Here is a 144,179-nt window from a genome sequence, read left to right as displayed (position 1 = left end):
TCTCTGATGTTGCTCCAAACGTGTGTGTGTGTGTGTGTGTGTGCGCGCACTGATGGCGCCTTCACAGCAGTGCGAGTTACCCCCATACCCCAATGTTATTGGAAGTTGCACTGATAATGTTTAACTGGTCGTCTACGTTCCTGGAGGACTCAACGTCCAGGACTTCCAAGAACAGTTTGAAATGTGGACTCATTGCACCACGGAATAGTTTCCACTTCGCATAAGTTCATCTCAGATAATCACGTAGACGCAAACAAAGACATAAATAGATCATATGGAATTTCATTTTCACACATTTTATATCTAAAGGTGCCTTTTCTATATTTCTGTGGCTCCTAAATGCAGATGTAATGCCACCTTTGGCTGCAGTTCTCCATTTACTGTACACATGCAGACTGTTGTGTTGATCTTTTAATCAAATTCTTGGCAAAGAAGGGTAAATAAGTATTTGGAACATTTAAGTAATACTTGAGTACTTAGTTAAACCTTACATGCCTATTATTCACGACTGAATCAGTGTATTCATCTGTAATTGTTTGCTTGTATACAAAATATCTCAAGTTATTGAAAGATTTCAGTGAAGGTTTATGGAGCGATGCTCTTTGGGCGCAACAGATTTTGATGCACATCCTTTTTTTGAATGATAAAAAAAGAGGCAAATTTAATTGACAAATATGAACTAGGTTCAGATTTCCCCACAGCCATTTCTACATCATTATTTTGCTTTCATGGTATAGTTATTTTCCTTTCGCGTTCTACACCAGAACAATGTACTGACGCCGGAGGAGGTATGTGCTCGCTGAGTGCTTGTAGTTTGGTTTCTATAACACAGCTATCAGTTTCACCTTCCCTCACTATGCGTAATGTTTTGTTTTTAGAAAAAGAACAGCCCAGCGAAAGGAAACTCTTTCCACGCGTACGTAAGTACGTACAGCACGCTGACATGTACACGTTTATGTATGTGAACACACAGTGCAGACCCAAGTAGCCATGCAGCCATTTATGTAGCACACAGAGCAGTCAGCTGGCGTCATTATTTTAATGGTGACTGCGCATCCAAGCGTGTCATTACCTTACAGATAAATTATGTAACACAAAGCTTTAATAGAAAATTACACTGCTCTATTTACAACCACAAACGTTGTCAGTTAGGTGACATCAGGCCTGCACTCCCCGGTTTTAGGTTTTAGTGCAGGCCATCATTAGCTAGCCGACCTGAAAGTTGAACCCTGACCCCTGCGGGACACCGGTGAGGCTAACTGGAGAAGTCTTTGGCCTGGAGTGACTGATCGACAACAATAAACAGAAATCATTCATCTCAGGAGGACGGCGCTGTGGAACACTGGAGAGTGACCCATTTCATTTAGTGTGAGGGAGAAGCCAAACTGTGTGTGAAATAAGGGAGCAGGAGAGAAAAAGCAGGAGGGAAGCGGAGCGTAAAAAGCAAACAGACATTGCAGTTACACCGATGGCCTCTATGACTTCCCTCACGCTGCCTTGGGCCCAGCCCAGGGTCTCTGAAGTGGCTCGTTAAGCACAGGAACATAGAATCAATTACCCTGGGCAAACACGCTGCTACCGCTCAGCATTGTGTTGCTTGGCTGCTCCGTGCATCCCATCCCCTCCGCTCCGCCCTGTGCCCCCCAGGCCCCTGCCGTGCGGCGCTGTGGCATGTGAGCTCTCCGTGCTCCGAGTGATAGAGTCAAGCTGTTCCTGCTGAGCGGAGGTCAGGGTCCTTCAGTCAGCACCTCGGCCCTGAACAGAGCACACAGGAATCCCCCTTCCCTCCCTAACTAGGGTTGAAACTCAGCTCTCTCTCCTCTGGCCCGGGTCCAAATAGACCCGGTACCGCTCTCTCTTTTCCCCCCTCTCCATCTCCTAGCACACTGTCCACTCCCTTCATCAAAATCATTAATCAGACTAGACAGATTAAAAATAAAAATAATAATAAAAAACAATACACCCACCAGGCTCCACAGGGTCCTGATTTCTGCAGCGAGCCACCTACGAGCCTCTTCCTCCCTCATCCTCTATTTAATAAAGCCATGGCAGGCAGCAGGTTGGACCGCCGCACACTTTGGCAAACTGTGGGGGTTTATTGCTGCTTTATTGATATAAACAACTTGCCTTATCTTAGCGGGTGATGACTCTTTAGGCCGATCCTACCATCCGTGCAAATACATAACAGATAACCCTTATCGGTTTGGCAGCAATAAAAGCACTCTCCTTTCAAACGTCTTCCAGAAGCACATATCTTTTATAGGGATTAAAGGGATTAAATGTGCACCCAGGAAGTTTTAAAGCTTATATTTGATCCAGTGACTATTTTCTGCTCTCTTTCATTCTTGGCTTGGAAAAAGGGAGGAGAACTGGAGGGTAACAGTGCCACCTTTGGGTGAGGCCGAGTAGTGCAGTTAAAACAAAACACCAGCCTCGAGTCTCACACACTAACATCAGGATTTGTGTAGTCCTGCTGTATTCCTTAAACCATTTGGGAAGGAGAAGAGCATGGTAGGAACATTGAGCGGTCTGTTGGGCTGTAAACACGCCGGCGCCCCTGGCCAGGTCCGAGCTGTGTGACTGACAGGCGGCCCACCAACTGTTTGTGTGTGTCCATGGGAATGGGGCGGCGACGCCGCAGTGACAGCACTGGGGCTATCCATCAGTGTCATGGGGAGGGCTTGTGGGGGTGTATGGTATGTGTCACCCCTAAGACTAATGGACAGGAAGTACAGCCGGAGAAACAACAATATTTGCAGAATATATATATATATATATATATATATATATATATATATATTTCAGAAAAACGTAAGGGCTTGGTCTACAGTTCTGGTACGATTTCAACAAAACACCGAGTGCAGATCTTAATCCTGATTGATGAGTCTGTTTATTTAAAAGACGCTCGCTCTGCAGCAGAACTCTTGCTCGCCTGATCTACAGCCCTGTGCTTTCAGAACCTACACCCACAACCTGCGTGTGGAATGATCACTTTGTGATCAGTGACCTGGGCAGCCAGTGATCACATGTATGACTGGCATATGGAGACGTTTGGGGCCATGAAGAAGGAGACAGAGGAGGAGGAGACTAAAAACAGGCTAACTCCTGATCCTGTGTGCCGACTCGTGTTCAGAGGCCGAGGTGCTTAACCTCAGCAACCGGTGACGGTGGCGTCCAACCCCGAGCGCTTCGTGATGTTGACCTTTGTCAGCTCCTCGGCACAAGTTGGGTGGATGCCAACTGTCTGCAGCAGGTGGGAAAATGTTGCTCCACACCTAAATGTAGAGACACAGAGAGGCCACGTGAGTTTACACATCCTCCTTTAAAAGAATCTACTGTAGTATCTTCTAATGGATTTCTATCCGTTTTGTACTGTATGATGTGCAGCTGATCACTTATCCAAGTCCGAAGGTATTAATATAACATATTCAAATATTTTTCGATGGTTTCTAACCTTTGATTGTTGGAATGTGAGAAGCATTAACATCATGAATACTGAGAGAGAAAAGGTCATCATGAACAATCCGATCTGACAAATGTATTATATTCTGAGACCTCTGTGACTTTGAGATTTAAAACACATGGGACAAAGAAAAAAAAAACACTTGACCTTAGACAAAATGCAGGGTTTATTAAACTTACTGGAAGCCTAAAGCAAAGCCCTGAGTGATTTCTCCAGCATTTGGGCCGGTGAAGTGCAGGCCCAGGATCTTCTGGTCTCCGCCTCGCTCACATACCACCTGAGGAGGAACAAAAATGAACCGAAGCAAAGGAGGCGTTTGAGGCTATTGTACCGTCACATTTTAAGATAGTTCTTTTTTTTTTTTGACTGGACAAATGTGTCTCAACGCTTGTTTGAGTTAGACTATTTCAGTCAGTTCCTCAAGCAGCAGTCTAACCCCATCGACCCGCTGCAGGAGGCCCTGCCTTCAACAACACGCACACACAAACAGTGTCTGATGCAAACATACAAAGCAAAGAGTCAAACTATGCAGAGCATTAAAAAGACGACTGCTCAAAAGTACCTAAAGTCAACTCTGTGGCGTAAGCCTACCTTTAAGTAGCACTGGCTGGCCTCGCGCTCCGCTACAGTGAATTCCAGAGGCTTATAGAATGCGTGGTAGACCTGCACACCAAAAAAGGACATAATCACACAGCACATCTGGAAACGCAATCACTTAAAGTCGGTAAAATAATCTTGCTTGACCAATAATTTCACCGGGACAGATTTAATTTAATTGTTTTGTAGTTCGACAAAAAAAAAAGAAAAAAAAAAGACAAACCTTAGTTATGATCCTCAATTCTCATTCGATTTAATGTTCTGCAAATCCTCATCTCACAGATACGAATAAAAACGAAACAAAAACAAGGAAGTGTCCAGTAATGATGAAAAAAATATATATATATAGATATAAGACAATAGAAGAAGTAAAATGAGACATTTAGAAATGTTTGTGCTTTGCTTTTATTAAGGCTCCGATCCATCCTCCAACCTGTAGCTTTTATAACAATGACTGCGTCTGACTTGCTAATTACACGAGAAAAAGAATAAAGATATCTGCTTGTTTGATAATGAGAAACTCTTCCCTGAAAATGCACGTAGCGTTTTATTCTCCAAGTCGACGTGCTGACACAAGCCATGAGGGCCACGCAGCTGTACGGGGCCGGAGCCACGACTCCGTCAGATCTCAGCGCCGCTGTCATCGCCCCATACGCACCTCAATCAGAGCTCCTGCTCGCCTGTCAGTCACAGCGAGGAGCCCCAACGCACCAGCTACACCTTACTTCAGCAGCCTCGTGCAGGTGTCGGCTAGCATCTGGCACGCTGCGCACGTACGCGGGCACGCAAATATACAAAGCTAGTTGCTCTTGCATTGTGTGCGTGTGTCAATGTTTGCTCATGCGTTGTGCAACAATGCGTCTTTTGTGAATGTTTATGGCATTAAAAGGACAAAATCGCTTCCTGCGTGTCGTTGTGGATTACAAATAAAGCCACAGTGACAACAGCAGCTCGAGCTGCTTCGGTTACAGATCACTATGATAAAATTCAGTCATGTATAAATTAGTACGTGGTTTATTTTCATGGCGAGTTTAAAATATCATTCAATTCATTTTGAATTTGGGAATTAAAAACCTCAAATGCTGCTTTTTCTTTAACAAATACGTAATTAGATTTTTAATTCAGTTCAAAGCATTACAAGAAGAAAAATAGTTTCCCAGTGTATAATTTAGTGGAAATTAGATTTGAATTAGATAAGTCACTGTGCAGAAACCATGAAAAAGTCCTGTTTGTCTCATGTGTCTGAACTTGAACAGATGGAGGCTTGCAGCTTCCAGCTCCATCCGCCAAAGCTTTCTCACCTCGATGCCGTCTTTTCCGTTCCTCCTCTCAGCCTCCTCCTCAGAGAGACCCACACAGCCGTACTCCAGGGGGGTGAACACCGTGGTGGGCACCTAACACACACACACACACAAATTTTCCTAAAAGAATCTAAACACCAACTTGTTTTTTGCTCCATTTTTCTCCTTTGATCATGAACTATGGTATAATGAATACTTTTAATTTGTGCTTTATGAAGGAAGTGCACAAAATAATTATAGATGCCAAACCTATTTCTTTGGCATCTTTGGAATATGAGAGGCGCATCATTACATCAGTCTTAATAATCCCTTTGCCCCATGTGAATGAAAAGCTACTCATCACTATAATAAACCTCCATTAAGAGTTAAACATAGGATGAGGAAGCGTAATAATGACACTGATGACACTTTGGACAATGATGCCTGTTTATGTCATAACTCATCCAGAGGAGCGGTCTGAGGAACAGAGATGTGCTGTGATGGTTAACAGAAAACTATTGGTTAGAAACGACACACACCAACAGGCTGTGTGAGACGCTCCGAGTGTGTTAGCGTGGCTTACATTGTCGTAGCTCATGAGCTCAGTGCTGCGACCGCTCAGTCTGCGGGCGAGAAGTTTTCCTGCTTTTATAGCCGTTGGGGTCAATTCAGGACGACCCTAACACAGAGAGAAAAATACATTTAGAAATATTCCCCCACCGCACAGACAACTTTATATTTGATCTTTTAGCCACTCATCATTTGAAGGATTGGTAGTTGCTATAAGTAGCAGGAGTTTCAACCATCTGACCATTTGTTTCCAACCAGCAGTCAGTTTGCACAAACACAGACGAGGTGCATCATTTCAACCGTCGAGTAAACTTCAAAAACAACCGCTTTGTTTTTGCCTTAATTGTTCTGGATGTCTACGCAAACAGATCGAGGACACACACACCCAAAAACTGCCTGATTCAGGGAACGGTCAGGCTGCAGGGCAATTCTGAAGGCATGACGTGCTAAACTATCACCACACTTCCTGCCGCACGTGTGTTTGCTCTGGTATTCATTCATCATTCGTCATCATAATGCATTTCTTGGCGCGCTTTTCTGAGCAAGGAAAAAAGATAAGCATGAAGTGACATATCACTCCTATTAAAAAAATAGACTTAAAGAATGTTGTGAAAAGCTGACAGACAGATCGAGAAGGATGATTCATCAAAGTGAGCTGTCAGAGTGTGTGTGTGTGTCATGCAGCTTGGGAGTCAGCAAAGAAACACACAGCCGTAACACTAGCAGCAGCAGGTAGAGCCAGTATTAACATCGTTCAGCTCGGCACCAAGACCTCGGATGTTGTTCAGCCCAGTGCTCAGATGTTGTGTACGTGCACATTGTGATACCCAAAACACGAGGGGTTGAAAAGCGAAAGGGAAAAATAACCCTCTCAATTTTACAATTGTTCTACACTTTTTGCCTTCATCAACAAAATATTAACATTACTTTATCAAGGCTTCCTCTGTTTGTTTTTTTTAAATATTAAATTCTGACTAATAATTATGTGTTATCTGCGGCGACTTTTCGGGACGCTGTCTGCTGGCAGCCCGTTGTCCGTTGACAATGCCTACCTCTCCGATGTCACCCAAAGCATAGATGTTTGGCACGGAGGAGGATTCGTCGGCGCCCACGACTATTTTCCCTGTCGCTTTGTTGAGTTGCACGCCAATCTTGTCCAGACCCAGAGCTTTGGTTTCAGGGGCTCTGCCTGAGGTGAATGGAAGGAAACAACACAAGGAGAATATTACGTTACACTCAGCAGAGACAGTGTTCATTACACTGAGGGTTAGAGCCATTGACCAATGTTCAGGGAATGTAAGCGGCCGGTGGACACAGCAAAGAGGAGGTTATCTGGACACTGTCCCTCACACCTCCTGTAGCATCCATGACCAGAATACACAAACATAGTAAAGATTCAAATTCACAACTGAGAAACTGCAATTCTATATTCAAGAATTACAAAACAAAACAGAACTAATATTTCATGTCTTGAATTAAACGTTTTCCCCCCATTAATGATGATAAAACTCTGGGAAAAATTATGTACCGGTATTTAAATAAAAATAATAATGCAGTCATTACTTCCATTCATGCAGCATCATCAGCTCAGTTTGTGCTTTACGTCATGACTGAATGCTTCAAAACCAAGACTTCCAACAGCCTCTAATTATCTTCTGTCTAATTAACAAATGCTCGGGTCAACAGCGCAGAGTGATGGAGAGAATGTGGAAAGGAGGTGAAGAATCATGTGCAGGCAGGCTGGAATGGGTGGAGGAAAGTATCAGGTGTGCTCTGTGATAGGAGAGTGTCAGCGAGGATGAAGGGAAAGGTCTACAAGAAAGTGGTGAGGCCAGCCATGATGGACAGCTGAGAGACAGTGGCTCTGAGGAAAAGACAGGAGGCGGAGCTAGAAGTGGAGGAGATGAAGATGCTGAGGTTCTCCTTGGGAGTGACCAGGTTGGATAGGATTATAAATGAGGCAAAAGAGGGACAGTGAAGGTTAGACATTTTGGAGACAAGGTCAGAGAGACCAGACTCTGATGGTTTGGACATGTCGAGGAGAGACAGGGACTATATCGGTAGAAGGATGCTGAGGATGGACCTGCCAGGGAACAGGACTAGAGGTCGACCCAGGAGAAGATACATGGACGTAGTGAGGGAGGACGATGCAAAGGACGGGGTGAAGTGGAGAACATTGATTTGCTGTGGCGACCCCTCACGGGACAAGCCCAAAGTCCAGTAGTAGTAGTAGTAGCATACTGACACTACTAGAAGAGACAGATTCACCAGGCTTAGAATTTGTCCTCTGGTGATGTCAGAAAACCAAAACTGCTGCCATGGTTGCACAAGAGGAAGATACAAGGCAACACCAAAGTCTTCAGCTTCAGCACTTGGAGCCAAAATATGTGTAATTAATTTCACAGATATCCACCTAATAGTTGTTGTTAGCGGAATAGTTGAAATTAACAATATTTGAAAATTCTTATATTATGGAACATTTAATGAGAAATAATATCCTGTGTAATGTGGTTATTAAAGCTACACACACAAATAATAATCATAATAACAGCTCTAATAACTGATAGCGTAGATCTCTAAACACCAGTAATGTACAGGTTGAAATGAAAAAATAACTTTCCTCATTTGGAAATTTTAAATCAAGGACAACAACATCTGGCCGGCTGAGAAAGAGCTCAAGAGGAGAAACTGATGAGCGGCGAGGGATCAGTATCCCATCAACCTCTGGGACACCCCAAGGTGTGATTTTTGACACTTCCTGGGGGACAGCTGACTGATGCTGTCGACACTGAGTCTCCATGGTGACGGTGCGTGGACCACTGACCCCCCACCATAGCTCCTCACAACCTGCCTGGGTAGCATAATAAACACCAAGCCCCGAGCTACCCATGTAGATGCTATCGGACAGCAAAAACAACAAACCCCCAAGACTCTTTCCTGACTGGAGCCAAAGAACAACGTCCTCCCCCTCTTCTCCAACCGGGTGGGGGGGCAGCAGGGACCTGTCTGGTGCTCCACATCATGGGTGGCAGAAGGGGATGGAGAGCACAGAGGAGGAGGACGGAGGGGGAAACCAGGCAGTCATGACCGATTCAAGAGCAGCAACACAAACACAGAGATAAACAGTCCTGCAATTTATTCAGTTTATAAACAACGCACAAAGGTAAATAAAGTGTGCGTCATTAGTCTGCGTTTCAGTGGTGTTTGTTTCCCACAATGATCTACATCCTGTTACGGTTTAACCTCCCTGATGAGAAAAATCTTCCCCAGTTAAAACATGAAATGCTTGCTTTGAAAATATAAAATTTCAGCATCAGTTACTGCAAAAATATAATTAATGGCTGCCAAAAAGCGCTATCTGTAGGATCTGACTGGCGAGTCCAGCCTTTGCAAGATCTGGCCTTCCTGTCTGGAGCTGCAGCCTCTGCTGCTGCGCTGCAGCTGAGGCTGCAGCTCCATTGTGCGTCGAGGACACAACAACAGCGGGTCGCTGATAAGGGGCTTGCTTTGACCCTCGCTCACTGTGGTCCAGCAGATAGGCCAGTCTGAACAAAACCTGTTGTGACATTAAGAGGAAGCCGCCAGACTGCTAGGCTAATTAGCCACAACACTGCAGAAATTGAAATAAAAGCTGGACACTTATCTGATCGATGAAATGAACAAAGACAAAAGGAGCCGTTTCTTCAGGGCTCCCATACAGTCAGTCAAAGATTGATTATGTTCTCCATCTTAAGCAAAAAATGATTTTAAGATGCAAACCGATGGCGAGCTCAGCCATAAAATGCTGCAGCATCTGTACTCAAAACGTATTGTATTACATCGTGAACGAAGATTGGTGTGCTTAAACATAATTTAACCTTAAGAGTTTCCATATATAACCTGCAAATTCCCCCAAAGCTCAACCTACAAATTACAAACAAGTAACAGGATCCAACTAGAAGTCAGCTAGTTTGGTTATTTCAAAGAATAGATACATTTAGGTAGAGTCAGGGTTAGGTAAAGCAGACATTACTGACATCTGAATCAAAATGTGATTACTGATGTCACTTCTTCTGCCCGTGTTGTAAAGTAGCATTTGATTTTAAAACTGGACTGCATAGTTTACAACTCAACTGAAACATTTTCAATTAAACATTTAACTTTGAACAGCATATTAATGAGGAAAGAAAAAAATTTTTGGAAAAAAAATAGAATGTTTTTTGTCTGTCTGGTTACATCACCAAAAAAAAAAAGTTTAATCGTAAAGTTGCAAATATCATTTCCCACAAGCTGAAACAAACCACGGGGTGATACAGACGGACTGGGACACAACATTTGGGAGGCAAAGAATAACTTATAAAACCCAGAAAGTCCTTTAACAAAACTAGGAAATGTTTTCAATGAGTAATGCGTAGTGCAGTTAGGAGGAAGACCAATAAGCCCACTGTCTGCATGTAGACAGGAAGCGTGGAAATGTTGGGCTTCCTGGCGTCTTTCCGTCAGCACACCTGGACAGGGGAGCGGCCATGAGACCAGGAAGGAGCAGGGGAAAGGTGGAGGGAGGCAGGGCTGTAAAGACGGATGTAGCAGACACTGCTGATACTGTCCTCCTGTCCCCTCTGGCCTTTAATAACTCCACAGAGGCCTGGGATCCTAGTGTAAGGTCACCAAAAAGGGAAGTGGCCTTGCACTCATAACTCCAGCGTCTCACATCAAAGAGCAGAGTTCACGTTTTTACTGGTTCCCACTAAACTGTATGGGAACAAACAAACAGGGATGTCACCGGGTTTGCCAAGTTGTAGCTAATAAGACCAGGATGGTGCTGCTGGCCTTACGACATGCAGCAATGATCTGAAAAGAGACGAGGGAACTTAAAGTTGAGGGGATTAACTTCATGCATCTTAATGACGGGAAAGACATTGAAGACATCCTTAATTTCTTAATCTTAATGTTCGGTGCACTGTGGACTGGAATATTTTTTTTTTTGCACGTCTGGTTTTACGAGGGGCTGAACGTGTTCCCCTCATCGTTTGGGGAAGAACTCTGAACATAGGAAACATAAAGACTGCAGACATGTGAGAGCCCGTGCTGAAGCTCTCAATGGAGGCGTCGCTTTCACCACCAGCTCCGTGTGGAGACGATGTGGGGGCCACAGGAGGGAAGAACAAACGTCATCTCAGCCGCAGGGTCACGCACATCCTTGTCGCTGTCACACGCACAGAGAGGGAGAGGACGCCCTCACCCCCCCTCCCACAACACTAAAACAAAGCAACAGCCTGGTGGAGCACACCGTGGAAAAGCCTACTGCTCCGTCTCTGAAAGCACAACAGGAATAAACCCACAGCTCCAGGAGCACACTGCCTCCATTGTTACTCGTGGAGGCAGGTGGAACGGGAGAAGTAGATGACAGAGCAGAATGAGGAGAGATGAGAGAGAGGATGGTAATGGCGGGCAGAGGGCCGCGGGCAGGGATGGCAGTGACAGATGCAGGGTTGGTTTCCACCGGGCAGGAAGGCCCAGACAGGGAGAACAAAGAGGGGAACGTGGTGACCTGTGCCTGGGAGCATCCTGCCCCGTCCTGCACCTCTCCAACCAGAGAGCCAGCAGAGGGTGATTAATACTTCCCCCCTGGACATTCCCATCATTCAGGCTTTATTACTTTGTTTTTGATTCCTCTGCTATCTGCTGACACCGTCTCCTATTGAGGACGGCAATGACACTGATGGTGGGAGAAAGGGCAGCAACAGCCGGAAGAACACTCCGATCAAAACAGGGGTTGTTTGGTTATATCACACTGATCTCCATTCATTCACAGAATGACTGATTAAGAGCAATCACCTGAATAAATATTTAAGTCAGGGCTGCTGTAAACGCATAAGAAACAAGTTTTAAGCATAAAGTCTTTCATAGCTATGAAAAATAAAGTCCTTTATTGAGACTTTTCTCTGTCTTTTTTAACCCCGACCACATAAAAACAGGTTTGTTTGAGATTGAAATGACATTTAGACACGACTCACCCACAGCCCACAGCACAGAGTCATAGGTGGCGCTGTGCTCGTTGCCTGTCTGGGCGTCCATCCAGGTCACCTGAAGAGCTCCTGAGGGGAGTTTGTCCACTGCCTTTGGGACACACTTCCATTCAAACTTGGTCCCATATGCCTCCATGTAGTCTGTCACTAGACCTGCCATTTGCTGCCCCGCCCCAAAGAAAGAAGAGAATATCCACCTTCAACCACAACAATAATCACTATCATAAAGCTGCAGAATATTCAACTGGTCATCCACGGAGCAGTACCTGATCAAACCCCCGGAGGGCGATGCTGCGCACCATCACTGTTGTGTCCAAGCCAATGCCAGTGAGGAAGCCTGCACACTCCAGAGCCACGTCTGACACACCAGGTTGAGGATTAGAACAGGTTTAGTAGAAAAGTATCACCTGAGGTGTGGCCGTAACACAAACAGACGGCCGCTATGGCAGCACATGAAGGCAGACAGTTTCATCCGCTGCCATACGAATGTCACAGGGTTATTATTGCTGATAATTACCGCCGCCGAGACGGAGGTTATCTGATCGCCAGCGTTTGTTTGTCCGTCCGTCCGTCCGCCCATCCGAATGTTAGTAAAATAACTCGAAAGGTTCTGGACGGATCTTGATGAAATAGTCAGGAAATGTTGGGAATATTACCAGGAACAGATGATGGCATTTTGGTGATGATCCAGATCACCATGTGGATGGTGGAAATCCAGTTACGAGGGGAATGAGCTGCTCGGTGGAGGTCTGCGCTCTCCGAGAGCTTTTCTAGTTCACTGTTAGTGTGCGGAGTTATTTGCACACACTGATTTAATAGCAATGTTCATTCCTACTGATTAGCTGTGGCGGCTCTACAAGGATACAGCTGGCTCCAACAACAAGCCTGCAAAACACAAAAAGAGATGCATTGAAACAAACAAATAATACAATAGAAATAAAACAACGTTTCATCTTTTGTGTGGCTTTGGCCAAATGAAACGACGCAAGTTTTGAGTTTGAAAATGTTTGCTTTGAATCCTGGAGGTGATGAATTACAAAACCTCTTAAGCTCAGAGAGACGAAGAGAAGGTGTGATGAAAATGTAGAAAACCGGGACAAGAAAAAAAGTGTGTGTGTGTGTGTGTGTGTGTGTGTGTGTGGTCCAGTTGAATCACACGTCTAATCCAGCTCTGAGATCAGTGGCATTAAAGCTAATTGCCAGTGTCTGTGCTAATCCCTACAGATGCGGTGTTCCATGTTCAGGGCTCAAATCAACACATCAGCCAGTAGAGTGACAGCCGTCACCCGTCACCCGCATGTAAACGCCTTCCCTCAGGTCAGCTCTACCTGACAGCACATCCCACCTGAGTCCACGTTAGCCGTAAATGCAAAAAGCCCTCATGCCACTTTTCTCTGAGTCTCCGTAATGCACAGCTGCACTTAGCACATATTGTGAAGCGGCTTATGGAAGATTAGGCAAAGAGCTTTGGCTTGATTCTGCGCTTTCATCACTGAGAAACGGTCTCCTTTCCCCTCACCCTGCTTCCTTCTCTTTGTACCCTGGTCTGGAGTACAGCTGCAACATTTTTCATCAACTGAAAGATGAGGCTATAAATTCTTTCCAATCTGACCCACTCAACAGCGGTGTCATGAAGAGGGCATGCAGGCAAGACACAGAAGCAAGAGCTAATAGTCACTTAGCTCCACAACGCACTTCGGAATTGGCTTGATGCTTTATGAGCTGTACAGGAAACTATTAATCAATGGTTGAAAAGCTTCCCCAGCTGCCTCAACAAAAACATTACATACACACATTCAAACAGAAACATGTAATGTTAACAAGCAAAAGTATTCAGTATGAAAGGAATAAAAAGGGAGGATGTCTGGCCCGGATGCGTCAGTATGTCATACAGCACTGGACTCCTACTTAAAATGTAATGGGTAAGGAGCCATGCCACAACTGAAAGCATTAACAGCAAGAAGCTCAAGCCGAGGTCTCGATGAACCCTAAACTGCAGAGGAAGGCAGCGCTTAATGAATCTAGTGCTCCTGATGACGAGTGCAAAGAAGCTTCTCAGAGGGGTTTCAGAGCATGAGAGACACGGTGAGGCTGCTGTATCCTGGGACCTTCGGTTACATGCAGGCTTAAAGAGCCCTGTGAACATTTTTTTGTTTCACTGCAAAATGCTGGGAAATGATGCTGCAGACATCTGTGCTGCTTTGCAACGAGCTGCTGAAAGGTACATCCAGGATGTGTGGTCCACGGCCAATATACAACTCAACACAGAGGCCAAAACAAAGCCTCGCACTGCTCACAGCCATTAAAGCGCCGGCCAAACCCATAGAGCAGCATCCCACCGCTGGCACGTGTGCAGCGCTTTCTCCTGATAGCCTGACGACGGCAGCCGACTATGGATTTCAGGCCCTGGGCAAAATCTGTCGCTCAGGTGTGCATGTGCTGCCAGACCAATTAGACGGGCGTCACTCGACTGGAGCCCCTCCCGCACCAGCCCTGCAGATGGAAAAACGGCTCGTTGGACCTCACCTGTGCAGCTGGAGGCTAGGCTGCACAGCACAGTCTCTGGGAGCAGAGTGTGTGGTTTAGCTCCCTTATAGAGGAGGCTAAGGCTGACCCATCGCTCATCTCGTACAGCCTGCAGGGAGGGAAGAGGACTCTACAAAACATCCCACCGGCTCATCAAAAGACTTGCCGAGCTCCTGTGATATAATGTTTTGCTTCAACGCTACCGCGAGCCTCGCCGAGGGATGGTTTCGGATTTCATTTGCCACCAAGTGGTCAAAATTTGAAATGCACGTTCCACGATGCATGTGCATCATGGGACTAACACATATTGGGGCGTTAAAATAAAAGATGATCTCATAGATCTCAGCAGAGTGCTGCACACTGGTCATCTGCCAAAAACAGAGGAAACAGTCAAAAACTACTAGAAGCTCCAGGTGCAGACAGTCTGCACACACACACATATGTGAAGCCCGACTATCAGCTGAAGGATCGGAATCTTTATTTCCGCTGATCTGTCACCGTGAAGCAAACAACCACCTCAACCCAGGTACGCCACAACCTCGAGTCTCCGTCTGTAGGCCGTGCCAAGAGAAAACATCGGAGAGAGACCAATTAACCAGGTGATGACAGGGGCTAAATGACTAGATTAAAGGGCTTGTTCTGTAAAGGTAAGGATGCACGCCGCTAATCTGAATCACAAGGTGAAGACAGGCCGACAGGAAGGGAGAAATACAAACGGCATGTCACCGATGAATGATGGCGGCGCGTGACAGTGGGACCGATCGGACCGGCGAGTTAGAGCAAAGCACCAATGCTGCGCAGGTTAGTGCTTCTATTCCTGTTACAGATGACTGTACAGAAAACAGGCCCACATATTATAAAGGTATTAATTATTCTAGATCGTATTTGGCTGCAAAATATGCACGTTTTAATATAAAAAAAGAGAAAAAAATCACGACAATGGCCAAACTTCTGTTTTATTATCCTTGCGCAACATCAGATGTGTAAAGGGCACTGACTGGGCAGTATCTGTATCCACCACAAGTATACGTTTGTGTAGGTGTGTGCTTCTCACGTTTTCCCAGGTGACTTTTTCAGCCAGAAGATGTCGTCACTGGTGATGCCGTGCTCCGTCGCACCTGGGATCTGTCACATGTTAAAGCCACAATCAGAAGCGTCATCAGTTTGTGTCCTACCTCCTCTGTGATGAAGACTTGTCTGTGTGTCATACAATGACAGCTGCAGGGTGTCTGTTTCTCATTTGTATACATGTTAATCAGCCAGGCACAAACACTGGGAGAATGATGATGAGGCCACCTACGTTTGTGGGGTAGTTAGGTCGCCCCCCGGTGGCGATCACAATGTTCTTTGCAGTCAGGAGGGTCTGGAGGAGAGAAGGAAATTTCACAGCACTTAATAATATACAAAGGAATGTCAAATTAAATCAAGGGAACTTCAATTATGTATCAAGCTGATGACTGAAATAGTCAAAAATACATAAAAATGCTCCAAAAAATATGTGTGTATATAAATTAGGATAACTAAACAGATTGAATTTAGATTTTATGCTGGAGTTTCATCAGTTCATAGCAGAAATTTAAAATCGAATAAAATGCAAAATGTATATGAAGATAAATAACGTACAAATAAAATTTGTTCAGAATCAGAAGTTGTTTATTGCTTATTTTCAATGAGGGTTCACAGACGGTGAACCCTGTCCTTAAACAGTAATCCTGTTTAAGGACAAACACGCCAACCTCTGTCTATGAAGTGAATTCATAACCCACCTCCTTCCCGGTTTTTGACAGTCCTTTAATAGTGTGCTCATCCACCAGGCTTCCTTTCATATTCAGATACTCCACCTTCCTGCAACAAAAACCATAATCAGGTGGTTGCCCGTGGCGACACATTAGCCTGCTTTCTTCTTGACTGGCAAGGGATGCAATAAAGCATCTTGTACTATCTGTGAAAACACATTTGCCACTGAATACTGCTTTTTATATTTCTAATGGGAACCCACTGGTGTGATGTGACCGCTTTGCACTGTGGGTAACAATGCTTGACATCAATTACACATAATCACATCATTAGGCCAGGAATACACAATTTAAAACATGCTGGTGCCACTTACTTGTCCTGCAGTTGAACTCTGTGGCCCCAGTTCAGGGACCTGACGTGGTTTTGGACAGCCTCTGCCATGGTGGCCCTGACAACACACCAGAGGTAACACTAGAAACAGACTTGCTGCATTCCTCACAGAGGAGAAACGATGCTACAGCTTTCCACTGGAATAAAAATACCAAAGGGGGGGGTATCCTCTTAATCAGCTGTTTGCGCTGACCAAACCTGATCAGGGTAAGTCGCTCAGTACATGATATTGTACCGTTTCTCTTAGACATAACGCAGAATGTTACTTTAACTGAGTACTGCAGTCTCTGGATTCAGCGCTGAGTGACCAGCCTCTCCAGCCATACAAACTCTCGAGCTGCTATGACTTTCTTTAGCTCCAGACACACCGCTGATACACAGAACCAAAAGTTACAGTTTAGTTTCATCACTACAAAGAAAAGGATCCCAAAATGTGTGCATCTTACCAGGATGCTTCTAATCTACTGGAGCAACTTGAATTCTTGTTTGTGAATCAACAATGTTAACATCTGATTTACAAACGTGTGTGTGATTCAATTCAATTCAATTTTATTTCTATAACCACAGATAACAACAGAAAGTTATCTCAAGGCACTTTACAGGAGTGGCAGGGAAAGGCAGAACCCCCTTGACGCTGCAGAGACACCACTAGATGGTGCTATTTAACCACACAAACAGTTCTTTAGTCGAAGCTGAGACCTTCGGGTGAAGGTTTTGCTCTCCTTACCAGTCATGGCAGACTGGCCCAGGGATGTTCCAGCCATACTTCTTGGCATCTTTGACTGCAGTACCAAGTAGAGCAGCCTGGTGCATGAGCTTCTTAGGAATGCAGCCAACATTAACACATGTTCCACCAAGACCCCACTTAGTACCTGATTGGGAAAGCGTTTCCAAACAATGAAGTCTAACACATAATAGCATTTACGTACACAGCAGGGTCAAAAACGCTTACCTTTAATAGAAGGCTCCACATAGTCTAAAACAGCAACTTCCTGGCCCTGTTGCGCCGCTGTAAACATGGATGCAGCTTCTTCATTATTTGACAGTACAATGCATGCACGGATGAGCATAAAGGAATCAGACACTGCAGAATTTCTCACCTTCCTTGGAGCAGGCAAGGCCTCCTGATCCACCACCAATAACCACCAGGTCGTAGTCATACTTCCCTAAATCATGACACAGCACTGTAGTTAAAACTAAAAGTGATTTTAGTGATCCGAAAATGAACATGCAGATATCTTGGAATTGAGGTGAATTAAAGATGCCTTGAGCTGGAATTACGACTAGTCAGAATCAAATTGTAGATATCTCAAACTGAAATTACAGATATCTACAATTCAGTTGCAGATATCCGCAATGCATATGAATGGCAAAAGGTGATGTCATTCGCCTAAGAAGAATGTCTTTGTGGGTATCTGAAATGACAGTTACGGATAGGAAGAATGTAGTCGCAGATATCTGCAATACTCCTTTTGACGAAGCAAAACTGAATTACAGATTATCTACAACACCAGTCTAGCTGTTAAATGTTAAAAGGGCTTGTCGTACTAAACGTCTTGTGACGTTCTGCCTGTTTAACGCGGAGCAGCGCCGCCGTCTTTCCAGGATGTCAGAGGTTTAATAAACACAACAGTAAATGCGCTTTAATGACGCTGACAGCATTAGAATGGAGATATGATTATAGATAATAGTAGAAAGTAATTAACGACACCAGCAGAAGTTAGATCACGTCGCTCCTGGCTCTTAAGCCATCAAACAGAAAGACCTCCAACCATTAACATTTCTCTCGACGTGTTCACGTGGTTTACCTGTCAAGTTTCTTCTCAAAGCATGCAAACAACCAGTTCTTTTCCACCTGTGTCTGCCCCGACAGAAGGCTGCCATGTTGTTATTAATGGAAGGACCCCACTCTGGTGTGAGGTGGCTAGAAAGGTGCCTGGAAAGAAAGTTGTTGTATGTAAATTCAGTATACACGGCAATAAATGATGATAAATGGCTCGCGATTTTTTTTTTACTTCGCATTTTGAGTGAACGGCTTTAAAATAAAATAAAATTGGGGCATGCTTTTTGTTTGCTTTTCTATGAAATTTAGATGAAGGGTCTTGTTTTTTTTATTTCATTTAAAATTGTGAATTTGCTTTTGTGATTTACAACACAGACTTGCTGGTCCAATAAATAACAAAGAAAAATACTGCTAAGAAAGTGCTATATTCAAAGTTCATATTATCACCTTTGGTGACAAAATACCAATTGTGATGTTTTAAATTAGAGCGTCTGTTGTTTATTGGTGCAGAATGTTCTTAAAACAGTTGAGAAGTATCCTGGTACAGTCCTATAATATAACGGTAATGGTAAAAGAAATAGTAATGTTTTGAAGCTAAATTGGAAAGAAATGTTTCTCTGAAATAACAGAATGTAATTGATGACAACAACACTGCTGTACACTGTTAAGTATTTTTTGAGAATAATAGCACCGGTAAAGGAAAATGCATTCTGGATGTCAAAGGCACAGCTCGTGTGTTTATTCCTCCGTCCCTGGCCGCCATCCGCCATCTTGATGAGGCGGCTCCCACCAAAAATTGAAAGCTATGGTGATGTAGAGCACATAAAAAAAATGTGGTGCTTTTATCCGCCGTGTCCCCATTTTACTCAAATCTGGTCCTAAGCCACCACACTATATGGAGGGGAAGTTAATTTAATTTGTGGTTGAGTCAATGCTGAGAAATTAATTTAAAAAACAGCAGCTTCTATTTCCAGGAGCTGTGTCCTTCACTTCAGGACACAATAATGTGTTCATGAAAAATTGCTCCAATATTAACCGGTCACTCCTAGCACCACAAATACAATTATGTTTTTGTAATTTAGGTGAACTGAGTCATTACATTTATGGAGTGGGTTTTAATGGGATTTATAACCGTTAGGCCATGCTTACATGACTTTACACCTGCGGTCTCACTGCAAATGAACAATGAAAAATATAATGTCAAATAAGACACAGTCAATCAACACCTTCTTTCCAGGCATGATTTATTGAAAACACACCAAATGTATACTCTACAAACCAGTATTTTACCGTTATGTTTAACAAGCGTAATATTTGCCTCTGGGTATTAGTAAAATTAACATAATACATTCTGTCATTGTGGCATCACTCCTGCTTGCTACGGAAGCAACAGCAACTCCTCTAGGAAATCAAAACCATTTCTCAAATGACTCTTTATATTTTTAAAGGTTTATAATACAATGCAAATGCAAGGCAGAAACCCACCAACAGTCTAGGCTACTTTTGACTAAGGGGAGGGGGGGCAGTGGGCTGCAGTGGGGATGTGGGATGAGTTGAGAATAGGGAGGGATGTTGATGGGAGGAGAAGGGGAGAGATGGGCAGACAGGATGGAGAGATGAACAGTGAGGAATGAAGTTATATAAAGCACACTTATCTTTTATCTACCATGGAAAAGGTTAAGGCACGTGATAGGTACAAACACATCTGCTACTGAGTGTCACGGTTACTTTATTTGACGGTTTGAATCGGTTGTATGTATCTACACAGGTAGGTTCGTTTGATTTGACGTGTGTCCGCGTCCTGCACCAATTTTACAGCACAGATACTTGGCTTTGATTTTGTAAATGCCCACTGCACATCCACAATCCCAAAAACACTCTCTTTATTAATGTATTAAAACACATCTTCAAATCCTTTTGGTTGCGGCACCGCCCAGCACAGTCAGGAATAGACAGTCATGTGGGTCTTTGTTGCGAGGGTTCAAGCATTGTTCAATGAAAGCACACACTTCTGAGGACACAGAAAAGGAATGCTGGGTAATGTTGGAAGTTTTCCCCACCTCTGAAATTAAAATGTATACAGTATGTACTTTATTTTTTTTGTGTAGTTTATTAATTTTTACCACAACATACATCTTTGTAAACACTGTGTAAAATATGCAAGCTTTATAAAGTCACATACGTCACAAAGAAAAAATCAGACTTCAATGCAGGCACATGCCGTTCGCCTTGATGACGATACCAACCTGGATTCTTTCTTCTGTCTACAGCGAATCTCAAGTCTCACCAAGCAAGAGAAAAATGGCAATAAGATTCTGTATCTCTCTGTTCCTCTGCCCATCCAAGAACATTGTAAAAATATATATGACCAAACTTGATCTTTTGTTTTGTACAGCGTGATGAACTCTTATAATACCTCAAAGATCGGGATCTTCTCTCATCGCACTAATGAACAACATTGTTAATATCCGAAGGACACCACAAAATAAACTGGCACTTGGAAAGAATAGAATAATAAACATGTGTACAGTTTTAACTCATGCTCACGACTGAATATTTCTCTTTACGATGTGTCGGAGAAAGAGGGTTTAAGTCTGACGGTTCATGGATCTGAATTCATCGAGAGAAAAGGCGGGACTTTTACGAACGCTGTGATCTCCTGTTGGTCCCATCACCTTTGCCCGACCTTTAACCCCTCCAGACATGTAATTCATCGCCTTTAGAAAGAACACTGCAGATAAGCTTCTTTTTTTTCTGAAACCTTGTTTCGACAAATACAAAATATAAATAGGTGATCGTCGGCATAACTCAACAATATTTGACACACATTTAAGTTACGTGGTTATTTCTGGTTTCCAAACATGGTGATCCTGTATCAAATGAGATGTGCTTTCCAAACAATGTGATATTAATATACTAAGGAGTTGGTGACTTCTGTTTTTCCTTATTTTTATTTTTTTTGACCCTAATCTACATTTATATAAAACCTGACCAAAAAATTAAAAAAAGAAAAAAAAAAGCTTTTAGAGCCATCTTTTTAACAAGAGAACAATCGTCTGCTTCTCTTCTCAAAAACACAAATCATTTGTAAACAAAATGCCTATAAACTTTTTAATACACATCACTGACAAAGAGCAACCAGCCAGGACGTACTGCACAACCTGTGGTTACACAAGCAACCACTGCTCTGCGAGTGCGGGTCAGCATTACACCTGGGTCATTCATGTGATGCGGTATGAACAGAAACTTTAGTTCAAACTTCAGTCTGATATACACACATATATATCGTTCTTTCTCCTGACCACGACTTGCTGATTCCTCACTTTATAAAACGGACATCGATCACCAGTTCACAACTTTTGATTTCAAAGCATCCCAGTGCAATTTGTCTTTTCTTTTTTTTTTTTTTTAAGGAAACACAGTGAACCAAATAGATTGTAAGTTGATGAGAGCAGGCTGCTCCTCCGGCTCAGTGTTCCGCTCCTTTTCATTATCCCTTCTCTCAACCCACCAATGTGAAAACAAACATTCATGACCTTCTAGAACACAAGCACACCTGCTCACAACCATGTAAAAATAGAAATGAAAGCATCTCCCATTTCCTCCTCTACAGGTTTCCTTCTGACACACATTCCTCCGCTGTTCGCTTCCTTCACCTCGCTTTGTCCGTCCTTCATGTGTCCTTTCCTCCATCAGGGCTGGCCTCTGCCGGTTCCCTGTCGCCATCAGAGCTCAACATGAGTCAACACCATAAAATTCACACGATGTCCAGTGGGAATGTGGATACGTGAATGTACCTAGTGGGAGAAGTCACTTTTTGTTCTTTTTCCAAACAATTTTTCTGAAAAGCATGAGAACGTTGGCTGCCGCTGGGAAGTCGCTGTTTGAGCAACATTTTTTTTTTTTTTATCCTCTTTTCTGTACAAGTACAAGTCCAACTCCAACGATGAAGTCCACGTGAAATGGCAGTGGTGATATGAGAGATCCTCTTCTAGCTGCGATGCCGCACTGTCGATATTTAAGCCTGGAGCACAGGACAAGACACATATTAGAGGAATCCCATACAAACACAGACAGCCTGAAGTTAGAGTGGGTCCAAAACGTTGGCGACATGACAGCACAAGCACTGGACAGAGTTTTAAAGGGAAGTATTTTGTCAGCTGTCAACACATTCCTACATGACCAGAGTCAACAATAAGTTGGACTGATTGTTAATCTGTAAAGCTGCTCTAATCAATACTTTGATACTGACAAACAGTGGAGGGAAAAAAAACGTGTGTAATATGAAAGAGATTTTTGTAACTGTCTTGGCTCTGTGTCAATGTTCTAATATGCTAACTCCTCTAGAATCCCTTTCATATTACAGATACGTGTACCTTCCCTCCTCCACTGTTAATATTAAAAAGCTCAAGTTCCTCTCTATTTCTTTATCTTCATTCTAATTAATTTATATTGCTCTTATTATGAGGTCTTAATCTCATTTTACACTAAGGTATTAGATCCCTCTTTATCCACCTTTATTTTTATTTGTATTTTTTTTATATGAAGGCTACATTCATTTTCTCTGCCTGTATTTGTATGCAGTCTGCTTTTTTTTTTTATATATAAAAAGGATTTGGTACATGTAATTTCTAAAGTGCAATAAAGCACTCCTAGCAGCACATCTTGTTTTTTATTATTATATCATTCCAATTTCTCCTGGTGACATCAAATGAATTTCAGTGTTGCTTTTTGTCTGTGTGGAGTATAAATGTATACTACTTTTTTAATGCGATGTGATTTTTAATCATCTGCTGCTGAGACTGATGTATGGCTGGCGTCTACATGGACCATCTATGTTACAGAGGCATTAGACGTCTTACTGAGATCCCTTCGTTGTTGGTTCTGGTCTTTTCATGGAACGTTTTGACTTTAAGAAACTGAAACAAATAACATCATCAATGCTTTCCTAAAATATTTCAAACTAATATTTAGATCAGGAACTTCTTCTTCGGAGTCGAAGGTGTGAGAACCCAGTTGTGCTTTCACTCAGCCAGTTTTTACGATCCCATCACTAACAAACTGTTTCAATCATGTCGTTCCAGATGGCAAATGGAGGCAAAGGAAAGAGCAAAACAGATGCTTAATGTGTTGGATAAAACCCACTAAATGAAATGAAAAGCACTTACCTGATGTTCCTTAATGGTACCCTAATATTACCTATAAAATATTTTACCAAGGTGGCTTAATTGCAAAGAATACCATAAATGGCACCACCGCATCGTTTGTGTGATGAATAAGATGAATGACGAAGAGGAAGGAACTGAGATGACCACTGGGGTAAGGGGATGAGGAGTGAAGTCTGGCATGAGGAGGAGGTGGGAGGAGAGAAATGCTGCTTATGGCAGTGATGACATCTACTGACGCTCACCCAGATCAGCTCATCAGTCATGTAAGTTAAATACAAATAAATAGAGGGTCATTTTGAGTTCATAATGAAGTAAACAGTTACAGCACATAAAGCATTCCTTGTAACCCACGTAATTAACTGTTACTAATGTTGTATTACAGCCATGTGTGAAAGTAAAGAACAGAAGGAAAGAGTGAAAAATTGGGTATTAGATGTTTAAAAAAAGCACGTTTATCATGTTTAAATGAGCAAACGTATGTAAAGCTGGATTAATGCCGTTCGCCTGTCAGCGTTTGGTTTTTGATCATTTTATATTCCTTGCATTTCCTTTTATTCATTATGTTCTCTCTATAGGCAGTGGGCGTGGCAGAGACACCTGTGACCCATCTTCCCATCATTCAGACTGCTTTAAAATTACTGCCCACTGATCACTAGTCGCCGGATTGTTCTTTTGCCTCTCGTGCCTTCCCCGTGCTATGCCTAATGTGATTTGCTCCGTGATGCCCTTCTGACTCCCGCCAAGGCTAAGGGTGTATTTTTGGATTTTTTTTGGTGACTTTGCGTTTTGATTTTGGTTTTCGTTTCTCCAGTCCTGCTTACCTTGGTTTTCTGTTGGCTGTGATTTTTTCGTTATATTATTGGACGTCCAGCCCGTCCCCTTCAGTACTTTTGTGTTACAATTTTTTTTCCGTCTCCCTCTCCACACACTCCATTCCTTGCACGTTTGTGATTGTGAGTTTGTCTTTCAATATTATTCTCACTACAGATCCATGCAAACTGCATTAATATGTCCTCGTTTTGTTTGCCAGTTTATCTCAAATCTTTTTTTTTATTCATTCATCCTAGAAACATGCATTTAAAAAGAAATAAAATGCAGCATGGAATCTCCATAATGCCTTTCACATGAGCTTGTTAATGTTCACAGGATGAACTGATGACGTCTCCAGTCAGCTGCTCCGGGTGCAGGGTCAGAGCGGGTCTACATGACAAAGCGTGAGGGTGAGAGGGACGCGACTCGTGGACAAACAGGGAATGAGACGGACACAATCCAACACGAAAGGTGAAGGTTGTTATCTTTGATGTGCGTTCATTTTTCAGACCTACCATGCATGCATCTAGACCCAGGAGTCAACAGGCTGAGGCTTAACATCACAAGCGTCCACCAGACTGACCGCAGGCCTGTTACTCCTGATATAGTGTTTCCTATTTGTGTCATTCTGTGGCCCACAGGAGGAAGGTTAAAACACAGCAAAACAAAAAGAGGTCAATACATTTCACAAATACACTCACTCACAAACACGTAACCACATGCATCCAGGATCAGAGAAGCCAGTGTTAGTTCCCCGCCTTACGGAAAGCTTGGAAAGAAGTCAGACAGTTTAAAAAAACACAACCAGAAAACTTAACCATGCAAATGAAAGAGGGAGAACAGTTTTAACGGATAAGATGCAGTGAGACCAGCGGGAGACCTCCGGGAAGAACAGACAGCAGACGGCTTCAGAGCGACAGCAGCAGGCCTGTGCACAGTGTTTGTAGCCGCCTTTTGAAGAAGCGGCAATAATAACTCCGCTTCTAACGGCTTTACTAATTAACCTACACATCATGAAGAGTGTTTATCCCTCCGAAGCTAACGGACAAGGCTTCTATATTGGCTGCTTGAGTATTAAAACACATTTTAATAGTAACTGCACAATGTAATGCCTATATAATAAGGACACCCCTGAAATTGAAATTAGCTTCCAGTAAACCTTTTCATTTTGCAATTTTGTGCATTTCCAGAGGACAGTGGTGGCACCATCTCTACCTGCATTCATGTCTCCATTATTGCTTAAATGAGTGAATGAATTACTACCGATACCTTTATTCTGTGTTGTTGGTAGCTGCCTATGGGAGGCGATCATTTCCACCGGCTCCTCTCAACCTGACTCTACCTGGCTGTTGTGATTCTTCCATTAGGACTAGGTTAACATGGTACCTCCATTTTTTTTCTTTCTGTATCACCTCCATTGATCTTCCATAAAATCCAAGCAGCTAAAAGCCTCTGAGCAGTTTTATTTGTGGCTTCAAAACAATACAGCGTTTTAAGCCGCGTAATGAAGCAGGTTTCAGCGCAGATTTAAGTGAAATATTTCATTTCATTTAAACCTTTTGCTCAATACAAACATTTAAATAAAGTCAGTGTAGAAAGGAATGGAGCCTCAAAAGGATTTCAGAGCCTCTAAAGGAGGGGTGTCACATCAGCATTATGGTTGTCCTCAAAGGGCTAGTTGTAACCGTAACACAGTGTAAATGTAACTAAATGTAATGTAATATAAATGTCACTACTCCTTAACATGCTGATAAATAACTGTATTATTACTTATTACTACTACATACTTAATTAAGTTACAAATGTTACATCTGGATGGCTTAACTGCTGTAATTACCTCCGCCGAGGCGAGGCGGAGGTTGTGTAATCGCCGGCGTCTGTTAGCAAGATAACTTAAAACGTTCTGGGCGGACCTTGATGACATTTTCAGGAAATGCTGGGAACGTTACCAGGAAGAGATGATTACATTTTGGTGACGATCAGGAAGAGCTCAATCAACAACCAAGCTTATTCAAGTAAATAATATTAAATAAATATAAAGAAAGAAAAATATCATCCAACACAAGTTATGGCATTAACTTTGTTCAAAACTCTTTTGTCAGTTGAGAGGGGCAGAACTGCAGTACAACCAACAGTTGCATTCTGTTAAGAACACGTGTGACAGATGCAGCATTTTACAAAAGCAAATGTCTGCACACAGCTCACAAACTGCAGAGTAAATGTTATCTAGCTCTCAGAAATGCGCTACAGAAAGTACTCGAGGCATCCGATACGTTTCAGACATCCTCCGATGCCATTATCCTCTGACCCCTCTATCAGGCTGGTTTGCTAATCAGCAATAAACAAACTTTGACTGCATCGTGTGGCTTAATAATCAGCAGGCGGCCGCTCGATAGCGCAGCAGTCTGTTCGAGGCCAAGACAAGGGCTGTATCCACACGGAGTGGAGGATGGCGGGTCTTTTAATTAGCCTTCGATTAATGACTTTGCAGACACCAGCAATTATCTGGTGGCTTGCCGATCTGAGCTAATCTACAGCGTTGACCTGAAACGAGCAACATTACCAGAGGACAACGTCCAGCCTCTTTGAAGGACCGATAGGATTAACAGCGTTGGATAAAGACCACCGAAGAAAACACGCAGAGAGGGAGACACAGAAAAAGAAGATAGAGATAAGAGTTCAAAAAGACATCATTACTACGTCCTCCATGCCTTCATCCCCTGGAGACGAGAGGAGGTCTACTGTACCTTTAATGGCTCTCGTTCTGTCAGGTCCGCTGGGCTGTCACCTGTCTTGTATTTGCAGTCCCTGCAGTCCTTGTCTCTCTGGTCAATGGTGGAGTAGCCATCTAGTGAGGTCAGAGAAGAACAGCTGCTAATTCCTCACTCTGATTAAATGAAAGAAGGGACAGTATTGCCTTATCTTGTGTGGCGAGACAGACTTTTCTTAACCGGGGAACTTCCTGTTTGGACACACAGACCCAACAGCACACTGTTGTTGATTGTGCTTGACTCTGCATTCATGTTATTTACTGCCACGGTACGTTCAAAACAAAAACAACATCAAGGCTTTATACCTGCTATTTGACCCTGTCCTCATAAATGACTTTTAAATCCTGCTCATCCATCCATTCCATCCATCCATGGATGGATTATTCATTCACTCCACAGAAGGAGAAGAAGGAAGAAGAAGAAGCCACATTAGAGAGGACACTATTGGACACTTGAGGCAGGTTAAAGGAGCGCTAGCTCTTCTTTGACTTCTGGCTCTTACCTGGACCCTGCTCATTCAAAGGTACCATATCTCCACTGCCACATTTCCTAGTATCTGAAAACCATTCATAAGCCATTTGTACATAAGAGGCTCTCAGACAGACTGAGTCACTGAGCCAAGACGCTGCTGCTCTTCAGCGTAATTGTACTCGACCAGTGACTGAATAATGCAAATTGAGTGGGTAGGCATGATATTTCTATTCAAGTATGGGTTGAAAAAAGGGGCACAAGGCCAAACGTTTTGGTTGAGCAGTGGCAGTATGTTGTTTAGATACTTTAGTTTTCACCCCGATGAACGGTATTGTTGCAGTGATAAGTCATGACCACCTCACAGGGAATGAAGTTTCGTTTTTAAGTTGTTGTTTTAAAGACTACCTGCTATAACTACCTGCGTAACATAAATTTAAAGGTCCCATATTATGAAAAACTCACTTTCCCCATGTTTCTACAATAATATTATGGTGAGTTTGGGTCATGATCAACCCAAAAACAGCTAAATAAACCATCCAGTCAGTGCTGCCTAGGATGTAATCACCTACTGAAACACGTCTGGCAGAAATCTACGTCAGTGTGATGCCAAACTGTTAGAACATGCACAAGAGGTGCTTGCACATGCATGCACATTCATTAGTTTCGTTTTCGTTTTCAGAGGCGTTTCTGACAGAGTTGTTTGAGACAGAGAAGAGGGACGCTGTCCTGCAGCATCTGTTTGCTATTTTGACCAAAGACTGTCACACACATTTCACATAAGTGCCTGAGAACTGTGTTAACTTGTGGAAAAAGAGTATAATATGGGACCTTTAATGTATGTTACTGGTCTCTGCTATAGGACTCCGTTTCTTTTATTGTATAATATATAATAAAAGAAACACACACATCAAATAGCAACAAAATTATACTTGTTGTCATTGTCTTTATTAGCAGCATAGGAATTATAGATTAATTTGAGTCAAACCCACAATCTATCAATAACTACTCATGGATGTTAAAAAATATTTTGTGTTTTTGCTCTTTTCATGAAACTTTATAGTACGGTAATCACAAACATGGGCTCATCAGGCAAAGGATGCCACTTCATACATAGTGAATAAACCTCTGCATCTTCTCTACAAGGCCAACCTATCAGGTCCTCTACGCCATGGTTGTTGCTATGACAACAGCAACGAAGACGCACACTTTTACTGACCTTGGTTCTTCTCCATCAGGGGTAGGGTGGTGTCATCGTAGCTTGGCTTGCCGTTCTTGGTGGCCTTAGGGGTGGTGGTCACTGTGGTCTGAGACACACGGACAACTATGTCAAGTGAGGACTGAAAGAGAATGAGTGAATATTGGTCGCAAGAGATGCATTTATTATTTTAAACATGGTGTTAAAAATGATGCTAATACTATCCGGCATGAATGATCTTGTAGTGGGTTTGTATTCTTTATATTTTGTGTCATCACGCCTTTAATTTAGAGTAAAAGAACCTGGCAACTGATACACGGTTAGGATCCAAATTAGATCTGTCCATAATGTCCATATTCATTTAATATCCATAGCATTACATTTTGTACCTGGAAGTGGCTCTTGTTCCAGCCATCCTTGGTTAAAGCATTCCTCAGCTCTTTATAACTCCAGACTGTCTGCAGTACGTGGGATGCCGACTTTGTCTCGCGAGCTGATTGGCTAAATGGGGAGGGGGGGCACAAGGATCAGGAAATACATAAAGAAATAACAATTCGAGTTAACCCCAGAAACCTCATCTAACCTCCCAAAAGTGACAGCTGGGTATGTGAGCAGAAATCAACATCTTTATTCAAGATCGCCGCGCCCCCTGAGCCGCTTCAGGGTCTATTTTTTAATTCATAGCCATATGAGCGAACTTTCCTTTCATGAGCTACCTCTGAGCCACCAGTATTAATTACATACCTAATATCTTATTTCCATCAATAATGAGTGCACAAGGATGAAACGTTATCTTGATCTTAACAGTGGTGAAAATGCACCTCACTGAAGAACGATCTGGTATAAAAACACCTCCTGGATTTCTTTCTACCTGTTCATGTCATCATTCGGCTGTCAAACAAAAACAGATGCTCAATTACTTTTTTTTTTACAAGCAGCAACTCAAGAGGCGTCTCTCTCTCTCTCTCTCTCTCTCTCCCTCTCTCTCCCTCTCTCCCGGCCCAAATAACAATGCATGTGTGTGACTGCTGGTGTGTGTGGCCTCAAGCTCCTTAGTGTATAACACTAACATAGTAAGCTTAGGCCATGCGAGATATGACATTATCCTCCATGAATATTATTATAAAGGTTTGCAATGCAAAATACATTCAAGCTCAGGCTGAAGTTAAAGCATGAAATTAATGTTCGGATGATACACCATAAATATGAAGATATAAGGTCTGCCTGGGTCAGTGTGTGAACATAAGACGATTATAAAAATAAGTATCTCACATGTATAACTGTGCTGAGTGTATAATAGAGCAGATAAAGGAGAACAACATGTACATATAAAATCTGAGTAGCAGATACGTTTTTACGTTGACCTAATGTTTACTTTTTAAATGCGGTGGAACAACGGTAATCAGAATCTTACCTGGTCCTATTGATGGCGACCAGCTTCTCGACGGCCTGGGCCTGGATGAGGGAGCGGGCGTTTTCCGAGCTGTCGGTGACAATCTCATGGATTGTGTTGAGGATGGCGACGACAGTGTCCTCCTCCAGGTTTTTGGCAGGACGCTGCTGACCGCTGGGCAGGTTGCTCACCAAGTCCCGCATGGCATAACTTCCTGTAACCACGGGATTTCTTTTTCAGGTTGGTAAGGTGAAAGGTAATAAATTAAATTTGCCTGCTAGAGTGTAACATCAGGTTATGCCGTGTAGTAAAGCACTGAGTCTGAGAATCTCGTGTTGGGATCATTTCTGCAGGGAATTTCCATAGCAGATGGAAATTCCATTGCTACACGCTTACAAAACAAGAGGGATTGCACGACATTTACCTTTATTGATAATACTGATCACGTTAAATCACATTAGAGAGCACTACATTTCTATAATAGCAGGTCTGATCCACATCCCCAGGAGGGGACATTGGCGGAAGTATTAGAAGAGAGCCCGCAAGGAATTTTCTTTGTTCGAGCCCTGGAGCATCCACAAGAACCAGCGTTCAAACCTCTGCGCTGATTTCCTCACCGACTTGTAGCTGAATTGTTTTATTAACTGTTTAAGTCTTTAAAATGTTCTCTTCATTGATCATACAGGTTTGAAAGAGATTAAAGAACCAATGAGCATTAAGGAAAACTCTTAACATTTCTGAAGCTGTTTCACCAGTTCACTTACTTTATATAGTTCAATAGATTTCTGCCTATTTGCTTTGGAAATAGTAAATGCCACACTCCAATGTGATTTTATCAGCTGCCTTTTAACAGTCATTCGTACACGTAACGGATAAAGCGTAGCTGAGGCTGAGCTTTCAGCACCTGACAATGGTGGGTTACTTTGCTTAGTTCTTCACAATAAGCTGATGTCATGAAGATATTTCACCAAGGCCAACAGGGACAAGAGGAATAGTTGAAGTAGCCAACTCTTTCATTACACGTATGGGTTTGTGCGTTTTTCTGAAAGCCTAATGGGTCGTACCGATCAGGTCCTTGTTGCGGCGGTCAATGGACAGGTTGCGCAGGGCGATGGCCACAGCTCGAACCACCTTGTCAGAGTCGGAGCGCAGCAGCTCCACCAGGATGGGAAGACCTTTCTCCTTACGCACCGTGGCTCGGATGTAGTTGGACCACTGAAGAGCGGACAGATTGCACACAGCTGTTTTAAAATTTCTACCTTTAATGTCTTGGGTAGGCTGAGTGACACATGCTGTCATCAACGTCCCACTTGACATTAATTCAGCTACACATGCCTACCAGGGAGATTCACCATCATGACCAAACGTCACATCATTTAACCACAAGAGGAGTTCATGTCGCCATGGCACCAGTCGAGAAAAATGATTTGCTCACAAAAAGGCAGCTCAGAACTGTTCCTTGGGTTAGACGAATTCACAACATTACGCAGCGGGGCTCTGAATGGGCACGTGATATAATTTGTCTTAATTTAAACATCAGTAGGATTTACTTCTAACTTTTTGTAACATGAAACAGTAAGTTTGACATAAAAGGGTTTCACTTCTGAGCACTGGTACCCCAAGAGATGCAATTAAATGGTGGACAGCCACAGTTTGCCCACCAGGTGGCAGTAGTATGCCTTAAAAGGAAGATCAACTGAAATAGAGCTAAGCTAAGTGGACGATGGGAATTTGAAGAAATGCTGATATCCTCCCAGAAAGAAAAGACAAGAACTCGCCACCAGATGTGACTGTTTGGTGGGTTAGTGTCTCCACCGGTTCCACATTCTTTCCAAGGACTATATCCAAAGATAATACACTTTCTCCTCAAACTCTTCACCTGAGCTGAAAAGAATTCCTACTAAATTATTAACACAAAATATGAGATTCAAGGGCAGGAAAGCAAAATAAATTCTGAAGAGCAGAGATGTTTTTTTCCACTCAAAGTTGAGAGCCTTGGTGCTGCTCTCATATTCCAAGGACTGACTGACTGTTTTAATAGTCTGACACTTGGGTGTTAAGAGAAGCATTGAAGTGACAGTTCTGCTTTGGGCTCAGTACAGCCAGGCTTCTGAAAAACATAAGTGACCATTCTTGCCCAGGGTGCAGCTGCTGCAAACTGGCACCTGACAGCTAGCCTGACCTATAGATAATTCACTGCAGCCTGTACACCAGACAGCCTCCTACAGCTCCACAGAATAAATGTCTCACACTGGCTATAGTATCAGTAATCCAAAATGAACATACAGTATATGTCTGAGCTACCTTCTGCATTGCTGGACACCTTACTACACATCTGAGCTGGCCGTATGGTTCGCTCGGACAGTGCCTATAATCATGGTTGAAGAGAATCTCTGAAGTAAAGTTAGGGTTCCTATGAAGACCATAAGATTCTCTCCATCTTCTGCCCAGGTGGACAGTGCAATGTCATTGCTTGGGTTCCATCTATATAGTTGTTATTATCATAAAGAAAATAGGTCTTACTAACATTTTTGGTGTATTGCTTTCTTGAGGCATCAGAAAATGACTCCACAATTTGAATGACCAACAAAGTGTCATTTTAAACTATAATTATAAATCTGTAGCATACCCAGGCATGCCCTGCAACCCTCCTCTGCAATTGTATATAATAATCTATATAATTGCAGTTTTCCACATATACAGATGTTTGTTGGACAGTTGGAGCCATGGAGTCATGATATCCACTACTAGAATGTCCATAAGTGTGTAAGTTAAGTAATGTAGAAATCAGACAAGGGTCAGTTTCTGTCTTGGACCCTCCCTAACCCTGGACTCACAGTCCACTGTCCAGCGCTGAGGTTTTGCAGAGCCCCAGCAGCGGCCTCCAGGGTGTTGTAGTTCTGGCTCTCGGTCAGCAGCGATAGGTAGAGCCTCACCACCTCCGGCTGATACAGCAGCTCAAACCCTGCAGGGAAATACAAACACACACACACACACACACTGGTTAGGCTACTCTATACGACAGACAGGCCAATTAGGCTGCATGAAGGAATCGGTCAAACGGGGCTGAGGTTAATCTCAGACCACGGGGAGAGTTTTTGGCTAGAGGAAACAGGAAAGAAGCTCGGCTTTACGACCATACGCGTTACTTTGGTGGCAGCACACAACCTTGACAAAGGCAAAAGCATTTGCAGCTTGTTTAGCAAAGTTTCTGCAAAGCTTAACACAATCCTGAGGTTTACGTGAAACGAATATAAGAGTACAAGCTTTTCCACCTGGTTTCGCAGTAGAACAAACTGCTGGAAGCGTTTTAATCTTTCCTTCAAAGGACTTCTGATAATAATAAATACGATAATTACGATTGAGAAGATCATAAGAAGGTGAACTTAATGATTGTACAGCCCTGACAAAACTATTTAAGGAGGAGGTTTATCTCACTAGCACAGAACACCTTCCACCGCAGACACTCAATCATTACGCCTCCCTCTGATGAAAACCTTAATTGCATTATTTGCTTTTAGACAGTGGAGGTAGAGAGATAGCAGTGCCCAATCACATCAAATCACATTTATTCAGACAGACTTTTTCTTATTTTTGCACAAACAGGTTCAATGAGTGGAATACAACAATTTAATTATAAAGTAAAGACTTCAGAGGAAAGACTCTTCTTTTGTCAAGGTCTTTCACCATCAGATACATTTATTTATTTATTTATTATTATTTATTATTATTATTATTTATATGGGGCTAATTATACACGGGAGAACATGTCAGGTATAGCTGTACCAGATACATTTAATTTAATTACTTTAAAAACTGTACTTTTGAGTTGAAACAAATGGTGGTAATTTCAACAAACTACAAGTAAAAAAAAGGCATTGGAAATTTCTATTTTTTTCTATCAAAAAAGTATCGAACCGAACAGTAAATTTTGTGTATCGTCACACCCCTAGTAAAAGTCTAACTCCTCAACAACACAAAGGGCTAACAAGGCAACCAGCTCATTTTTTTGAGAGTTAGAACTTGAGTATCTTTTTTCAAATATGAAAGTTACTTCGGTCGAAGTAACAGCATGAATTATCAACCATCTTTTATTTTTAAAAAGAAGAAAACAGTGAAAAGGGAAGAGCATCATTTAGCTACAATGGAAAATACAACAAACTAACATTTGTGCCTCTAAATCCACATCTCACACCCATAATTTGCAGGGAGCCGGAAGCTTGGGTGTGTTTTGAGATTGCCAGATTCAGACACAGCCGCATAGTTATTACACAAAAAAACCAAAAAAACAGGGTGTTCATTTCTGCGGCAATCCCACACCCCACAAACCGAGCTCTAGCCAACCCTGCCCAAGAATTTGAATTGTAAAAAAAAACTCTTCCTGTTGGTGTTGCTGCAGACATTTTGAATTCTGATTTAAAGAGGCAGCAGAACCAGGAGTTATCCTGCACAAGTCCACACAAGTTAGAGTGTCCTATAGCATGAATCACTTCTATAGGTTTTCTCAAGGGCTACACAAGACGGGAGAGTCTGCAAACCAGAGACTCAGCAACTTTCTGCATCCTCCTCATGTTCCTACTGGGTGCACACTCAGCAAAATGGAGACCCTCTTGCATGTAGAACTTTTGACAGACACTTCATTTTCAAGGCAGATTCTCTCTGCATAAAAATTTAGCCGTGTTGAACAAATGCTGCCATTTTTGTAATATAATCAAAGTCCACATTGCCTCCTATTTTCCAGTGGTCTGGAAGCCAACTGAACTGACTTCGGAAATGAGAGTTTTTAAAGGATTCTAAACAAAAACAAAAACAAAACAAAACACAGAATGGAGAGAAATTCACTGAGCCTTACAACTGATTATTTTATCCCTGGTGGAATTTGCACCGCCAACCTCTCGATCATAGGACAACCCACTCGACCACCTGCGCCGCCGTCGCCCCATTCCAGTCATAAGTCATCTACTGCTAGCCTGCTGGCGTGCTAGTTGTCAGTCTGTTAGGCAGAATTACAATTCAGTGTGTAGGGGGAGCCGTCAGGGTGACATGACCTTGGTGCTGATCAGGGGAACTCACGGCCCAAGATTCTGTGAAAGACTGTAAATACGAAGAGTTTATCTGAATAGCGATGTATCCAGGGTTACATATAGAGTCTATGCAAAAAGCACCTCCCTTTTAGTTCGAGGCATTCAAATCCTTCACTTTCAGAATGAAAATGAAAAACCTTGTCATTACAACTCCCGCACTGAAAATGCTGTATATTAGTGATCCAAAGATTGAAATCCAAACATAGTTCAATTCAATGCAATTTAAATGAATCGCGAGTTCATACAGTATTTGAGTACATGAAGCAAATGGGCTCTTCTGAACAACCTTACACAACAAAAATGAAAGAGAACATTTTAGTGTCATGAATGCTGGGTGCCTGTTTCCAATGTCTCTGTCGGCACATCAAACATCACACAACTATAGCCACCAAACGAGACCTCCTGCGGAGCTTGCTTTCATAACAACCATTCGCAGCGACTCCCTGCTTTGTCTCTCTGCACACAAATAAATGTGGACTCCCTGCACTGCTCTAGAGATCCACCATCATCGCTGAATGAGGTGAGCGGGGAGGAGCAGGAGGTTACTCTTCAAGCAGAAGAGGATGGTGAAAACTCCTGCAATTGAGGCGAAGCACAATTAGTGCCGGGGAAGTGACGATCCGGGGCTTCGTAGCGCTGCAGTGCATGTAAACTGGGTTAGGGACAAGCTAAGTTGGGGTGATTGAATGACACTCAGCACAGAGCTAGAACATTTATTTGGTTCATGGAGCCTCGCCATTGGCAGCAATTAAAGCTGAGGTGTAGTAGTGTGACAGGCCGGTAAATGATAATGGATTAACTGAAGACTCAGGAGGGGGGGGGGGCACACAAACTCAAACGTATGTGAACATAATGAAACTCTCACACCTCACACACTTGACTGAATCAATTGTTCCACCCATCTAGGATTGCTGGCTGCTGCTAGACAGCATGCTAGAATGCGGACAGGGTCTCCATCTGCCATCAAAACAAGCTCAGTACTATCTACATGTATTTACTGCTCTGTTTCCAGCACACAACACCGCCACTCAATCCTGGGGGGCATGATGGTCTATCACCGTTCTACAATTCAAAGGGCAATTTTACAAAAACTACAGAGTCATACTCCATTCATGGAAATGTTAGCATGGCAGGAAGGCTCTGATATTTGAACTCCTGACTTTGTTGACAATTGAAATGATTGCGTCCAGCACGGCTCTGCTGCTGCTCGCAGTGTAAGCGAAGTGTCACATAAAGACGCCAGCGTGGATGAGAGGCTGAGAAAAGGAAGAGCAACACATGCAGAGCAGAGCTGCCAACACAGAGACGCAAACAAGGCCATTCCACTTGTGCAGCTGATGCACACTTGACCCCTTTTTAAGTAAATGTATCTTTACTTAAGTACAAGCTGGCATCAAGGAGGGTGCTGTGGTGCTAATGAAGACTTTTGTGGCTGCAGAGCCACTGCAGAGCGAGGGCTTAAACAGCACATCATTAAAAGTAGCATGCCACCCAAATAATAATGGTCGAGACTCTCAGGCTCATTAAAACCCAAAAGGTAGTGCAAGCAAAACTCACATAAACAAAACAAGTAAATTGGCAGTGTTCCCAAGGGCGTGAGAAATGACCTCCACAGCTCTGCTTTATGCCATAGAGTGATTTTAAATAATGCTTCATTTTGAATCTAAAACTCTACTTGAAAGAGGACCAGGTGGAAAGAGTTTACAGGCACGAGTGTTTGAATGCTAAGTTTGGACAGGCCATTGTGAAAATAAGCAAAACATTTGCACAACTAGCGAATTGTGAATAAAATGAATTAAACTGCTCATGACTTGACCCTGTGTTACTGCTGGAGTCCTAACGGCATTTTTAACTATGTTTCATTTATTTTATTTATTTTTAAATTTGGATTACTTTGAGGAATGCATGTAAATAAAGCAACATACTTGTTAAGTAATAAAGTTACTTAACGAGTTACTTCATTCCACGTTCATTTCTCAGATTCAGTCTAATGTTAGATGTCAATGTCGTAAGTCCTAGATATATGTATATGTCAGCGCTGGGTATAAATTAAAGATGTACATATAATAGATTTTCTAATTACCTTTCCACTGCTTATGATGTCATCATTGTGAAAACCGAATAATTTATGCAGGTTAAAGAGAAAACCATCAACCTTTTGTGAATAGCTTTTGATCCACGTCTGCTTCAACTGACCGGAAACATGACCAGCCTGTAAACAAAAAAAAAGTAATCGCCAATCATTCTCTCTTCCTTTGCAGGCTAGCCCCTGCTGCAGATTGCCATCTCTATGGGCAGCCCCAGGGCACCATTCATTAGCATACACACATGGTCGTTTGGCCTTAATGTGTTGAATGGCAGCCTAGAGAAGCAGGAGACAGCAACTGGCACATCTCCTGGGCAGTCACCCATCAGAATCTGACCACAAAGATGCCCTGATGCGAGAGCTGCGGTTTCGGAGATGGGAGATTGGCAAAGAGAAAGATCACTGGAGCCACAAAGCTAGTGTTGCAGCACACATTCCTACCTCCCTTTCTCTCTCCATAGTTGCCCTTTAACAACAGGGGTTCTGCTCCAGCACAACCCAAAGGCTGGTCCATTAAAGATTGTTTCATTCCATTTAACACAATAGGACCTTTTTCAGCAAGCTGCTCCTGCAATGAGTCATTGCCAAATGACAAGGGAGTACTTCCTGTTCGCTACGCTGATAGGCCAGCAAACTCCTGCTGTGAGATTCTAATCCAAAGGACAAAAAAAATAATTCAACAGCAGTAACAAAAACACACTCAGTCAGACATCATACTGTATAAACCATCCAAGCACTCCTTCATCAAAGTCCTAAAGAAATTCTCCATCGCTGCAACTATAACCTGTGAACTTGAATCAGGAACACTGAGCCTGTGGGCCTCCCACTCTTGAGCCACAGTTCTATTAGGTTTTCGGCAGTTCACTCAAGAGTCTGCCTCACAGCTATCCAGCATCTCAGCGGAGCAACCGTGGTAATGCCTCTGCTCTTTGCTTCCAATGTTCCTTGAGCTAATGTAATAGTGTTTCAGGGCCTGAGGTGAAGATGGTAGTTTATATTAGAATCTCTGTCAGGTGGATGTTATTTCCCTTGGGATGAAAAACATATTGACAAGATGTGCCACTGCTCAGATTGCGTGGAATGTTGAAAAGGCTTACTTAACAATTTGCCTTTATTCACTAAAGGATAGAGTCACCGATCCCTCGGTCATGCACGCAGCTACACGGGGCATTTACAAGGTACCAGCTGCTTTGTGCTGCTGCTTCCGTCTTTAGCACCGGTACATTAAATATTCACACCGGCATATACCATTTGGGGAGTGAACTTATGTTCACCCTTTTTATTTACATTCACCATGTTCGCTATGAAAGAGCACAATTATGCTCTACTTTAACACTGTTTATGATAATTAAATATTTAGCAATTAGCACCACAGCTCATCAGTATTAAGTGCTGCAAAGATTAGTCAATTCATTTTTATAATCATTTCAACAAATCGTTCAAGCAAATATAGCAAGCATGTGCTGGTTCCTACTTTTAAATGTATTGGCGTAGATCTTTTTAATCATAATTAAGTAAAGTAGGTTTGTTCCTGCTTTCTGACCAAAAGAAGTCGCTTTGGGCTCTGGGAAACGATGATAATTATTTTTACAATTTTTGTCATTTCATACAATCCATTATTAATCAATAGACTAGGACAATAATCAATTACTCAAACATACGATTCATTAAGATATAATTGATAGAAGCCTTATTTGTAGCAAATACTGTTCAGTATTTATATTATGTGGGAGTCATGTGTCATAACTCTTATTCTACATACAAGTCATAATTACAAATAGGAAACATTTTCACCTTCACTTTTCTGAAAGAGAAATAATAGGCTACACAAAATGCAAACAAAATGTTCCATATTATCAGAAAATAATCTTTCAATGTAATTTAACATGACTTGTTTGTGCACGCTAATTTTAAGCCTGACAAAACGAATTCTGCAGTAAAGAGACAGTTGCTTAGAGCTATTTATACTATTGACTATTGTGTTCAAACTGTCCCTGTCTATGCAAAGATTTATGAAGTTTTGTTCACAAATAATTTGTAGGTTTTGTTGAACTACTTTAGCTGTACATGGGGATGGTTGAAGACGTCGCTGTTGGGTTCTGCAGACTGATAACAGCAGTCTGAGCCGGATGACCTGCTGTCGGCTGGTCAGAAGCCAGCCAGACGCTAATCAGCTTTGATGTCTGGCATCGATACGAAGGATAAAAATCATAATAATAATGAGATCATTTTGGCAGTTACAATAAATCATGCTTTAACTCAATGAAAAGAGGAGAGACAAATAGAGAGAATAATTGAGTTTGTTGTTGCTTTGTCTAATTCTCTGTTTTCTCAGGGTGCAGAATGACACTCCCATCATCTGGATGATGAGGCACTAATCAATCTTTCGCATTTCAGTGAATGTGAATGCAGCGTCAGAGTCTTATTCTGCTGTCCAGCATGCTAGAAAGCTGGTTACAGATGGAGGACAGATACAGCACAGTCTGTCATTGTGCTGAGAACATGTATCTCCCTTTATCTCTCTTTCCTTCTCTGCTTTCTTCTGACGTCTTTCTCTTCAACTGAATCTCCAATATTTCCAACATAAACACAAAATCCACAGATACCGTCAGATCTACACATTGACGTCGACTACCGGTATATATAGAGATGAAAGGGTGCGCGATAACCGCGCTGAGGTTGCTATGGAAACCCACCTTTTTTTTTCAATCAAATCTTTACATTTAGCAGCACCTTGATCTTTTAGATGCGCTGAATACGACTGGCAACCAGTCAGCACCAAAGTATAGCACTGTATAATGGAGACCTTTCTCTACCTCTTCTTTAATTCCCTTATTTCCACAGCAGTTGGACAAAATGCGAACTCAAGAGCTGCAATTTGTGGCCAAGCCCTGCTTGTACTCGGTGTACTGTAGGGTTATGTTTAGCAGCTCCCGCTTATGCTCAAGTGCTTTGGAGCGTATTGCCGTTTATGTCTCCATGTGTGCATCTGTGAGAGTGGCGTATGTTTCAGCATCACCTTGAGTGCATGCTGGCTTTATTCAGGCAAGTCACGTCCTCACACAGGCACAGATGTAACCAAAACCTCAACGACAGCCAGAGAGAAAGATATAGAGGGATAGAAAAGGCAGCAGGAGGGGAAAAAACAAAGAGGTTTTTGTGTGTGTGTGAAAGAGAGAGATGGAAAACTTTATCTGTATTCTATTTGACAGTTGTCGTTCGCCAAAGCCTGAAAGATTGCCAAAAAGCTTATGTTGTCAGGATCATGTTGTGTTTTCACCACAAACTTCAATGCTGATTCCCAGCATGCAACATTTACGCACATCTGAGGTTTCACAAGGAAATAGAGCAGCAACGGAGCAGAGGGAAGGTGGACGAGTGGGAAGAGAAGAACTAGAGGATGAGAAACAGAGAGGCGACAGAGAGAATTATGGAGGTGGGGTGATAGGTAAGACAACCGAGGGAAGGGAGAAGGGAAAGGAGAGGATGAAGCAAGGCTGAGAGAGTGGAAGAGGATGACCAGGGAGAGACAAGGAGTGAGAGAGGATGAAAGTAAAGTAGGTGACAATGCAGCAAGTCGGGGAGTAAAAACACATTGTGTGATGGAGAGAAAGGAAAGAGAGAGTAGAAGTGGATGAACGTTGTGCAGTAATGGGAGAGCTGTCTGGTAAAGAGTCGACAGAGATGCATGAGGGTCATAAAGAGGGGGAAAAAGAGTAAAAACCTTCTCCAGTCTACCACAGGAAAAAGTGATGCACTGCAGCCCAAGCTAAACGATGCACTCCGCAGTTTGGGATGGCAGTTTGGAGGTTGGCTGTCCAGCCTTCGGGAATAAGACAAAATAATCCTGTGGACTGCTTGTGTGTGTGTGTGTGTGTGTGAGAGGGGGCATTAATAGAGATATGGCAGTGACTGGAACATTGGCTGGAGATAGAGGCATTAGACTGAGGCAGATGTGGGGCAGCCCGGGCATGTTGGGTGGATAAGGGAAATGAATAAGGTTTAAACATGAACATGCACTGGCTGCAGCCGCATTAATGTCTGTCGCAGATTGTTCGATTTGAAGCTGCTGATATCATATCCTAAATATACAAAATACTAAAACATGGTGCAGATATGTGGTAGATGGATAATGGATTATTTTCCTGGCAGCACAACTGGCATGAAAAAGCAGGTAAACGCAGATATAATAATTCACGAGCTGAATAAAGGTTTCAGTCAGCCAACATGCTGATCAGCATGATTGATCAGAACAGAGCAAAACCTTTTTCCCTTCTGGTTCGTGTCAGAATGGCTAAAGTGGCAAAAGGTGTCAACAATTATTTATTAAAACCTAGCTGAGTTACTGTGTAACGTAAAGACAGCTGTCCATACTGGAAATACATGAGTAGCATGCAGCAGGGTCTATTTAGGAGGGATAAGGCTGTGGTGGGAAGTGCGAGGAGTGTGTGGTTTTGTGTCACTGTGGGGCTTTGCTGCGTTTCACTTTATCTCCTGGTTTGTGTCTGGGGTCCTGTTAGGGTACTGATCTACATTTGTTTAGTCTCCCTGTGTAATTAATTTAATTAGCCCAGAAGCTTTTCCCGGTGTTCACGCCATTGTTTTATCCACATGTGACCAGCCTACAGTATTTAAAGCAGCCGTGGTACAACACCCACACTGAGGTCGCTTACTTTGCCTCATTTAGACCTCTCCTCAGGCCTCAGTCAAGTGACATTTGTCCAGATGTTATGGTTATTTTTTTATTACACCTTCTAAAAGATCTGCACCATTATGATTATGAGCTTGATATTCTCTTGTCATCGTGCCAGCATTGTGTTTTTGGCTTGCTCATCCTGCAAGCACCAGTGGAGGCGGAGTTTTGAAGAGGACAGCTACTATTTTATGTGACAGATGTGAACGCCGTGCATATCATTAATGTTTGTGGTGGGTGGTTTAATACAGATAAATTAAAACTACTGAAACTCCACCTAAGTGGTGGGCCAAAATCTCGCCTAACACCTCGAAACAAGCGGGCCCTGTGTCTCGGGCTGCATGTGGGATGTGTGATGAGGCCAGTGATGATGTTTGATGGTCGAGAGATTTCCTGTGTCGAGGTCGCTGTCGGCGCCCATCTCTCATTTAATGCTCCTTCCAACCTTGCTATTCCCTTCTTCGTGTAATGGCAAGACGAAGTGTGATGGATTCTCTGGATTAACGTTAGCCGAGGATACTGACATCCACGCCTTTCTTTCAACACACACGCCGCTGGCTCTGCGGTAGTTTCTCTCAGGTAATAATCTCTGCTACACGCTGGTAAACAACAGCGCCTGCTCTAATAGCCATATAATACCAACCTGGTCAGCGCTGTGTGTGTAAATGAGTTTGTGTGTATGACAGTGTTTATGGACAGCCCTGTGTGAATTAGGATTTAGATAATGTTGTTATAAGACTCAACTTAAAGGCAGTGATGATGAGATGAGCTGCCCCCACCCCCCCAGGTTGAAACGAACCCATCTTTAAATCCAGCACACATTAAATTTCTACTTGGATTGGAAGATTGGAAGCAGCTGCAGAAAAAAAGCGTTTCGTGCTGTCTCCTTCTCCTCATTTATTCCACATCTATATAGTGTAGTATGGATGAACAGCGACATTAATTATCATTGCAGACCTTGTCTTTACCACGCCTCGACTTTTCTGTCTGAAAATAAGCGCAAATAAGGATAATTCAAAGCTGTAAAATATATCGTACAGAATCATGCTCGCCTGATATACAAGATCTCTCTGACTGAATTTATTCTGGGAGTGAAACCGCAGGAGAGAGATGCTCTGGTTGGACACCTGCCAGTTCTGATCCCCTCTTTGCCCTATTTAACCTGCTGCTTGGGTTGAATAAAGGACAGCAGTCTTTAGGGTGCGTTTAAGCACTCATGTTCACAACGGTCTTGTCTGCTTGTGAAATATATTATTTGTGTTTTACAGGACAACGGGAAATTCAAATTCTACCCCCCCCCGGTCAATAAGCCTCTGTTGCAACCCAAAAACCATGCTAGTCAGCGTTCTATTAATCTGCTTTTAATTAGATTAAACCATCACTTGCTATAACAGGAAACGGTGCACTTATGCGGCAAACAAGGGCTTCAGTTGACAAATAAATCTCAAATGTCATTCTCATCCATTAATTATCACTTCACTCCAACTGCTCAAGCTCAGGGAGATTGGGGAGACGAAAGGCGTGGTTGATCATCTGAAGAGCCCAAAGTTGCAAGCTACTTTGATTTAACAGTGCGGCTTCTATCCCAGAGAGGATTGTAGGAGGAAGAAAACTGATTAGAGCGCTCGTTTTTTTTTACAGGAAAGGAAGTTTAACCTACGAGGGAACCAGATGATCGCTGTGTGGTTGGAGATGGAGCAGAAGCTAGGAAAGTCATCGACTGTCAGAGGAACAAGAATTAGAAGGCCTTCATTTTGATAGTTGTGATAAATGCTACAATGCAAAAAGCACGTACTTATCTACTAGGAATTAAATCCACCAATGACGTGTAGAAGAGTCACTATCAATACCAAATGGGATTACGATGCACCTCTTTGTATTTTCTACAAAACACAAGCTGGTCCTACTTAGATAAACTTTTCACATACCTCATTTGTTCTTAACCCCAGTTCATCTTCTTATAGCATTGCTTTTCATCACTGTCTGTGGGGAATGGGGTGTAGCTAAAACGTCAGCTGCAAACTGCTGGATTTTTACATAAGCGGCCAATTTTTTGTTTTTTTAAATAATAACAAATAAAAAGTGAATGTCCAACCACGGTCAGCAGAGTTCGTAAGCACTTTCAAAACTTTGTCTGGCAGAGCAGAATTCAGTTTAAACCCAATGTAAGATGGGGAGGGAGAACTGGAGCCACTTTTAAACATTTTGTCATTTCATGCAAAGACACAGCACAGAAATCCTGTTCAATAGCTGCACCAATCAGGGTTCAGAGCACGTACACTTACACGCTCAATGGAGACACGACTCTCAAAATCACTGAACCTTCTTCAAGTTCTTTTTTCCTGTTATTGAAAACTGACAATGAGAAAGTGGCCCTATGGCTGGATGAGTCCCAAAATCACAATTATGATAGCCGTAATTTGAATTTGAAGCCATCCATATACATACATAGTTAATCAATGCAATAATCAATATGCTGTCATAGCACTGGTGGCATCACCTCCTATGACACACTGAGCTCCTCCCCCTCTATCTGATTATTCATGTTATAAATATATGTCAGTAATCTCTCTCTCTTCCCCGTAGTCTAGAAATAAAATTGAATTGAACTGAAGTGAATATCAAGTATCTTGGTGCAACTCTGTAAAAAAAGATGTTCAGCAGAGGAAAGTCATTACCTATGAACGGTTTGGGTGGAAATTTCAGCAGAGTACGATTCCGTTTGTTTTTGTTCTATTTGGTTTATATTCATCCATCCTTTATTTAACCAGGAAGTCCCCCGAGGAACGGTATCTCTGTTTGGGTTGTGTTTGTTTGTATCCTGTTTAAGCTTTGCCTCTCAATTTGAAGGTTATAGCAGAAAAGAAACAACAAGGAAACCAATTAGTTACTCCTGACACCATGTGATACAATGACCTCTTTTTCTGAGAGTGGGACAGGCTTGCCTCTGGATGTAGTAAAGCATGAAGAAAGCGCACATGCAATGCCTTAAACGGTGTATTTGAGATGAGGACGGCGTCATATCAAGGGGAATGTAATGATTGGGGCCACAGAGAGATGGAGTTATATAAGGTGCCAGACCATCTGGAGCCAACCCTGTGTGAAGTGGATGCTATGTGTCAAGACAGCAGAGAAGCTGAGAGTGAGAAGCTAGGTGTGAATATCTGTGATAAAAGTGTTAACTGTTTACTGTATATGCAGCCTTTCTGTTTGTGCGTACACTTTGTGTATGTGAAAATTCCATCACTCTGTATCCCAGTGCAGGCGATGACAAGCCATCGCCGTTTTTTGGGGGGGGGGGGTCCTACTTTGCTGTGAGAAGTGACAGCAGGAAGTATAGAAAAAGAGGTGAAGGAGGGACATAACCAGAACAACAAAGTGCTGCATTTATTCTGAACAAAATTGTCAGTGATCCACAAAAGTTGTCAGCAGGCTGTAAACTAGCGAGGAGTCGGCAAAGCCAGGAGTCAGTGTTCAATGTCTATGTGTTACATTCCACAGCCATGGAAACAGACAGCCTCGAAGGAAACAGCATGAAATTTAGGATAAAAAGCAAAATGTTCACGATTTTCTGCCTTAACTTCAACACAGAACAAGCCAGAACTTTCTCTCTCGCTGGAATTGAGCTACTCTGAAGCAGAACTGGCAGCAATTAATGGTGCAAGGATGCTTTATCCTAAAACATAAAATATTTACCATATTTACTTGCTGGATGTTCATTGTGCCTCTGGGGAAGACAAGTGTTTCACTTGCTGCAGCTTAAGCAGCCTAGAATTTTGCACGGAAGATTACAAGGATCAGATTCACACCACAGAACCAACGAGAATCGTATTCCTCCAGTCGCGTGTGCGACAACAGCAGAGACAAACAATGGATGCCTAGCTCCGTTTTCCTTAATTCAATTGTGCCTCTGACTCTTTAGACTTCAAGAGCGGAGACACATCAGACACCGAGATGACTCCGATAGCAAAACGCTGTTCATTACACTGCAAAATCAGATCTCTTTTGGGATGATATCAAAGTGGTTAGACAATGCCATACATAACAGCTCGCACTGCTGTTGTTTGTCAATGCTAAGATCTCCAGGAATTAAATGTTCGGCTTATGAGACGAAGCGGCAAGACGCCCGACACACTCGTCGTTTTGGTAAACAGTGTAGTTTTCTCGCTGAGGATTTTTGAGATGAGGAGAGCACAATAAATGTCCCGGGGCTGGAGACACAGAGAGTGGAAGAGAGTGGGAGAGATGAGAATCCATAAAGCAAGTCAGAGAGAGACAGGAAAAATGGATGGATGCTGGATTCTGAGTAAAGGCATGGAGTACAACCCGCTGCATGTCTGACATCACTTATGAAATGTCAGTCGGGGCACATACAAAACAATAATATAAGTTGCATTATTAAGCACAAATGAATCCATCTTTACCCTCTCAAACCTTTTAAAAGTGCCGATGTCTCTTTGTAGATCTAGAAAAAAGGGCATAGCCCACTTTCGTCAGCTCACCTCCTTTACCGAAGCTGTTGTAATCACTTATTTGGAGCTCATTAAAATCACACCCACATACCCAGAGAGGATGTGGGGCTCTTTTCACTCTCCTGCATGAAGACACGGCTCAGACAATGTAATGACGAGAGAGATGAGCACAACAGCAGACAGCAGAGGAAGAGGAGAGAGGAAGAGATGAAGGATGCATGAAAAGTAAAAGCCAATTAGTTTGAGGCACGGCGCATCTCTCAGGACAGCTAACGCTTCTGCATTCTGTCAGCCTTCTGCTCCGGAGGAAACTCCAGCCGATGGAGAGTTCTTACTAACCTCCACTTCAGTTAATGAAAACCAGGCAGGCATATGTAAAAGTGAACGCACAATATTGTCACATCTTCTCTTCTCCTCCTCCTCCTCCTCCTCCTCCCTCTCCTCATCTGACCTTCTCCAAAATAAAGGTTTACGCTGTGGTGTCAATTAACTGCTGGGAAAATGTTTTATCATCTCTGGGCTGCGGCTCTCACTGGGTCCTTAATGAAAAGCACCTTTTACTATTCTTAATTACTTTTTTTTTTTACAGCCTCGTCTTCCTCAGACTCTGGAGTGGGTGGTGTGAGGAATGCTCCACCATTCGCTGCACTGATGTATGAACCTGCAACAGGTCCTCTTTCGGTCGCAGCTACACGGGTCAAACAACACATATCATCAATTAGGCTGAAGAAAGGTGCTGCATAATGAACTGAAAGGACAAACTACAACAACTGATATTATTCGGAGTAGAATCACAGGAAGGGAAGATAATGAGCAGAAATATCAATATGAGATACAGAGCTCTGGCAGACTGTCACTCCCACTACAACAACGCCTTCCTTCATTTCTTTCACTTCCATCTAATCTAAAATGGGAATATATACAACATGGTGATGGCTTAAAAAGCCCGGCGTTTGTTTGTTGGTAGGAGTCATTAGTCGAACCGTGGCCCAGCGCGAAAGAGTCAGCTGTCATTGTGGTTTCGACAAACTAGCCTTGGGAAGGGTACGAGCCAGTCTGGAGTCTAGCGCCGTGGCGTTTTCACTCGTTTTAGAGAAAGTCTATTTTATCACTCCTAACCTGCTTCACTCTGGAGAGTTGAATCACTACTTCTGTGGGAAGAGCCCACGTTAGCTCCCTAACTGTGAACCATTCGGCTGTGTCCTTACCACAGTGGCTCAGGGTCAATACCAGCACGGGATCTTTCCTGCACGTCATCCTCCCTCTCATTAAAACAACGAACCACAAATACTGAATGATTAACCCCCAAAAACAAGACTCAGAGCTGTCTTGATGTTGCATGCTTAATGCTTATGCATGTCTGACCAGATGTAGTGCAGGATTTAAAGACGTTTATAAAAATGTAATACATGCAGTTGTTAGTGAGCTGGAAGTTGTTACTACATTGACATGAGAACAGTACATTTCCACTGCGTTTGTCTTCAACTGTTTTTCTAGAGATCAGAAAAAGAGTTTCATCTCATGGTGCAAAAGCCACCAGCTGTTCACAATCAGGAAAACCAATTATTACGTGATGGATTATTCATATTTATATATACATGAGTTAGTAAGTCACACGCTTGGCCAGGACATTTAAATCTGCCAGAACAAGAAGAAGCCAAGAATTCCAAAACATAAAGGCTTCACACACAATTTCAAGCCAGCAGCAGAGAAGAGATACGCAATCAGCACAGCTCTCACCAAACTGGAAATATGGTCACATTTTCACAGAGTGAAAAGACATTGGATATAGAATGTCATTACTTTATTATTTTGTCCTATAGGACATTCATGAGAAATGAGAAACATTTGAACTTCCAATTGTTCTTACTTCATTCCTCAGTTCAAGTGAATTGTGCCAAATTTGAAGAAATGTAATGTCCTCACAGAGACAAACGGATTTATCATTCCCTCTGCCAGGTCCAGCGATGACCTCTCTGTGTCTGACATCAGATCTGGGCCAGGGTACACATGTACTCTCTGCTATCTCCTTCAGCCATCACCTCAGAATAGGAGCTGCTCTCTCTATCGCTCTGTACAGATGACTGGGGGGGGGGGTATGGTGGAGGGAGGTGCATGCACCTGAACACACACAAACACCATTAAACAAGCAAACCAGGCACCCAGATGACCTCATGGTCTTCCTTCATCTTCCAGTGAGAAAGGCCGCGCTTACAAAGTCAATGTGGCTACCGCTCTAATGACCGACCTTATTATCCACGCACCTCTATGTTGACATTCCCCTTTGGTTTGCGCTAATAAACGTCAAGCATGATCGTCAACCATGATTTGTCAGCCTGCAAGCAAGAAAATGTTGAGCACTGCACAGCATGAACCCACAAACATTTCAGCTGTGCTTGAAATTCAGTCCTTCAGCGATAATTGTGTTGGCTGGATTCAAAACTCGGAAGGGTGTTGGCATATTGTGGAGCAAAATCGCACCTCAGTATGAAATTATGAAATACATAATGACCACTGTACCCAGTTACGGCATGCCAGACTGGATTTACCCATTAAAACCCACCAAGTAAAAACATTAGTTATCACCCGTGTGACTTTTACTTTAGGAATGAAAAACAAAGTAAAAAAAAAACAACAACTGGGAAATCGTCTTAACCTGGAAAGAACATGAATTAATTGCGATGGATTTTAATGAGAGCCCAATTTGCCATGTTAATTAGCAGTCAAACAAGGAGTGGTATTGACTTTGAGTGTCTGCCACTAAACACTGATGAAGGTGCTGATGGGTAGATACCACATGAGGGTGTGTAACAAGTGCAAGCAAATTCCACAGACATCACTAGACAGATGGACAGCCCCCCCCCCCCCCCCCCCCCCCACACACACACACACCCCCCACTCCCCTGAGTACACACAAATACACAATCTATTAAGAACCAGATACACTCGTCTGTGCTGCGTACTGATTTGCTTTTATGACTGTTACAACTGCCTGTCAGTGCCAAAAAGTAAAAGCAAAGATAGGATGGATGCCCATTCATGTGATTGCTAGGGAGAGGAGAGGAGAGGAGAGGAGAGGATCAGTTGGACCAAAGAAGCTCCTCCCAAATTAACAAGCAGTTCTTTCTGCCAGACTTGAATCGATAAACAATTTAACTCATTATCCCAACATCATCCCAAGCTACTCAGTTTATCTACCCTATAAAGATTCTGTCTATTTCCGTAAATTCCCATATCTATATTTACATTTGAAAATACACTTATTTGTGCACTTGTCGAGAATCAGAGAAGACCGATACATGTGCATAATCTAAGCATAAAACTAACGCCAGCAGCTAATTAAGATTTGCTCAAAGCCTGGAAACAGGAGGAAACAGCTTGTATGACTGTTGAAAGGTACCGGTAATCAATGAAAACAGCCCTTCTGAAACACAATAATTAGAACAGTAGAGATTGTTTCTTTATTTTGTACAAAAACAGAAATGACAACTTATGTGGCGAGCTATTTCCTGCTGGTTCATCTTCATTGTGCGGATTAAGCAATAATTCTAAAGGTGCTACTGGCTGGATTATAACCTTTGAATAGAATCCAGGTAGCTGCTTCCAACTGTCCCGATTCTGGTGAAGTTGATTAAACAACCTCATACTTAATCAATCGACTAATTGATTAGTCAGGTGGTCTATTATGTTGGACAGATTTACTGAATATAACATATACAAATGTCTTTTTTTGGTTTTGTTTAAACAGCAGTCCAAAACTTAAATATACAAAATTCTGATTTAAATAAAACTGATAACCAGCAAATCCTTTCTATGGAAAACCCAGAAATCAGAAAACGAGTTGACTAGAATAATCAATTATAACTAATCAATTATCTAAATAGTAAGCAATTTTCTGTCCTATTCACTGACTAATTGTTTCTGCCCTAATCACAGTATTAAATGACATATTTTGTGAAGGAAGGATCTGCAGCTCTTGCTCCGGGTCTCAGCTGTCACCAGCTGATTATAGTATAGTGCAGAGACACAGAGAAAACAATGAAGCCCCGTTAGCTGCAAGCCCAACAGAGATCAATATACAAAGAGAAGCCGCGTTCTTACTTACCCAGTGTATTGTTGCAAGATAAAAAAAAAAAAAAGGACAGCTAACAGAGCCGACAGTTTTAAAAGATGCTGATGGCACAGAACCAAACAGAGATAAATTCTCTGTTTGACTCCATGTAAGAGCTCCGGCACCTTTCGTGGCCAGGACTCCTGACCATCCTCCAACTTTTAAGAATCACACTTACATCTTCATCCACATTCCTGTCAAACAAACTAAGATGTCCAAATAAAGCTTGGCCTTCCTCACTCAGCAGTGAAATTACAACTCTCCCGCTTCACCGATGACTCCTACCTTTTGATGGCTCCGCACGCTTGGGCAGATCCAATGTGTCGTAGTTTTTGTCATTCTCGCCATTTTTTCTGCCTGTGAGGGGGAAGAGGAAAGAAGCTATCGGTGCCATATCCTTCAACAGTTGTCTTATAAAAGTCTTCATCACCGGGGTTTAGACCGATATGGGTTTGAGACGGTCATTGTGAATAGTTTCCATCATTCTACACTGTATGAGATGTGGAGCTACAGTATTTGATCGAACAAAGATTTACCTGTTCACGTGCCTGAAAGCAGCTTAAAGGTTGACTCTCATTGTTTCATTGGTTGGTTTGACATTTTGGGAAATACACTTGCTGTTTTCGTGCTGAGAGTCAGATACAGTTAGCGTTGGTTTGTATCCGACTATGTATGTCGCCGTTCTGTAGACCTCCAGAGGGGCTGGTGGCCATTTTAACAAACCATTTGTTTCCACCACTGCCGTCCTAAGAGGAGCTATGCTAACTGACCACCGGACCAAGCTTCATAGTCGATACAAAGACATGACGGTGGCATCAATCTTCTCATCGAACTCCTGGCAACCAAACAGAGAAGATATGTCTAAACTGTCAAACCATTCCTTTAGGAGCTTTTAAAGTAATGAAGTTGTTTCTAGGTTATAACAATGACAGTCTCCTCATGTTTGCCATGAAAACTAAAGTAAAACAAAAAGCAAATGGTGCCAGAAAAAATGGGATATTACTGACTGACTAAAACACCCTATATCAGTATCAACTACCTGTATAATACTAAGCCAGGGGCGGGTAAACCTTTTGACTCACGGGCCACAATGGGTTCTAAAGTTTGACAGAGGGGCCAGGCCAGGAACAGATGGATGTTTGTGTGAACTAATATAAATGACACATGAAAGCTATTGCATTAAAGGCTTTGTCCTTTTACAAGTAGCATTACAGGGAAAAGGTCAAATGAATGCGGTTTAATTATAATAAAATGTAATTTAACGATATAATTTGGACAAATTCGGCGGGCCGGATTAAACAGCCCAACTGGCCGTATATATGGCCACCCGGGCCGTTGTTTCTGCCTGTTCTAAGCCCTTTTCTACTGAACGTAGACACAAACAAATGTACACACACCGACAGGGACAGCCCTTTGGAAATTGTGATGTGTTAGATTTTGTTACAGCCAATTCATGCAGTTAGTCACGCTCTACTTTACATCCAGATAGGCAGATTAACTTACCCATTTCACAACACCCTGTGTTAACCTTTCACATATTCTAGAAGATGGGGTAACTAATTCTAACAAAATGTCATGACTGTGGGGGGCCTAGAATGCTCGGTGACAGTCGCTTTGGTGGTTTGATTTGATGAAGGGACGCATGTAGAATGAAACACCTCAATTTTAACAAGACTTTGGAACTTTCTTGGAGGACATCCAAAACTATGTCTAGCTATATTCTAAAGCCAGGGGGAGTGATGATGATGATGAGGAGGAATAGGAGGAGGAGGGTTATAGGGGAGGATGGGATAAGAAGGATAACTGAAGTGATAAGGGTTGAATTGGGACACTCACCTTGATTAAACCATTCTTCTATTGTTAGCCAAGGAAGCAGCAGCAATGCCAAAAAACAAGAAGCAGAGAAAAAAGAGGCATGGTGAAAACAGTGTGTGTGTGTGTGTGTGTGCCGTCAGCTTTTTTTTTTTTTTTTTTTTTACAGAAGAAGTCAAAAGGGTGAAAGGGGAGGTCAGAAAAACCAGAAAGAGAAGAGAGAGAAATAAAACCGAAGACTGAAAAGAGGCTCAATCTCAATCATTACTTTTGGCATAGTCACAAAGGTTGAGCCTCTTGCTGCGACTGTACAGTAACTGCAGCTAGTTAGCAGCTAGTTAATATATAAGGAATTCACTGCCAGTCACTAAATTGTATTTCATTCTTGATATTAGAATCTATTAATGTCGTTTTTTTTCCATTAGGCTACATCTATTCATCAATGAGATCTGTCAGAAAACAAAATTAGCAAAAAAATAATCTCACTCAAGCAACCTACTGTATTTAGCATTCATTTTAAAACTATTCAATGATCATGACACCTATAACATGAATGCTGTTAGAGTACATAACCCACTACGGTAAGACGCCACCATCCTCCCCTCATTTGTTCTTTACAAACGGACAACAGGAGATAAGGAACCAACTTCGCTGCTGCGACTGCTCATTAGACAAATCAAAGCTAGAGCTGTTACACACGCGTCAATCACAACTGTATAATTGATCATAAATGAGACATTAAACTGAATAGGAGGCCAAACTTAGCCTACTCGAGGTAACAAATTACCAAGCATATTGCACACAGTCTTACTTAACTACCCGCCTCCATGCTCCTTCATGGCTGCGTTTAATGTTTCCGTACCTGAGTCTCGTTTTGTCAAAGAACATCCCGAGGGTCCGCAGCAGCTAAACACATCTCATTACTCAGCGAATGCGTGTGAGCGTGAAACCATCCATGTGGTTAATTGGTGCCTTTCTGAGTCCGTACGCATGCAAGCTGCGCTGTTGTTCTGACCCCTGAACCACAAGGATTCTCCCATCGCTTGGCGGACGTCAGAGGTCGCCGGCTGGCAGTCACATCTCATTGGTAGACTGATTAATGGCAGCCATTATTGTTGTACAGCGGGGCGACGGCAGCGATGTTTAGCCAACAGCCTGGAATAATGCTAATTAAGATGCTCCTAATAACTATGCCTAGACGGCACACTCACTGTTTTTAGACCGTGAATAGCAGCGAAAAGCTTCCAAAGTGGCAAACGGTCCATGACAGAGGAGGCTAAACTCAAACGCCTCATCAACGTCTGGTATCAAAGGTCAGAGGTCAATATCCTTAACTTGAACTGACCTGGGTTTGTTGTTTGTCTGATGTTGTTTACGTGTTTTTCTGTACAGATTACACTGTATAGCTGCCAATAAGGTTGAGCTTCAGTTGTTCAAATGGAAAATATTGATGATTCTCATATAGTTTCTATCTGAATACCCAACTGGGCCTGAGTCATCTAAGATTCGGCATTACATTTCCCCATTAGAAATGACAGAATACATCACATCTTTAAAAGGCCGTCACTGTTGGAGGATTTCTTTGAGCCCAGCGCTCATATAAAAGCAACAATGAATACAACAAAGACTAAAAGGACAACAAAGGAAAGAATAGTATCTCTGCAATCCAGCTGTTTGAATGAGTGTTCTGTTTCTTGCCAATTATTTCTGCAACCAATGGATTTCATGAAAAAAAACAGAACCAGAGGAAGGCAAAAGGTGAAAACAACAAGTATTTATGTAGCAGTTTTCTTATTACTCGTAATTTTTCTATTATGCAGTTAAAATCTCAACCTAAAAATAAACCTATTCACATTGTGTTTTACTGAAGAATCAGATTCCTGATTGTCATCTTTCTATCTTTCTTCATCCTCACCTTTGGCCTTCTTGCCTCCGAAGCAGCCAGCATCATCTTTCTTCTTCCTCTGGAGTCCTGCTGAGCCAGGCGCCTGTAGCGCTGAGGGGTCTTGGAACTTTTCGGCCCCTGGCACCTCTTTGTGGACGTGGTAGGAAAGGTTCCTCATGATACAAACACAGTTCTCCACAGACTAGCCGGGGAGAGACACAGAGGTCATCATTATCAAGCACAGGTGGCACGTCAATAGGATCACAAAAAAACTGACGAAATACAATCATTTCGAATCAGTTTATCCCATTAGCATGAAGCAATATATTTATAATGGGTGGGGCTAATATTTGTCTACCTTGTTGTCCATGTCTTTCTTGCCGACAGCTGATTGCAGCGCGTGCAGCAAGGCATCCACCAATCCCTCGCACTCCCTCAGTCTGCGCCGAGCCTCTGCACCGTCTGAGCTCACGTTTCTGAGGGAAAGTCACACATGCTGAGTCACACCTGAGTCACACGTGATGAGCTTAACTGAAATGCAAAATATGTAGAAAAATAATTCCTTCTTATTCAGTTTCTCCGACATCCTATCAGGTTTAATGATCCAACAGGAGGGAGTCTGGATATTAATTAACTAGCAGGTGCAGGACAGTTAAAACATCAGCAAACCAATAGCAGCCCAATCCAGCCATGTGATCCCTTGGATTTGTGTGTGATCCATGGCTTTTATACTTCCTGTCTTCTTACTGCAAGCAAGCTCGATTGGTTTTGGAATGATATTATTAATACAATTTTCCCTTCTGAGGGAATGTCATCCGTGTTAAGTAAGCCAGGGCGATGAGCACTGCAGCAGAGGCAGTCTGTACAGTCTGTACAGTCTCAGTGCGACTGTCTGTCTGACTGACTGTGAAAAGCAAGGCTTTAAGAGTGTTAAGGGATAGCTGGGGGCTCCCCGTTCCTCACCAGGGTCTTCATCCATACGGGCTTCCAGCCCACATAATCCCACTGGCTGACCCCAAATTTGTCACGTGAAAGAGTGGCAGCCATGCAGAGGTAAGCAAGGAGAGCTTCAGTCTCCAGAGTGGTCAGGAACAAATATCTCATCCAAACACAGGTGAACATTTGAAAGTAATAAAAAAATAAAAAGTCACAGCTGCAAGGTCATGTTGTGATGCATTTTAATCACATTAAAACACAGAACCTTAGTAGATAACAGACCGATGGCACAGCCCATCTGGGCCTGCTCATAAACCACAGACATCCATCTTTAACTGTCAGAAAATGGTCACCACCTCCCCAGTAAACGGATCAAAAGGAGCGCCCACCTCAGATTTATGTGACAGGAGTGTGTTTCAGGGCAGACGGAGAGAGACGGGTTTTATTGTCAGCCGTTTCATTTCCAGGAGTCTTTCAGGGAGCAGTTGTCTTGGAGTAAGGTTTATGGACGGGGCATCTGTCAGTGGAGACAGTTCTAGATGTTATCAGTTGGCGCAACATTTAGCTAGAGTCTACAGGGGTGCTGCTGGTCATCGATCTCTCAGGGAATTTACCACAACTGCATTAACACTTTCTATCCGTGTGATTAACGTTTTAATGCAGAGATCAAGCATCCCTAGAAGTGAACTGAGACAGCCCATCCTTCTCCCGTGGCCAGCAGTTCGCCATTCCATGTTAGATCATCTGTAAGCACAACCACTACATGTGTGTATTTATTTACATATGCAAAATAATTATATTAAAATATAAGCTGCATGTACCTGGAAAAGTCAGCTTTACCTGTCAGTCATCATTTATTGCCCACTCGAAGCATGTGGCGACATCAGCAGGGACAGATTCAGCTACTTGCGTTTCCTTCTTTTCTGTTTGTGGGGGGGGGGGGGGGGGTTGTTTCTGGGCATCAGCCATTGGGAAGCGGCCTTGTGTGGCAGGGTACGAGTTCAGACACCATGATAACAGCACAGCAGCAAGGTCACAATGCCGTCGCTCCATCCTGGCTGTATTCAGAGTGTGTGGCATGTGTCTGACCCGTGCTTCATCTGATTTCACACAAATTCCGTCAATGTGACACCTTCCTCCCGGGTAACTCTGAGCCGTGAGCATGTAACTGATGTACAAATCAACGTCTTTTGTCTTCTCTTGCAAACTTGTTTTTCTCTTTTCACTCACACTCTCGCTGGCTGTTAGCTCATTGTAAATCTGAATTTCTCACGCCATTATTTTCAATGGCAGAATGGCAAAAAAGTCTGCGACAATGGATCAGTTGGATTTTAAAAATGCTTTTATTCCGGTCATCAAATTGTGCTTGGATACAATTTAGTGGGATTTTACACCGGAAGTTCTGCTTAAATGATTGCGGTGTAGAGCTTTTCACTGTTTGACGCTCAAAGAGTAAGTAGGTGTGCAACTACATGTTCTGCCTGCCTGTTTGCTGACTGATTGCCCAGCACTGATCTGGCTGTGTCTGTAGTGTGTCTGCTGTGCCAGATGAAGTGTGGCTGTAAAGGTCACAGTGACATGTGGCCATCAGAGGACAATGGAGCAGCCGGGATGAAGAGACAAGAGCAGGACGGGTGAGGAGTGATGAGATGGATGGATGGATGGATGTATAGATGGCTGATCCCTGTTATCCCTCAGAAGGCCAATGACAACACGGATGCACCAGGTGTACACTGGAGTTGTCAATTCTTTAGGTGTCGTCTTTTCTAATTGATTTCTGATTTAGTTTATATATTCTGCCTCTTTTTGCCTCCTTTGTAATTTTCTCACATTGAGCAAGAAAATGAAAAAAATATTTTTTTTAGATTAAAATTTCCTCTAATGTTAGCTGATCACAACTGGATAACTGAAAATACTACATTTAATGATTTCTAAATTCCAATTACTCTTTACTCTTTTTCTCTCATTGTTTTTCTCCCAATCATCCTACTTGCACATGATTTGGATTTATCTGTATCTGTAACTTTTTCAACTACAAGAGCTGCACAGTCACTGTTTTGTTCACACAGAGAGAGAGAGTTTCCCCTTTGCTGATCCCATAGGGTAAACACTGTAAATAAGCCGGCCCTATCAACAGAGGAGGCCATTATAATAAACCTAGCTGCAGCTTTATTGAGGTGTACGCGGCATCTCACTTGGAGTGAGTAAACAGATTCTCTCTGGCATCAGCACTTCTCCAAAGAGCATCAACCCTGCACCCAGGTTTTTGCAGAGTTACCATGGAGACCTGTTTTCATCAGCAGTGCGTGGATTGAGGACCGAGAGACTGCAACTGATTAGGACATCGTGATCCGTGGTAGCTATGTAGCATTAAGGGTGAGGATGTTTGGAAAGAAGGTGAATTTTTTTACAGTGTATAACCCAAAATGGATAGATGGATAGAGATGGCAGATAATTAAAGAAATGCTGAGAATGAGTGGAACAGCCAGAGACACTGCGAGCAGGTTTCTCTACTGCAGCAGCGCTTTCTCTTCAACTTCCCTCAGCAGCGCTCTCGTTTATTCCCTCCTGGTTCGTTAAAGCTGCTTTTCAACTCAGCAGAAAATGTTCTAAATTTACAGGCAGGCCGCTATATTTTCTACATCCTGAGAAAACTAGCCGGGAACGATCTAATGCAGCGCAATAATGTATGAAATACATTCGGGTACTTTCTGTCTGAGGAGTATTTGGATGTTATATTGTTCTGGATGAAAACCAGCTTGCTGCAGCGTCTACTCCAGAGGGTGTTCTGTCTTGCATTACAGTCTAGACGGGTTTGGTTTGCCAGGGAGGAGACGGAACACGAAGCATGATAAGCCATATATACACTGGCTGTGTGTCACACTTTACTACGGTCTGTCGTCTGGAGTCGAAGCCAAACTGACTTGACTTTACTACTTGAACATTTAGAAACAGGAGTTCAAGGCTGCTCTCAAATTGTCATACTGAGATGATGACAGAGAGGATGCTGGAGGGCTTGCATAGGTTTATAAGGTGTTTGATTTTTGACTGATTCAGGTTGATATTCAGGAATCCTGCAGGCTGCATGGATTCACAGAAGCTTTTGGATAACTTAGATGTAGGCCAAGAATCTGGTGAGACATACAGACATTCTTGGCTTAAAGGTTTGATCATTCAGGATCGTTGTAGTTCAGACCTTGCAGGCAGTGTAAAGAAAATAAGACCTAAACTAAATTATCATAATCAAGGAAAAAGTTTGAAATAATTAGAACATGGACTTGTACTTTAGGCTAGCCCAAAGAGGATTTAATTTATAATGGAATATAAAATTTACTGGCAAGCAGTTTGTCAAAATCTGACAAATAAAAGGTTGATTAAATGAAAATCATGTAAATATTGAGGGATCATAAGTAGCCCCACGGATTACTGCCAGAAACTAAATACGGAATGAAATCTGGTTTCTTTTGGGCTTCAGTGAATGTTTAACCTTTCGATGTGACCCTGGTCGACACATATTTTCACATTTCAGTGAATTGTTTTTCGTGACTTATGTGAAAGGTAAAGGTGAACTGGATTCAGAAGCCTCTAACAGCTTTGTTTTAGCTGCAGGAAACAATGTGACTCAGCAAAGACCTTCTGCAAAGACCTGACCCCAACTGTTTTGTCGTCTTCCACAGGATGCGTATCTAAATGGTTTAGGTTAGGGCACATTCATCTCAGAGTGAAGCCCCGCAGGAATAAAGCCTTCAGCTCTTAAACCAAATGGAGTAGAGAGGGTCACCCAAATGGCCGAGTGAGTCGCCACACAGATGATGGAGAAGTCAACACTATTTTAGGTTACTGACCTAAACAGAACACCATTATTCCGGGGTCAGTGACGGGGTAAATTGCATAATCAATCAGATGTGAGAGCTTCTAATCACAATTAATAATAATGTTTACATGATGTTTTTCTCACTCATGCAGCAAAGATTACTTCTGTGGGATCAATTTACCTCCATCAGCTTTAACACGGTTGAGACTAATGTCATTTGTGTGGTTATTTAACTGTAACTTGTTTAGCTTGGAGCTAACGCTACTCCCCGGCCTGGTGACAGCAGAGGTAATACATTTCCCCAGTCCAAATGAAAATAACAATAGAAGCTATTTCCTAATGCAGCAGATACCAGCAGCGTACCTATGCTGCACATGCATGTGGCAAAAAACAGTAGCGCTGTTTCCCTGAAGTCACACATCAAAGTTACCGAGCAACCCTCCTACAGACAGACATGCAGCACACATGGAATGAATGCAGACAAACACAGCACCTGTTATATCATACATTCTGCTAAACCTGACCCTGTGTCAGTCGGAGAACATCTGAGTGTCCCACCTGTCCCCGTCTACAACTGCTATCTCAGTAAAAAACAACTTCAAAGTGCATCCAAACTCAACCGCTAGGATTTAATGCATTTAAGAAAAGCTAGCCAAAGATTATTAACGATATCCCATAATTAGAAACATTGATTCAAGTTATTTTCTGCTTTTTTCTTGGTGCCTTCCCCTACTTTGGGCTTTGCTTTGCAGTTCAGGGCTAATAACAATTTTCACAAAATCTCCCTATTACAGTCTCTAATCTAATCAATCCATTCTGCAGGTTAAATGTAAAGCAATAATAAAATGATGGCCTCATTCTAATTCACGTATCTCTGAATGAGTCCTTGAACTCTGAGCAATCTTACACTTTAAACCCAGTATAATCCAACAACAGGAAAATTAAATGTATGCAAAGTTTCTTGGATATTTTTAATACAATCTAAATCTTCAACTTTTCCACGTCATCATCCCACAAAAATGCGTGTATCCATAACTCTGTTTAATCCTTCAACGTGAGATTGAGTCAGGTGTAATCTAGTTTGGGCCTGATCCTACCTGAGGCAGCCGGAGGTGTTCTTAAAGACGGTGGTCCACTCAGCGTCGCGGGGCTTAGAGTCCTCATTCGGCTCGTGCTCCCACCCAGAGTGGGGGATAATGACCTCATTGGTCATAGTCTGCAGGCCGTGGTTGATGATCACCATCTTCAGGGGTTCATAGGATGACAGATTCCACAGAGTTCCTGTAGAGAGAAGAAATATATATCAGCAAGAATCCCACATTGTGATACAGGAGCTATGATTCAATATATAATCAGATAGATTTAAAATATTCAATCATTCTAGTAGAAGAAACCTTCAAATGGGAGGATTAGGAGCAGCACAGTTGGACTTAATATGCAATTATTACAGTAAAAAGTTAAATAAGGAATAAAATGTAATTATATATGTATGAAAACATTGACATTGTGTTTTTTTTGACACAGCAAAAACAGATCATTTAGATGGTGGATTAAGGACAAAATTGGGAGGATAGAAAAGGAGTAAGAATGGATGGATGAGGAAAGAAGAAAGTACAGCAGGAAAGATATAAATAGAGATCTAAAATAAAACAGGTGAATACATTTTTGGAAGGGAAATGGAAAAGGATGAGAGGCCGGGAAGAAAGATATGTAGTATAGTATAATAAGAGTGTAGAGTGAGAAATGGGTGAATAAAATGAAGGTAAGGCCATGTAAGATCAGCCGAGCAGAACAATAAATACTGCAGCGCATTGTTTCAAAGGGCAACAAATACATGAATATGACAAGATGTTCTTTGGCCAATCACATGAACACATATAGAGCAACATGTACAATAATTATCAACATGATCATTGTATTATTCTGCCACTGTGTTTACAGAAGTGCCACTGAGTTGCCTCTATAATGGTCTCATGAAGTTGCTATAGGAATAATGAGGTTATAATATTATAATAATTATATATATAATAGTATGTTAATTTATTTCTCAACAAGCAAAGTATGATTAATGACATAATACACATTAATGCATACTTATTCTGCAGATACTGCACATGCATACGATCAATGTCAATTAAGTACTTCACAAAAGAGCACAGGTAGTGGTGCCTCGTTTATTTTCTCATGGAATACAATCCAAACAGAGCGTTCTCTGGCACATCTCAGCAACAGGCAGCCGATTCTATTCGCCTGCATTAGAGGTACACTAAACTGAGCTGGCCATGTGCATTCCAAAGGCTCACGAGAGAGAGAGTAAACAGGCAGACAACGCAGAAAGGAGGGGTTTGGAAGGGCAGCCGGGCAGCCGAGCCCACAAAAATAATGCTGCATTGAGGCAACAGCAGCAGATCAGCTTTCACTCAGAGAAGCAGAAGCTTTGGAGCTCAACCAAACAAGTGTTAATGTACCAAATAGCTGATAATAATGGTCCCATCATCAGGGGTCTTATCACTTATTGTTCTTTTCTCCTTATAATTTCATTACATTCTACTCTGGGGAAATTTGTTTCTCTAAAGTAAACTGTGCTGCAGCGTTCACTCTGAGCGGCATGAAAATTATGCTAAATTACCAATTAGAAATTCCACTTAGCACAGATAGCCATCGCTAGATTACTTTGAGACTGAAGAGCAGCTAAACATGTTGCGTTCAAGCGCTATAGGGGAGCATCGTCTTTGACTTTCATGTGGATTCATGAAGATTAGTTTTTTCTGAAATTCTGAGTCAAAGTGAACATTTGTGTGTTTGCTTTGGCTTGCTCCTGCCTCACATTGACAGACCATGAGCAGTGAAACTTTCACACTGCCCTTTGAAAGGATTTCTGTAGGATTTCCAGATGGTCAATATTTCCTCTGTTAACTCATGCTCTCTGCACACAGGGGAAAATAAAAAATAAAAAAAATCTCCAGACAGACAGACCCAGGCTAAAAATAAATCTGGTCCTTCTGGTGTGGTCACGCTTGGAGGAAAATTGTTTCCTGCACACAGACATTTGAAAATAAGAGACTCATTAAAATAAATCAACATCTTTTGATTCTTCAGGTCTGAAAGCATCTCATGACCGTTAATTCTTCTCATTGCGGATGACTCAACTGGTTTTCTCTCCATCATAAACTGACAGACAAGTAAGGTGAGGTTTGGCTCCACTCTGAGTAACTTTTACACACAAAAGGTGTGATGGAGGATCATGAACACACACACTACAGCCTGAAACCAACATTATACTACACCTGTGTACTACCTGTTGTTGGATTAAAACAAAATCAAATTGTCTTTTATGACACCACATGATCCAAAGAAAATGTCCTTTAGTCCTGTGTTCCGTTAACTGTTAAATGAAGGCCGGTTTATTTGTGCATCGTGTGCTAATTGTAAATTTCATACCTCTACAGATTAAATATAGACTGTTTTAACGCGCGGCGGTGTTTTACCGTTGTCTTATTAGCGTCAGCTTCACTTTTGACAAGCAGCACTCAGCATGTAAACACATCAAGAGCAATTTACAGAGGCAGTGAGCGGATTAAACTGCTGACTGAACTGTACAGGAAATAATTAGAACTCAGAGTTAATTATCTATTTAAATAATTAATTTCACTTATTTGCGTGGTAAAGTTTAACCTTACAAAAGTGTTTTATACGTGATGCATTGAGCTTAATGGAGCACGACGGCTCAAATTACGCTGTTGTTTCCACAGCATCATAAAACAGGTCCAACCAACTATCACCGTCATTCTGTTTCACGCCACACGGAATGCTTTTATTTCTAGCCGTGTGCTCCTGTCATTCCTCTCAGTCAATGTTATTTATAGAGCAAAAAAATGAAAACTAAAAATCTGGCGTTTATTTGAAGATACTTTGACATGTAGCAGGTTTACATTTTACAGAGACCTGATATTATACCACGCACTTGGCGACAGCTGCAAAGTTAAAGCTTCTCTCCAACTGAAACCTTGAGCAGATCCAGAGCTGTGTCCACAAACAACTTTTTCCTCTGGTTCCGGAATGTTTTTCAGCATGCTAAAAACGCCAGCAACTTGGCAACCGTTCTGTGCTAAGCGCTGCAGATCTAACTATCCGTGACTGATGCCCCGCCCCCTCCGCCATCATGCCATGTCTTCACTTTGACTGCGATCCCCTCAAGTTCAGGCATACAGCCCACAGACACGGCGCTATTTAAGATAACAGAAAGGTGAGAAGTGACCATCTCCATTCCGCCTCCCAGAGTTTCAGGCCAAAGACTCCCCATCATGTTTGGTGCATTTGCTGTCTTTCTGTCCGCCTGTCAGAGGTCAGTGTGTTGGGGATGTCCAATTGTGTTGTCGCACAAGCACACACACACAGACACACACACACACACACAGTGCAATTGTGATGTCAAAGTCTCCTCTTACACAAAGACAGTCTATCATACTATCTGGAATGTGTCTGGATTTGTTCGATTACATCGGAATCTAATTTTAGAACATATTAGAACACACGATTTCTGATAAAGGCGGAGAGTCGTGCTGTCCTCGCAAATGTCAACGTCATTTGTGGAAAATGAACAAACTTTAATTATATATATTATATAATCCCTGCTTCTCTAACGAAGTGCTGCTGCTAAAGCCGGGTTTAAAAGAAAAGATGTCTGGATTAATTTCTGAGAACATAGACGTAAATAAGCACGAGTTGTATGGCGTGAAACATTTATTTATAGAAATGTGCCAAACCAGGCCTGAAACATGGTACCTTTATAGCATGACACTGACCACGGCCCTGAGTTACAGGAGTCGCCATCATCAGCAAGTAATTAATGGAACCCTACTGAAATCGTCCCGGGGGTTCGTGTTCTCACCACGTACCCTAACATGTCATTATAGTATCTTGCACATTATAATTAAGGATATTCTAGGAAATGCTATGTTCGGTACCTTGCACATATAAAGTGACCAAAGAGGGGCATAATGGGGGGGAAGGATGGGGCATGCCCTGATGGCTGGAGATGGAGGAGCTCGTGTAGCTTCACCTCCCAAAATGAATCACAGACCTGCTGTGAAAAAGAAAAGTTACTGACCTATTACAGCTTTCTTTCTGTTAGTGACTCAATAGCAGAGAAGACATTATTATGTCACTATTAACACACCGGTAACTGCCAATTTGCATAATGCATATTTGTTTAGCAAGTAAGTGTTCCAACCTGTAACATTATTATGTCCAGCATGTCTGTTGTTCATTTCATCACGTTTAATAGGAAAACGAACAAATATTGAGCCTTATAATTGTCTTGAAGTATTTTAATGTTAGAAGTAAATGCAGAGTAGAACTCGTAACAAGGTCCAACACTTTGGAATAATAAATGTATTCGATTTATCCCGTGGTTCAAATCCCCGGCAGGGTCATCATAAAATATTCTGGGACTTTACCAAGGCCTTCTAGCATTCAAGCTGCATTCAAATCCTAATATGTTATTCCTTTCTGGTTTATTAATGTTGTTTATCCGAGAAAAGTCATTAACAGGGTTAAAAGTCTGGTTAAGTTGCTTGAGAAGGAAAACATCCCAGCCCAACCCAAAAAAACCCCAGCATTCACTGGAATGAAAGCGTTGTGCTATTTACCTGTAAACAGAATCCAGTCAGTGGTAAAAACATCTCCAGGGAGGTACGCATCATAAACGCCCTGCTTCAATCTTCTTAATGTATCAGCAGAGCGTGTGCAGAAAACATTGTGATCTGTTGTCTAGCAACAATCATCACCATGAAGTCACGGTGTCCTTTAGTTTCTGTGTGCCAAGAGACAAGGTGAGCGTGTATATCATTACCTTACTCCCCCATCATTTATTCCCAGGGACAGATATTCTGGATTTGTAGGATTGTTGACAGGAGCCTGACATAACCCAACAATGCCGACATCAAAACATCAAATTCATTGACAAAAAGCACATCAGAAAGTTGTGAGCTGAATATTAAACAAATGTTATATTCCCATTTCTCTATTTCCTCCTTTTCTTTTCCTTTGCTCCACCTCTGTTACCTGCATGTGAGGGCAATAGGGACTGGGATGAGCACTGGGAATGGAGCTGAGGCTACGACTAATTCAATTTTCCAGGCACAACTGGCAGACATGTTGCTCTTCTGGCAAGGCTATTAACTTAGTTCTGGCCATTACCATTATTTCATCCTCCTTCTCCTCCTCGCCCCTTCTGCCATCCATCACACTCACAGCGGTAAAGAAGGAGGGGTGCAATTTTGAACAAAAAAGGGGAGATGGCATGTGGAAGACATGAGAGGAGGAGGAGGAGGAGGAGGAGGAGGAGAGGACCTGAGTGAACGGACTCGTTCTAATGACAGGGAACTGAGACCTAGAAAGCAGTTGATGAAACGAGGAGGGAAGGCCTACATCAAGTGTCCAACATGCACACACACACACACACACACCCACACACAGAGTTAATGATAGTATCTGCAGGTTTCCTCATGGATTATGGTGGGAGGGGTGTCAGGATGTTGCCTCAGTAATTAATTCAATATAATCTACATCATCATCTACAAAGCTATAGATCCAGGACTGGATCTATAACTTTGTACAGGAGAGGAGATCATAATACACTGAGACTAACCAGTCAGGAACCCGCAGACTGGTGGTTACGATGCAGTTAGTTTGATCGGCTAGGCGGTGATCAGAGTTCAATTCAGTGCAGGACATTGTCCATCAGTGTCCCACAGGTGATTGGCAGGTTGGAATGAATGGCAGCTGATGGGCTATAAATTGAAAGTGTTCATTGTACTGTTTGTAACACACAAAAACATGTTTCGTTATTAATGGGAGCGTTTGGTTAATTGATTCTCAAGCTGCCATGTTTTATTTGTGCCGGCGTCAATAACGGCACAGAAAGCACTACGGCTCTCTCTGCCTAACACTCTGGACCACGCAGTGTCCCCACAATGGAGAATGTAACAGCGTTCAATCCAGCGTTTCTGCCAGAGAACAGTCAGCCTTGTGATGCAGGAAGAGGCCCCACCCACTGGAGCTAATGGTGAAGGAAGGGGGGGGGGGGGGGGGCACCAAAGCGTGAGCAGTACTCTCCAAGGTCAGCTGACCAACACACCCCACAGCAGATAACAAGTGAACACAAAGCCTCGGAGCCCAGTCCGGTTCTGCACCTGTTCACCACACCGGACAACAATGGCTGCCTCCGGAGCGGCAGAGACGTTTGCAGATGACAGGATGTTACGCAACAGATCTCATTTGTTACCGTCTTAAAAAATATGAATTAATTAACTAATGCAGTTTATTGCAATAAATGCATTACACACAATTCATCCTCTCGGCCAGCTTTGTTTTATATGCACCAGTGAAACATAGTGCTACTTTATTGTATGATATTCAGATCCTGCCAGGCTTCATTTTGAAGATACTTTATAAACCACACATGCAGCAGAGCAGCAAATCGTTACTGGAAATACAGGCACCCGTTGCCAGCCCTAGCTGGTCAAAGGGTGCCTGCCAATGGAGGACAACTGTCACAGCAACAACTCAGCAGACGATGACAATGGACATGTTATTGCCTTTCATCATGTTGATTTGATTTTATGAATGACTGAGTTATCTGAGTATGGTAACCAGGTGCAGTCAGCATTTTTATCCAAATGATCTAAAATAAAATTAAAACAACACAAGCATTCAAGAGTCCAAAATATAAATATACTGCATGTTAATAAGAAATATTTGCAAATAGAGGCACTCTGAGGAGTAGAAAGCTCTGGAGAAAAACGAGCCAGCCGTCTGTCTGTCTCGCGTCTTGGAACAGAAGAGCACTGGTTTCTTTGACAGCACCGGCTTCGCCCTCTAGACCACAGAGCTCGCTCTGGTTTTTTCAGGGATAACACAAACTCCAAGAACAAACTATTAAAACACACGGGCTAAGAAAAGGGACTGATATTTAAAACCTATATTTAAATATAAAAAAAAAAAAAAAAGGAAACATTGGCAACATTTGACTGAGGCTGTGTGGCACACTGGCTCGGGACGGAGTCCTGGTGATGAACATCTAAACACGAAGGGGGAGGGAAAGAAGACAGGAGAGAGAAAGAGTGTAGATAACGAATGATGGAGAGAATAAATTAGATTGGGTGAGGGAGGGTAGATAATGAGTGAGAAAGGGAAGGAAGGAAGAGATTAAAAAAAGCTCCCTCCATCCAGGCCTCCTTGTCTTGTGGCGCAGGGTTATTTTTAGCTACTATGGGAAGCCAATCATTTCTGCTGCAACATAGTCAGCGTTCAGCGCAGCATCAGCACAACACAGGAGCGCTGCACACACTCCAGCGTGCACGAGAACCATAGTTCAGTGAGAATGCCGTCAGGCACCAATATCACTATTAGCACCCCTGGAGTGAAGCCAGCAACAGCCCTTATCTCTTATCCAGATTCATTCATTAACCTTCTAAATCTCCTCAACATGACAGCAACTACTGACAGTTTGCGCAGCAATCTTTCTTCCCTCCACTATATAATTAGCTAAAAAGTGACCCCCCCCATGTCTTAGGTGGTTTAAAGAGGTCAACTCTCTCACTTGGTGAAAACAAAAGGGGATTATCTGGGCATGCTCTGGCAGACCATTGTATTCCCCAGCTGGCATTTAGCAGGTGAAGGAGCGGAACCCTTGCATACTCTGAATCAATAGCTTCTCTTAAAAGAATTAAAGTATATTTCATTACACCTTGCAGCTAATGGCCTTTTTTAAATCAATGTTTGTGTCCAGCTCTTTTATGGAGAATCCTCCCACTTCTCAATTCATCAATTTCTAATTGCTCAGTGCACTATTGCTGCTTTTATTTCTCAATTTCAATATCTCTATTTCATCTGTATATGTGTACTACATCTGTCCAACCATAAATAAATAAATAATTAGCTCATTAACATTGCTTTCTCTTTTAGTGTGCGGTGAGATGAGCTACCTCCAGAACAGCAGGGCCTTCACCATGAGTGAATGAAAACAACGACTAATTACAGCCTTGAATGCATTTTCATCTGCGAGTGGGAAAAACCGGGACTGTTGGATGATAATTCAGCGAGTCCTCATGAAATAAATTAAGAGGGCTAAGATGTGAAAATAGCACGCTGTAAATACTGCTCCAAGTGTTACCGACTGTGTGTGTGTGTGTGTGTGGAATATGAACGAGAGAGACTTAACTTTGTGGTTAAGACGATGCCGGTAAAATATTTTGCTGACATTGACGTATTACTATGTGGAAAACGAAGGCAGAATAACGCACATAGATGTTACGCCATGAGAACAAATTCCAAGACAGGAAGCGATAATTATTGTCAAGCTAAGTTTTCCAGAGCAAACATCCACTATATAAGGACATCACAGTTCCTCCTACATTTACAAAACGTGTCTGATTTGTTTACGTCATATCCATGAGAATATTAATAATGTTTCTCTATCTTGTGTCAAGCCGGTCGATTTTCCTGTTTGAGACTCGTCCAATCATTTCAATCGCCTATTGTTTGCTAGATTAATAGAAGTATTTATTCTCACCGGTGATGAGCTCTCGAACCTCCATGTCATTGGTCTTTCTCAGCAGGCGGACGAGGGCTGGGATGCCCTCGCAGTTCTTGATGGCCACCTTGTTGTCGTTATCCTTGCCATAGGAGATGTTGCGCAGCGCCCCACAGGCCTTGCGATGGACCTCAGATTTTGGGTGATCGAGAAGCCCCACCAGAACAGGAATCCCCTTCAGTTGACGCACATCCTTCTTGATTTTGTCATTTTCGTAGCACAGGTGCTGCAGGTAGGCAGCGGCGTTGGACTTGACTGGGTCGATGGGGTGGCCCAGCATGGCTATGACCTCTGGCAGGTCTGGGTCGCGCCAGCGTGGGTCCTTGCGGATGCTGTCGATGGATGGTGAGCGCCGGCCGCCCATGCGGTCCAGACTGGCCATGCTTCCCCTCTCTGGCTGGGCAAGGGGCGCTGAATACATGCCATGGATATAAGGGTGGCGTTCATCAGTCAGCTCTGCCTCAATGGTCTCGTCTGGGTACCCTCTGGAAGGGAAGAAGAGAAAAGATGGTGAGGGCAAGTGAGACAAATGAAGCAAATGGAGGGTGACTCAGACAGATTTGTCTAAAAAATTAGGAAGTCAGGGGAAATACTTTGAGAGATGCCAAGGGAGGTGAGAGCCACTGACTAATGAGGGGGGAAATGTAGGTGGAACAAGAGGTGCAAAAATGTGGGTGATGAAGGACAGAAAGAAAGGGAGTTTGGGACAGAACATGAAGGGGAGACATGCGACCCTTTTTCACCGTCTGGGAATGGTGTGCTTTTAATGTCCCTCAACATTCAGTACAAAATTTAGAAATGTGGAATGGGGGGGGGGGGGTCAATGTGGTTCTGAACAGTTAACGCCTGTAGAGGAGAACAGAGCCTGTAGTAGAGGCAGGAAAGAGATCAATGCATGCATCAATGGCATGTCCACAACTTGGAGATTTGAAAAGCAGCTAGCAGCAAAACAACGTACATAGAAGCGCAACTCAAAGAAGAAAAGAAGCAAACAAAAATATCTGCAGGCGATTTGAGGTCCACACACGTCTTCCCCTCTGTGCTGAGGACAATATCACGATATAGCAGGCATATAAATGCTGCTGTTGTATAAATCCATTGTTCAGAAAATGTCAAATGTCAAACAAGACACATATGCTTCTTGCTTATACATCTCTTACTCTTTGCATACAGACGGCACGCTATATAAAACACTAGGTGATATTTTCCAGTGTAAATAAGCAAAACTAGCGCGCAGACGGGCCGTTGCCGCAGCAGGAGCCGCACGATCTGTGTAAATCTGTGCCTTTGGCATCAAAAGTTTCGATGCGGCGCTAAAAAAGAGTGATATGGCAAGCGAAACTCAACGTTTTATTCCTCCCTGTCAGGTGGCAGCAACAAACATGTCAGATATGAACAAACGTAGTCTTGGAAAGAGTGATTGAGAGACAGGAAAACATTCCACAGACAGCAAACAGGTGGTTCAAAAAGGAACAGAGATGACAGAAACAGCAAAGGAAAAACTCCGAAGGAGAGTCCTGTGAAGAGTTTTTTAGGAAGCCACCATATTCAGAGGAAGGAGTTTGACGTCTGTTCCCTTGGCAGCGATGAAAGGAGCTGTGCTGTCCCCTGAGGGACGACTATGAGGACGCCTCCATGACTCCCTTTGCTCACACTGCCATAAACTCTCTCACAGTCCATGAAAGCCAATGGCCATCTCTCTGGGACTTCTCTTATAGCATTAGCTACATTACTACCGCTAGATTTGGGGGGGGGGGGCTCACTGTATTGGACTGCATTTATTTTTGGTGACGGAAGCGCTGTCTGCCGTGGGAGGATGAGGAAAGTTGCTTTATGAAGGAGTTGCCTTCGATGAATCTCTATTGCCGAAGCCTCTCAGAGTCTGTGAGCTACACTCTGCTCTCCAGGGGTCCTTTAGACCAAAAGCAGCGTCATCATATTCTCTATGGGAACAAGAAGGAAAATCGAGCCGCTGAATTCCAATGACGGAGCATCTCTTGCTGGAGTGCAGGCTACTTATTTTACTTGAAGCTTTCTGAGGTTCAGAGGAACAATTTTTTCACTTATAAGGCCAACTCCAAGGACGGAGTCTGGGGAGTCTGACAGAACAGTTGTTAATGAAAAAAATATATAAAAAAACTTGTTTAACGATTATTTGTATTTTTGAAGATATACCAGCGAGTCGTCAAACACGATGGGGTAAATCTGGTAGGACATGGGGTGGGACGCAGGGAGGAATTTAATTAGGGTCGTGTACTTTATCAAACCCAAACCCATCCCACCGTTAGGGACTTGTTTACCCTCTTTTCAGAATCCAGCTGGCCTCCTGTCCCTACCTTTGATGTATGGCAGGTTGGTGGTGAAACGAAATGGCGACTAACACTGGTGGTTGGCAGGAAACTCCAGACAGTGCTCCAATTTTAATGAGTTTTATGTTAATGGTGTGTTTTTACAGTTCTTCCCGGGCAAGTGGTGAGGGTGGGAGGCAGGGCTCTGCGTGCCATCTCACCTCATCTCTGGTGTATTCCTCAGTACAATTGTTGCAGGAACATACTGGTGTTTATGACATTTTACTACCAGAGAAATCGATACAAAAATAAACCGGGAGAAAAGGTCCTGCAAAGGACAAGAATTGAGAAACTAGATACCCAGTTCAGATGGATGGACAGCAAATTAATAGAGACGGGACGAGTGAGGCTGCATTGCATTGGAAGGTGGCTACACACTAGTAGTGGCAAGTCATGGCTAACCCAGCCAAGATTAAATATATTTAACACATCATATCCTGTGGCTTTCATTAGCAAAGCAATGACCACTTCCTAAAACCAAAAAAGAGGCGTGTACAAGGGCCCATTGAAACAACCACACACACATGCATATATATGCATAGGGGCCCAAGAGCATGCGGATAGGGCACAGGGTGAAGGGGCCGCCATGATCAGCGCACCTGGAGCAATTGGGGGGTGTGCCTTGCTCAAGGCAGTGCTCTGAGGGTAAAACTGGCCCCCTCCAGCTACCAGCTTGAACCAGTAAACCGGTGGACTTCTCTGCTTCCCAGCCCGAGGCCCAACCCACTGAGCCACTACCGCCCCTTGAACTGGACCTTTGATGAAGCAGGCTTTACCCGGTTGAGTGACGGGACTGTCAGGATTTGCATTTAAATTGTCCTCGTTGTGTGTACAGGGAGTGAGATACTCATGGTAGGTGAAGGGGCTCGGTTGCGAAAGACGCAATGCTGTGACCGTGATTAGAACAGATCGCTCTCCTCGAGGAAATCGAGCTGCTTAATGTCCAAGCCGTTGCTGCGCATCTGAGCGCTCATCTACAGAGGCGTGAGCACTTTTCTTTTATTCTGAGGCACAAAGGATAGAAGACAAGGTAAACAGACAGTGTAGATATATCCCACTATTCTTTCTTCCCTTCATCTTCTGACAATTACTTTCATCATCTTTCCTCTTGCGGCCGTGCCTGACCCTCGTCTTCGACGGGCCCATAAAAGGGGATCGTCTGAAAAGAATTAGACATTCACAAGAAGACATTTGCCTCTCATATGTACACATCGCTGCAGCGTTTATGAGCTTCTCACTGGCTGTCTCTGCTGAGCAGATTGCTTATTCTGAATTATGGGCTATAATTGTTTTATGATGCACGAAAGTCTTTGTAGGACAGACACAAAATAGAGGAAAATGGTTGACAGAGGGAGCTGGAGTGTTTCTGTCTTACCGCTTTCTAATTTCTCAGCCTGTCATTATCCATTGACATCATAGCTTATTTAAATTCAATTTAGGGAGAGAGGCATCAATCAGTTGTCTGTAATTGAGGAGAGGATTCTGAGAAACCTCAAACATGACACTCGGTAAGTAAAACATTAGATGTAAAATTTAACTGCCATTGGACGTCTCTCGGCAGTATCGTGGAGGAGGAGGGGGGGGGCTGGGTGGGGGGGGGGGGGGGGGTGTTCAAGTCACTATGAAGGTGTGTGTGTCTACAGATGTACATGTGTGTAGTGATCCCCGGATAAAGATGGGCGGGTGCAGCACGGCCGGTCACCGGAGGAGAGGTGAGTCAGTCGAGATTGGCTTAAAGATGCCCCTGTAGTCTGGGAGAGTTCAAAAGCAGCTATTAATCACTGGAATGAGGACGCACGCACACACACACACACACACACACACGTGCAGAATGGGTTTGGGAGGAAGAAGATGAAGTGAGATGTATTCACAAGCAGACAGAAGGAGGTCAGTAGAGACAGACACGTTCATTATCTGTAAAAGCTAAGGAGCAATTAAGGGAAAGCGGATGCCTCTCCCTCCCTCTGCGCCGCTGTTGCTACCACTTTACAGCAAAGCACAAACTCACTGCTCAGCTAACGAATGATGCTTTTAAAGTTACAGGGTGCTTCACGAACGTTGCTGGACGTTTTGACCTCTTCATGCTTTTTCCATGTACCTTAGTCAAAGGTGTGCCAGGAAGCCATCGTCTGTTTCTAAATGTGCTTACGCCAAGAAAAAGAAAAACACTCAGGCACATGAATAAAACTAGATTAGTAACATTATTAAGTCTGGGTTTATTGTTATTCTTTCTTTCTACCTCATCAAAAACATCACATTTTACACAGAATCAGAATCCATCCTGCACAAACACCCCCCCATAGATATAAAAGCAGGTTCTAATTTTACCATTATTACGCCTTCCGTCCTTTCCCATCAAACCTGCTCACCTTCTCCGTTCTAGATACCAGTCGGTTTGTTATTGCGGCTTCACACTGATGCTTTTCAGCCTCTCCAAAATGAAGATTCAGTCTTTTTCTTTGTCAGTGCTCCATTTACGCCAACTTCAGTCGTTGAAGATGGAGTAAATGGAGAAGATGGAGAATGCTCTAATGTTGTTCTGCTGTGAAGCCCCAGAAACATCACCACACTTTCCATCTGCCAGACGGTGAGTAGATAATGATTGGACTTTTTATTTTTAGGCGAGCTACGCTTTTTATCCTGAACCCAGACTGGCTGCAAAGCCTCTTTATTATCATTACACTATTAAAATTACTGAATTCATTTTTGGTCTGGCTTTGAGTCCTTTTCCTTGCTGACTCCTAAGTACACCAAGAAATCTTTGTTTCCTACACAGTTAATGGAATGACTGAGTGTGACTGACTATAGTAAGTATTACATTGGTAATATAGATGCGCTGCATGATTTGATTCATTTACAAAATTATATACTATCATGCGCTATAGCATGCATTAACTAATTAATGTGGGGATGACCAATTAGAGTTGTAAAAAAGTACGTTTCCAGTCATGCAAACGGGTCCTCTGGCCGGTGCTGCTCTTAACTTTGTTCAGAAACTGAGACCAAAACATGTTCCCGAATTTGCCGCACAAAACTCTGTGCAACGCGTTTCAAAATCCATACTCCATTTATCACCATCATCAGCATGCGGTGACCTCATGCAACCTATATGGATTACCTGCGTGTCTCCATTCATTTATTCCCCTTGTTCCTTCCATTAATCACCCATTTGAGCGTTACAGCTGTGTTAAGAGTAAAGTTACCAAAAAGTCATGTTCATAGAAACTCCAAGAAGCCACGCGTTATCATTCCCGACACATAGACATGTGTGCTTACTGCTAACACATGAAAATAAATAACATAACATAACATAAAAATATATATATATTGGATTATTATTGAGAATGATAAACTGCGATTAAGCCGTTTTAATTCCTAGATTCATTACAGCTCTTGTACAGCTCGCTACTTGGTAGAATACTAATTGCAGTGCGAGCACACAGGGAAGCCTGCATGGGCGCGCTGGGAGGGATAGATTTTTCTGTGGAGAAAATAAACCTTGTATTACTCTGACATTTGGGTGTTTTGTTTCCGGTGATGAGAGTGCAGAGGAGAAATGAAAGAAAGATGCGAGAAGGAAATATTTATTTTCTGCTGCAATTAGCCAGACAGCAGTCAGTCAACATAGGCTAAAAATGTGTGTGTGTGTCTGTGTTTATGTTTGTGCTGGGCATTCATGTAAGCAGCTGTCAGTGCGTGCGTGGTTAGCGTGTGTGTCTGAACTAACTAAGGGATGTATGTGTTGGGGCAGTGTTGTGACACATGTAAGGCAGATTACAAATTGCCTGTCACAGCAAGCACCTCTCACCAGGCAGATGGGGAGTGACTCGGTTCCGGAATATGTGAATTTCTATGAGTGTGTGTGGGAAAGATACTGTAATTGTCAAAGTAAAGTCAGAAGTACACAAAGACAGAGACTGGTTCAACATCACCTTTGACACAAACAGTCGTCTTTCTCTGTCCTCTCAAACACTTGACTCTAATTCCAAAATCCTTCTGGCAAGGCCCCCCCCTCCAAACATCTTCCCACAAATTGAAAGGGAATCGGAGATGCCCATCTAAAAACGTCTGTCAAAAGAAAAGTTTTTAACACACTCCCCAAAAATGCAGTTTTTTACATGACGGTCAACATTCACTCTGTGATCAGGCTGTGCCAAAAGGACAGGCTATGAGGGAAAACTGACGAGCCATCCATCCTCTCCCACTCTCTCCATCCTGTCTACTCGCCTTTCCCTCCTTCATCGTATCTCAAATCATCCCCGCTTCTTTACCTCTGACACAAACACTTGTTTACTATCCATCTGCAGGAAAACAGAAATCAAAGACTTGCTTTTCCATGCTTCCTTTCCGAAGCAGGCTGCTCACGGAGAGGAGACATCTGTTTACTTGTGCAAAGTCAAATGTAGTCTTTTCATGGTGGAAACAAGACACTTTGTCTTTACGCCCACTCATTTTAACGGGCCTGATATCCAATCATGTAAAGTCAAAGTCTGAACTCTCGCATATGAACAAGAAATACCTTTCAAAAAAGAAGTTCATGTATAGAGCGTGGCCGTGCCCCCGTCTTTATGACCGTTATCTCCTGCAACGTCTTCAAGTATTAAACCCAGGTACTGCTGCATGAAAATCTTTCCTATCTGCAATATCTGTGATCTTAAGCAGAATAAACAGATTGCATAACTGCAGTCTGCTGTCTTACATTCTTCGCAATTATCCTCACCTGACTCGAGGCCCATCACGGAGAGGTTCCCGGTGAGTGCGACCCCGGTTGGCCCCCTGCAGGGTTCGTCTGTTGGCAGTGGAGTAGTCAGGCTCCAGTTCATATGGCTCCTCCTCTTCAGGGCCCAGGCTGCGGCGATCATCCTCTAGGCCATATGGCTCGGGCTGGAAGCGCTCTGGCTGTGAGCGGTTCAGATCCACAGTGCTGCTGCCCATGGGCACCTGGGGCTGAGCCACGTGGCCATAGTCATCTTTACGAATGGGCAGGGTGTAGCTGTTCTCCGGCCGATAGCTGCTGGGCAGGTATGGGTAGCGTGGCGGCCGGAAGTTGACTCCACGTGACAGGCTTCCGTAGTTGTCTGTCAAATCGGCGTAGCCATCGTGCAGGCCGTAGTGGCGAATGTACTGGCTCTCGGGTGTCTCGCCATACGAATCATTGAAGGAATTGTTGTAGGAGCGTGTCAGGGTGGAGGTTGCTTGAGGCGTGATAAAGCGGTCGCCCCCATTCTTCATGTAGCGCCGATCAATGGAGTCGGTATAGCTTCCCAGTGGTGACGAGCCCTCAGGGAGAGGCAAGCCATCCGGTCCGAGGGGCACCTGGCGTACTGTCCGCGTGGTCACAGTCTTCACCATCTTCGTCACCTGTAAAGACAAAGAGGGAAAGAGAAAAAGTGTCAAAATATCATGATTAGGATGTGCAAACAGAAAACTATGCTGCCTCTCAAACAAAGATATTAGCTGCCGTCACTAAGTTTCATGCACTTTGAACCCTAAGCAGAAAAATGCTCATGAATTTGCCTTGATTCAAACAAACGTTGTTTTGTAGCTTGTAGTAAACAAGTTGAAAAACATTCACATAATAATCTGTCGTAAGACTGTCAGTGTCTAAAGTGTGCAAATGATGGTAGTACGCTTTAGGTTTCTCGGTAGACTGAGTCTCCTACGTCGTACCGTAACAGAGCCGTTTTAAAACGCTCCAGCTCCACTGGACCTTGAATTCTTTCTCCCCAAGGGAGTCAAGCAACATCACAATGTAGCAGCAGGATATGCATGTTTCTATCGCCTATGCTTACTTCATCCTATAGCTAAATAACTTCTCTCTCTGCTGTCTGACAGAAGAATTATAGGCGCCCTCCCTCGGCTCTTTGCCCATACAGAAACCAATTTGCTGCCCAGTGAATTCTGCCGCGGCTGATAATTGGCTATTTTGTCCGCGGCTATAAATTCATCTTCACAATTAATGAGGCTGATGAAAATTAATCGTCATCTACAGGGGCGCAGGTCTGATGCAATTTGTGTTGTGCCTGTCAAGGCGTTAGAGGGAGGCTCATTCCCACTGGATGTGGAGATTGCCACGTTGAGTGTCTTGGGAAATGGAAGAACAGCTTTGATGGGTTTCATTTCAACACCGCATTTTGCAATTATTATATGTTTTATTTACTTTCCCCTCGATGTCATAATTCAGATTTTAATCAGAATCGCCACAGCAAAGCATTAACTCTCTCTACAGATGAGGGTGCCAAGAGGAAAAGTGCAAACAAATTGTTTGCTTATCAAAGCTTCCTCATTACCTCGGTAGAAACAAATAGAAACTTTCAATGGCCTTGTTTCGTAAATTAGACTCCGACCGTGAGCAACATAACAAAGCCTATTTCAGGAATGCCAGGGATCATCTCCATATTCAGACTAATTAATGAATAATCCACCTTTGTCTGTGAAGGCGAAGACCTCATTTGCTTGATTCATAATAGTAAATACAAATGTATGACCTTGGAAGCACAAGCTTCCTTCCATCCTCTTGAATTACCATAATAAGTCATGATGTGTTTTTGCTTTTAATGCATGCAGTTATTTTATCACCATCCATCATCATTGCATTTTATTCTATTTTGCTTTTCAGAGCTGAGAGGAGTGCACATTACCCCCCCCCCCCGAAGACATACCCAGCTAAAACAGCTTTTAAGACAATTTGCAAGGGCTGCAGAAGGAGCCAGCACAGATTTCAAATGCTGTTTGATGTTTGCTCAAGTTCACCAGGCACTGAACCACCATGCGAGGAGAAACGGGATGAGGTGAGAGACCCATTTCAAAAGGGGCGTATCGAATACCCTAAAGATGGGTAAACATTACTAAAAATAATGGAGTATCTGAGCCGTGTGAAATAATATATAACTGTATGTGTGCCAGTGTCTCACAAGCTCACAGGCAGTGAGACTCGAGCCTTAGTCATTTTCCAATCTGTGCACAGCGGAGAGAAAGGCAGCAGGCGTCAAACAGTCCAGTTTACTGCACTGTAAGAGGTTTCACAACCACTGCGGCATTTACTTTATTGAGCACTTAAATGAACTTGGTGGCTGTGGGTTAGTGGGATAGGGTGAGGTAGTAATTCACATTTTTAAAAAGATTGTTAAGAGCGAAGCCTCCCAGTCCAAACAATCCAAAGAGTGTTGGTGATGATGACGGGGGTCAAAATTGCAAGTTGGGTTTTAAAGCAAGAGGGTCTAAAATACCAAATGTGGGCCTTTAATGATGTTAGCAGAAGAGGGATGCAGGCAGGGGGAGGGGGAACACAGAGTACTTTGCTGGTTCTGCCCCGAAAAGGGTGGGAATCAGGCCTAGATTGAACCTGATTTTGAACTATTTGATGAGATAGGGTTGGAGGGATGGGTAGAACTCAGGAAACAGTATGGTTTCCTGATGACACGCACGGATCCGCCCTGATATTTTATCCCTGGACTTCACAGGTAAAACACCAGCATCTCATACTGGTAATGTTCATATAATGGCTGTGTGCACTCGGGCACTTTGTTGAAGACTGCTTAAAGTCAAAAGATGCCATCTAAAAGAAAAGAAACAAATGTAACAGTCAGTTCTTGCAATCAGCAACACGTTGTTTTTCCTAACAGCTGCACCCTGCAAACCTTCTCCTGCCTACCGGTGGTTGGCTCCCCCCAGTGTGTCCGGGGTGATGAAATGTCTCCTCTGTTCGTGTGGTCTGCCTCTACTCTCATTAGCTCATATCCCATAGAAAGGGGAGGAATACTGCTTTTTTGGGGTCAGCTCAGTTCTGCCTCCGACATAGCTGCTGCTCCATTCAAAGATGTCTGCCTGCAGGAAAAGATGGCTGGATGATGGCCAGGGGAATGCAAGGCATGCTGGGACAGAGCAGGATGAATGCTGACCTTGTTGAGTGACCTGTGCTCGGAGCCATACATGCATTGCGGGCCAAGTTTAATTCACTTTGAGTTGACCTGATTGAAAGAACCAGCAGCTAATCAGCTTTTCATAGTTTGTAAGCTTAAACTTAGCCTGACCCTGTAACACAAATGCATTATTGTGTACAACATGTCTCCAGTCACTTTCATTGTCATTCCCTCGCATGCAGTCGCTCTGCCCTGCTACCATTATTTATGTTCTCCCCTCAGTATTCAAACAAGAAATGCTGCTGCTACAGAGTCAGCCAGAAACATGTTTACCACCTAAAAACTTTTCGGCGTGCAATTCAGGAAGATGGAAGATTCTGCGCTGTTTCATCTTCCAGCAGTCAGAAGGGGGATAACCATCAAAGGGAAAGAAATGAGTTAACATTAGACAGCATGGCAAGACTTTGGTGCAAAAGGAAAGATAAGAACATAAATAAAACTGTGAGTTTCTGTGAAATGAAGAGGGAGATGGAAAAGGAGTGCAGGTGAAAGACAACGCATGAAAGTGAGTCAGGAAGAAGAGATGCAGCGAGGAAGAGAAGACAAAGAGGGAAGCGAGAAAGACGTTCGCCGCTACCTAGACATGATTTCTGCAAGTTCAAGTCAAATATTAATCTGCTTTTCTCCTCAAAGTGACTCCCAAAACAAAACCCTCCCAGAAGGATAGAGGAGCATCCTTGCCCCTCCCTTACTCAACATCGAAGCGTTTTCATTAGTGTAATGTTTTACTGCATGCTTGTGTGCAAAGTTTTGTGTGTGAATGCATAAAATCAAGTGAGTGTGACTGAGTGTGTGTATGGCCAATCCCCTCGCAGCAAACAGGCTGGAGGGCAATGGGCCCTCCCTGATGAGGGATTAGACCAGTCTTTTTAATTACAGTTTCACAGTCCCGAGAGAAGCGGCGCCACACAGCTCTCTACTCCACTGGAAGCCTGCAGCTGCTGCATCCACATCTACGGCCGGATCCCAAGCAGTCCGCTTATCCTCCCGGGTTCGTCTCAGAAAGCAAAAGCTAAAAGGAAGAGCTTCCGACTCGCGCTTCATGTTGCAGATCCATCCGAATAAAAAAGACTGGGGAGTTGTGTTTTTATGAATTTTAAAACACAAAACTAAAGTTGGCAAAATAAACAATATGTTTAAATGTTCAATTCACTTTGGATCAGTGAACCCGTGTAACATGCTGCTGGTGCTGAGCAGCATTTTGTATTTTTATGTCACTGATATAATTCATGAGAGAGGCAACAAAAATAATAAAAATAGCGGGTCTAATCTCAGCGGGTGGAAGTAACAAACAAGTTATTAGAAGTGAGTTTGACAAGGGGCAATCTGTAGACTGCAAGGCTGTCATATCCAACAGAAGAGCTGCTGCAGCTCATCCAGGATGCCCGTGCTGACGAAGGGCACGTGAGCATCAGAACTCGCAACAACTTAAAGGATCTCCTGCTCACAACCTGGTATCACACGCAACAGAACCACTTGATAGACATATTGGAATCCATGTCTCGCTGGGTCAGAGCTGTATAGCTGCAAAAGGGGGGAGCTACACAACATCAGGCAGGTGGTCATCATGTTATGGCTGATTGGTGCATAAACTGGGAGTGTGGTGGGAGGAGTCGTACTTTAAGAAAAACAACAAAACACAACAAAGGACAAATCAACAAGAGCTTTTAACGAGCACAAAACAAGGAAAGCACAGGGAGTCCGGATATAATTACACATTAATGAAAAGTCATGAGAGGAAGATGAAGCCACTTAGGGCTAAAGGATTATGGGATTTAGAGTTCTTTAGGGTGGAAGTCTGGGAGTAGACTTCTGGTATTGTGCAGTTTGGAAGCGATAATCCATAACCACAATTTAAAGGAACATTAAATGCTTCAAAAATCATTTATCGCCAATGAGTTTTCGGAGACCTCTCTGCCACAGCGAGACTCACATGTCCATTTTCCATCCATTTTCTTGTAGACGAGACGAGCTCAATCGTGTCGTCTACAGCCGCTTGATCTGCCTAGCAGGTCACAGGTGTTGCTGGAGCCTATCACAGCTGACTACGGGCGAGAGGCGGGTTACACGCCGCACGCGTCGCCGGCGTATTACGGTGCTATACAGAAACAGACAAACCGCTCGATCACGCACACACGGGGAGAACGTACAAACTCCGCCCAGAAAGGAATCGAACCCGAAACTTGCTGCGACTTGCTACTAACCACTGCACCACCACTCAATATTTTATTTTACTTCCAAATCAGCTGCGAGCATTGTGCCATCCTACCTTGGTTTCTGTGCGGCGTGTGGTGCCATCGTCGGAGGTGACCACCGAGACATGGGAGGTGGGGGTGCCGGGGTCCTCTTCAATGGTGACCGTCTCCTCCACCATCTCCTGCGGCTCCTGCATCATGGCCAGGGATGTAGCGTTACTGGGGCTCTGCTCCTGCACAGACAGAGGCAAAAATGAAGTCAAACAAAGAGGAAGCAACGGCTAGATTTTTATCTTCCAGGTATTTCACATCGTCAAGAGAAAAGGGACAACATCTATCAAATCACGAGATAAACGACATGATATTTAAAAAATACAATGCACCTACTAATTCCTATAGAATGCAACTGACATTGTAAATGAAGGGGATTAATTATACGTAGTGCCACAAACAAACACAAGCAGAATAATGCAGCAGTAAAAACACTGAGATTAGAAGAATGGCAGATGTTTATCATACTGAAATAAGAAAACAGAATGAAAATCACTCCAAAGCCAGTAGAATATGAAATAAAAAGGCAGCATTTTCAAAATAAATGATCCCTTCTATTATTTACTGACTAACTTTGCTGGAGATATTCAATTCATCCACACAGATAATGAGACAATTATCTACGGCTGTGTTATTCCATTGATTAATGACTTGGCACAACAGCATGAGTTATGGAATTATGAAAGTAAATGAACAAATGGCAAAAGAAAAGGTTATAGTGTGATCCTGAATATACGATGCACGAGGGTCACTGGTGCTAATAGTGCTGATCATGATAAAACAATGCAGTTCTATGTTGTCTAAACAATACACAGTACAAGCCCTTTAAGCAAAGTTACTCAAAACAAATCCAGGCTTGTCTACAAAACAAAGATATTTATTTTCTACTTTCTAGTCCTGAACGCCCGTGGTTTGTTTTGCCCTGATTATATCCAAACAAAGTAATGTAGCACAGCCTCAACTCTTCACCTCTTGAGACTTCAAATTCAGTTTGACTTTCTTCCAAGGCACAGAAAAGCCTGGCGGACTGGTTTTCATTCATATTTCATTGGGAGGCCATGGATTTGAAGAGAATGTGTCCAAGGGCTATGGATGAAAGTGAGTCGAGTCCCTCAAACCCCACCTGACCCTGTGTGAACGTGTGAGAAGTGTGTGCTTGCCACTGTATGAAGGCAGAGGCTCAAAAGGCAACGCCCCGGTGGAGCCCTCCCGCTGTGAATGAATGCGACAACGTGATGGAGCGGGAAAGGAATGCATTTGAGGCAATCACTGATAACCAAACAGCATGGCGCCAAGAGAGGGCATCACACACGTAACGGAGAGGGAGGAGAGGGGCAGAGTTTGAGTATGGCAGTCATGGAAACGTCATTTTCTTCAAAGAGAAAAAAGAGGCTTGGAGACTAGACTTTTATTGTGTGTATTTTAATTGCAAATGAGACAATGCACTAATATGTTTCTGTACATAGGGCCATTTGTTGATTTTAACTATTTGACCCCAATTAATCTCAGTGTAAACATGTATGATCAGAAGACAGAGGCCCTCGTGATCTGTTTCCTGTGAGTAAACGTTGATCACTGGTGAAATAAAAATGAACCAATCTGACTATTTCTGATCAATTCCTCCAAACCGGTGTGTTTTAGTGTCGTTAGCAGCGGCGCCTTCTTTAAACACAAGTGAAGCCGTGTGGAAGCAGACTGCTTGTTTTCTTCGCATCCTTTGAGACGCTACCAAGTGAACGGCTCTCCATTGATTGGCCAATTCTACTGAGGCTTCAAACCCACACAGCCCTGATTGATCATCAGTCCTTCTGATCAGTCAAAAGTTTGCACTCCTTGTGTTTAGGATTTGTTTCCCCGCATACCAAAATGCTTCCACGTCCATGTCTCCACTGAGAAACATCCCTGAGCCCTTGTTTTGCATACATAGAAACGCACTAGCCTAGAAGAGTCATGAACATTCTGATGTTACTGCTAAATGTAGCTTGATGTTAGCTGCAGAGACATTACTGAACACATTCAACTGTTTATAATTACTTAAAGCAGCCTCTCTTATCATTAAAGTAAATCATTTAAGCAAGCACTCACACATAAGTGCAATAGACTTTAACAAAATGACCCGTTAAGTCTGATCTGCTTGACGTAATTCAGGAAGCAATATAGAAACATATTTAAATGCTTCCTTCTTTAACAAATGATGCACAGGTCCATCAATTAATGGTGAACAGGAGAAGATCACGTCCCGCGTTTCTCACTGCAGCGACTTTTACATTTGTGCACCACTCGAGTTCTCAAAAACAATCACCTTCTTACATTACACACGTCAGCCATGACAGCTCAACAAGGTGATTGGTTACACACGTACATGCAGACGGACTTCAGAGCCAATCCAGACGCGTGTGCCGCTACAACCAAACACATGAGCCCCTCTCAGTTTACAACTGGTGGAGTTCATGTGCTGCTGGAGTTTACTTTACAGGCAGCTACACCAATGTTATTCGTCACTTCTTGTGATTTCCTTGTCGCACTGCTGTGGTAGTGTGGCCGAGTGGTCTAAGGCGCTGGATTTAGGCTCCAGTCATTTCGATGGCGTGGGTTCAAATCCCGCCGCTGCCAAAAGCGAGAGTGGTGTGGTGTTTCAGTCTCGCCTCACAGATAGAGGGAACTGGGTTTCAATACTGTCTGTGCTGAATTTATCTTTTAGCCAAAAACATGCAATTTAGTTGAAATGTACTTCCAAAATTGGCCACAGTGTGTGTGTGAATGGTTGTGTGGCCCTGCGATGCGCTGGCGACACAGCCGAGGTGTACCCCTGCCTCTCGCCTACAGCAAGCTGGGACGAAGCAGCTGTAGACGAGACTATCGTCTATCTATATGAAAATGGACGGAATATTTATTATCCTAGTGCCAAATCGATTTGTGAGGGCTCCACAAAGAATAAAAAGAACTAAGAGCAAATGTTCGATTCACATAATACTTGAGCTATTACAATACAAATGTACTGTATGTATATGTGATACTGCACCGATACGCATGATGTCGCTTTCCTCCTTTTGTACAGGACTAGTGTATGAACTCGCTCACAGTGGCTTCTCTGAGATCTGGACAAATAAAGTGATTTTTCCTTTTTTTTCTGGCTCAGTGGATGACCTCAGAGGTGAAAACATAAAAACAGCACTGCACTATATGTGATCAGAAAAAGCCTCTGAGGCTCCCTGATAAACCTCCTTCCTGATGCAAGCTCGATGCGATGTCTCTCATTCACTTTAGTCTTTGCTTACTTCCTCTTGTTTCTGTGAACACGCAGGGAGAATGGAGTTGAATTTGACATTACAGCCTCTAAATAACTGATTAAAAGCTGTCTGGCTGTGGGATAGCGCGGCTGTCTGCGGCTCCCGGAGGAACACGATGCTGATTCTGAGTCGAGGAGACTCGGGAAGGGATACCCTTTAGTGAAGGGCAGACGAAGTGCAGCGCAGTGAGTTAATGGCTGATCTCAGGCAGATGTACGCTAAAGCGACAGGACGGCATGAAAGAGAATGTGGAAAGGGACAGGATGGAAGTTTCAGAACATGCTAATCTTTTGGAAGGGTTATGTGTCGGCCAATGGGAGAATTGTGATCATTAAGGTCTGATTGGTCAGCTGCAGATCCAGGTTACAGCTGCAGGCTAAAAGCAGCTGGATCAAAATGAACAAGGGGCAAATCCTCTTACAGCTAAAATCTACGAAAGCACCCATGGCACCACATCACCCCAGGCAACGGCATGTAAGAGTTATATTATCCTTATAACAAAAAGGATCATAAAAACATATTAAGGACACCTGGAACCAAGTACAAGCTTTTATGAACACAGGTGAGGCTTTCTGTTAAGACCCTGGTTTAACTAGAGAAAAGACACACTTAATTTGTTCCTCGGATGGAATAAATGACAAAGACAAAGACATCAAATAGTTTATCTTGTTGGGACTAAGATGCTCTGAATGGAACTGGTGAGGGGAATAGAGCTTGAAGAGTCTGGCCAGTTAAATTGCTTCTGTTCAGCCACTGGCAGCGGGAAGGCTGAGGTGTCAGACAAACAGGGATTTTTGCTCTGAAGAAGGCTGAAGTACAACCTGTGCCTTGTCGCCGAAGTAGTTCTTTCATTGTTATGATGCTAGCATTGATCCAGAGGTTTTTATTTGGGGGTTGCCTCACCCGCAGAGCTCTGCCCGTCCTCCAAACGGATCTGATGACTGAAGCGGATAACACTGCATAGAGCAACATCCCATGAAATCAATCTTCAATACTCTTTGGGATGGGAGGCGGTAGTCTAGCTTGCTTTCAGGTTACAGTTAGGTTTTACAGCCAAATCCTGTCCTTCTCTTTTAAACAAGCATATAAACAACAGAAAAAACAAATTTAAAAGTTTGACGGAAAAGAAATCAGTGTCTTTGAAATCTGATAACAAATGTGGTTTGTATATATACATGCAACACCATGTGGCAGCAGACTGCTTGTTATCTTCACATCTTTGAAGACACTGGTGAACAGCTCTTCATTGATTGGCCAACTCTAGTTAGGCTTCAAACCCGCACAGCCCTGATTGATCTTCAGTCCTTCTGATCAGTCAAAAGTTTGCACTTCTTATGTTGACAATCCCTTTCCCAATTCACACACAACCCACCGGCTTGCAGTTCCCCGCTGGAAAACAGACAAAAAGTAAAGGCTTCTAAGCAATAAGAAAATAGTTGACTGAAAATGTTTTAATGTCTGTCTAGCTGGCACCGATGACAATCGCTGACGAGAAAGACTCACCTTTATGCGCAAAGCCTGACAAAGACTGAACGTCCAGAATGGATGTGGCCGCACTTTTATTCCAGTGACAATACATATTTAGCTTTGCATTGTACATTGTATTAACAGTCTTGTACATGTTTGACTACATTTGGAGGAAATTCAGAAACTCCTGCTTCCTAATTCAACAGTACAGTACAAGACAATCAATACCTCCAAAAACATTAACTTGAAGGACAGCCCTTGAGCAATCTCCCTCAGGGTTTATTTCATTATAATAGATCATGCAGGGGCATACTGTTCCTTAAGAGTGACTAATCTGAGCCTTAATGGATTGCTGCACTGTGAAAAGAAAAGAAGCAGGAGGAGGAGAATACAGAGAGTAGAGATGCAGCGATACAGCGGTGTCAATTAGAGGCGGCCTGCTATCTGCCATCAATCCACTCCCATTCATCATCTGTGTTCAATAAGCTGCTCACTGCTGTCTGAGGAAGGAGAGATAGAGTATAAAGAAAGAAAAGGAGAGGGGGTATGCAGATAAGGGGCTTTCCTCCCGCAGGACAATCTCAAAGGAAGAAAACTCTGTTGTGAGTTTATATAGAATGAGTCATCCCAGCAGTAACAGCAACTGTACAAATACAACATACAGTATAATCTGTAAGGCTTCTGGCTTTGGCACTGTAGCACTGTTATGTAATAACACCGCATTATGTAATAACACCGCATTATGTGAAAGTGTAATAACGTTTTACATCATTATGTGATAACGGCACATTTTGTAATAACTTGCCGCACTTTGTAACAAAATTCTTGAACGGAATATGTCATAAAGTTTGCAGCATTTTGTAATAAGTTGTAACATAGTGCACCAGTTATTACAAAATGCAAATGTTAAACTTTTCTTATGAAGAAAATGTAATAGTTTGGTGCATTATGTAATAAACCACCAAAATGACATCTATGCTGCATTAACACAAATGAAAGTGGAATAAAGTTTGCGGTGTTATTACATAATGCGGTGCTACAGGCACCAATGCTAAAATTGTATTTTATTTACAGTCAATGTTTTATAAAAAATATTTCCTAAGCTAAGGTATTGCTGCAGAAGCTCTGATATTTAAATAAAATGGAACCCTTGGAATGAAAAGTTGCGTCACAATTTATGGCGCCGTTCCTGGATGAGAAAGAGTATAACGCGACGGATGCAGCCACGCTGGTGAATGAGATGGTCTGGTCTGTAGTGAATTTCAGCAACTCTTCCCATCCATGTGCTTACATCACTTATCAGTAACATTGATTGTACCGTGATGAAAAATGCTGTAGTGAAGAAAATAGTAGCAGTAACAGAAACTGACCCATAATTGACAGCACGCACACACAGTTGGGCTGGGTAGCTGTGGCCTAAATGGTAAAAGCTTCATCCACTTATCACAGTCGGTGGTTTTAGCCCCAGTCTACATGGCGACGTAGCCTTGAGCAAGATACTTAACCCCACCATGCTCCCCGGGGGGTGTATGTATGTATTAGAGCTGCCCACCGGCCGTCTGGGCTAGATCTAATGCAGAGAACTCGAATTTCCACAAGGGAACTTCCCAAGAGGATCAATAAAGTATAGAAGAAAAATATTTTCATTGCTAGAACTAGAACTAGAACTAAAAGCTTTTTCTTTTTTTTTCAGACTTTCATTGACAACATTTGAAACTGCACCAAACAAATCTCAAAATTAAAGTCAAAATTAAGCACTTCAGGTTACTGGACAGCATTTCAGTGCAAATGAAATAAAGCAATATTTAATGTAAATCCATCCTCTGGAGGACGACTCTGAATTGTCTACGTTTGTTGTTCTGAAGGTTTTTGGGTTGATCTTTGAGGCCTTGCTTTGGTCTTAAAGGTAGTTGTGATTTGTGTTTTCTTCAATTATGGTTAAAAAAATCATTCCACATTAATGGTGGCATAAGTGTAGCTCACACTTGTGTGTATGCTTGTGATGCGTGTGAGTCACGCGACCTATCGTGCAATGCATGCCTGTAACAAGCATACAACCAGCAATACACAGACGCCACCGCCAGTCACAGTAAAATAACTCTTCTTTGTCTGGGCGATCAATCATTGCATTTGTAGTGAAAATGTATTGAAGTAAAATACTTAGCTCTATAAATATAATTAATTACTTGAGTGGTTTTTCCTCTATCACCTACATTTATTTATCTGACTGCCTGAACACAGTGGGAGGGAGCTAGCATCCTGAGACAACGGAACCTGTTAGATCACCACCTGGTCATGCATACTGGTGTAATCAGAGTCGCCTTCCTTCCTCAAACACACACACACACACACACAGACACACACACACACAACATGTTCAACCTTAGCCTGACTGATGTGCAGTGACTAACAGGATTTTGCTCAGGAGATATGCCAGCAATCATTACATGGCTCTTACACAATTAATCCTCTAGTGAAGACCGCCTGGCTAACCTTGGGTAGTCCGTTTTCCCATCAGCCTCTTCTCTTTCTACCACCTGCGCGCTCGGCAGCTTTCCAAAGCAAACACTATACGAGGAAGTTAAGGAGAGAATAAGAGAGAAAGAAGAAGGATGTGTCAGCGTAATGCACTGGGATGACCCTTAAGGAAACAACTGTGAACTATGGTCTTGGGATCCAAACATCCAATCGAAAACACAACTTGTTTGTAGAATTTAGTAGGAACAGAAGGGAAGTCGAGTAGAGGAAGGGGAACCAGAGAGATTACAATGAATGGCACGGACCCAAAACGGCATGTTCTCTCGGGGTAAAGATGGAGAATGGGGAGCATATCCAAAACCAAGCAGAAAGAACTTGAGCTTAGTTACAGACAGGGTAGCTGTCCCATCCCTATTGGATGACAGGAAATACTGTTGACCTGGTGTTGGGGGGGAGGATCTTTGGATATTTGTAAATGTGAGTGCTTCTGTTAACTGTTAAGATGGTGAAGCACACAGAAATACACAAATACCAGTTGGAGAGTGGGCCAAAGTCCTGATGATCTTTCCTTTGCTGCATGGCAACTGATCCTGGGCCAACTCTAGGCTTCGCTCCCTCTCTCATCTCTTTCACGCTTGGCCTCCTGGTTTCAAACACCTCAGTCTCTGCCCACACCAGTCCTGCCTTTTGATCCTTTGCACTAATGCCCATACAAAACTTGGGTTTGCCAGACTAAGACCCTCAAAGGCAGAGGCCACACAACCATACCCCACCCAAATGAAAAAGAATAAACACTACGACTTGATTGCTTCCCAATAGGGCATTACAACCACACTTTTGTACTGTGAAGCAACTACGGAGAGAGACAGATGGAAACCCCAATTTTTACCCAGGGCAACATTCAACAACACTGCAATCTTGAAAAAGGATTATAGTCCCTTTCAACTTGAAGTTAGTTATTTTGAAACCTGGGGTAATTTCTTACAGATGGCATCAGTCATAAACCCGACATGTAAACTTGGACACATGGAGTTGCATAACACACGTTTTCTCCACAATTTAATGTGCAGTTGGATTCCAGCATGCAAAACAATTGCTCTCAACCTTAGATTCATGGTGGCACGTCTCCAGCAACAGACAGAGAAATAAGTTGAGCGGGATTTTCAATAAGTAACCGGAGAGAAACAGAAGACGAGAATCATGAATTTTAAAAAAAAGGAGAAACCACATGGAGCCTTTTGAATAAAACAATGAGCCTCAGAGACGGGTGGGTTATTATGGCCAGGGTTTGATTGTTTGGACAGCGGGTGAGGCGACGGGAAAAAGAAGGAATAGAGGAATTCAGCACTGTGGAGGCAGATTAGTGGGAGGGGGGAGGTTGGTGGGTTTGCTGTGATGGTGTAACTCTGGGTTCCTGGAGGAGGGGTTGTGCAAAGTGCCCCTCAGCCTCTGTATCACTGTCAGCATGACTCTGTCACAGGACTGTTGACTGGAGGGGGAATGCTGTGAGAAAATCAGTTCATGTACGGTCTCCTTGAGATTTAAGGAGTGGGACAGGGGACATATGCTCTATTTCCTGTCAGGCGACCAGTGAAACACTTATTGTCCCTGTAACACCCTTCTCCAAAAACTGTCTGAATGTGCAGCCGCAGGGTCTCCCATTAACGAAAATCTACCCCCTCTTTCTCCATCTCTATATTTCGTTAGGTCTCTCATGTGGAAAAAAAACCCAGTAAGGCCTGGGGCAGTTATAATGGAGGACAACTAACATGCTTAGCGGGGTGCTTTTAGTAAATTCTAAATGTCTGGGACTGTGGTGATGGGATGCATAGGCAATCCTGTACAATACCATGGTGGAAGGAAGTCGTTCAGACAGGCAGGACTCACAGGACCAGGAGTTCATGCTGTGAAGTAGCAAAGTAGATGCTATAAACTTGTTTAAAAATGTCCACACTGTAGAGATAAATCTGAAAGTCTGTCAGCATTTACTTAAATACATTCTCTGTCTAGATGGACTTTTTGGAGTAAATTAAACTACACCTCATTTTGATAGGAAGGTCAACCGAACCCAGCTCAGAAAACCAGCTGAAAATGCATTGTAGAGCAAACGTAGTCCATCACAATAACTACGACTGCTTTTCAGTCAAAAATCATTATCCCACCTCTGGGGATATTTTTATGACCTTGTGCCAACTGCCCAATAAAAGATTAGGCTCCTTTCGCAGGCAATGGGCATGGCATCAGAGCCGGAGGCTGAAGACATACCACAGGAGCGAGCTGATGGAGAAATGCCTGCCAATTTACTGCTCACCCTCAAAGGGCTGTGAGATAAGGTGAAGCTGGATTTATATGTGTCTACGTGTAAGAGCCATTGTGAAGCTGAATAAATCTATCAGGAGGCTTGAGCTAGAGGCCAATTTGCTATATTTATTATTCTGTCTCTGACAATTCTAAAAAGAAATGTGAGACTGCATCTACACTGCCCCAATCTGTTCAAAAACCCTTGTGTAGTGGAAATTTCAGTGCGTGGGTGAGTTTGTAACACGGGGTCATTGCAGCACCCTGGCTGAGCACTCGCATCCGTGAAAGAAAGGTTTTAGATTCCAACTAAAGTCAAGCCTAACTTTAGTGACTTCCAAGAGTGATCAAACACGTCTTTCGAAGCATGTTGACCTATAAGGGTTTGTTAGCCAATAAAAAAAAAAATCTAATAATCAGGATACTTTTCAAATGTTCTTAAATGGTAGCAAATTTAATAAATGTCGACATTTATTAACATGGAACAAGTTTTGTCATATTTCCCAGCAGCTTCTGTTAAACACAGGGACTCAGAGTCTTTAACGGTCTCTGCACAAAGCATCGCAGAAGCTGAGCAGTCTGCAGGTCAACCAGATTGCACCATGATTCCCACAACACCCCAAACACAGACAGAGCTCCCCGTCCTCTCGCAGTGTCAGAGACGGAAAAACGTTGAGACTAAATCTACATTTCATGAGAGGAACAAAGAGAGCATCCTCACCTAATGTAATCCAGCTATGGAAGATGTATACAGAGCTGAATTAGACCTGAACAGGAGCTTGGTTTGGTTTCATGCAGATGGCATTGTGTCACAGTTAAGATTTTAATCAGAAATTAATAGTGCTACAAAAAAAACAGACACAAAAAACCCAGCTCATTTACAAGCTAATGGAAACAAGTCTACCTGATTTCCTCTGAATATTGAGCAGGGAATAGAAATGCATAAACAACAGACAAGGCCTTCCTTCTGGTGCTCTGCTGTGTGTGCGTGTGTGTGTGTGTGTGTCCTCAGTTCTCTGAGTGAGAGTCTTTTAAGCTCACTTTCAAAGCTGTGAGCTGATCATGAATATTTAAAACAAGGCATATATCTGAAATATAGTTTTGACACATCCTTTTTTCACATAGTGGATAAGCAGGACATTTTGAGCGAGAGCCAGAGTACAAATAAAAATAGTGTCTCTGAAGCTGTGGCTCATTCACTATTTAGTGTGTTCTTTTATCCTAACATTTGTTGGATGAATTAAGAATACCAGAAATAAATACATTTAGAATTAGAATGATAGGGAGTGAATGTATTATGAATTCTCGGGAAAGTCTTTTGAATGCATCCAAATGATGGCAATACCTGTTGTGCTGCTGCTTCAGAAGGATGGGTGAAGGCTTTTTTTATTTTTGGAGGCGGGTTTAACTTTGGATCTCACCGTCTAGTAGAGTCATTCCTAAGCTCTCTAAGGTGTCTTGAAAATGAGCAGGCATCTCTTTCTTCCATTTAAGCTTTAGCACTTCTTAAATGTTACTTCTGTGTCGTGTACTATTCATGCTCTGGGTCTGTGGAGTGCTGGTTGGGAGGAAGAGGAGGATGCAAATGAAATATGGATGGATTATCTCCTCTCAGTGTCTGCCTAAACTCCACTTTGCTGGCACCACTGCTTTTCAATGGCGCCCCCCGCCCCTAGCATCTGGTTGCTAACCCCCGCCCAGCCGCTAATCAACACACACACACACACACACACACACACACATCAATATCTGCCCAAGCCATCCTCATTCATTGCTTTCTGGGCAACAGTAAATGCTGACTTTTGACAATTCAAGCATCCCGTTATCAGAATTCAATTAACAGTTAACTGAAGATCAGTGAAGACGGTCAACAGACTCTGAACTGCCCTATTAAAAGACATGCCAGAGCAGTTGGGATGACAGATAGCATCATGAAGACATGACTCCCTGCAGGAAGGAAACAACAACCAATCCCTTCAGAGCCTTCCGGGGCACAAGGAGGAGTAGTCCTTCTTTCCTCTTTCATCATTCAGATGTGTTACAGCCGTTGTTTTTGTTTTATTTTTTTATTCTAGATGTCATTCATATTTGTGTACCTGATATGATTTACAAATTCACTGTTCCTGCTGAGACAAAGCAGGTGACTCAAAGTTCAAGATATCATCAAACAAACAATTACTGACGTCCTAAGATGAGTGTCTGTAGCGTTGCTGACCTTCTATCCCGGGCTGCGCATCCTTTAAGACTTAAAGTTAAAGTGATGTTTTCAGTCATTGCCGATACTCTCATTAGTCTGCTTGATGAAAACCTGTCTGACTAAATATCCGACCTACAATCATGTAGCGCTCTACGTGATAAATCGGGAGTAATCCAACATTTTTGTGTCACATTCTACGCATTCTGAGTCAGTGCAACTCATTCCTACACTCTTTTTTGAGAGAACACAGTAATGTATGAGATATATGATTATAAAGGCTATATTGGCATATAGGATGCTGCATGACAATCTAGAATACCCAAAGAGAATATTAAACTATTAAAAATAAGACCCCCTTGAACCTCCTCAAGGAGCAAAAGGAGATCTCCTCACTCCTCCGTGTGATAGGGTTAGTAATGTAAATATTTTAACCTGAGGGAGAATGGCTAAGATAGCATTAACTATGCCACAAACAACTGTCATCGTCATCACAGCAGAAGAATAAATTGTTGAGCAATTGATGGCGGGGCTGCGCCTCCCTGTCTGCATCTGTGATTATCAGGAACACTGAAGAGCCTGTGTGTCTTCTCATTGGTCCGACAGAGCATGTCCGGTCTGACGGCCTACAATCCTGATACCGTGCAGCCGCTCCAGATCAGGTTAGCTTCCGCTCGCTCTCTTAATTCACCAAAACACGAGTAATTGCCAGGGTCGATGACCACGGTTGTTATAGAGCCTGAGTGAGTCGTCTTCTTCTTGAAGCAACAATGCAGCATTTGTGTTGCGTCGTAACAAAGCACAAGTGCAGCATTGCTGGTATAGCATTAGCAGCTCTGGGTTGATCAGAATTCTGATTTTTATCAGTGAAATTAAAATGTTGGTGCAAAAATCCTAATTCCTACTAATCACAACTAAGTCTTTTTGATTTTATTTTTTTTTGTACATCATTTAGCACTGCTAAATCCAGAAGAACAGAACTCAGCCTGCTTAAAACACAGTCCAAATTCACAGGCTGAGAAACGAACGAGAGCTCTGCAGATTGCGGTCTGCGCTCTCGTGTGCTGGCCCAATAGAGCTCTGGCAAACATGTCAGCTCTCCTGTAAAAAAAGAAGCACGCTTTAATGAGAACGCTCTTCAAACTTTGCGTGCACAGCCGAGGCTGACATTTTGTGGAGAGGCGCCACATCCAAAGCGTTACCTTTGCACCAGCTGCCAGGAGCTGCTCTGTGCTTTGAGTGGGCATGTCTTCAGTGAGCAGAGGCCCCACACAGCGAGAGTGGGGTCCACTCAGGGGGGAGCACGTCTCTGTCTGAAGGCTTAAAATAGAGTGGGGGGGCAAAAATAAGTCATTACAATGCTGGATCCAGACCCACGTGTGCCGCACCGACAGACACACAACGGCTTTACAGTAAAGGATGGCCTGCATGGAAAATGTTCAGGGGCAACATTTACAAAATTAAAGTCTCAGCATGCTGGAATAATTTGGAACGGGTTTTTATTACGATCACAATGATCATAAAAACTCTCACCAGCGGCGCTCATTGACGATCATTCATCATATCAGAGGTGGACAAGACAAGACTGTCCGGCCAATATCATTTTTAATTTAACTCTAACACTCTAATGTTCTCTCTTAAGAGATATTAGATAACAGCAGCAGCCAGACACACACCTCTACCAGAGAACAAGCACACAGATGCCCCAACTGCAGATGTACAGCCCAAATTCAAGTGCACTTTAGTGGTCAAAGCGTCTTGCGTGTGGCTGAAGTCCATCCCGGATGTAGGGACAAGGGTAGAAGAGCTATGTGGCCTCGTTGATGGGAGCCTAAAAAACGACCATTTCGAGACAGTCTATTCCATTAATCATCCTTTGAAAGAGCTGCAGGAGGCCAACACTGGCCAATAAAAACCAGGAACACAAACGGAAGCAAATCTTTCTCAGGGAAAATTGAATATAACCACAGGGTTTTTGTCAGATTTGCTCTGCCACTATATGCAAGTTTCTGAAAAGGTCCTAGTCAGCTTTTCACATGGGATTCCAGAGGCTACAAAAGCGCAACGCAGGGCAGAGACTTGCCGTCCTGGACCGACACAAACAGCTTTGACTACAACGCATCCTAACATCCTGTGCTTTTATAGCCTTAGCATTGTCCTCTTCCGCCATGCCTCAGCAGGAATCTGAAGTTCATACATAACAGTAATCTGCAAAACCTGCAGGACACAACACTGCCCACTGACAATCTGGATTCTTTTGTTTGGTTGACTGCCAATAAACATCTTAGACATAGTTTAGAAATGAGATGCAAATCAGTAGAATTGCTTTTTGGTGGTGAAGTTGCACACTGAACTCATTTCACTTCCTATTGAAAAGGGCACACTTGAGGACACATCTGTCTTCGTTACCCATCGTAGCACATTAAATATTATTGACAAATGGCAACGTGACAAAGTTCTTTCTAAAAATGAAATGTGTGGGTATGATAACAGCGCAGTCGGTTTTGGCCTTGAATAAAGACATGAAAGCATTATATTGGTTTTGGACAATATTTTAACCTGTAAAATACACAGTATGTCCAGACATATTAGACAGAGGCAATTTATTAAACCATTCACAGCCAAATGAGGAGGAAGGTTTGTCAATAAAATAAACAGTACCCCCCTATGGTGTAGGCTCAACACATCTTTGGTCTGCATTAGCTCAGCTCTTCAGGTTTGCGTGAGAGAGAGAGAGAGAGAGAGAGAGAGAGAGAGAGAGCTGGAACCCTGAAACTAAAAGATACTCACATCTTCCCAACCTGACTTGTCCCCAGATTTCACTGCAATTACCATGAGCATCTGCTCACTATCCAGGCTGCAGCCACCGGAGCACTGAGGAGCATTGCTGGAAGCCTGGCAGAGGTTTGGGTCCCACATTACAGCTACACCAATTTCAGCTAACCAAAAAGACGCCACAATTGTTTCACGACTAATAGTGTGCTCATTTCATTAGGCAAAAAATTCCAAGTGGAGGAAACACAGACAGACGAGGCTGGGACGAGCGGTGCATGTCAGGGAATGGTTAGAGAGCTGGCAGACAGGCGCCAACCAATAACAGGATGAACATTCAATCTTACTCTGGATCCCTGGGAGCATTCTAGTGTTTTACTCTTCAATCAAAGCAGATTTCTATCTAACATCTAAACTGCTGTGAACAGATCGACTGCTCGCTGGAACGTCCCAGTCATAGTGAATATTTAATATGAAGACCTTTGTTATCTGCTCCACTGGGGCCTCAGCAAATGGCCCAACAGAGGGAGGAAACGCTGCAGTGGATTCCACAGGCCAAAACCCATTAGTCCACTGGCCTCGGGAAGGAAGTAAACAATATCTCAAAATGATGAAAAAACAACTTTTTCAGTGCAGTAATACAGTAAACAAATAGCTGACCTCAGCTAAACCTAAAGAATATGCGAACCGGAAAGAAGAAGGCGCAATCCGAGGATCAGACTTTTGGGGCCCCTACTGAGAACATGACATGTACACAGTACATTGCAAAGGTTTTCAGGGCCCCAATTAAATCAGTTACTTTACTAGATAGCAGCTCACCTTTAATACATATATATATATAGCGTCCTAGTGTCCTGTTAATGTTATACGGTTCCAGGCATTCCAGTGTCCATGTGTGTGGCATTGAGTCATAGGCTTTCTTGTAGTCAATCCAGGCAGGGCACAGGTTGGTGCTCCTGGCCTTGCAGTCTCTGTCAACCAGTAGCTGTAAGGGGGAGCCAGGATGCCAGGTCAGGTTGGGGGTGGTTTCATCATCCCAAGTCCCAAGAACAGAGGAGATAGGGAGTGCAGAGCTGACCTGAGAGTCCTGGGGGAACTCAGCTATCTCCTGCTTGCCAAAGCTAAGTAAAAAAGTTGGAATCTCTACTGGAAGATGTAAACACAGCACTGCTAAGTATTCCTCCCGCGAACATTACTGAGACCAATCAGTTGATATATGCAGCAGCATCAGTGTGTGTGTAAATATATCACAATAACACTGGGAGCATCAGTCAGTCTGGGAAGCAGGCAGCCTTAAATTATCAGCAGCCACTTATAAAGTCTGTCAAGGACCTCATGAAACGACACAACCAGCAGCATCACGATACAGAAAGAGGGCAACGATATCTGCCGAGCGTGTCACTTGAGAAGAGACATCTTGGCAGCCAATGCCACAAATCAAAAGCTCTCAACTCTCACAACTCTGGCCTTTTTGGGTATTTATCTGCTCATGCTAGATTCAGGGCCCGTAAAAAGAAAAAACCTCCATCATTTTCTCACCTCACTCCTGAATGCAAAGAAGCTTCTCCATGCCATAAATACAGTAGACTCAGAGTAGATGAAATTACACAGACACAAAATGTTGTGTGTGCATGCGTGTGTTCGAAAAGTTTTAGTGCTCCAGAGGCGCTGCTGCTGCTGAAGCCAGAATAGAAGCCACGTGTTGAACGGACGGCTATTTTCACCTGAAACACACCAGCTTCAGATTCCTGACAAGTTGTGGAGATTAGCGAGAAATCCCGTGAACTGAGAGCCAATATAGTGACAAGGTGCACACATTGCCCCACATTTTTCCTTGCCAGGAGCTCCACTACGGTACTTGTTCTACCGCCAAAATAAATATTAAGCAAGAGAGAGGAGCTCAGAGGAAGCAGCAGCATGTCGTCAAATAATGCTCATTCTGGTCTGAATAGTTAAACCTCTTCTCATCGGCCGCTCCAAGAGGAGACTCTGGAGTCTGGACTGTAAAGCAGGATTACAAAGGATGGAGCGGGACAGGAGGAGGAGCCCATCTCATGGATCATGACTCATTTGAAGCATTAGACCACTACAGTTCCTTTTTCCCATGCCGCGTCTAGTGGGATAACAAACAATGAGTCAGCCCTTGGACGCTCGCACTGAAAGGATGGTGGCATTCCTCATTCAGTCCACAATGGATCCATGGAATGAGCATTAAGCTCCCATTGTGAAACCCTCTGCCGTGTTACGGGAAAAGCTTCAACCTGGCTGCAATCTATGGGGCATATTTCACTTCTGTAAGAGCTCAGCGATGGTATGTTTGGTCAGCTGCCTAAGAAACTGAAATTTGTAATAAAGCAAGCCTCCTCCAACAAGGATTTCTGAATTTATATCAAAACAGATTCACTGCACATCAAGCCTGAATTAGATTGTCAAAGTCGAAGAAATTAGTCACTGAAACCGTCTGAGTGTACTGCTGTCACATTTCATCAAACGCGTTATTTCACGAGACCAGCCAAGCGACTACACACACAAAAAAAAACACCCAGCAGACATTTTAACATAAAATGCAATCTCTGGATCCCAGTTTGACATCAGATGGCCTGAAAAAAGACTTGAAAGAGATATAAGTTCTTCAGGCCACATTCTCCTGAGTGAAATCACCAAAGCAAAAGAGTTTGTTGCATCATTAAGACTGCCCTACATGTTCTAGATGGAATATTACAGAGAGAAAGCAGGACATTAAAAAGAGAAAACACTGACTGACTGCAGTGCCAGCAGCCCCATTAGTGAGGCACGTTCCAGAGGCGTGCTACAATTAAGTCCGCTCTGCCTGCCAGGGAGGACCGGAGGATCCACGAGCAGCCAAATGCTCATCATTCTGAGCTGCCAAGCTGAAACTTCAAGCCAAAAGATGTGACTTTCGTAGAGCAAAATAACCATAAAACAAAAAACAAAAATCCTATTGGCTACAGTTATTTATGTTTACAACTGCTTAAATCTAAAACACTTGACAGATGACACCATTTGGAAAATCGTGGAGGACGAGTAGAAAACACAGATGATAACTTCCTGGATATATTACAGCAGCAACACTCCTCAGTGGAGGCGCCTTGACTCATTTTGAAGCTCCTCTGCATCCACTGTGGATAAAGGTGTGTCCATTCACAGTGCTGGGCAGGAAGTGTTGTCTCCATGCATACATATTTTCTTTCTCACCGACCCGCTTCAGAAGCTCCTGCAAAATACTGCAATGCTGTGGCTAGTTCACACTGGCAAATCTATGCTCAGCACTTTAAAGCATCCGGAGCATTCGCTCATCATTCAGAAAAAGCACAAACAGAAAAACATTGCCTGTGTCCAGATCATCCCCGGAGCCTTCCTCTGCAATATGTGCTTGAGACACTGCGCACCTCTGCCCCATTCAAACATCAAGACAAGCCATGCCAAACATGATATGGCTCATTTTAACTTTGAACCGCAGCTCTGAGAGAACAGGTACCACGACTTCACACCAGATGGTCCAAACACGGGTATCGACACAAGTAGGAGATTCAAAATGAAGTGCACAGCAGTGGAGGAGAAGCAGGAGCACCCATCCAAGGGTTAAAGTTAATTAGTTTTGTTGGAGAGAGAAGACATGAGTCTTGTTTGTCACTGAGACATGAGCACAGCGCGACGGCAGCAGATTGTGGCTTCGGGGCTCCGGGGTCAGAGGAACGGGGACATCACGCCAGTCCTGATGCCTGCAAGACTCAGATTGCAAAGGACGGACGGGGGCCTGCAGATCAGGCTCTGTCCACATGCCCACTGTGATTTCCACACCACAATGTGGCAGGGGACACAATGGATTTCCCTTTGAAGGCCATCCGACAGATTTAGCATTCAACTCTCAGCCCCTGACGAGGTGACCATATTTCAGTGAGACTTGTTGGAAATATTTGTGACTCTTTGGAGAATGCAAGTAATTTGTCATCACTAATAACAGCAAAACATGAGTGGATTTGCATATTAATCATTCATCACTACAAATAAATACAGCAGCAGCTAATTATTGAGCGCTGAACCCTACGCAATGATTGCCAGCGTGGTCGTGCTGTGTGTAGCTCTGTTGCCTCACAGCCAGAAGGTTCTGGGTTCAAGTCAACCAAAGGACCCACAACTCTTTTTTTATATGTGGAGTTTGTGTTAAGTTTCTCTGTGAGGAAACCCTCCAGATTCCTCAAACCACCCAAAACATGCTATTTAAGTGGTGGCGACTCTAAATTGCCCATAGGTGTGAGCATGTAAATAGTTGTATTCTTTCTATGCGCCCCCTGATGAATTGGTGACCCCCAGTGTGAATTGCCTCCCACCCAAAGTCAGCTGGGATAGGTTCCAGCCCCCAATTCCTTGGAATCATACACAGGATAAGTGTGTACACTCCATATGTGACACTTTGACATGATGCTAACCCGTTATTAGGACACACACCCAGCTGGTGTACTTGACTCAAACAAATGTTACACTACCTTTCATTCATTAATCAGCTATTTTATTTTTTGGGGCGGGGGGCTTCTGTGCAGCTTTCTAAACATGTCAACTCTGTGTCGCGACCTGAATGTGATACTGCGGTGTTTCACTGAGAGTCTAGCCCCTCTTCTGAATGCATGGGGTACATGGAGCGGAGAGGAGAGGAGGCAGGTGAGGAGAGGACAATATTTCACCTGTTGCCAGCTCTCGAACAACGGAATATTTATTTTGTGTGTTTAGCTGAACTTGAGAAATGATTTCCACTGCATTTCTTTTTTTACCATCACTGTTCTCCATAAAGTTTGCTGGAGGTGATGTAATTGAATCTGGTGGTGACATTTTAGGTGGAGTGAGCACTAAACCAGATGATCTCCAAAATCCTGCAACAAGATTAGTCAGGTGTATCCTCGACAGTAAAACACAAAAGAAATCACCTCTGGATTACCTGTGAGAAAGTTCCTGGATGAGCAGCCACAATCAATTGCAAAAATTAGAATTTTTCCTCAACACATGGGGCATATAGAGGTCCCTGATGTCCATCAACATTAACAGTGAAAGACCATAACACCTTGTTAAACGCCTGATATGAGCAGCCTGAGAACCTGAAGGATAAAGCAAAGGGTATGCTCCCTTCTCCCATGACTTCTCCCTCACTGGTAGGAGCACGAGGAGGTCATTGCTACATGTTCTGCTGGTTACAGCGCCCAGCAGCCTTAATCAGCACCAGAATGTCAGGGAAATTATGCTTCCAGGACTATGGACAAGTGACATGGGGAATACAGTGGAGGTGGGATAGGAGTTGAAGCAAAGCGAGGAACGAAGGCTCCCATCTGAACATTGGAGTCTGGAATGTGGCTGCTTCATGACCCTAAAAACACTCCTCCTGTTCCCTTTCGGTCTGGAGAACAGAGGCTGCAGCTGGCCACTCCTTCACAGGACCCCCCACACACACACTCACACTCAAAGTCAGATCCAACATTCAAGAGGTGCAAAAAACAAGCCAAGAGTGGGTTTATTGGATTAGACCTCTCTTAACTGTACTAGAATGGAAAGAATTTGAGAACGCAAAGGGGATTGTGTCAATAGGCTGTGCTTGCTTTGCTTTGAGAACATCATAGGGTCTGCTGCGCTCTTTTCCACACAGACCAAAACCTTGGGGGGGCGAAAATCACATGGAAAAAAAATAAAACATGCCTTAATTTTTCGTATTAGACTGAGACCCTACTTGAAGCTCTGAGGAGCCAGAGAAAGCAGCTTGACAACCAATAGCAGCTACGAATATAAATACCTGCGAGATGTGAGGGCGATGGAAGCCAAAAGTCCAGGTGGGAAAATATGTTGGCATTTTTCTTGAGCGGCGGCGTGTCTTACCTGCAGTATCAATCTTTCAGAGCTCAGAGCTAAGTCCACAGGATGAAACCACAGCAGCACACATGCAGAGGGTGGAGGCTTTTGTGTGACTAAAGAGGCTAAAGAGTGTGAACCATCAAATCATGACAGCCCCCCTCTCTCCGACCCGCTCCCAGTATATTATAATCTAATAAAGCTCATTTGTAATTTAAGCTGCTGCTGTAGACTATTACATCATTTAAAAATGACTTCTGATAGCAGAGCATTAAAAAAAATGATTTAGAAAAATGGAAACACTACTGAAAATAGGCTTACTTTGTTGTGGCTTCTGAGTGTCCCCCCCGGGTACGAGTTCCATCTAATTGTGCAGGATTGAGTAACTGAGCAAAGAAAGCAACACACGCTGTGTTTTATGTTCGATGTGGCTCCGTCGGCCTACGACTGACTCCAAAAACGTATTTTTTCTGTCCAGCTTTCAGCTGCCTCCGCCTCGGAATATGAACACGCAGTTACAATTTCTCATTACCTGGCTAAAAGCATGCTTTGCTGGCACAGTGGGCCACTGGCAGCTCTAAAAGCCTACACCGCGGGGTCAGGACGGCACCCTCTCCACTGCGCTGCAGAGTGTTAAGTACAGCACCTTCCATGGATGGCTGGCACCTGTCCCTCCATATCAGCGGACCTGGTTGGCTGCACCATAGTCCACTTCACAGCCTGTTGCACATATCAAACAAATTAAAGAGGAGGGGCTACACATATTTACGGTGCCTCCAGCCGCCAGTGCGGGCCACGCATGCTGGAGAGGTTCATTAGACAGCTCAATAGAGCCGAGTGGAATGTGCAAAGAGGCGTCTCACTGTATTGTTCAGCGGTGGCTCCTTTGGGAGAGGATCAAGAGAGGATGAGGAAGAATGCTGTGGCGTCGCATGTAATGGCATATGACAGCCAGCCCAGCGCCGAGACGCCTCTATTGTCCAAGCCAGTAAAGTGTGCAAACTGTTGTCTGCATGGAAAATCTGCAGGAATGCCAGGATCTTGTTTGTCTTTTCCATTTTGGGAGGTTCTGTTACTGGTTTGGCTGAACTCTCGCCACCGGTTAGCATAATGTTTGTGTGCAGGCACTGCTGGGGCCGGAGCTGCGGCTGCTGCGGCACCGAACCCTTCAGCTTACAGCGGTTTGGACTTTCCCCTCTCACTCGTTCCTCCTCGGCCGTTCTCTTTTATTTTCCTCGCTGGACTCCAGCCACCGGCAGTTACAGTCACTATTGTGCGTTGCGAGGTCCAGATCAGCATTCTAATGAAGTGCCGGACCTCATCAGTGGATTTCAACCGCCAGCGGGTCGCTAACCGTCAGTCTTCAATGCGAGCTCCCTGCAGGCTTTGTGACTGAGCTCTGAGTCAGCACGACTTCAGTCTGCTATTTACAGACAGCGCATGACAGGAGCCTTCTGCTCTCACATACAACACGGGTTTGAGTGCAAATCGGACCCCAACCGCTGGTGTCACTTTATGACTATGAAACGCCACCTCTGACTGTAAGAAATGTAATGAGTATTAAGCAGTGAGACGACACCAACAACAGAGATATGACATCACATGTGTGTGCCGCATCCAACCAGAAGCAAATCTCATACGGGCGCCTCACACCGCCACGTCAGCGCACTCTGAATGGTCAGCCGGCGCTGACGGAGCCCTGCTAAAGAGCTGTCAGAGGGATCCATTAATCCCAGAAGGCAGCGTGAGACAGATGGTGCTATATGACGGAGGATCGATGCCCTCCCCGGCATGCCGGCTACTTCTAGTGGTCAGCCCAGAGGCAGGAAGTGGGCTAATCCCTCAAAAGAAAGTTCCAGACTAAACATGCGAGAGGACCATGAGCCATGTTCCTCTCTCCCAGCCCCCACTGCTCCAGAGCTGCACCGTCTACTTAGTGCAATGCAGATAGTAGTGGAGGGGGTTGAAGAGAGAAAGGGAGAAGGAGGGAAGTGTTTGTTTCTGGTTGAGGGAAGCTCTATGAGGACTTTGACCTTCCTCCTCAGGGCCCCTCTACGAGGTCCCCAGCTGCAGCTCTGTTGAAAAGAGCCCAGCGATGGATCCCTTTCCCACTGAAGGTCTGCAGGGCAGCACTGTCCTCAGACATGAAGATAAAGAAGAATAAAAGAGAGAACTCCCCATGAACAGACTGCACAAAACATATCTAATCAATGAATCAACTAATCCTGCAGGACATCGTGAAGACCGTCAGTGTCCCCGCAGTCCGGACCAGGAGACATGAAATATTAATCAACGATCAAGAACACTCTGAACATGAGAAAGGTCTCACTTCCCTCCCGGCTCTTGCTCGGAGATACAGATCAGCTGACTTATACAAATCAGCATTTTATCGTGATAGCATTTCTGAGACAGCTTAGCATCTTGATGAAACATCTGGCTGCAGACGGTAAATGAAGCAGGAGGAGTCTGTGTTTGTCATGTTTAAAAAATTCATTTGCATTTTCTTTTTTTTTTTTTTTATTGTCATCATCAAAGAAGGACGTCTGGTTCAGCTACATTTCCTGCTTTAAAATCTGTCCCAAATGAGTGTGTAACTGAACAAACCTGGTATAGACGTCACCAGTCAGCGGTTTCCTTTCGTACGCGCCTCTCTGAAGCTGTTCTCTGTTCAATATCCGTATTCTAACCATTATTGCTACTCGTGCAAATCGTTTCATGGCGTTTGAAACGTATGCTATCAAGAAACCGCACCACACCATACATTAAACAGGGACCCAATGTGCCTGCAAGCACAGCTTTACTTAAAATGCAATGACTTGTAGTTTCAGGTTATACCGTGACTGAGCCTCTCCTGCTTCCTCGGGGGCCACTGGCTTTCTCATCCATCCGACCGAAAACATAAGTCCTGTTGCTTCTAGCAGCACGAACAGAAAGGTGTTTACCGGACAGACAGGAAGCCCACGGATCCCTCTCCCTTATAAAAAGAACAACACTGTGCCCTATAGAGAAACACTCAATAGTTGTTCGGTGTTGCCTTCAAAGTGTGTGTGTGTGTGTGTCGGGGGGAAGGGAGCTGATCCTGTCTACGCTTCTCCTCTGGAGGATTTAATGTATCTGGCAGCAGGAAAAACTCTCAATCTGCCAAGCACTCATTACAAAGTGATTGTGAAAACACAACGTAATGTACTCAAGGATCGACAAGAAATATATACACACACACACACACACACACACACACACGCACACAATGTGTAATAGTAGTGTGGACACCCTCCTGATAACAGGCTATGTCTGTGGTGTGGAGTGGATGCTGACAACACAGCCACAAGGTAAACATCAAAAACTCCAGCGTGTTCCTCTGACACACCGACAGGATTTTGCATTCTTGTCTTAAAATTAGATTTAATCTGAAAAAACAAATATATATATATTTCCAAAGCAGAAAGCAGCCAAAATCCTTTGAGGTTCGTACAAACAAAACAATCAAAGATACATCAAGAAAATAATGTGCTCATTTCTCAACAGTGAATTGTTTACAATAGTTGTCTCACTTTGGTGAACAATTGCTTTTTCTGGAGATTAAAAAAGTAAAATATACCCTAAACCTTAATAATAAGCCACTTTGTTGGATGTTTTTATGAATGTCGTCATATAAATATGAGAAATGCAGCTAATCCTGAGCGGCCAGACACTGTTTAATTGAATCTGCTATTAGCGGGCAGAAATAAATGCAAATATAGATCACTCTAATGAGAACGATATATGCATTTTAGTTACTTAAAACCAAACACAGGTGGTCCATGAAGGAGTAGATGGGAAGGTGACTCCTGGGTGGACGCTGGTGGGGCTGGCAGACACTGTTACATGTTAAGCTATGTGGGGGGGGGGTCATGCAATAAGAGCAATCATGGGATCGGAATGGGAAACATGGAGAGCATGGTCAGGCTGTGTGACGGGAAGACCATCTGGTATCAGCAGTCAGCAGCACTTATCAGCATATGATCAGACCCTCTCGCCTACTAAACACAACAGCACTCATGCCCCTCCACCATTCCCCTGTCTCACATCTTGCACCCCCCCCCCCTCCCCCCAGTAATTGCCCCTTGCACTCTACTGCTATTGACCACTGACATGTTTCCGGTCACTGGCGTTATTCGTCTATGACCTCCACTCTCCACACAATGCCTCTGCCCTACATGTCGGCAAATATTGATCATCTTCTGCAGGCACAGAAGGGCAGAACGGCGAAAGGGAATGGAAAAGAATATGCAAAGGGCCGTCAAGCCTTCATACAAAGCAGCTAGGGGAAAAAAAAAATAGAGATCAAAAGAAGCCAGATGGATTTTTAATTTCGGCAAGAAAAGCCGACATGACCCGGCGAGGGAAGGTGGGCGCTCAGGGCTGCAGCCTGTGCTCTGAAGACGAGCCCTCCTTTAGTCTCTGGCTGATTCACTGATGGATTATTTTGTTATTCAGATGGGCCCTTCTGTTTCTGTCCTGCAGCAAAGAAGTAAAGTCAGATTCTGATAGATCTTGGCAAGGGGATGACGACTGGATGATTCAGAAAGTTTAGTTTCACCCTCATGACAACAAAAAGTCACGCCAGATTTCACCACTAAATGCAGGACTTGGCTGCGAATGTAGTTTATAGGTGAAAGTAATATTTAACTTCCGCCGCATTGATTCAGAGCCTAAACTCTTTTTTCAGCATGACTACGTTCGCTTACATGAGATCAAGGCAGAGCGGCGTCTTTCATCCCCTCTGGATAGCTCTATTCTTCTGAGTGTAAAAAAACGATTTTAAATTATTGCACACACTGAAGGACACACACAGGAACACGAAAAAGCGGCAGCTGACGAGGCTCAAATGACGACTCAGATCCTGTTCCAAACTATTCTTAACATGCCGACACAGATAAATGAGCAAACGCGAGAAGAATGACAACCAAAACAACAACAATGAAACTCAAATCCATCCATTTATAACCTGGACGCATGCTGGCGCCCTCTCTCATGCAGCGAAGCGCAAGCAGGCGCTCCCCAGCGGAGGAATGTCCAGCTGGGTTGAAAAGGTCACGCCACCGTGCCGGCCTGGCCCTCAGCATGTCAACCATCCACCGCACCTCTGCGACCTATTTGGGGATGCATTTGGAAAGGACCGAATATCGGGCTGTTGACACTCTTTTCATCCCAACCTCATGATCCAACTAAGGATTCCAAGGGGCAACTTTGGCCCCTGTTTGCTCCCGATCAAGCTCAATCCGATCAAGATTTTATTCCGATCGAGAGGGGTGGTTTATACCGATTGATAATCTGATCAGGGCGCATGAAAACACTTCCTCCGATGTTTCGGTACAAACCGCCCTTACTGCGCATGTCTTTGACGTCAGCTATACACGCTTCTGTTATTCCCTGAAGCTAGTAGAAGCAGAGCAAGCGAAAGACAGAACCGGTTAATATCTGAGACAAACATATTGCCGGAGATATTAAAGGAGGAAAGTAACAGCGCGAACGGGGAAAACGCACAAAATAACGCTGACGTTTCGAGCAGAAAAGGGCGGAGCCATGTTTTGTTTACGGAAGTCGCCATGACTTATTCTACTACTATTTCCGGTAAATTTGGTAAAATTGCGCCTGTCAAAATAATTTATTCCCATTGAAAGTGTGATGCATGAACAATCCTAATCGGATCAATATTTTTAGGGTCCATGAAATTTTATCCATGTAAACGCAGTCAGTGGTGAGACCAGCCATGATGGAGGGCTTGGAGATGGTGGCTCTGAGGAAAAGACAGGAGGCGGAGCTGAAGTGGAGGAGATGAAGATGCTGAGGTTCTCCTTGGGAGTGACCAGGTTGGACAGGATTAGAAATGAGACAATAAGAGGGACAGTAAAGGTTAGACGTTTTGGAGACAAGGTCAGGGAGACCAGACTTCGATGGTTTGGACATGTCCAGAGGAGAGACGGGGACTATATCGGTAGAAGGATGCTGAGGACGGAACTGCCAGGGAACAGGGCTAGAGGTCGACCCAGGAGAAGATACATGGACGTAAAGAGGGAGGACATGAGAGTGGCTGGTGTTGGGGAGGACGATGCAAAGGACAGGGTGAAGAGGAGAAGGTTGATTTGCTGTGGCGACCCCTCAGGGGACAAGAAGAAAGTACAGTAGTAGAAGTAGTAGGAGTAGAGGGATGGGAATAATGCAACTGCATGAGACAATTAGAGTTTTGCTTTTTGGCAGACGCCCCCCCCCCCCCCCCCCCTCCCACAGAGGCCACTGTTAACGTATTATCAGAGCGACAGGGGTTTGGTAACTCCTCTCCTCTCGTCCCTGTTTAAGAGATGAAATCTTGGCCTTATTTAAACACATTTTTGTCTCTTTGGATGTCTGTCTTCATGTTCTTGTGAATTCTGTGTGCTGCCAAGCTCAGCAGGAAAATTGGGAGATCGAGATGGTGTAGGATGCACTTCAAACGCAGGGAACGCATCCAATAACGTAAGCACGTCACATACTGGTCGGGGCAGACCGAGGAGAAACCTCACACGAGCGAACAAAAGCACATTCCTGTGGTAGCTGTGCAAGTGGAAGACAAAAGGGTGTAATGCCATGTCTCTCACACAACTGGCAGCACAGCCCGTGGGCTGTAAATCCGAGCCTGGGCTCATTCAGAGCCTTGCAGGCGAGGCCCAGGGACAAACTTTCAATACTTCACAGTTTGTCCCACGATCACAGCCGTCATTCTATAGGTGGCACTGCCATGTCTGAGCCCATCAGTGTGTCAGGACGCTCATAAGTCACGGAGCCGCATTACTGCAAGATAACCCCGCACGCGCACGCACACGCACACGTCATGGTTATGACTTGCGATGTTAAATTATCACTAAGTAGTCGAACTCATCACTGTATTTGATGACTTGCAGCAGCCTGTACAGTTACATGCACGTGCAAACAAGCTACGCGTCCGTACGCGCGCACACATTACGCTTACGCACACACAATACGCTTACGCACACACAAAACACGCGTTATCCTCTGAAGGGCATCGATCAATCTCTACTCATATTTATATAACAAAGCCGAACAGAAAACACGCAGATAAAAATGATAAATGTGCAACAATACAACTAGGAGTCAATTAGGAGGAGAACACAGTGTCAGTCACAGAGGCTGAGGAGAAGATGGGGGGAGAGGAGAGGATGGGAGGAGAGGATGGGAGGAAAGGAGAGGAGACGAGGAGAGGAGAGGAGAGGAGAGGAGCGGAGAGGAGAGGAGACCGGCAGGAAGAGTAACACTTACCTGTTTCACTTCAGCAGGCATGGTCCAAAATCCCACTTCTGGTCCCCAAAAATAAAAGCCTCCCTGAGGTACGTCTGACAACTGTCTCGGAAAAGTTCTCCTTTCTCCTGCTGGCGTCTGCCGAGTGTATTTGCGTTGAGTTTTCCCTCTGTGTGCGCAGAGGCAGCAGCTCAGACGCAGGCAGCCATCCTCTACTCAGCTGAGTCCAGTCGGAGAGAGTAAGCACGACACGGAACGGAAGAGTGGCCGTAGGACTTTCAAAATAAAAGCGAGATAAATACAAATCCCAAACAAACCATCATTGGTTAAAAAAAATGACAGATAATATCCCTCACTCATTTTCCAACCGTTTTGTCCGTTATCGGGTCGCGGAACAAGCTGGAGCCTATCTCAGCAGCAACGTTCCCTCTAAGGTGCGCACGTGCGCAATTACGCCCAGCTGATACGAAAATCTACGTTGCGCACATAAAAAAATCCACCCTAAATTAAAAATAACATAAACACGTAAAAATTCATTCTGTGCTATTTCCCCGAGTCAATGATGAGATTCACATGTTCTTACGCATCTAATAGACGCCATTGTAATCGGAGTTCCAGGACTCTCTCGGGACCTCAGGACACACATCCTTTGCTTGTTGATTTTATCTGTTTTATTTGTAGATTTTTACCACTTGTTTTTATGTTATTTATTTTTATACTATTGTGCACTTTGAGATTTGCTTTCAAATGTAAATTGCGTTTAAAATGATGTTGCTCAAAGTTGTCCAAGGGACTGCTCAGGGAGTTAGTGTGTTTGCTCAGACGCATGGAAACTTAGAGGGAATATTGTTCAGCAGTCAATGGGCAAAAGGCGGGGTACACCCTGGACAAGCCGCCAGTTCATCGCAGGGCAACACAGACAGACAATCAGCCACACACACACTCACCTACGGGCAATTTAGCATGACCAATCCACCTACGCTACAAGCCGGAGAACCCGGAGAGAACCCACGCAGACACGGGGAGAATGTGCAAACTCCTCACAGAAAGGCCACAAGTCGGATTCGAACCCGCAACGTCCTTGCTGTGAGGCAACAGCGCTTACCAGTGCCAGCACAGATAATATGTCAAATTGAAGAACACTATTATTTTAATAAGATATTGGGTTTATTGTTAGTCTCTCTGTCTCAGAAGTCCACAACACGGCTGCATTTCTCTGAAGAAAGTAGATAACTATAAGAAAATAATAAGGAATGTAAGGAAGACCAACTGGCAAAGAAGCTTAAATCCAAATTGTAAATATGGCAAGCAAAAATAAAAATAATGGCTAGAGACAAAACTTCAGTAATTCACGGACTTTCCCTCCGGGATCAATAAAAGTATTCTGGATCTGATAAATGATTGCTAAGAGTAAAAGGTTTTGATTAAAAATATATTTTTTTTTCATTAAATTATATTCTGGAAATTGAACTTGACCGGCAAATGGACAAATGAATATGAATGATGACCATAAGAGATACCTTTATCAGCCATCTTCTCTTCAGTTCAAAGATTGTTGAGAGGAAGTAAAAAAAAAACGTCATTAATTGTGCTCAAACAGTGGATTTTGCAATATTGTTTACATATCTGTGATGCTGCTGTAATTAAAAGCATCTTTATTGATGCCACACCAATAATCGATGCATGACGCATGTTCATAGCTGTAGAAGAACAAGCTCTTGTACAGGTGACATTCCCTGAACAGGGACCAGGTCACTGTAAGTGCTCATTACACTAGTGTAGACCGTAGACTGAATGTAAAACAATCACCTTTATCTTTTTCTCACATGACAGACTTACAAGACTGCAGTCTAAAATACACTCGTTAATCATACAGGAGCTCCGCAGACATATGAGAGTGCATATTTCCTTTTAAATTGTATTGGTGCTTCACCAATAAAAGTGTCTTTTTTACACAATACATTAATACATACATACATACAACATTACCTACATAATAATGTTAAAATGACTTAAGGTTAATTTATGGCTGGCCACTCCACACTTTTCATAAGAGTTGAACAGTGCCTCTTTAAGTGGGAGTAGGATGCTTTTATTTTGGAGGTTAAAATCCCTCTAGATCCAGTGTAATTCTGGTTGACTCAGTGATGTTTGACAGTGGAAAAAGGGAACCCTGCTTTTCCTTTGCAGGGATGCTGTGTGCATGTGTGGAATGGGGAAATGTGAAGGGCAAAGGGAACCACGGCCCCCGCAGGTCCCCCCCCCCCGGCCAAAACAGGAATCCAAGGAAAGGATTCAAAAACACACTCAGCAAAAAGTTTACCAGAAACAGAACAAAAACCTCCAGGGCAGAGAGGAAGGGGGGCAGAGGAGGTGTGTAAAAAGAATGAGGTGGGTTGGAGGAGCATCTCTTTCTCTCTCTCTCCCTCTCCACTGGGTCTATGTCTGGCATCTTTGCAGGGTGGGGCCAGCACCCTCTATGCACGCCAGCTGCATCTGTCTGTCAGCCTATCAACCCTCCCCTTTTTGGCATAGACATACAGAGATGAGAAAAAAGGAGTAGATGGAGGGGGGCTCTCACACAAACAAAAGTTGCCCCTATTGAGGCAAAAGCACCCAATACTCTGCACATTCTTACACACACATCCCCCCCCCCCCCCCCCCCCCACACACACACACAGCTCCTTTTGTCCCTTTCCACTCACTGCACTTGATATAAGGGATGGATGTACGTGAAAGAATTCACATTCAAATATCAATGGCTGTGACCAAGACTGGGAAGGAATGTTAATCTAGTAACACAGATTAGGTAAAGAGAATTTAGAGAGATGGCTAGACGCAGGGAGGAGAGAAAAATAATGACTGGACTAAAAACAGAGTAAGGAGAAATCCCAAATGGAGGAGAAATGGCTGAGCTTTTGCATTCCACGAGCCTTGCCTTTCATCTCCCTGAACGTTGCTACTCCATTTGTTCTTAATGAGAGACCGTATCCCAGCGCACTGAGATCTCCTTTACTTTCAACAACATACAAAATCAGCCAACTGGCCTTTGCTCCAATGGACTCTTGTAAATTCAAATTTTAAATCTTTTGTGATTTACAACATTAAATTGCCTTTGACCCAACTGTGCACCGAGAGAGTCTCATAACCCTCTTTAAAAAATCTATTAAGTGCTTTGGAATGCTCACGGGGGAAGGCACATTACTCTTCTAGACTTGTTGGATTTGTCTGTGTCCGTTTTAGATTTTAATCTTGGGATTATCGTTTTAAGGAACATCAAGATACCAAAATTCCATCGCATCTAGATTGTCAGGGGAAAGAAAAAAGATATATTCTCTGGAGTCCTGCCTGAGCTGTGTAAAATAAATGCACAAGGAGTATGGGTAATCCAGGAGTTGTAATCAAAGCTCTTGAAGCCAGCTTTATTCTGTCAGCATGCACAGTGTGAAACAGATGGCAGAAAGGTTAATGTCAAGCAACAAGGAGCGCTTTGACAGCCAGACACCACCAATGAAGTTACATCTGTAGAAATAAAGATACCAGATGCATAAAGGATAAGAAAAAAGTGAGGTAGAAAGATAGAAAAGTTCGACTGGAGGGACTGAAGGGAAGCGTGTGCAGAAGTTTAAAAAAGAAAATACAAAGCAGAGATTAACGACTGAATAATTCTGAATAGAACGGCATTAGAAGCTTTTCTGCATTTGCCAAGAATACATTTCTTGTGAAATACTGCTTTACTTTTCAGTTTAATACTGAGGTGTTTCAGTTCAGCCAAGAATTCCACTGAACACAAAGCACGAGTGTTTAAAAAGTGTTTCTACAGATAACACTGACTTTGCTGCTGGAGGTCTCTCTGCTCAGTGTCGGGACCTTGATGAAGTATTTATGGATGTGTGTGAGTCTACGAGGCCACGGTGATGTGCTCTGCTGCAAGCTGGCTGCTGCTCATTCTAACAATGCCCCAGCTTGAAGAACACTTATCTAATGACTCTGACATGTTTTATCATGTTTTATTTTCCTCTTGAAAAATGGCCACTCAGCAATGCGCAGGATTACAGTCCAATCTGTTGGAGGCTTTCGTCTGGCAAAAAAAAAAATGCAATTTCCCGTTCATTTGGGGAAATAAAGCTCTATTTAAATCACATTCCATCAAAAGGTTCTATTTTCTGCTTTTGTGTGACAATACTCTTAGTGTATAGCCAGATTTTTTTGTACTACTGCAGCTGAATCTGGCTTTTCTTGGCTTTTCATTGTATGGTTGGAGCTCTGAATGAGACAAACAAGAGAATCTGAATCGGCCTGACACTCAGATCATCATCGTTGTTCTCTAGTTTAGCTGGATATATCCTTTGCATTTGGAGTGGGTTCTCTTGGTTGTTCAAGGACATGTGTGAAACGTATAAAGTTTAATCAAGTTTTTAATGGCCACACCAAATTTCCATTCACCGTTTGATACTGCTGACAGAAAAAAAAGATCCAATATCCATTCTTCTAACGTCTTAAAGTGAATTTGACTTACGATAGACGCAGCCGTATCTCGGACAATCTGACAATCATCGTATTGTGTTTCAGTGAAACCAAAACACAGAAGTGGTTGAAGATCAGCTCAATTGGCAACTGTGATCCATCTAAAGATTGTTCCGCTTCAGACGAGATTACGTTCCCGTTTGGAATGCATGCCCTCATTCGGCACCCAACGTCGGGCTTAGACGAAAGGCTGGCTGTCAAGAGTCGCGCTCGTCCTTTCACACGTTCCTGTGCTATTACTATCACACAGCACGCATCACACTCGCTAACTCTGAGAGGGACGTTTCACAAACCAAGCCCCGTTCCTCACCTCACCTTCTTCAGCAAATAAAGAGAGACCGATAGACACATGACGTTGCTTTTAGGTAAAGTGTGTGTAACCCTGTGACATAAAACACCAAAGGTTTGCAAATTCCCCACTCCGTGACTTTCAGTCTTTTTATAGTCTGTCAAGCGGTCAAGTGTCCATGAGGCACTGCCAGAACTTATTCTGTAGTAAGTAGAATGGACCGCATACTCTATGTGTGGTTCTGACTGACTGGCTGACTGACTGACTGCTGGTGTATCACCATGCGAACGACTGTTGCTTCCCCACGTTCAATGCAACAACCAGAATTTTCAGATAGCAAGAAAACGTGCTTCCCTTAGCAGTAAACAGAGACATTTACTGTTTTCTGGTAAAGCACTCGGCAGAGACTTGCGTCGGCCCCTTCCGAGTTTATTCACCTCCTATTTAGTTTGTAATGTCTAAATGTCGTCTCACAAGGTGACTTTTTTGAAAGGCTGTAGCTGGGGTATCGTTCGCTGCGCCTTTGATTGCCGAGTTTAAGCCTTCTAGGAATTGTAGATGCAAATCTGGTATCCAAACACATTCCAATTTCCCGTATTTTCTTAATGAAAACTAAATCCCACGACCATCTCGATGTGTTCGTGAAGCAACAACGATATGAGAGAAAGTGTTCCCTTTGCACAGTGGGGAGCCGAAATGACACCGAATGTTCACATTGTAGTAACCTTTATTAAAGAGCGCACTGGGGGTGGCATTGATACGAAACTTTTGCCTCCTTCATGCGACCAAGACATTTGCAGACTTGAGGAATTCTCTGTCCAATTAAAAGTCAATTTACCACCGTAAGCCTCCTGAAACAAGACTCGCCAACGCCGCCGTTCCTCGTTTACATGCTTGTAAGTCACGCTGTAAAAATGTCACGCCAGTATGTTGAACTCAGGAGGATAATTAAATCAAGGCTTTGAAGAACACCTCCAGCCTCACTACGATATCCTATGACTATGTCTTTCGGTGAAGGGGTCAGCTTTGCTTGGTTATCCTGCTGGACACTGTTTAGGGTGAGGTCACATTCCTCAGGTGGCCCCGGGGTCCTGAGAAGAAGACAGGCTTCATTTTTAACACATGTGATATACTTTACTCTCTGAACTTAAGGGCCCAGCCCAACAGTTTGTTTAGACTTCCAGTAAATGCAGCCTTCAGCGCCGTCCCAAGACTTCCAGTCAGAGTCACTGCCCGTCACAACGGTTTGGCCTTTGTGCTCACCTACGCAAGAACAAGTAGAGGATGTCTAGTGAAGGAGATGGAAGCATTATTCCCAAACCCTTCCTAGTGCTTTTAGTGGACATAATGGTTTAATGGATTGTGATTAAATGATGGGGAGGTGCCCCAGGACAGGCATTAAGTCCGATAGTTGCCGGTCTGGTCTGAAGAATGACGGTTTGAGTCACCCCAGTGGAATATAAATAGCCCACAGTACAAAAGGCTTTTCTGTCAGAATATGCATAACTCTAACACTGAGTAAAAATTCATGTCCTCCCGTGTCGGCCCTGACTCAAGCGGAGACAGAGAATGGACCCCCCCCCCCCCCGCTTTGAGCAGTTAATGATGTGATTCATAGGCATCACCTCAAACTTCACTCCTAATGCAGCAGTGGGGTGAATAAACTAGAAGGTAGAACGTAGCTGCTCTGTGCATTGAACTTATGCCGCAGTGAGTGGTTTTTGATCCTTAAATATTTGATGCTTTTGTCAGACTTGAAACTGGATTGAAATTCTATTTTAGTCATTCAGAGAGACTAAAGTTGTGCTTTTTTGAAGTGCAATGTTGATTGGCTGCCACAACCCTGGAAGTGGCTTCTGTTACAACCATGAATGAAACAGTAAATCTCCGGTGACCGGAGGTCGGATGGACCGCCTGCAGTTTGAGTCCAACCAGGCATTGCTGGTCATCGCACCAGGTCCTAGGAAGCCACCTTCAGCGGTCAGCATCCAGACGCAGCTTCTGGAACATCAGAGTGACAGTACCAGACGTGCTGTAGAAACACTGCTAAAAACTATAGCTCCTCTTCTGGGTACAGAAAATCCCAGGGCATTCCTGGGAACCCTTGTATGACATCATCAATGTCATAATCTGTTGAACTGGACCACAGAGAACAACAGAGCAACAGGTCATCGAGGCACTGAGCAACAGCGAACGCAGCTTATCTGGGAATCAATTCACCAACCTCCAGCGCCGGTGGAATCCGTGAAGAATTGGTGTAACATTTGTGGTAGGGGGGTGGGGTTATTCTTTACATTACAATTACCTATGATTATGTGTTTCTTATGGCAAAGTGAAAACACCCCTCCCAATATTTCTTTTTACTTTTTTACTTTAAATGTGATGTTTTAAAAATTTCTTTCAATTATTTGCAGGTTAAATACGTATATTTTAACTCAGAACCTCCACGTTCTAATTTGGAACATCGCACACTTTCACATCTTAAGGGGACGATTTCACATTTCTTTGTACTATTCAGCTTTGCTCTCATGTGAGGATGAGTCCTTCACTGACAGATTAGAGGCACGGAATTCTGATATTGGGGAGATTATACGAGAGGAAGTGTGGAACGAAACGTGCCTCAAAGCCCAGAAACAAATTATTAACACAAGAATGAGATTATTACAATACAAATGGCTGATGCGGACGTATGTAGCGCCTGCAAAGTTGAACAGCTGGTCTCCTAATAGACCAGACACATGTATTAAATATGTAGATGGACAAGATACTCTTTTTCACTGTGTTTGGGAATGACCTAAAAATAAAGAATACTGGCTAAAAGTGGGACAGATCATGTCGAGAATTGTTGGAACTACAAACAAAACGTTTTGGAGTTGGGCTCTACGCAAAAAGACTTTGTGGTTTGTTCAAACAAATCAATGTTGATTGACTTTGGACTCCTGCAGGGTAGGAGGTTGATAACTTTGTTCTGGGGAAAAAAATACGGATGTACCGTTGATACATATGTGGATAAAGGAAATGACAAGCTACGTCACACTGGAAAAACTGACCTGGAGTACACAACTGTATAATGTAAATGTGGAGTTGTTCAATGTGTGGAATGTCATGTCTTTTCTTTTTGATAAGCTGCCTATTTTTCTTTCGTTTCTCCCTATGTTTACCGGTAATAAAATATGTGAAAAACAATATTAATTTTCTGCAGGCTCCTCCATGAAACTACAACATAACAGGATGGGAGTGTAGGAGGTTACAGGAACAGTGTGGTACACTAGAATAAACAAGGAGGCCCTTTCACAGCAAGGCAATTAGGCTGTTTATGGGAAGAGAGACGGTTCCTGATGGCACGGTGATGGAAGGAGGCAGGATAAGATTAAAGAGGGTAGGGGGTAAACTAGGGCTCATTGTTAGGCAGGTGATTTACGGGGTACAGGGGCTCCTGGGTGCTGCCAGCGTAGGGATAGATGGTCTGTCGCTATAGCACCCCCCATTCCTTTGTGTCCATTGTTTGTAGACAGAGCTGTGGGGGTGTCGGGATGAAAGCGGGAGGAGGGAGGTTGGATGAGTGCTGTAGTGCCATCGCAGGGTCTGTACATCTTCACCACAGACAGCAGCACAGATCAAAGGCTGCACTGTTCCCTCATTCTAAAGCTCACAAGCTTTTGAAAACTTCCCACAACATTTGCACAGGGGGTGGGGAGGAGGGGTTATGCCCCTGCAATGCAAGAAACCCACGGAATATGTTTTCTGAATACCAAACACCAACACTTAATGGTATCCACAGCGCAAGGAAGGATGGCCGGTTGACTTTTCGTGTGATTGCATGCACTCACAAGATGGGATCTGTGTACGTGCTGGGCAGCGGCTGCAGGCGGATATAATCTGGTGTCTGGTCTTTACAAAATGAGGTCACCTTCTCCTTTGAGTGCTGTCTGAGTCTCTCCACACAGAGAACTGTCACCATGCACCACTTGACCTTTCAGACCTGGGGCGATTCCGCTCCTTCAGGCAAAAATCAATCATCACATGCAAAGACAATACCAAATGATGGCAGGGTAGGCTCTTAGCATGTGAGTGGTCACATGTTGGGGCCGCGGTGAATGCCGTTTCAAAGGTGTTTGAGTCCGTGTCAATGAGTTTCTATGGCTAATCACATCAGGAAAGCTGTCTGTGTATCTTTCTCCCATAAACGCCGTGATTCTGTTCTATGGCAGAATTTGGTGGTCTTATATTAAAGTGAAATAGGACCAGAGTTAAATCAGTATTGTTTGGGAAAATAGGGCAGTGCTTTTTGCCAAAATGATGATAAAAAAAATCTTGTAGTGAGCTATCCGTTTTATCAACATATTTCTGGATGATTCTACCAGAAAGGACCTCCAGTATTAAAAGTACAGTGCGGATCCCCATTAGGAGGTAGACCAAGGATTTGTTTTCCACTTTCAGTTTGCGAAGATGCTCGGTCAATCCAGGTCATAATAAACTTTAAAGGTTCAATCAGAAGGAAATGGGCGTCTTCCGTGGCATTATGGCATTTTCATTTCGTATTTCTCACTGTAAAATGTCATAATGTGGCATATGAGGTCATACCTAATCTCATGGCATGAAATAGTGGATTTAGCCGTCATCAATGAGGCAACGACTCACCAGACTGTCTGGGTTTTTTTTAAATGCCTCCATTGAAATTAAATGGGAAAATCCAGATTTCTTTGGATCCAGACGGGCATCCGGATCACTCTCAATATTTAATGGTATCAAAATTGTGTCTGATTTTTTTTCCCATCAAGTTCCAGCAGTTTGATGGATCTTGAAAACAAACAGACACACAAACAAATAAATGCCGTCAAAAACATAACCTCCTTGGCAGAGGTAAAAATGGATTAAACCTCCACAATCCATTTCAGATGAAACAACCACTGTGTGTGTGTAACATTACAGTTTTCATTCATACGTGCACATAAAGTAATCGTACACTCAACCTACGTTATAGTGAGACAATAGGAATACAGCAGACAACCGTGGATGAGGAGAAAAGATGCAATAATTAAGAAGTGGAGGTGAGAGCTTTCAAAAGTGGAAGCTCACAGGCCAAAATTCTAAAACGTTCACTGTTGTTCGAAAGGCCTTTCAGCTGCTGAGTGGAATCTCTCTCTCTCTCTCTCTCATTAGCGACAGTGAACTCACTTCTAAAGTGCTGACATAATTTTCCAGAATTTCAAATATGTTAAATATGAAGACCGACTACCAATCTTTTGAAAACTGAAGCTAATTTTTCTCATGCTAATCTGGTTCCCACTGGGCCTGCTCTCTCTCTAGCGGTCCTGTTTTAAAACGCTGACAGCACTGATCTAATTGATGAAGGAAGACAAACGTGATAACAGCCCTTCGGTGTTTAGGCTCAATCTGTTAAGAGGTGAGAACCTCTGAGCGCCATCTAGAGCTGTGGTTTATCTCATTTATTAAACATGCACTTGCATCTGATTTCATTAAACATATTTGGTCCATTTATCCGCTCCTGACCGCAACTTTAAATCATATCCGGCCTCATTGAGTCTGGCCTTGAGGTTGCGAATCTGTGGCTTGACTTACTGATCCATGAACCGTTTCAATCCATAACGCAGCCTGAGGAGTGCATGAAAGTGTGTGTGTGTGTGTGTGCTCATCATCATTCATAACTCCTAATTATCTGAAGGTAAAACGAAGGTAAAACAGTCTGATGCTGTCAATAATACACAAGACTGGATCCTTTACTGTGATATGGTGATTTGTGCTGCAGGAGCTGCCTCTCCAAATTGTGATTTTGGGTTTCTGATAGTAAAACGTGTGTAAATATGAATCAAAATAGGTTCTTCACAAAAGCAGTCATACCTAAGAGCGACAACAAGAGGACTGTTATGCTGGCCAGAGCTGGGCGAAAGTCCACATCCAATCAGCAACACCACCAGACAATATCAAAGACCGGCGGGGGTGAATAGAGATTAAACTGGGTGGCAATCAGAATCAGTGTCATAGAAAGAGTGGGCAAAGGATGACAGAATGAATGGTTGAATCTGATCAGCTTGCTTTAACAGATGAGCCACCACAGAGCAGAATGTTGCACGACACTGAGGACTGTGGGTGCAGACGGAGAGAGGGAGTGCTCAAAATCACTGGGAAGTTGCACAATATGAAAAACAATGAGCAAACATGCTGGTGAAATGAGCCTACTCAGACAGTAGGAGTTGTTTCAGAAATGGAGGACAACACATGGTAGCCCACGTTGGTGGTTGAAAATGATAGTGATGCTGTGGGGGGGGTTATTTACCTGCATCACCACCTGCTGCCATGCTAGCGGCTGGCTGGTAGGGGGATTGGGAGGCAGATTGGCCCGCTCTAACTGCAGGTTGACGTTGCGACGCTCCTCCTCGAGGGCTCTGGTCAGCTGCTCAAAACGTGTCTCCTGCTCTTTCACTGAAGCCAGGATGCTGGTGGCTGAGCGAACATCATAGTCCTCCATGACCAGTGTTGGTTGCAGAAGTACAGGTCTTCCAAAGTTAGGAAGGGAGGGAAGAGAAGGGGGAGGAGGAGGAGGCACCAGGTCATTAAAAACACCCTGACCTCGCAGGCTGGGCGAATGACATCAACAGCCTGATGCATGCCTCAAGTCATACGCAAGCCTTATTTATCAGCCAAGACACAACATTTAAACTATCATCATGTTCCAAAGGCCAACATGACACATCAAAATGAAACGATCAGGATGGATGACTGGACAACTGGTGATGCACCATAGCGTTGAGTCTGTCTGATTAAGTTCCACGCTAAATGAGTTCAGCTGAAAACCACAAAGGACGAGTACATCAAGACAGTCCAAGCACAGTGTGGCAGTGACGTGAGAGGACGCTCTGATGGGTGCCATTCATGTTCTTAGTTTCAAGTTCGAGTCTCTCCTATAATTAATACAGTCCTGGCGCCACATGTACAATTGCATACAGATTTATAGAAACATAATGGCAGCAATATGGAAATACTATCGACATACCACGAAGGGATTTCAACAACACAGTACACACAGGAAAGAGTTTCTAACAGCAGGTATGGAGGGATGGTCACTGCCATTGGATAGAGTCATGCACAAAGCCACAATGCATTCTGATACACTGTCGCAGGCACAAATTCATGCAAGCTTCCCAAAGCCATCCACACAGAACCAGGGAAACCGTATCGCACACAGAGACGGTCGATCAGAGCAATTAATCTGTGAATGTCTCGGAAACAGGTGCGAGCCACAGTGTGCATCGCCGACACCCGTCACTGATGGTTGGTGTGATATCAGTCGGTTTGACAGCACAATAGCAAATAGGCTTGGAAATGCCAATCCACAGTAATACAGACCTAGTCGATAAGGAGGTTGAGAGGTGTTAAAACACAGACATCCCCCACTCTAACAGGAGCAGAAAGAGGATGGAGAGCTGAGAGAGAGGTGTGAGAAAAACAAAGGGAAGAAAAACAGAAAGTAAGAAGTTACAACAGAAGTGAAAGGCAACAAACAGCAGATGGTTGTTTTCCAATTGGGTTGTATTTGACTTGAGGACAAACAATATCTAAACAAGTACAGGCAAGTATTTTGACCGTGAACTTTTTATACTGTTGACATAAATCTTTTCTCAAAGTCTATTTTCTTGCAGTCACCCCCGGGCCCATGACACCAAGAAAACTCAAAAATTCTCAGTATTGCTACCCTTAACACATTGGAGGGCTTTGTGCGCCTGTGTCTATCCTGGAGCTCTGTAGTCCGGGCCAGTAGCCCCCAGTGGGGTCTCTCAGGGCAAATTGGCCTCAGGGGAGGTTAAACATTTAGAGCGATTTGAAGAGCCATGAATTGTTTGCATAACGGTTTTGAGGCCAAACCCAGGCTAGCGAGACCAGAGCCAGGTTTTGGGGTCAGACCTGGATGGGGAGTTTGTCAGTGAGCCATGAGGAACACGAATAACCTTCATGGAGCAACTGCCATGTCAATTACCATTGGCATTGAGGTCAGGTGCAACATAGGGGATCTTATTGAAAACGTGTTGAAGAATATTCAACTATAAATTACAATATAAATGCAAATGGTTAGGCTTTCCTTTTAGATTACGCCACCATTCAATAAATGCAATGTCAAAAGAGATATTGACAGTGATTAATTCTGCAAGACGGAACGCTTTAAATAGCTTCGACAATTTCTCATCATGGCAAAATGCAGCATTCCTAAGGATTGGAAAAGATCTTGGTCGTGGTAAATAAACCAAGGTTTGGGAACTGAAACATTTCGTTTATGTTTATTGAAGAACGGCCATATTACAAGCCTCAACAAATGTGGATATAATATACATGTTAACATGTATACCACAGAGTAAATACTGCTCAGAGAGGGGGCTACCAGGGATTAACTTTTGTTCCAGGTCCAAATATGACTTCATCCTGTCCGCGTCTATTTCACAATTATTTGTTTTTACTTTAAACTATTTTTCAGAAACAGCTAAATATATACACATATACACACCCTAGACTGGACTGTCCAGTCAAAGAGACGCGAATGCTTGTTGAGAAAAAAAAAAACTGTCCTGACTTAATTCTGTCAGTGTTAAAATAATTGTTAAAAGCTAAACGGGCATTCAGTAGAGTGTATATCTCCAGAGTGTATCCTTCTCAGCACCGTACCTGCAACAACCAATCGACATGGGAGAGAACCTCAACAGCAATGAAGTAGTTAATATTTTAAATGACTCCTTGAGAGAAAGATGTCTCAGATTAGCAATCAGGACTACAAATATAAGGCAAGTACTTAATTCAGCATGAGATGGTGAAACAAGAAGGTGCTGTATGGACACTGGAAAATTAATCTAAGAAGGTAATGCAAAAATATTAAATAAAGGACAGAGTTTTCTAGCGGCTTCTTTCCACTGAACCAGACAAAGACTGGAGAAGGCTCCATTGGCTCAACAGGGAATGATAAATGCAGATGCAACCATTAGAATCTCAAATAGGTCAGATTACAGGAAACTGTGTGTGTGTGTGTGTGTGTGTGTGTGTGTGTGTGTGTGTTTGTGTGCACATACACAAGATTCATTCTTCACTGTAGATCCTGATTGAGGCCCTGATTGCCTTGTAAGCACACAATCCCTCTTTGATGTTTGTTGGGCACTGATGATCATTTATTTATCAAGCGAGGAGTCTCGTCTGACAAGACTCTTCCGTCACTCTTCGTCACAAAGCAACACCGATGAGCCTGTTTCCCATTTAGAATCCAAATCCATTCGTTGTTTCCTTTCCTTCGAACAAAGTTGGAACATCGCCTCTTCAAATCAACAGCAACCTTTTTCATTCTCAAGCTAAAAATGCTCCATTTTTAAATGCCGTAAAAAAAAAAACAGGCTTGTTTTTTTAAAGTCATCAGCATGTTATTTATCTTTGAGATGGAAAAAGGGGGCTGGGTAATGTCTGGCTGCAAAAATAGAACTCTAGTCTATTTTCAAAGCTATCCACTGCTTGAGATAAGAAGCACCAATGTAAGCCACGTCGATTGGATATACTTGATGATGGACACCAATCATACACACCCAGAGACGGCCGGGGGCCCACGTAGCCATTGCTTCCTCTCATAAAGGGAATAATGTGGGAGGCATGTCAGCTACACCCCGGAGCTTGTCATTAAACACCAACTTCTGGGTCTACTTAAAATAGCTTCGGGAGCGGCATCTGAAGAATTCCCCTTTGCCACCATGACAGGCTTGTTTTTTTTAAGGTTTGGTTCAGCAGATGTTTGCTAATGGTCCAACTCAGAGGGGACATGTGAATACAGCCTGTCTGGACAGTTAACCCCATCCTCAATTAAATATGCCCCAGTTAGTCTTGAATTTATGTGGTGGAAATGGATAAATGCACAACATCACTAAAGGATGTAACCACCGGGAAGGTAAAAGTAGAGGGGGGGGGGGGGTGATCATGGACCAACGAGATCACATTAATTATTAGTTCACATGTACATACACAAGTACAGTGGAAGCAAAAAAACTGAGTTTAAAATGCCTCGCCATGGTGTGCGTGTTTTTGCGCTTTGTTCTCTTTAGCCCTTAGCCATGGATCCAAAGAAAGGCAGCAGTAAGGAGCAACTGTTGAATGGAAGAAGGAAATCATCGCCAAATGTGAAAATAGCGTCCGTTTTTGGGAGCTTGCTGCGCTATGGTGAAATCGATGATTTGGACTTTTCCTAAGAATGCTGAGCAAACGAGAAAGAGAAAGAAAAATGAACTAAAACCCAGAAGGACAGTTACCCAGTCATTTTATGGAGGGGGACTCCCTTTCAAAGGAATAACCCTTCTAACCCACAGTGGGCTTTCCCGGCTGGTTTGGGTAGGAGGTTATTCACAGGATGAAAAACAGATGGGGAAGTTAAAGATGAGGATAATTGAATGTGACCGTCATTGGTGTTGCAACCACTCACCTTATTAGGGACTAGTGGGGTCGCACCCCTCACTACCAATCTGCTCCTTTCCAACGGCTGTAATAGCGGCTCAAATTAATTCCTTGTCTCTAAGCACGTCTGAGGATGTAGCTCGCAGGGGTGCAGTGAAGGGCTTCAAAACACCTGCTCCTCCTACTGGGAGCGAGTTTGTGAGGATGTGGAGGACGTAGCCCTCCATCTACCTCCAGTCAAAGGGCGAATTGGACATATTTGGCCAGACTGCTCTGCACAAAACTGTCATTTCAGAGCCACTAATTTCAGGCTTTAAAGACAATGTTTTCATTGGCTCAGCTGGCCAATATTTAAAGATATTTTAGAGAGTGACTGACAGTAAAGTCATTCATCGTAATGCTGAGCTGAAGCTCAAGTAATTTATTTCACCAATGGGGAACATTTTGTGAGTCATGCAAACAAAATTACTGCTGATGGACATGAAAGTCTGTTCAAATGCCATCAATTTAAGAGATTTTATACATCTCAAGATGACAGATGCCACAGCGGCACAATGAGCACGGTTTCCATTTTTTAGTAGGTCAAGTCGAGCCTGTTTTGTTTTTATCTACCACTTTAGCATCTGGCTGTTGTCTTTTGAGGGAAAGGAGAAAAGTGAATTATTTTACTATTATTTATCAGGCTGGAAAAATAGACACGCCCACGCACACAGCTACATAGCAAAAATGCTTTTAAATGCAAAGACATGCCTTTGCAGTCGCTTTGAAGACAGTTCATTAAGACATAGATATTTTAGCACAACAGAATCGGATTCTGAATTCTGCCTATGGGATGCACAGAGCTTCTGAAAACAGCCATCTGTTAGAGATGCTGTCTACAACGGGAACAATGGAAGGAAGGCCAGGTCTGTAATCACAAACCAACAGGAAGAGGTTGAAGGCCAGAGCGGAGGAGTATCCAGATATTTATTCATGTAAAGACACCGCTTGTAAAATGCTGAAAGCAATGCATAAGAACTATTAACTTAGTCAGTATTTCAATTCGTGTTATTAAACTCTCTGGCCCATAAGACATTCACGTTTCGATTAAGTGTGTCAGTTTGTTGAACGAGTCGAGTCTTTAGAAACTGGAAGAACCCCTCAAAATACTCAAAATACCGAGGAGAGAACTGAACTGACATCCACCTGAGTTGATTCAGTTGTGTGAATTATTGAAATTAGAGTATATTCGCCGGAAGAAAAAGCTCCTGCTGTTATGAAATAAGAATCATACAGCGACAAAGTGAAGAGAAACTCCCTCGAGGGGACATAACAGAGAAAGTAAAGTCTGCGGTTTGCATAAAAATGTCAGGAAAGGTAATTACTGCAATGAGGAGCTGAGGAAAGTGATTAAAGGAGGCTGGAGGTGCACACAGAGGCGGTGGGGGGGGGGGGGGGGGGGGGTACCTTTGATGTTGGTGGGTGCTGTCAGACCACGACTAGACTGAGGACGGACGGGGCTCTGTTCGAGTGAACTTGTGTGTTCGGAGAGATCTGTGGATGAAAATACACAAAGGAAAGGAAAATTAGTATCCCGCTGACCACAGAGTGTGCTTTAATACTACTGTGTGATGCAACGGAAAATACTTGCAGTAATTTAAGGACTGCAATCGAGTTTTACTCCTGCACCCACTCAACTGCTCGAGATATCACTCCATCATCTGCATCATTTGACCTGAAGTGCGCCACTTAGTTCTAAGTCTAGTGAAGCTTCCTTTTTGAATAGCCCATTTGGATCACAGCGTGTTACACAACCTCAAAAAACTGGTAAATGCGAGGCACAGGGGTTTTCCTGGGGGAATCTGGGTCTGATTAATGAGGAAACATGCACTCAACAAACCAATATGTCACCCTGACCTTGGCGTTCGTACCGTATCACCTCTGATATACAGACATCACAGGCAGCATCCACGACGGCAGCCTTGATTGCTTTTGACTCCTCATGCTATGGGATGCGTCATCCTGCCACCGACACCAGCCTGTCCAGAGACCTGATTTCCTTTTGATGGCTCAAACAACAAAAGCCTTGGTAGCAAAACTACCGGAGCGACTTCACCCTCGAATATGTCGGGGATGATGAAATGCAACGTGGCGTCACCTTCCATGCCAAGACAATGGGTTTAATAAGATGAAATGGTTTCTTACAAATTGACTCATGCTTCAAGCAACGTTTCATTTGTCAAAAAAAGAAAAGTGCAATTCCAAAATGAGTTCACGTGGAGTTCATTTCAAAGTGTTAGTTACGATGCATTTATTCAACTGGGATTGATTGTGACTAAGAAAAGGATCAAATGTTGTTTCTGACGCGACGTTGTCTTTTAACTACAGATTACAAGAATTCATATTTAAAATCAATAATATGTGTTAGCTCTTTACGCTTTAACGTACACACAATAAGCATCTCGAGATACAGCTTTGATTATAGGATCAGTCACGAAGCTTTACAGTGTTGACCAGAAGAAGAAACCCACAGTCAACTTTCCTCTCCGGGTTTGAGCTGGCTCTCGGATTTAACTCTCCCTCCGCTGTTCATTTCAAGGGCAGACAGACTCTGAGCACCGTGGATCCTGGTACAAACATCAAAGGTGAATCTAAGCCTGGCGCATCAGTTATCGCCTCGCCACTCTCCGCCTGTCGCTCAGGTTCTGCTCGAACTCTTACATCGAGCCGCTGAATGGAGATTATCCAGACACACAGTCACAGTTCACAGCACCACTTTGATTAATACACCTTCTTACTCAACGTAATGTGATGCAACGTTCTTGTAAGTGAGCTTTTCCCCTGGCACGGCTTGGGAATGGAAAGACGGCGGTCAGTGATGACGCTGATGGAACTCATGCGTCTAAACTTTGTGGATCGACTGGTGGAGCTAATTAGAGATCAATGATCTGTGATTATTAGAGTGGTTGGTGTCGCTATAAAGGCAACGAATAAACAATTCTGACACATCATGCAAGTACGGTGTTACTTTGAGTCATCTGCGTTGGGCTGCAGCGAGGTTCACTAGATTAATATAAAGCGTATGAGTGGCCATCCCCAAAGCAGATAGATATTCATTCATTCATATATTTTCTCTGCTCTCGGCTCTGTGCCCCTGACAGAACCGCCACAATCACGTTACGCTTATAACCGCAGAGCTCTCATGAAATATTTGTGCTTCCTATCTGTGCCTGATACCGCACCTGCTGTGCATTATGCAGACAGTTGCATACTTTATTATGACATCGTTTGGAGAGCACCCCGGTGTAATTCAGTGTTTAATAATGAATGCAGAGTGAGGCCTGGTGGCTGACTGAAGGGCCGCCCATCAGGGGAATGATATACGGAGATGAAGGGTCTTCCCTCGGCTGTCTGTGTTTCGGCACGTTCGCATCGGAGCTGCAGTCACCTACTATTGGCCGAGTGGATAAGCAAATGTGTCTTGTGTTCATGAATAAGGGACATTTCAAAAAGGTCCTCTGTGTGTGCTGGTTTCCTGTGAACACAATGAACAGCTGCAGTAGCTTCTCAGGAAACAGCAGCTGCATCCCAAAATTAGAATACAGTGGAGACTCGGTCATGAAAACTGAAAAAATGTAGTTTAAAAAGCCTCAGAAGTCGAACTAATTTTCGGAGTTCGAACACACGAGTGGAGCCGAGGCGAACCGAAGACACGCAAACGAAGGCGGAGTCTACCCGAGTAGGTTCAGTTTGAGTCGACCTGCCAGAGGAGAAAGACTGCGCAGGTTTTTAGCTTCCTGTTCGTGTGTTTTTGCTTTGTTCTCTTTAGCTCTTCGTAATGGATCCAAAGAAAGCCAGTAGTAATACTACTGGAGAAGAAAAGAGGAAAGTAGTGAGAACAACTGTTGAATCAAAGAAGGAAATAATTGCCAAATATGAGAATGCCGTTCGTGTCTTGAATCTTGCAGCACAGTACGGTATACCCAGTCATTTTATGGAGCAGGACTACTTCCCCCTTATTTCCGTCCCTCCCGACACCGCAGCCAAACGGTGTGTAAATTATACAGAATTGGGTTAAATTTACTTTAATTGTGCTTTTGTTTTTTGTACTATTTACACTTCTGTGTGTTATCTGTTGTTTAGACGCACGTAGTTTCATATTAATATAACTGTAGGTAAATGGACATTTATCTGCTGCGTAATCATTGGGAGGCTGCTGACTTGACACTTGTCCAGAAGACGCTCATTGATTTCCTCCAAAAGGAGGGGAAGCCACAGAAGATCATTACTGAAAGCGCCGGCTGTGTTTCTGTGTAATTTTTAATTAATGGGATTTATTATTTTAATATTCCAGTCTTGCATTCTGAGTATTGATTGTCCATTCAGGTTTTATATTGCCTCTAACAACTGATAATAAATACTATTTGGGGTAGTTGTTGTCTGGATACGGCATGTCAATCATTGATTTTTACTAAAACAACAGCAATACATTGTCATGCTAGTAATAAGGTGCTAACATTAGTATGCCTGGAATAACCTGATGTATAAAGAGCCTCTCCATCTTCCTGCCTCTCATCTCAGAAGCTGACGTCCTACACTCCTCAGGTGAAGCCAGTAGGACAAACCCATTTTATCTTGCGGCTTAAGACTGATCTATGATCCTTTGAAACAGTGGATGTTACAGCGACAGCGCCGTGCTGTTTGGACAAGAATATCTACCAACCTTGGTGGAAGACACTGGCACATTTTCCTTCAAAATGATTCATGCACCCGCTCCGAAACAAATCCACAGCTGTCATTTGAATGAACGCTAAAAGACCTGGAATGAAAACGCTGACAGATCAGATGATCCCGTTTTTAGCAAGACAGAATGATAAAATTCAGATGATTGTGATTGAAGGATATAATTTTGAAGATATAAGACGAGTTCAAGAGCTAAGAAGTGCGACTGAATATTGAAGCACATCAACCTCAGCATCATATCAAGCATAATAGAGGATCAGTCTCCCTTATGGAATCTAGAAAGGGGTTTATTTCTGTGCTTAATGCGGCTTGAATAAAAAAAACCTACGCTGGGATTCAACCATACGCACCTGTAGCACCGCTACCTGGCTCAACACTCGGCTCTCACTGGGTTTGCAAAGAGGGCAGGATACTTTATCTGGGGTACCAGAGAATGAGAGGAGGGACAGAAAGACAGTGAGACAGGAAGAGAGGCAGTCCTGTATGTGCGGTGGACACTGCAAACAGATTAAACATCGTTCTGGGACGTTATCAGCAGCCTTTATTTGCAGCAGTGTAACCCACTATGCAATTCGCACTTTAAACTGAAAATATATATTAAAAAAAACAAACAGTTAAAGACAGATAACGACAAAAATGGATTACGCTGTCAGAGAGGCGTTCATTTGAGGACGTTTCCCTCAATGGACCCTTACCGATATGAAATGTCAGTATGTAAACAAGGCTTTCAACATTTATGTCAGTCTAAAATGTGTAATAAAAGATACTGTGCAAATGAGAAACACTCCTCATTGATTCTAGGAGTCTGTGCAATGCACTGCATCCCTGCTATAATCCACAGCATCACTAAATAACAGGTGGATTAGAATCTTCCTCGCTACACAACAACGAAGACTGTTTGTGCCCATCATAGGCAATTAGGAAGGACATGTTGTTAGTTGTGTAAAAAAAAAAATTCCCGGGGAGAACATCTGATTAATTGTTCACAATAGGAACTCTAATTACAGTTAACCGGTAAAAACAAAACAAAACGAAGAACCGACAATAACAACACAAACATTCGTGTGAAGCGAGCCTCCAAACTGCATGCATGTGTGGAGTAGACTTCTGGCGTGAAGGTCGCCACAGCAACGGTGACACACAACATGCTGTCAGCCTCAATAATCTGGGTCGTTTAAAAGAAAACGGATGCTGTAAACACATCCCGGCAAATACAATCTGCGTTTCAGGCAGCTGCAGCTTCTGACGTCCGCTGAGTAGCAGTTTTCTTCTTGAAACAACTGCACTTTCCCTCTGGGTAGGAAGGGAATTCAGCCAAATGTAATTGGCCACAACCACATTTCTGGTAAAATAAAACAGCTATTTTTAGAAACATGAGTACAAGGTCCAATTTTCAGAACCGGGCACAGAAAGGCGCCTTAACCGGAGTGAAACTATAGCCACTGGAGATTAGAGGAACAGACCAAAGTCATGGCCACAGCATCTGACTGGGGCTCGGGACCCTTTTATTTTTAGTCACGCATGATTACTTCTCTAACACAACACCACCTTTTATTCATGCAGAAAGAAAATATTTACTCATGAGACTGGAGGTAAATCTGCCCACGCTTCAATTAAAGAAGAAAAGGTTCAAAACAAATTGCGCTGTAAGATGCATTATTTTCACAAAGATGTGGCTGTAATAATCGCATTATGCGTGAAGGTCCTCATAAAGACCTGCTGACTACAGTCGTGGCCACCTATAATGTCAGTCCTTTTTTGAGATACTGGAGAAGAAGAAGCCAACAAAAGATGCTTAATGTTTTTCTTTTTTCTATTTCTAAGATTTAAGTCAGGTTCTTTTGGTGGATGGACTTACAGCATATAAAAATCTTCAGCATTTGTACAGCTAGGCTACCTTAAACCTGCAGCAGCTGAGTGAATTAGCCCAAACACTGCAAATCCAACACTCTGAAACATTTCTGACCGGAGAGCCAAGGGCTCATTGAGATGGACGATATATCTGTCTCTTTGGCATCCCTCTGCAAGACAGGAATCCTCTTCCCTACGCCTCCTGTCTGCTCCGCTGCTTTACTATTCATGAGAAACACCCCAGACCAAACCCTGCATCGGTTCCCTTCGAGTGCGTTTGCAGAGCCGTACCTGCTGCCAAACTAAGGTTGAGCATCACACTGCAGGTTTTTCCACATCTTTCTGATTTAAAGCCATACTTCCATGTGAACATCTTGCCTTACCTCCACCCAATCCAGATTTAAACTGTCCCCCCGTCTACACCAGCTTGGCACAGAGATGCACCTCGGTGCCGGACAGTTTTATATCTATAGTTTAACAGTGAATGTGCGAGCTTTTACGCACCGAGAAACCATTAAATCATTGTCTACTGAAATGAATCATTAACTCTTCTGGAAACAGTTAGTTCACAAAACAAGCTATTGTTGCTGGTGTTGTTTACCAGAGTCAAAGTGTCACGGATTTGCATCCTTCCTTTGTTGTGTTTTCTGGCTGATGTTTGCAAATTCAGAGAGCCCGGGGGAAAGCTGGCCGTTGCTATGTGAGAGAAATGATGTGACAAACATGCATCAGCACTAACAAGCAACAGCTACAGAGAGGAGAGATCGAGAGGCAAAGAGAAGTCAATAAAAGTGTGTGTGTGTGAGAGAGAGAGAGAGAGAGAGAGAGAGAGACAGAGAGAGAGAGAGAGAGAGAGAGAAAGAGAGAGAGAGAGAGAGAGACAGGAAGGTATAATTCTGCAGCAAACCGTTGCTGACATTGACGGGAGAGACCTGAAGTTACCTCAAGCGTTTTTTTGTGTTTTTTTTTGGGGGGGGGGGCTTTCCGCACCAGTGTATGATAAATCTTACAGTCGTCAAAAACAAAACGACACAGCAAAAAATGTCAGAAAAACAAGGAAATGTGTTGCAGGTAATTTGTCAGTGTAAAAGATCAAAAACATCCCACTGCGTTCAAGCTTTGGCATAATATTCAGACTTCTCAGCCGTGTCGGATGCAGAGTGAGCAAGTCTTCACTGCAATGTCCTCCCATTCGCAAGCACTCCTTTCAGTCAGGCACCAAGTCTTACAAGCTCATCCCGCTCTGGAGCAAGGTGTCGATGTAAAAAAAATAGTATAAAGCCTGTCCACACATTAATATAGGGAAAAGGAAACTTTCCCAAATGAAAGGCAATGAAACAGAGCCACTTGAGCGAGTATTTAAAAACCCACAGACCTTTTTCTCCACCTCATTTCTGTGTAATGTCCTCTTAATCTGTCCAGAGCCCGGAAGAATCTCAAAGCACTATCTGGGTGATTAAACGGCGCTTCCTGCGCTACAATGGGGTGGAGAAGGCAGCCGATTTGGGAGCTGCAATTAATATCTGAGTGATGAGCAGAGCTTCAGCAAGGTGGGCGCAGACCTCACAGAAAGAAAGGACCAAACGCGAGGAGCGGCTGTGGAAAAGCTCAAGCAAATTATCGCTGATGTGTGAATCTACATGAATAAATACTGCACTTTGTGAGCGTCTCCAAAATAAAGCGCCCTTCAAAGTAAGAGGCAAAAAAAACCATTCCTTTTTATCCAAAGAGACAAAATCGTTTATAGCTATACTTATACTGATTTTCTTTTATTTAGTGATTTAGTTCCATTCACTCCAATTCACTGAGGACCTTTTCCTCTGGTGCCCAATAGTAGAATTGCATTTTATTTTGGTAAATGGAATAAAAAAAACAGATCTGTAGTACACTTATAGTAACTTCATGTAAATATTCCTTCATCTAACACGGCCTGCCTGAAAGCCTCCTATTATATCATTCATGTAAATGTCATTATAATAGACGATACATGTTATTTAATCGTGAAATGCAATTTATTTTTATGCTTCATCTTATTGGCAAACAGCCATAGATGCATTGATTATAATGCTGGCAGTTACATTCTTATTATAATTAAACTGCTATTGATGTCACAGCCAGTCTGCTCTAATGTCGTCATGTTCTTCAGCACCAGAAGACTCTGGAAGGATGAAGGATGGGGCAGTGATGAGCTGGCATCAGCCCCGCTGACGGCAGGCTCGGGCCGGAGACAGAACCCCGTTACAAATAGCTTCAATAGGTCTGTAGGATTGTGCTACTGCGGTGATAAGTCTCCATTGACCCCACCTCAACTCCCCTCTGGGGTCAGGGCATTGATCCCTCCTGGAATCGAGTACAAATGGGTTTTTTTTAATCTTATTTCTTTAGTAGGACTATAAAAAGAGCGTAGGAAAACACACACACACACACACACACAAAGTGAGTTCATAATGTCCTATCTCCTTGTTTCATCCTTGACACAGACAGAGACAGTGTTCTCTTATTAAAACCTCTAATCCCCCGCAAATTACATAATTTAACACTCTTGTTCGTGTCAGATATGTTTGCTAATAGAACATATTCTCATTACAATTACCGGTAATTGAAATATGATATGAAGGAACTACGAAGAAGTCTCAAAGAAGAGGCCATCTGAAGTTCAGCACTGTGAACCAGGGTTGACATGCTGAAAGAAATAAAATTACCCCCGACCACTTAAAGAGGTTTGACTGATCCTTTTAGTAAGTCACTCTTATACAAGTTGCACTGAAAGTCTACATGTGACAATACAAACACGAATCATGCTTTATTTATCTGAGGGGCACAAACTAATTAATGTTGACTTCTGCCTGTTCACTTATCCAATACACACTGGCCAGTGCCACAAAATGTATAGATTCTGTAGACAATGGCTGCTCTTATTTATATCAGCATTGAATCAATAGAAGAAGAAAAATTAAATAGTTGTTGTTTGTTGCATGGTGTTTAAAATAACATCCAACTGAGGATTCGAATTCTCGAACTAATCGGCGCTCAGCTGTTTTTCCACATCTCCTCATTAGTCATAGCTCAGCTCGCTGGAAACACAGATGGACACGCATCCAAGAAAAGTAGCAGGCACGGCATTAAAAGAATGAAAAAGGGAGACTATAATTGAGCCGAGCCAAGCTGTGGATGCTGTGGAAAAGCAACCTCATAGCATCAAAAGTACTCAGCACGTGCGTCCTGAGTGAACTCAATCGAAGGAACACCTTTACACATTAAGGAAGTTAGAATCTTGTGCACCGCTTTGACTGCCAATGTCACCGTGTTTAGACAACTTAAGGTTTTTAGGATTGTGCTGGAATATGTCTAAAGTAGGAAGATTTATGAAAGCGACTTTTTATGAAAAAATGACTTTTTCAAACATGAAGCCAAAAAAGAAACAGGCAAAATGTTTACCGATTAAAGTGCAGGGCTCAACTAGGATAAGGATGATGACTTACTTTCTATGTATTAGACTACAACACAGTCAGGGAAAGGCTGGACGGCAATATTCCAATAACTGGTTTATTCATGGCGGCAGTGAAACTCACACAGTATCAAAGATACTGTATGTGTGTGTAAACAGCATAATCCCAATAAACCCTTCATCAAAGTATGGCCAATAGCTGGCTTAGTCTGTGTGCTTTAAAAAAAAGCTAACTGTTATCCTGCACCTGCAGGAGGAGGAGGTGGAGGAGAAGGACATTAGTCAAGGGGTTAATGGCATGGATGAGAATAACTCACCACACGCATGTGGATGAAAGCTGACACACACCCCAACATCCCCTGAGTCAAACTGCCAGGGAGCGATCAATAAAACAACAGAAAACAACTCAGATAAAATCAAAGACTCATTTTAACGCATACATTCTCAAATTGACCAAATTTTAAGGATCCCATTTACTACATCTGATTTATTTACTTTTTCATTGCCATGGTGATGTGTTACAAAATAATGTGATTATACACACAATTTCATTTATTGAAGCTTTATTGATTGAAGTGAAAATGGCAGAGACAAAAGGTCTGACAGCGATAAGATGTCATTCAAGGCGTGCAAAGACGACAGATCCAATCACAGCAGTTGAATAACATATCTGATGGAAAAGATAGCGTTCCGACACGGATCTGAAAACAAGCTTTCATCACTGCATTAAATTTGCACAATCAAATAAAAGAAAAGATAGATATGCTTCATGAGGACAATATACTTTGGAAGAGGGGATAATGTTATATTCTAGAGGCAATGAGCCAAACGATTCCTGATATGGAGTAAATTTAGAATCAGGAATCAAAGAGCATTTTGGGAAATGGCAATTACAGAAATGTCTGGGAAATGGCAAACTACGGACATGGCCATCCAATTTGAAAATGACGCATCTGCAGCATCCTTAATCAAAGCTGCCGGAATTACTCTTTACTTTGAGGCTGGTAGAGAGTCGGCAGTTGTCGGGTTTTACCAAAACAAAACACAAATTAGGCTCATAGCTAGGGAGCTGGTTTCCTCAGACAGGAGGCCCCATTTCTAATCACTTTGATCAAAGCTCTGGCGGTTGAATCTGCAACAGACGATGCAATTCCCAAATGTAAGTTGATACAAAGAGCTGCTAATTAGCATGAATATCGCAAAGGATATGTGCAACGCAGAGGTTGCAGTTCTCCTCCAGTCTCTCAGTGTCAGCCATTCAATGTGAATCTGACATTCAGAAGTCACACTTATTTCTGCAGCAAACCCTGCAAAGGTTTGCAGGGTTATTTATGTGTTCATCAAATGAACAAATTCCCTGACACAAAAATATGTTCGACTATATTCTGTAAATCATTTTCTGGAGGAAAATATTCCTGGGGTCAGATTGACTCCGAAGACAAAACGTGTTAGTAATATTTGAGGATAACGGGAGGGTTAGAAGTGCTTGACCATGTAAAGTAGTTAAAATGAGCTCAGCTTGGACTAGTTCCAGGTCTAATGTGCTGACTGACTATTTGTGCTGATAATAGGCCGACTTGCATGATAAGAATACCACCTTTAAGACTTTTACATGTTTTTTTTAATATTTTTAAGGAAAGCTGAACATCTAAAGTCAGAAAAGAGTAGGTTAATAATAAAATTAATTGTCTTCAGTCATGAATGCAGTGTTTGCTTTGTCTCATGATGATGAGGAATCCATACAACGGCGATGAATCAAGGTTATATAAGGGGTGTGTTGCTCCCATTTCACTGCTTTATTCAGAAATACTGAAATAGTTAAATTGAAGTGAAGGAAAAAGTACACTCTTTTTATGTTGTCCGTTCTCTTCTGAAATGTTCTTGTGTGGACTGATATGACTTTACTGACATGGTGGTTTATTACACGTTAAAAACTTACTCTTCTTTTTTTTTACTGAATTCTAAAATATTCATAGACAACTTCATGTTGCACTTTGGCCTTAATTTTTTCTGTGGATTTAAATCTTTCTGCTTTTTTTTAAATGGTCTTTTATATGTTATTCAAAACTTTCGATCACAAGAAATGGCCTCTGTGGAAAAACCTCCTGCCTTGATTGTGCATGAAAACTTGCAAACTTACAAGCAAAAACATAGATTTATGTCAGCCAAAGGGTAAAGAACTGAATCGACACAACAAAAATGAAAACATTGGCCAGTAATTTTCAATGAGACACGGACCATAAAAAGTACATTCATCTTAGAATCCTCAATACACAAGATTCCAAGTTAAATGAAAATAAATGGCAAAAATCAGAGGAAATTAGTGACAAATTTACATAACATAACTATTTTTGCTTGTTCTTTATCAAAAAAAAATTAAAAATGCTCCAAATTCGGAATCAAGGGTGCCGGTTTCAGATCAGAATTATGGGTAATTTATTTCACTTGAGCAAATAAAGTCAGGCCTGGCATGACCATACAACAGGGAGTAAGTGTCATGAATAATAAAATGAATGGAGACGTAGCGGCCGCTGAGTGGCTTATAGAAACCAGTTTGCTAATAAAATGCTTGCATCCATCCCCTTCTGTCATGGGCCATCTGGGCCCCGGCGCTGCCATGGCAGCCACCCTTGCCTTCATCGCTCCTTCAGGGCAACAAATTACCACAAGCCAAATGCTGATAAATGTTGGATGGGACCAGTAAATATATCTGCTCTCCCGGCCACTTTTGGCAGGTGTGATTTGGAAGTTCTTTTCTATTCTGAAAATCTAGAATGATGCCAGAATATAAAAACTTCGGAGGTGGGACGGGGGTGTCGAGCGTCATGTCGGAACAGGTTCTCTAATCCCTCGCCATTGTGTTCGCCACTGGGCTTTAAGAATGACGTTTTGTACACGCAACATATCTCCCTATGTTGCATACACTTGTAGAAGCATTAATAATGAACTCCAAATCATTTGCTCCATTTCAGCCTTCGTTTGCTGCAGTAATAACCTCTCTGAGTTCCTTCTCGAGGATAATTTGAACTCATTATTTCGCCAGTTGTTCTCTGAGAGAAAAGATCCAGCCTCTCCATCACTTGCATGTCTGGCTTCTCATCAGAGAAAGATTCAGCGTTTTCTGCCCTCAGTTTCATGGAACAAGAAATGGATTCTGGCTGGCCTTCCTTCTCATGTGTATAGAAGCATACCTCCTGTACAAGGTAGTGAATGTCTACGTGCGTAGCCTGATAAAAGATGCTTCGGTTACGACACAACATCGACAATGCAAGTTGCAACAACTTCAGCAGGTGTGCATGGGGGAAATACACTTCCCTGCGCTCAGGTGTGACAGATGTTACTCTGTTAACACGTGCTGCGAGCTCCAATCCTCTGAGAGCCATGATAACGGCACACAACATCAGCAAAGAAAATGAAGCTGCTCAATGTCACTTTATGTTTGCAACACGCGAGACGGAGTGAGCAGACTCACACGGGAAAAGAGAGATTAATCTCTTGCAGAGAGGAGGTTGGTGGAGCAAGGTCAGCCTCTAACACTGGCAGCATTGTGTTAGAGGGACACTGCAGATCTCTGTCAGGAAGGGAATAAATGTATTAACACGCAGAGCTGTGAAGGAAGGTTCAATAGGTTTAATGCCGTGTCCAAAACTAGGGAGAAAGATAAAAGAGCTGAAAGAACCTCGCTTCGGGTTGAGAGAAATTGGTAAAGTGAATTTATATGTTCATGAATTTGTCTTTACTCCTGTTATTTTGTACACCCGTGTGGAAGGAGCGATGAACAGGAAAGGACGGGATGTACCGCTAACACTGCCGAACTTTTTGTTCCTCTTCTTTTGATGCCTGGGTCACCCAGTGGCCACTCCGGGTCTTCGGGTATAGAGAGAGAAAGTGGATTCATGTGGGCAGCGATGGTCACATGGGTTTAGAGAGGGAATTGCGGAATCACCATGAAGATGTATGGCGGATACCTTAGGGCAGACGTCCCCAACCTTTTTCCTGCCACGGACCGGTTACATGCCGGGCAATTTTTTTGTCCTTCATGTTCACGTCATAAATTCCACATTCTTGTTTTTTAATCCGGGTTCTTGGTCTCTATGTACCGAACCCTTTTTGAGCCCTTATCAAATGCCTCACGGACCGGTAGTGGGCCGCGGCCCGGTGGTTGGGGACCACTGCCTTAGGGTTTCGTGTTTTACATTATTCACATGTATTCTGTATTTTCATGCCATGCTGTCATTTTTGGCAGATGATGGATGTAGTGTTGCAGAATTTCTGACTGTCTTTGGTCACCAAGCTGTTTCACATTACATCCAAGGACCACAATCATAATGAGGTTTTTCTCTCCCAGTGGCAAATGCCCAAGGTTTTACAGTAAATGCAGTTTAGTGTGTATCAGTCTTATCTGGTGAAATAGCCAGACGTCCACCTGAAATGGATAACATAGTTCGTTGTCTGTGAGGCAGAGACTCCGCTGGCCTCCTTTTCCTATTTCCATCTCCATGTGTGGTCTCCTTAGAGCCCAGGGGCCTGAATGTGGGGCCTTAGGGGGGGGAGTCAGTGAAGTGAGAAATTGTTACCCATCACCAATCACACCAAATCTGCCCCTCCATGGAAACGGCACGGCATTAGATTTTGATTCTGTCAAAGCAAAATAAAAAGGCTGGAGCCACAGATCAGCGAGTGAAGAACTGAATAATATATCAGGGGGATGAATGAACAGACAAAACCCAAAACGTTCTATCGTATGTTAGATATTCATCAGTGAGGCACTTCACCCAAAACGATGGAGCTGCTTGCTGGTAGGTTAAGTTTTTTTTCTTGAGCCATTTCCTTTGGTGTAAATTCATGTAAAAGTCTGATTGTGAATATATCTTCATACACATTGCTGTGTTTGGAGATAATCGAGGATTGTTCATCAGGTCACTTCAGCGTTTGGCTTGTTGAGGTTAGAACTTGGGCGGCCCGGTAGCGCAGTGGTTTTCTGTGTCCAAATGATGCTTTTAGTTTGACTGCCTTTCGGTATTTGAAAGAACACCAATCCCAACCCAGAGTGTTTCTGGGTTCATCTGTATTAATGTTGTTACATTGAACGTCAGTGTGGCGATTATTGGGAATTATCCAGTTTTAATTTGGCTTGCAAATGATTGCTGTGTTTTGGGAGTTGGTGTTTTCCCATTTGTCACTGATTGAACTACACTCATTGACTTTTAGATTGTAAACATGTCTTGTAGAACGAAATGAAGTTCTGAATTAATTATGTCCTGACCGCTGCCTTCACAGTGCAGCTGCCGGACAACCGGGTGAAACAGAGAGAGATAAGTTAAATCCAAAATACGATATTAGCATAAGCTGAAGCTCATCCTTCTGAATTTATCAGTACCACAAACACAAAATAAACATTAATTAATTAAACATATAAACAAGTAATAACATTAAATTAACAAATAACAAATAAATGATCACATAAAATCATTGCCTTCCTGATGCCCCTCCCTGGGGTTACATACAGTATTACCCCTGTTGGCTTTCATAGAAATCAATAACAGCGGTCAGTTGAGCCATAATAAGTTGTGAGCACCAAATCAAACATGAGGGAGGGTTTGATTGATCTGGAACCGCTAGAAGGTCGTCGCATCCAAATATGGTTTCTATTGTTCGTTTTTGATTTATCCATTCAACGTCTGGGTAACAATCACCGTGACGCTACAGCCACACCCCTGAAGCTCCGGAAAATGACTGTAACCTTTGTAAAATGCCACTTTTGATGTAATCGCACTTTTGTGTGATCACATTTGATTTTGTGTTGTTCATCTTTCCTCAATATCAGAGGCTGTGCTCTGCGGCTCACGGTCCTCAAACAGAAGTTGTAGAACTAGCTGTGGTTTTATCTAAGACCTCGCGTTTAGACACAAACACATTGTGCAAAAAAAAGACCTGCAACAGACTCCAGCACCGACAGATCTGCGGTCTGTTTTGTTTGTGTTTATGACCGTGGTGGTTTATTATGTATTTATTAGCCCCCGCCCAAAAAAAACCTAAACGAGCTTGTTGACTGTGGCAAACACACACACACACACACACACACACACGTCTCACACAGTTGTGAGGCGGTGCACGTTCATGAGCTTCAGAGGAGAAGCTTTGTAAGGATGTTGAAGGGAAGATACTTTGAAATGTTTTTGCTTGCTCCTGCTGGTTTCTTTAATGCTACCAACCCCAACTTTAAATATTAATAGTAATGGAAACCTTTCTTTTTTTTCCAGGCTTGAACATATTTCAGTTTTATGATCAACATGTGTTGCTGTGATTCTGCTGTGTTGGGTTCAAAAGGGTGGTTGTGTGCATACATCCATAACAACATATCATGGGGGGGGGGGGGGGATGAAACGTAAATGTTTCATCTTTATTATAAGTTGCATGTGGGAGGACCAGCCTCCAGTCGGGGGTCCAGTTTACTGTGACTGCTGTCTAATCGACCGTCACCTTCCATAAACAGCATGTGAACAGCTTCACACCGGTGCAGCGTCCTTGAATGGGTGACAAAGGAACAGAGGACGAGAAAGGTGCAGAAGAGAAGGGATGGGCCAAGGAATTATTCAAATGGTGTTAGATTTGTGGCACCAAAAGGCTTCTCATTAGCATAGCTTCAAAACCTCGGCGCTCCTGTCTTAATAATCCATGCGTTCTGAGTCTCCCTGAGAATCCCCTCGTGCCCTACTGCTGTTTTTCTGTTTGTTATGAGACAATGAGATGTGTGGGAGAAAGACAGGAAAGAAAGATGAGAGATTCCAGATACACCACTCCTCATGTCACACACACACACACACACGCACGTACACACCCTTCCAATCACTGGCCAGTAGGGTGAGTTGGAAGGACTTCCTGATCTGTGGCCTTGCATGTTATCTGTCAGGCCGACCAGTCATAGCAATTAACATTCCAGTACAGGGATTCTGCAGCCTCAGATCAGGAGGCAAAGCTCTTTCCCTTCTTCAGTAACGGCGATACATAGTGAGCTAATTATACCCCAGATGCCCTGATAAATGTAAATCTATGACACCCACACAGTTCCAGGGCTGCTGTGAGACATGAAAGCTCACAGTGTCTGAAGAAAGTGATTCTTAGGTTTCAAATTTACAATAAAAAAGAAACATGAAGGTGGGAGGCTGCATCCAGGGCAGAAAAGGGGGGGGGCAGTCAGGCACGGCGAGATTCACCCCGGCCCGGCTTCATTACGCCGATCTTTCTACAAAACACAGTGGAAAAAACAACCAGGTGGATCTGGAGCCTACCGGTAGACTTTAACAGAGGCTAAAGAGACCCAAAAAAGCAATACACCCGTTGACACTTTTACTGTTCTTTCAAGACATTTGTGTGTTTGCTCAAAAACATTCTACATCACATTCCTTATTTGTGTGACTAAATATGGAACTGACTGACGAGCAAAGAATATAGACATCGATAAAGTATTTAGCCAGTTTGATTTACCTGAAATGCGATGAATAAATCTTGTTAAAACGTATATTTTCATATGAGGGAGAGATCAATATTCCCGTGGTGTCAAACTTTGATCTAAATTTCCAGGGACTTCTGAAGAGTTCCTCCTGTTATGCAGCACCGTGCTGCTGCAGTCTGGGAGAAATAAAACATGATTGGAGCACTTTGTCAGAACGTACTGGAAACTTAACCGTAAGTAGCAAAGCACCATGGGAAAATGAGGGAAAATTCTGGTAACAAAAATTCGAAATTTAGCAGTCGGACGTCTGTCACAGAAGGCCAGAGCTGCACTGATGAGGCAAGAAGTAATGAAATAGTTCCATTATTTAGTGTAGTGGAGCGTTCGCATTAGAACTGAGCGTGAGCTCAGCCCACATATGCCACACTGAATTAAACACAAATTAGTTAGCTGAGTTTTAGAATTCATCTTGTGTAAAACTATACCCTGACGAGATATAACCTGAACAATGCACTTCTCAACTGCTATATTTTTATGGCTGTTCATTTTGAGAAGGTCTGAAAGGGGGATGATGCAAGCCCAAGTAAAAACCTCATTTCAACAACTTAGCAGATTGTGTGGTCTGCTGTGCAAATGTTGCAAATACAAAACGTACTGGATGAGTAAAGAAAATCAAAGAGTTGAAATAAACATAAGGCCGTGCAATTAGCTATGCATACAGTGAGCCGTGCACGGCGCTTCAGATCAAATCAGTTCAAATCAGTTCAGCTGCAGGATGAAGGACCAAGTGGAGGGCGGGCTGAATGGTGTAGCAGTATTCTGCTGTTATATGACCATCTCTGGGCCACCGGAGACAAGTACCACCTTGAACTATCAAATACAAAGTGCTACCGGTAACTAAGACAACCTTTGTACAACTTCCTAGGCTGCTGACTGGGTCCCGTGCAATCTCAATCGGACTCTATGTGACTGAGGATGCCATCGTACCATCTTCCTCCCCTCATTGGTGTGTGAGGCAGTGGGCGTGAGGGCCTCATGAGGGAGGTGTGAGGCATGAAGGACAGTTGTACACACTACACCGGAGATTAGTCCCACTCACTGGGTCTCTGCCACCCGTCACCACAGCTATAGCAGAACGCTAGCAGCGATCCTCAGACTGGCAGTAAACAGCAAGCATTGCCACGGTGTCTGGAGACAACAGCATACAAAACACACCAACCAAATGCGTCTGAGGCATACGACACGTGTTTCTTTACCACTTCCTGCCTATTGGATCCGAATCAATAGCCGTCTCCAGAGCCGCCCAGTGAGCGCATCAAACCAGTTTAAGGACTTCACACTTAATCCTGCATATATTCCACAGCATTGAATGCCTTCTCTACAGAGTAAGAGAAATTCTGTAGTTTATTGACAGAATGTAGTAACAGCTTGTCATGAATATTTTCAACATTTGGAACCTGATGTAAAGTACATAATTCCTTTTTTTTTATGATCAACCTGTTCTCATATTTCCACCACCTTTTAACTGCACAGTCCACCTCAACATACGGCCCGACCCAACATGCCACATGGAATACCAGCGAGGAACTGCAGCTACACCTGCAGGGATTACAAGGTTAACTCTTGTGCTCATCATTTGGTAGTTGTGTACAGTATTCATTTATTTTCCTTTGCCTGTCATTACTGTTAAAACTAGCATGTGTCACACAGGGAAGGCTTATTGCATCCTCAATGCTTCCTTCAGGTTCCCTCATCACTATACTCTTGAAGGAAGGATTATTTGAAAGCAGCTGAAGACACATGTCTTCATGCTATATACATGAACAATGCTACTGAAATGGGACAATTTAGGGACAGAAGGTCATATGTTTAAAGTGGTGATAGTGCTGTAAATATACAGGTAAATTTACCAAAACCAAAGCACACTCATGTCTGGAACGTCTGGAAATATCAGTGTCACGACAGCAACACCTGCAGCTCCACTCATTTTTTATCAAGTACTTTTTTTTTATCTATTCAATTGTTTTGTTTATCATGTAATTTTGGAGATAACATGTTATGATTCAGAGTCATTGCTGTCGTAAATGTAAACAGGAAAAGCCTTTAAGATTTCATCATCACAACCTCTAATTACCTTAAAAGTCTGCAAATGCAGCTGCAGACTCGAGTTAACTGCACGGCTGGAACCCATTTCACCCCCTGTCTATACCAATTCATGCTGCCAGATACAGCCCCCCCCCCCCCCCCCCCAAAAAAAGACCTCTTCTCACTTAAATTAACTTATTAAAGAGGATTCAGGCTCATTTTGACATTCAGTGAATTAAAATAAGTTATAAACTTTATTTCCCTTCCTGACGCTCAGGGGTGGGATGATAAGAAATCATTTCAAAGGGGACATGGCCTTAATGTCACTTGGGGGTAATGATTCTCTAGCGGAAATGGTCTCATTAATCACTTAAAAATATAAAAAATATAGTGTGAGAAAGCTAGGAGGAGGACTAAACCAGACCGAATGTGTATCTGTCCTGTAAAGACTGAAATGAACTTTAATACATTCCCTTTTATCTTAATTTTTCGAGGGGAAAACAGGCCATTGCAGATCACTGAGCTGTGGGCCAACGATGCCTCTTCCTCATAATGAAAACAAAATGCTGGCTGC

General features: G+C 43.2%; 2 protein-coding genes and 1 non-coding gene across 3 annotated transcripts; 1 reads left to right on the top strand and 2 right to left on the bottom strand.

Annotated features, from left to right (window-relative positions):
- Positions 1-3,044: 3,044 nt before the first annotated feature.
- txnrd2.2 (thioredoxin reductase 2, tandem duplicate 2) lies at positions 3,045-18,455 on the bottom strand. The gene is made up of 17 exons (XM_068760636.1): positions 18,380-18,455; positions 17,672-17,737; positions 17,524-17,580; positions 17,299-17,443; positions 16,555-16,629; positions 16,211-16,289; positions 15,745-15,807; positions 15,499-15,569; positions 12,784-12,803; positions 12,185-12,276; positions 11,907-12,081; positions 6,963-7,099; positions 5,924-6,019; positions 5,362-5,454; positions 4,055-4,126; positions 3,643-3,740; positions 3,045-3,275 (listed from the first exon to the last, which is right to left on the bottom strand). The coding sequence occupies exons 1-17, from the start codon at positions 18,453-18,455 to the stop codon at positions 3,152-3,154; spliced, it is 1,539 nt and encodes a 512-aa protein (XP_068616737.1). The 3' UTR covers positions 3,045-3,151.
- Positions 18,456-24,858: 6,403 nt separating this feature from the next.
- On the bottom strand, positions 24,859-120,102 carry arvcfb (ARVCF delta catenin family member b). Its single transcript, XM_068738850.1, has 17 exons — positions 119,911-120,102; positions 81,193-81,351; positions 75,722-76,362; positions 68,633-69,138; positions 60,153-60,336; positions 54,664-54,781; positions 54,336-54,507; positions 52,445-52,462; positions 50,894-50,965; positions 33,000-33,127; positions 31,227-31,377; positions 30,184-30,376; positions 29,159-29,270; positions 28,791-28,878; positions 27,606-27,659; positions 27,080-27,180; positions 24,859-24,960 (listed from the first exon to the last, which is right to left on the bottom strand). Exons 1-17 carry the CDS (start codon positions 120,100-120,102, stop codon positions 24,859-24,861), a joined length of 2,991 nt encoding a protein of 996 aa, XP_068594951.1.
- On the top strand, positions 83,701-83,782 carry trnal-uag (transfer RNA leucine (anticodon UAG)). The gene has a single exon. It is a non-coding gene; the product is annotated as a tRNA-Leu (tRNA).
- Positions 120,103-144,179: the final 24,077 nt, after the last annotated feature.

This window comes from Brachionichthys hirsutus, chromosome 4, assembly GCF_040956055.1.
Source record: "Brachionichthys hirsutus isolate HB-005 chromosome 4, CSIRO-AGI_Bhir_v1, whole genome shotgun sequence".
Lineage (NCBI taxonomy): Eukaryota > Metazoa > Chordata > Actinopteri > Lophiiformes > Brachionichthyidae > Brachionichthys > Brachionichthys hirsutus.
Note: the sequence above shows the minus strand (reverse complement) of the source record. Positions and strands in the feature narration are given on the sequence as shown.

Bases quoted from the DNA above. Each gene is read 5' to 3' on its own strand.
- txnrd2.2 (XM_068760636.1), bottom strand. From the start codon at position 18,455: ATGGCAGCCTTCTGTCGGGGCAGACACAGGTGGAAAAGAACTGGTTGT. The intron at 12,804-15,498 runs GTGAGAAGCACA...TGTGTTTTGCAG, and splicing joins AAAAAGTCACCTGGGAAAAC to GCTTGTTGTTGGAGCCAGCT. The intron at 6,020-6,962 runs GTAGGCATTGTC...TCTCTGTGTTAG, and splicing joins CTTTGGGTGACATCGGAGAG to GGTCGTCCTGAATTGACCCC.
- arvcfb (XM_068738850.1), bottom strand. From the start codon at position 120,102: ATGGAGGACTATGATGTTCGCTCAGCCACCAGCATCCTGGCTTCAGTG. The intron at 33,128-50,893 runs GTAGGAGTCATC...ATTTCCCTGCAG, and splicing joins GCGTGCGGAGCCATCAAAAG to GGTTTGAGCTGCTGTATCAG. The intron at 27,181-27,605 runs GTAAGAGCCAGA...TGACCTCACTAG, and splicing joins TTTGAATGAGCAGGGTCCAG to ATGGCTACTCCACCATTGAC.